The sequence below is a fragment of the Rhipicephalus sanguineus genome, chromosome 9 (assembly GCF_013339695.2).
Source record: "Rhipicephalus sanguineus isolate Rsan-2018 chromosome 9, BIME_Rsan_1.4, whole genome shotgun sequence".
NCBI lineage: Eukaryota > Metazoa > Arthropoda > Arachnida > Ixodida > Ixodidae > Rhipicephalus > Rhipicephalus sanguineus.
The window spans coordinates 60,560,551-60,704,729 of NC_051184.2; the positions used below are offsets into that span (position 1 = coordinate 60,560,551).

General features: G+C 48.2%; 5 protein-coding genes across 6 annotated transcripts in view; all 5 read right to left on the minus strand.

Moving 5' to 3' along the window:
- Positions 1 to 23,148: 23,148 nt before the first annotated feature.
- On the minus strand, positions 23,149 to 27,612 carry LOC119405572 (gastrula zinc finger protein XlCGF7.1). Its single transcript, XM_037672405.1, has 2 exons — positions 27,497 to 27,612; positions 23,149 to 23,803 (listed from the first exon to the last, which is right to left on the minus strand). Exons 1-2 carry the CDS (start codon positions 27,610 to 27,612, stop codon positions 23,149 to 23,151), a joined length of 771 nt encoding a protein of 256 aa, XP_037528333.1.
- Positions 27,613 to 43,079: 15,467 nt separating this feature from the next.
- On the minus strand, positions 43,080 to 47,617 carry LOC125759748 (uncharacterized). Its single transcript, XM_049418842.1, has 2 exons — positions 47,398 to 47,617; positions 43,080 to 43,336 (listed from the first exon to the last, which is right to left on the minus strand). The coding sequence occupies exons 1-2, from the start codon at positions 47,614 to 47,616 to the stop codon at positions 43,088 to 43,090; spliced, it is 468 nt and encodes a 155-aa protein (XP_049274799.1). The 5' UTR covers position 47,617; the 3' UTR covers positions 43,080 to 43,087.
- A 187-nt stretch (positions 47,618 to 47,804) lies between these two features.
- Positions 47,805 to 115,318, minus strand: LOC119405573 (ATP-binding cassette sub-family A member 7). Its single transcript, XM_049419446.1, has 23 exons — positions 115,154 to 115,318; positions 114,060 to 114,300; positions 110,758 to 110,946; positions 109,947 to 110,128; positions 106,975 to 107,103; positions 94,771 to 94,888; positions 92,470 to 92,624; positions 91,619 to 91,774; positions 89,717 to 89,976; positions 87,938 to 88,040; positions 86,401 to 86,510; positions 84,128 to 84,225; positions 76,885 to 77,161; positions 70,286 to 70,456; positions 69,180 to 69,376; positions 67,315 to 67,611; positions 61,661 to 61,786; positions 60,858 to 61,115; positions 55,242 to 55,395; positions 53,690 to 53,891; positions 52,741 to 53,099; positions 49,554 to 49,727; positions 47,805 to 47,841 (listed from the first exon to the last, which is right to left on the minus strand). Exons 1-23 carry the CDS (start codon positions 115,316 to 115,318, stop codon positions 47,805 to 47,807), a joined length of 4,158 nt encoding a protein of 1,385 aa, XP_049275403.1.
- Positions 115,319 to 138,201: 22,883 nt separating this feature from the next.
- LOC119405228 (putative deoxyribonuclease TATDN2) lies at positions 138,202 to 139,728 on the minus strand. Its single transcript, XM_037672035.2, has one exon. The coding sequence runs from the start codon at positions 139,456 to 139,458 to the stop codon at positions 138,553 to 138,555; it is 906 nt and encodes a 301-aa protein (XP_037527963.1). The 5' UTR covers positions 139,459 to 139,728; the 3' UTR covers positions 138,202 to 138,552.
- A 2,548-nt stretch (positions 139,729 to 142,276) lies between these two features.
- Positions 142,277 to 144,179, minus strand: part of LOC119405227 (transmembrane protein 59) — a 16,440-nt gene continuing 14,537 nt past the window's right edge. For both annotated transcript variants that reach the window (XM_037672034.2, XM_049419235.1), the window contains exon 6: positions 142,277 to 144,179. This exon is cut by the window's right edge and continues 1,471 nt beyond it. The gene's annotated coding sequence lies outside the window, so the exon portion shown is untranslated.

Consider the following 144,179-nt stretch of genomic DNA (forward strand, 5'->3'; position numbering starts at 1 on the left):
CGAAAGCTGAAAGAGCGGCATTTCTAGAGCCCGTTCTAAACTCTCTTGGGGGCTACTAATACAAGTACACTAACAACGTACCCACTACGCCATAAACCATATTTTTTGTGATGTTGCGAAGCACCCACTACGCCATTATTCCTCATTCTGCGGAGAAGCGAGGTACCCGCTACACATGTGTAAGGCAATACGTGCACTTTGTTGATTCTATGCCTGATGACGACGAAGAATTGTGGCTGAGCCCTTTGTAATGGGTTGGAAGCATTCAACGACCCACTCGTTGCGCAATTCGCGTTGTGTGACTCCTGGTTACAGAATCCGCGTTGTGTGACGCCTGGTTATTTTACTCTTCTACCACGCTACATTGCATATGTTAATGTGGTTCCTTTCCGACATGAAACCTATATAGGGTCTTTTTGCAAAGGCATTTCAAGCAGCGGTATGGCTCTGTGGTAAAATACTGGGCTGCCACGCAGAGGAAGCAGGTTAGAACCCCGTTCCATCCTGGATATTCTTTCTTATTTCGTTTTTTATTATTATTATTTCGCGCGATAGCGGTTACCGACACCGGCGGCGGCGGCAGCGCCGGACAACTGCGGCGCCGGAAACGGCTGTTGTTGTGATCTCGTAACAGCTTTCGGTGTAGAAAAAAAAAAAAACAACGTGAGCGCGTGTCCTGTAATTTTCGGCCGAGAGACCGCATGCAGTGACGCGACGCTTTATTCTCTCAAAATGCCAGTAAGCAATTTCGAATATGGCTCCAAGAAAAACTTGGAAGACGCTTGAGCTTCGTCTTCAACATTTGAACGCGATAGCGTAATCGGGTTCCGTGCGCATAGCCTTATCAATTGCTAGCCTGGCTTCGGTTCCCGGTACATGCCGCAACCGTGCCGTGAGGAAACGAACGACAGTGCGCGTAACATTAGCAGTTTCAAAGTATCCTAGAATGCCTACTGCAAGTACAGTTGGTAAGCGCCCACTACGCCATAATTATTCCTTTTGCGAAGCAGCTAAGGGCCCACTATACGCGTCCGTAAGGCAACACGCGAACCTACGCAGCTGTTCACGTTGACGATGCTTTTCCAGCTGATGATGATTAAATATGTCTGAGCGCTTTGTAATGGGTGGGCCTTTAGAACACCTACTCGTTGCGCAATTCCCACGTTTCCAGGCCTGGCGTGATTCTACGCTTCTGCCACGCAATATTGCATGCGTTAAGGAGACTCCTTCACTACATGACATTGGTATAGTATGTTTTTTTCTCAGAAGCAGTTTCGAGAAATAGCGCGGCTCTGTGGTAGAACACCTGCTCGCCACGCAGACGGCCTGGGTTCGATGCTCACTCGAACCCGAATACTTTTATTATCTTATTTACATCTTCCTCAATTTTTCGGTCACGGTCAAGATTATTTTTCTCCCAGAACCAACGACGCCGTCACCGACGCCGACACCGGAATTTCTGCGAAGCGAGCTCCTTGACGCTATCGCGTTAAAAAAACAATCCATGAGCCATTCCACTCAGTGAAGGTGGATGGGCAGCAAAGCACTGTAGCACAGGACATCGCGATGTGTCACAAAATTTTGATTAATGGTACAGAACTGTATCGTGCATGGGCCCGAGAAGGGCCTGCAGTATTGTGAAATAATTAATTAGATAAATAAATAAATAAATAAATAAATTCAGAAAGTTTTGATCAAAGGTACAAAAAGGTCCGTCTTGAAATTAGCGTACGCTCGTTCAGACTGCAGGTCGATTTCACATTTGCTTCAAGAAGCGTACAGTGATTACATATGCGCGTATTAATGCACTTCCACCTGCTTGGGCCATAATGGCAGCGCGTTTGAACATCGAAGCTGTTTAGCAAATCGTTCCTCGTCCGACGAACCAAAAAACTATCGCAATCATAAACGGGTATGTGCCACAGCAATTGGGTAAATCCCACTACTCACCACTGGTCCACTAAAGATGAAGAAGGCAACGGTTATCCCAACAAATGTGCCACGGGAATTGGGTAAGTCCCACTACCATTTGGCTTTCATGCGCGGCGTCTCGAGCACAATCCAATACTGGGAGGATCGCGAGCGAGATGTCTTTGCCATGATCAGAAAACTAGGCAAACCTCACGTCTTCCTGACGAAGTTGATGACGTGAGGGCGAAGGGGAGTTCAACCTCGTTACAGCCAAGTTCAAGCAACAGTTCAAGCCAGGGGCGTAGCCAGAAATTTTTTTCAGAGCGGGGGGGGGGGGGTTCAACAATACTTTATGTTCGTGCGTGCGTTTGTATGTGTGCGTGTACGCAAGCAAAATGGAAAATTTTTTCTACACCCTTGGCTACGCCCCTGGTTCAAGCCAAGTTAAAGGAAAAGTTCAACCTCGCCACAGCCAAGTTCAAGCCAAGTTCTGCATAGATACAGCAATAAATAAGCATGAGATCGATCGGCTTCGCTGTGCATCGAGCTTTTCACGGCTTAGTGCAAGCTTTGAGCCATATTTTTTTATTTGATTTGATATATTGTGTTTGTATTAACTCTTTCCTGTTTATTTATTATGTTAGTGGCCCAGAGACGAGTAGTGGGGTTTTCGCAACTTGTGGCTCATACCTGCTGGAGGTTTCCCGTTGAGTAGGCAACTGTAGACAAGGTTTGCGAATGATCAAGTTATACACGGCTACACTGCAAAAATTCGACGTGTCAGGGGCGTGTCAATCTGACGTGTTAGCTGAACCAATCACGCGTGTGGTATTCAGCACCGCTTTTTATTTATAACGATATCGTTCGAAAATAACGTTCACGCTAGATAGAGATACGTATACACAATTAAAAAAAAAACGTAGACGCATTGGTGGTGGCCGCGCGGGATCCAGAAAACGGCGGGCGTCAGCGTTGCCGGAGACCGCGCCTGCAAACGCAGCGTAAAATACGGCCGTCGTGAGAAAAGCGCAGCAACACTGCGCAAGATGCAAGAGTGCGAGAGCGTCCCCAGTATTATTATTAGCATATTATATTACTAGCAGTAGTACTTGTAGTCATAGTATATCACATTAGTAGAATATTTATATATGAGGATCTACTTTTTTTTTTTGCTCGACGATATCTCATTATGAATCAAATTCAACCTATATAACCACATGAAGTCACTTACAGCAAACACTTTATTGTCGCATATTACAGAGCTTTATGTCGAGTTTTTACGTAAACGTTTACTCATAGGCGTGCGCAGAGTTCTCTATGGGGGGGGGGGGGGGTTCAAACGTTGCGCCGAAGCGCCCGCTGCCGAGCGGAGATGACTTCTAGGCTTCCCTTGCGTGAATGGATTTGAAATTGTAGGTGAATTGTGGTCGCTGAAATTGTAGCTGAACCATTATGCGCACGCTGCGTAAACACTTACTATGGATTATATTCGTTTTGTTATTGCCGCGAAACTGCGGAACACTTTCACCGTAGAAAAATGATCCACTTAAACTTAATATATGTATGAATAAAATTGTTCGCATTCGTCTGCATGACTCACAATAGATACCATGCTAAGGAGAAAAACTAAACAGTGTAACAAAGCTATTGTAATATTTGCATTTCTTGGCCTTGTAATTAAATTGTAACCATTTCTGATATAATTCGACAGCTGCCACTTCCCTTGAAAGGGTTCCGGGGTCGTTCCTGTATAAACACATGTCATTATATCTATCCAAAACAACAAAAATTGATTGATTGATTGATTGATTGATTGATTGATTGATTGATTGATTGATTGATTGATTGATTGATTGATTGATTGATTGATTGATTGTGGCTCAAAAATGACGATGAGACCGTTTGATTTAACGAAGCACGTTGCTAATCACAAGATAACCAGTACACTGCCCGCGTTTGTTTGTTACCCTCCCACTCAATGCCTGTCGTCTACCATCTCGAGGCGGGTGTACGTAATGAGTAAGTAAATTGGCGTGTTTACCGTTACACATAATCCAGCACGACTGCCGATGAATCTTCCAAGGCGCTTATGTTCCCGAGTTCACCTTGGACATCCGAAGACGTGTCTTGCGTGTGAAGGACAGAGGGTTAGAGCTCTGTACCCTTCTAAGCTCGTCTCATAGCAACAGGCAAACTTCTACTGCGATAGCAACTATAGGGACACTCGAGGCGCATTTTTACCGACGCCGTCGCCGTCATGCTCCGTATAAAGTCCAAATCGATAACATCGCCCAGCGCGTGACATGTTCTATGTGCGAGGGAAAGCGTGCTGCGTCGTTCGGGCAAGAACTGCGAACTTTGATCAAATGGGCGCAGTCGCGCGCGCTTTATCTGCAGAGATCAGCAGACAGCTCATACCTTTATATGTGCTGCGCTTAACCGCTTACTTCGTGCTGAAGCGATCGACAGCACGAAAACCGCTTCGCTCGCTGGAGCGGCCGTATTCTCTTAAGCCGGTTTTTTTTTTTTAGTGTTACGCCAGATCGGATCCTTAAGGAGTTAGCTACCAGCCTTACTTCGTATAACATGCAAATTTCTCGTTATCGCATTCATCACTTCGTCCTTGCGGCGAAACTATGGCTTTTTGTTTTATCACACGTTAGCCCAGAGAATGGAAACAGGTTTATAACGCGAGTGCACCCAATTGCGTGCAATTGGGGTATCCGAATGTTAATAAATGGTCTCATAGACTCCAACGCTAGTTAATACTTCAAACAGGCCACGTCTTCTTTAGATTTCTTTTTTTCGCCTGCGACAACGCGCAAAGGTATGCATGTGTCCTTTTTACAAGTTTCACGCCGATGTGTGAAACCCGATGCGCGGATATGAAAGCGCAGGTTACAGAATCGGACGATAAAAAATAAACAGGAATATTAAAGAGCGCAGGCATCGTGACATGAATATGAAGCACGTCGTAACGGAAAACTTCGGAACCCTGTGTTCACCCTCTAGAGTTGCTTGCCGTGCGCTCCAACGCGTGAAACGTTTTTTGCATTTCACCCACACCTGAATGCGGCTGTCGTAAGCAAGTGTGTTCACTTCTGGCCACGGATGCCGAATCACGACGGGGACAAAACGCGAAAACGCACGCGTACTCGAATTTAGGTCACGTTAAACATCTTCCGACAAATGAAAATATTTCCTAGTTCCCCTCTATACGGCATGTCTCACATTTGGGTGGTATTTTCGTAATGCAATACCGATTAGCTTAACTAATCAATTTAATTATCCTCAGTGTTTCTCTAGAAAGACTCGCAACAAAGTCGTCGCACTCACTTTCCTCGACGTGTTCGGTGTCTTCGGCGAACGCGATGGAGACTGGCGGCATTCTGGAGCCTGAAAAGATATGATCGCGCGGTCAAATAAGCAGAATCTAAACGTTAATTGGGTAGCGCCTACACTTATATAGTACTCGATGTGCGCCATATTTCGATTTTTAAAAAACATTTAATGACACTTTGTGAATTCCAAAGTGTGTTCGGCGAAAGCCTGTGGCCATTCGACTCCGCCGACGGACGCCGCCGCTGGACGCCGCCGCTGGACGCCGCCGCAGCGTTGCGCAACAGTTGCGCAACGCGCGTTGGAAGGAGCATCGCGCAACTGTTGCTATGTGCCGCTGTGCCATCACGTGATTGCTGAGAGAGTGTGAGGGGGAGAAGCCACATCAGAAGCCTAGACTTATATAATACTCGATGTGCGCAATATTTCGATTTTTAAAAAAAATTTAAGGACACATTGTGAATTCCAAAGTGTGTTCGGCGAAAGCCTGTGGCCATTCTACTCCGCCGACGGACGCCGCCGCTGGACGCCGCCGCCGCGTTGCGCAACAGTTGCGCAACGCGCGTTAGAAGGAGCAACGCGCAACTGTTGCTATGCGCCGCTGTGCCATCACGTGACTGCTGAGAGTGCGTGAGGGGGAGCGGCCACAGCTGGCACCGTGCCAGGGCACGGACGGAGGCCGCCAGTATGAGACATTAAAGCCTTTCGCCTTAAAAAATTGGAGAATCCCTGGCTTAGGTTTCTAGTAGCGGCACTCGCACGTGAGCGTTCATGTGCACCGGTGTATTCCTTGGGTTAACTTTAAGCGATGAAGGAATCTTGGAACACGGGGTCTCGCTGTAGCAGCCAACGTTTCGACAGGCGGACTTGTCTTCATCAAGGCTGCTGCAGCCTTAAAGAAGACAAGTCCGCTAGTCAAAACGTTGGCAGTCCTGAAGAATTTGCAGCCTTGAAGAAGACAAGTCCACTAGTAGTCGAAACGTTGGCAGCCTTGAAGAAGAAGTTGCAGTCTTGAAGAAGACAAGTCCGCTAGTCGAAACGTTGGCGGCCTTGAAGAAGACAACTCCGCTTGTCGAAATGGTGGCAGCCTTGAAGAAGACAAGTCCGCTAGTCGGAACGTTGGCAGCATTGAAGAAGACAAGGTAGTTTGTCGAAACGTTGGCAGGGTTGAAGAAGTTGCAGCTTTTAAGAAGACAAGTCCGATAGTCGTAAAGTTGGTAGCCCTGATAAAAAAGTTGCAGCCTTGAAGAAGGCAAGTCCGCTGTCGAAATGTTGGCAGCCTTGAAGAAGAAAAGTTTGTTAGTCGAAACGTTCGCTGCAGCGACGCCCCATGTTCCAAGGTTTTAACGCGATAGCGTTAAAGAGCTCGTTCCTCAGAAATTTCGGTGTCGGCTTCGTTCGTTGTGAGCGAAAAATCATCATCTTGTATAAAATAAATAATAAACCATTTTAAGTTCGAGTGAGAAACGAACCCAGGCCGTCTGCGTGGGAAGCAGGTGTTCTACCACAGAGCCACTCCATTACTTGGAACTGCACTGAAATTAACTTTAATGCTTCACAAACATACGCGTCCTGTGTACAGGTGTCACAGTACGAAATGTAATATCGCAGTAAAACGGGTTACAAGCGTATATTGCCATCGTGCGTCGCACCATGTGAACTGCATCACGTGTTGGTGAAGCCGGCCACCCATTACAAAAAGCACACACATTACTGCGCGTATTCCCTTACGAACACGTAGTGGGTGCATCGCAACTTCGAAAAAGTATCCCGCGCGTAATTGCTGCTGGTTTAAAGCATGCCACTCATTACAAAGGGCATACACATTAGAGTGCGCGCATTCTCTTACACACACGTAGTGGATACACTGTTGTCATAAAAGTGTTGTTGAAGAGGCCGGAAACCTTTACCTTTACTATAGTTACGTCGAGTGTGTGTGTGTGTGTGTGTGTGTGTGTGTGTGTGTGTGTGTGTGTGTGTGTGTGTGTGTGTGTGTGTGTGTGTGTGTGTGTGTGTGTGTGTGTGTGTGTGTGTGTGTGTGTGTGTGTGTGTGTGTTTGTGCGTGCGTGCGTGCGTGCGTGCACGTGTGTGCGAGACGGGGCGACTGAACATAATGACAAGCGAAACAGAGCACGATGAGGATGGGACCGGATATCGCTATCGCGTTCAACTCTCAAAGGCGATGCTTAAGCGTCCCCCAAATTTTTTTCATCGCCTCAAGATTCCATCTTCTCCTGAACTACCTTATTTGGTTTAACGTTGTGTTTCGTCGCACTGCCGAAGCGGATCTCGGAAGCCACGTAAAAAGAAGCGCATGGTTGAGATGTGCTCCGCCAGGTACCGCAACCAATGCCAGCTTCTCACAAGAAAACCGTGTGCTCTCGCAACGAAATCATTCAATTAATTTTCATTAATTATCCCGAAAGTTACTAGTCCCTTATCTTAAGTACACGTATGCTCCGATACCACATACATCCAATATAACTCTTAAATTCAACTAGAACCATTGGTTTCGTGCCAGTTTTATCTCTGTACAAGACATGAATATTTTTAAAACCGGAAGTGGTCGACCGGAAGTGCTTGTAAGACAATCGGGAGTCTCACTCGTTGCTCGAGCCACTAAAATGCCGTATTCTGAATGCTGACAAAGAATGCCTCGAGTGGTTAATTCTTCACAATGAGTGTTTTTTTTATTCCTTTCAGTGCAAGGCTACCATTACGTCCCAACAGGTAGGGACCGTTAATCCACTGTCACCTGGTGTTGGTTAGAGACAAATATTGGGAGGTTTTTCTCGCTAATTGAGAATAGAATAACTGATATTTCTTTGTTGTTGTTGTTGTTGTTGTTTGAACACTATTCTAACGTATCAGACCCCATGCTTTGACGCAACGTTTGATCCAATGCTTGACCCACAGGCCCGAATAACACCTTTCGAACACGGGAGTGAAAGATAACGCCGCCACTCACCGTCATCCCAGAGGTTTCCGTCCGGCAGTTCATTGAATGGCATTAATTCGCTGGAATTATGTGCTGAAAGAACAGATTAACGTGACATGAGACAGATGATTCGGAGCGTATTCAGCATGCCTCCTTGCGTGCAACCTTTGCCACAGATGCCAACACATTTATCTAGAAGGCTGGAGCGGCACATTTATTTTAAAAAGGATGTGACCACATTTTTAACCAAGTTTTTAGTGTCACGACCACATTTATTTATAAAAAAACGTGGTTACGAATTGTATTTCAATAATTATTTTCCCTTTTATGCTACTTTTCCAGTTTCGAGCCTCGCTCGAACCAAATATTTCTTCGGCATAGCCGATATCGCGGTGGTGTTCGCGTTTTCGGTTTCGCTATGCAAATAATAAATGTCATTGAAGTTTGTATTTAGTTCGCTATAACCGATGATTCACCATATCGGTGTTCGTTATAAGAAGGTCCAACTGTACGTACTTTCGTACAGCTCCATATTATTTATTTATTTATTTATTTATTTATTTATTTATTTATTTATTTATTTATTTATTTATTTGCATAGAATAATGCTGCAGACCAGGGGGAGAAACCTGATCAATCAGCTTGAGGGTGTCCTGGACACCCTACATGCATGGCAGCGTAAACGGTGGCCACAAACAACAACAGCAAGAATGCACACATAATATATTGCACATGGCTCGTTTGTATGCAAGACAGAAGCGCGCTTGCATAGACAACATAAAGAAACTTTCAAAAACTTTTCCTTTGAGAGACAACAAAAAAACGAAACAAATAGTCGACAATGTTTTCAAGGCAAGTTCATGACAAGGTAATTGTGGAAAAAGAGTCTCCGTAGTTCTTTAAATGGGGGTTCTGTAATGTTAAAAAAAACATGGTTGATCCCTCCGTCATAGGAATCGGAATAACACGAAAGTAAAACGTGCCCTTATCCCTTTCAGTCACGGTGTGTACAATTGTACACATCAAATTCGGAGTCACATCACGCACCGCGCGTTTCATCAAATGGCCTGAAACTTAGCGTGCACATTCGTGCAGGCTTCCTGAGTGGACAACTAGCGGTTATTGAACTTCATTATGCTGCATACTGCTGCAGGTGATCACTTTGCTATAGACACTACCATGTTCGACGATCGTTCGACGTGCGACGTTCCAGGACCGACGTCAAGAGTATTTTTTTTCTTCGCTCGAAAAGCACACAAGCAAAAAACTAACTGTGCATGCATTTTGGGCCTAATAGTTGATTCCTTTTATGCAAGAATTGACGTTGACTGATTGCAGAATAATTATATATTTAATTAGCCGCTAATTACCATTAATTGCTGAAACTCACACAAAACAACACATTCCTTCATTTTATTTCTTGGAATGTAATACTGAGTGCCTTGAAATCATGCCATGCAAATTTGATGCATTTGCAGACAGTGCATCATAATTCGTGACTGAAAGGGTTATAGAAGTAACTGAATGTTTACTGTAAAATGATAGAAGAGAGTTTGCATAATGTATATTGATGTCTGGCAGCTATAGCGCCGTTTAACGTGGATGCACCCACTTTGATGCTTGGTGGTACATCGCCATGCCGGCGACTAACGTCCATGTTCAATGATTAAACAAACCCTTGTGGTAGCTGTAGTAGTTAACCGTGAAAGCGTAATCAGAGAACGAGTTGAGAGAGCCAGAAGAGCGTCGCATATTGGACGCAGAACTTGGTCGTCATCCTGCGGCATGTTAAAATGTTATTGAACACCACGGCCGCACTAGAGGGAAACGCAAAGCGCGTCGTGCCGCCCCGGTAGCCCGGCCGCAATTTTTCTCGGGGCGAGCGCGTAGGCGGGACACGCGGTGTTACAGCCAGGTGAGGCAGGCGCGCGTCGCAGAGCTATTTTTGGTTTGTATTAGCGTGATGCTGAGCGAGGCCGACACTTTTACGACGCTTGCGTTAAGGTCTCCACCTCGCGGTGTGTTAAGGCATTGACAAAATTGCACTTCTATTGAAAACGCGCCGAATGGGGGGAACGTGTAACGCGTTGCAGGTACTAATCGCGGAAGCCACAGTAACGACGAATTACTCTACTTTGCCGCTCTCAGAGCGCACCACCACCCCGCCGACCGGGAGAGTGGTAGATATAAAAGACGCGTTTGTAAAGCCTCCAGAGTCTGTGACCGTGGCGCAGTGGATAGCGCGCCCGGCATCTGTTGCTGCGGACCGAGCGGTCGTGGGTTCGATGCCCGTTGACGGAACTTTTTTTCTTTGCCATCTGATCGTGTACATTTTTTCGACGTCATTTCCGTGACGGAAATACGTCACTGAAGTCTTGGTGGACCCCGGCATAAAACACTTTCGTGTTAAAAAAACATGGTTCATCCCTTTGTCATAGGAATCGGTTTAACACGAAAGTGAAACGTGTCGTCACACAAGTAGTTGATTGCTTTATTGCAGCGGTATATCATAGCTTGTATAATGTCTATTGTTGTTTGGCAGATGTAGCACCGCCTGATGTGGACGCACGCACGTTGACGCCTAGTAGCACATCTCCGTACCGACGACTACGCCTATGATCATGATTTAACCGCTGCGGTAGCTGAAGTTCTTAACATATACGTGGACACCGCATATGGTGAATCCCGCGCAAATATGGCATCAACAAGCACATAATGAACACTGATACTCGATATGCACTCCTCCAAAGCGTCGCGAAACGCGAAGAGAAACGCTACACGAGTTGTGTCTTCCCTCTAGCCTGGCAATTAATTCTCACAGGGCGAGCGGGGAAAGCGGTGCCCAGTAGACAAATAAGCCAAGGCTTTCCTTGGCCTAATTGTCTGTCGGTTTCATTAGTTGTGTATGATACAGAAAAACGAGCCCCGTGGTGCGACAGCCAAGTGAGCGTCGGAGAGCTATTTTCCGATTGGATGGACGCTATGAGCAAGGCTTGGGCTAAAGCTGTTACAAGAAGGATCCAGAGATGACGCAACCATCGCGTGCAGTGTCTTACGCAAGCCGCACGCTCCTTCGAGATTCTCCGATTCCCCCTCCTGCGTTTATTTGCTCCTCCTCCTCCTCCTCCTCTATGAACTCCGAACTCACGAAGTATCAAGTTTCGTCTGACCCTCCGGATCGCGCTCCCCCGCCTCTGAACACTCCACTCTACATTCCTACCGCCATGTAGCCACACCTATTCTTGTACCCCAACGCTTATTAAACTCAGTTAATCCCCGCTAGCAAAAGCCCACTGTTTTATCGGCCACTGAAATAAGTCATAACAAAACAAAAGCCACCACCTCGAGGCGTGTTAAATGAAATTATACTTCTATTGGAAACGCGCCGAATGGGACGGTCGCCGCAACGGCGCGTTTTAGGGGCGAAGCTCCTTAGGGTGTGGGTCGTTCCCTCCTCTGTAGTAGTAGTAGTAGTAGTAGTGGTAGTAGTAGTAGTATGTAGTATGTATCCAGCTCTAGTTTAGTGGATTGCTCACTAGATGAGCAATGCACTCGATATCATAATTTACAAGACATCGTAGTGTTCCTTGATTTAATCACACTAAAAGACATACTTTTGGGGCGATATACTCTAGTGAGCTTTCAACTTTTCGCCTTAATGTACATGATAAAGAAATTATTTCTAAGAAAAACGCAAAGCACACCTTGAGCAAGATGTTTGGTTTTGGGACGCTTTGTGTGCAGTAAACGCCGTGCATTGTTCGCGAAGCCGGAGCACTTGCACGACCGCGTTCCGTTGGCTTTCGTTGTGCATGCTACCGACCTCGCGTCGTGTAAGGCGAAGAGGAACGCTACGCGCGTCGTGTCTTCCCTCTAGCCTTGCCTTTAATTCTCACAGGGCGAGCGGGGAACGCGGTCGCTGTTGGCGCGCTTTCTCTTTCGCTCGGGAGCGGACACTTTCCCTGCATTTCACTGATCACAAAGCGGTGATAATGAAGGGACCACGTAAACCAACAGTACAATAAAGAAGAAGATGTTTTAATGACAAGAAGAGGAGGAGAGGTCGGCCTGGAAAGCGGGTTTCTAGCCTGTTACTTCTCACATGGGTAAGGGGGAAGGGGAAAGAAAGAGAAATAATACAATAAATGTTTGATGTTTAATATATACACGGTGTTTCACACTCTTTATATGATGTACTGGGCGAATTTCACGGAAGAGTTTCACGGTTTACCGATGATTTCCTCCGGAGCTTCGCCCCACTCATCATTATTCACCCCGTGGATATGCTGTGATTTTTTTTTGTTTTGTTTTTCGAGCCTCGTGGCACACATGTCATCACCCCTTTATAAAGGGGACGCTCATAGCATCCATCCATTCATGCTAGAGGAAAGTGTGAAAGATAAAAGGCGCATTCATGTGGCCGCCGTTATGTGTTTGGCGGTAGCTCAGTGGGATAAACGCCCGCCAGCCATCGTCGCGGACCGAAAGGTCATGGGTTCGACTCCTGTCAACAGAACTTTTTCCTAGTTTTCTTTCTTTGCCATCTGATGGCGTTCATTTTGCTGACGTATTTCCGTGACGGAAATACGTCATGAAAATCTTGGTGGACTTCGGCATAAAACACTCTCGTGTTAAAAGCTGATCTTTACTACTTCCATTTAGCAATGCTGGTAGCGGGAACCGAAGCATTTGTTTACCGTAATTACCGCGACATTTCCTAATTTGCCATTTCTGCCATTGTATTTCCTTCTCTAAAGATTCGTGCTCAACTTCGACATCTAGGTTTGTTTGTGTTTTTTTCAGTTATCTTTAAAAAGATTTAGGCCAGTTCCGCTTCCACGCGAAAGTTGTACGAATTGCAGAGCATCGATTCGCCCGTGTTTCCCTTGCGTTTCTCTCGCGTTCATCTGTTCTTTTCGTGCTCTTTTCTTGTGTTTATCTGTTATTCTCCGCTCTTTTCTGTTGTTTTCGCGTGATTCCACGATATTTCCTATCATTTCATGTTGCTTTCTTCTGATTATCTGATTTCTTTTGTGATTATCTATTTTCTGATTGATCGTCTTCTTTCTACTGTTTTTCTACTGTTTTTCTATTGTTTGCTGCTACGAGCGCGGTGCGCCTAGCTCCCGACGCTCGCGTTTCGCCACCGCTTCTCTCTTCCGTAGATCTGTGTCTAACCCCGACGCTGGCGTTTCGCTGTCTCGGACAGACGAATTAACCATTTGGCGACGCTGGCGTTCACAAGCAAGCGAGCGCTGGCTTTCTAAACGTGCAACCTGCTCGACTTATGTGTATCAAACGCGGGACCTGCGTGACGCCAACGCGAGAGATGGGACGAACGACAGGAGGGCCCTCTAAGCTGCTCCGCAGTTAAACGACGCCACCACATGACGATGGCACCACCAGAGCAACTAGATGATGAGCAACGAGAATGATGAGAGCAACGAGAATGGGCAACGAGAATGTGAAGACCATCAGCACTCACGTGTCGTTTCCTCAGGTTGCTCCACGCTGTCGCTCGCTGGCAGAAACAAAAAAAACAATATGAAAAACAGGTCATTTAGGTGGTTCCGTAAGCTACCGCGACAAGTCTGGTTGTAAGTTCAGTCCACTTGAAGTAGCGTGTCTAACAATAAAATATGCGGGTTCCGTTCCGGTTAGGGTGCACCCTCCTCCCACTTTGTCCCGGTTAAGACAAATAAAAATTAGCTACAGCTCGCAAAGTGGCTCGCAACGCCTCTCTTATCCCTGCTGGGAATATGGACGCAAACGGAGCGTGAAGAACTTGAGGACAAAGCGCGTTAACATGGACACTATACTCACACGAAACGAAGACCTTCCAGACGACGAAGCCGCCGATGCCGACGATGACGAGGACGAAGACCGCGAGGCCCACGACGGTCATCGCCATCTGCATCTGGTCCGCGCCTTCGGCGATGTGCTGGGCTGCGATGGCGGCCGCCCTGCGTCACCCCATCCATGCAGGACACCGTGAAAGCCTTTAAATGAACTCTACGAGAATATCGAGCGTCTCGTCAGTTACACATTTTTGTCTTATCATTATGCACTAGGCAGCGCAACAATCTTATAATGCTGTGCCTGCGTAAGCAAAACCCTATACCAACCGTGAAAGGATCTAGCTGCCGTTTTGTCTTCTGTTCTGCCAGTCAATAATCTTGGGAAAGCGACAATCGACATCTACCCGTTCGTAACACAAAGCTACCAAAATAAAACCGAACGGGTTTTACAGAAACAAAGGCCTCTTAGTTGACGCAAAATACGCCCTGGTTCGGGGATCGAACCCGGGGCCCACGCCTTTGCAGGCGCTCTTTCAGCTGAGCCGACCACGAGGCTGGCCATGTGCAGCGCTAGGACGAATTATTCGACAACTCGAAGCACATGGGCACTGAATATGCAAAAACGTCGCAGGGTCCCTTACGCATTCACCTAAGACGACTCGAAGGCTAAAGTCGTCATCTTTTTCTTTTCAGTCGATGTATTAATCCTGCCCCGCCACCCTCCGAAAGCACTGTGCAATCAGCATGGTTTTGCGTTGCCTCCAGGATCGGAGGCACCTCACCTGGTTTTGTGCTGCCTCAGCGATTGGCCCACCTTTGACCAAGCTACGACGTCATGAGATGACGGCATCATGTGACGTATCCTCACGTGACGTCACGCCAAAATTCATGATGTCATGATGACGACACGAATTTTAGCTCTGTGACGTATGAGGACGTCATATAGTGACGTGATCACGTGATTGATCTTCTTGCATCACTCGCGCTGTTCCCGACGCCGACGGTCAATTTTCGCGTTTGATGAGGCATTTAGGGCTTGCGCTTTAGAGTTCCGCATGAAGTTATTTGCGATAGTCAATGATGTCCTTGCGGTGTAACGACCAACACCGGCAGACAAGCGAAAAAGAGAGTCCCGCAACCTGCACTGTCTCTTTTTGTTTAGAGGCAAGAGCACACCGAATGACATTCTTGATTCCTTCCCAAAGCACCTCTGGTCGAGCACTTCCGGTTTTCCGAGTATTCAGAAAAAGTCTTGTAGCAATAACAACTGGTACGAAATCGATGGTTCTAGTTCAGCTCAAGAATTATACAGGATACATATGATATCGGAGCATAAGCTTACCTAAGATAAGGGCCAATTAAATGTCGGGATAATTAATGAATATAATTGAACGAGTTCACTGAATGAGCGGGCGGTTTTCTTCTGAGCGGCTGGGATGATAGCGACACCTAGGGGAGCAGGTATCAACCACGTGCTTCTTTCTACGTGGTCTCTGTGATCTGCTTCGGCAGCTCGAAGAAACGCGAGGTTAACCCAAGGAATACACAAGGGCACACGAACGCCGAGGTGCGAGCGCCGCTACCAGACGCCTGTGTTGTGGTGACTGTACAGACGGGTCCACTGTTAAAGGGAACACTTGCATGCAGGGCATCTTTGGATTTCACTCTCTTGCGAAAACATAGTGGCTTAGATTTGCATAATACTGGTGGTTGACAGTTCAGCCACTTTTCGACAGACTCATGCACTGCATCTACAATGCTTCCCTGTCCACTCACTGTTAGAGGGTCAGCAAAATGAAAGGTGCTCATTGGAGTGTTCCCTTTAACAATGAACCGTACTGTACACCTGCGAGCAAAAGTATACGGACCACGGAAGCGCGAGCCGAAGTCGCTGTCTACGCCGTCCAGTCGCGAGCTGTCTGCTGTCAAGAGCGTTGCTTTCACGAAATAGCTGTCGAGAGCCTTACTCTGACGGAATTTGTCAAAGAAATGCTCTCGGCAGCAGACGGCTCGCGACTAGACAGCGCAGACGGCAAAGGTATACGGACGGCAGTGGTCCGTGTACCTTTGCTCACGGCTGTACCTGTGTCAAGGGTTATAGAGTCGCCTCCAATCTCTTTTTTTCCCTTCCGGTCAATGTTGTCCCGGTTCCCGTCAATGTTAATCTAATACATCAAATAAAGATTGTTGGAGTTTTACGTCCCAAAACCACCATATGATTATGAGAGACGCCGTAGTTGGGGGGGGGGGGGCTCCGGAAATTTCGGCCACCTGGGGCTCTTTAACGTGCACCTAAATCGAAGTGCATGGGTGTTCTTCGCCTTTCACCCCCATCGAAATGCAGCCACCACGGCCGGGAGTCGAACCCGTGCCCTTCAGCTTAGCAGCGCTAAATCTAATACATCAGCAGTCCCGCATATACTGTGACAATCTGTCTCGTTGGGCGAATAGCGTTCAGTAATACGTTATGGCGGGCTACATGGTTCATTGCTGTCGGACGTTTTTAAACTGCGCTCGTGGTGTTCTCTGTGTTTTCTTGCTTGTGTCTTGGTCATTTCGCGCACTTTAAGAACGTCTAACGGCCAACAACGCGCAACCCTCGCTCGTGTCGCATACCCTGATCGGCTGGCGGACTTCCTCTGCACCATCATGGAGTCCGGCGGCTTCTTCTTCTTCCCCAGGCCGTCCTTGTCTCCGCCTCCGTCGTCGTCGTCGTCGTCGTCGTCCTCCTTCTTGTCGTCGTCCTCTTTCTTGTCGTCGTCGCCCTTCTCGTCACTTTTCTCGTCGCTCTTCTCGTCCTCTTTGCTCTCCCCTTCGTCGCCCGCCATCTGGTGGAAGAGAGCGATTAAGCGTCATCCTTATAACCGGTTGTCGTTATATCCGAACTGACCTTACTCGTGACACTAAGCGTGCACTACACTCGGTTACAACCTCCGAAAAAAAATGGCAACTCAGTCTACAGAACTGCGGCGCCCCTGCCCTTCACATGTCTCTCAAAAAGTTGGGAATTAATGTGGCGAAAACTGCAGACGGTCACCTTCCCAAACCCGTATATCCTAAACAAATGGCATCCTGAGGTGCACTCTTCCAAATGCAAAAACTGTGCTAAGTCAGCAAAACTTATCCACGTACTCAGACTATACATAAGATGAAGTAACGTCGAATTATAATGTACAGGCTATTGATGCCGTGCATAACTCTCGCGGCCCTGCTTCAAAAGAGGCGGCCAATATTTTAGAGTCTCCTTAGCTAAGTCTAAAGAGAGAACATAGGAAATATATGCTCTCATGAGACACTCGTTATATTACTGACCAACGTTAGATCTGAACAAAGTGCTGGCAATATATTCAATCGGTTGGTAACAATGCCCTGAGGGAGATGACCCATCCGGGCATTTTTTACCTTTGAAGCAGCTGGAGATGGCGACTGCGCTCACGACGATAAAACACTGCGCTGGTGGACGCGTGGCTTGAGCAAGGCTTGACGTTCTTCTTCTGCCCAGTCACGCGCATGGCACGCGCCGTTGCGTCCACCCAGCCCATGGTACGTACCCACTATGGGAAACTGCCTGTAGTTGGGTGATAAAAAGAAAAAAAAAACGAAAATAGAAATGAAATTGGAAATTTTATCATTACAGTATTCTAGCATTTATAAAAAAAGTGAAGTATTACCAGGGTCCTTAATACTTTAATGAAGTTGATTATCTTTAATACTTTTAGAAAGGTATTGGAGGGCCGTGGTGTTACTATTTGAAAAGGTTAAATCGTTCTTAAATGTCAAAGGGTCGGGGCAAAGGCGTTATTCAACGCTAAAGAGAAAAAAAAACGAGAAAATATGAATGGGAGATGTTTATTACAGAAGTTAGGAAAATATAAAGATTTAACAGGGCAATCGTTATGAACCAAAAACGAAAGCTAAACAGAGAGACCACGGATTTCATAGGTCTTCAGAAGGAAAGCATACAGCCGATACTTATGAAAATGGATTGACGAGCTTTCAAAGTGGAATCATTCCTTTGGCTAGGCAACCCGGGAATTTTTCAAGATCTCTTAAGGTTAACAATTCCGCCATGATAAATCGTCATTCACGACATTGAGCTTAAATGACTGCGAAAGAGAATCCTAATTTGTGTCAATGAAACGGAGCTTATACATTTATTAACTCACAGTTTTTGACATCAGGGATGTAAAAGGTTACCGAAGCTGATTATTAACTCTGAAACCAGGCCCCGTCGGAACGTAGTGCAACGCGAGTTCGGATGCATGTATTGCTAAGACAAACCAGCTTCTTAACTGACGTAACGTCATTCCTAAAGTTTCGTATTTCCTCATTAAAAGTCGCGATAAGTCTCAATGTCAGTCTTCTGAAAAGAAGCTTCTTCAGAAAACATCGAAATTACTGCAATGTATTAAACACAACAAATGTTTATTTTCTTCTAACTGTTTCGGCGGGCGGTTCAGCCTTCTTCGGCGAAACTGTTAGGAGAAGATATATATTTGTTGTGTTTCCAATGTTGCGGTACTTAAAAGTGTGTGTGTGTGTGTGTGTGTGTGTGTGTGTGTGTGTGTGTGTGTGTGTGTGTGTGTGTGTGTGTGTGTGTGTGTGTGTGTGTGTGTGTGTGTGTGTGTGTGTGTGTGTGTGTGTGTGTGTGTGTGTGTGTGTGTGTGTGTGTGTGTGTGTGTGTGTGTGTGTGTGTGTGTGTGTGTGTGTGTGTGTGTGTGTGTGTGTGTGTGTGTGTGTGTGTGTGTGTGTGTGTGTGTGTGGTGTGTGTGTGTGTGTGTGTGTGTGTGTGTGTGTGTGTGTGTGTGTGTGTGTGTGTGGAGAGAGAGCTCGTGTTTACCTTCTTTTATGTTTACTTATTCTACTTCGACCGAGGGACGCTCTTCAACCGGACCCCGGTCGAAACGTTGAATGTAATTTCTTGTTTTTGTACGAGCGCCTGCACTTCGTACTACTTATTAGCGGCATTTATGCAACTTATGGAGAAGTATTAGCTTCTTGCAAATGTTCAAATCTCTTCCTCTTTTTTTTCCCTCTCTCACCGTCATAACAAGCAAATCTTTAGGCACGCAATGTGATCTTATTGACCCAGTCTATTTAGGAACGCACCCCGGGAGTCGGTTAATGCCACGTGCTACGAGTATGCATAATACTGGCTTTGAAGATGAACAAACTTTAATTGGCAGAAAGATCCCCCTCTCCCTTTCAGAGGAAGGAGGGACCCAACCTAGATGTCGGCCATGATACCGTGGGCCCTGGCGGCGTCGTCGGCCTGCCGTATTAAAACACTTTTATATTTGTGGGTCGGAACTGAGGAGCGAGGCCTTCCATCCATGCCCCTCCGGGAATTCGCCCCTCGTGGGGGCCTTCGGGCACGCCACGTTAGCGAGTCCGCCTCGTTATGGCAAAATTGACACTTGTCCGAATAAAGTTCCGGTGCGCAGTAAGTTCATCGTTACCGGACTAGGGGAACGTCTGTGTCTGGAGTAGGAGCCACGTCACGGCCTGCCTTTTGTTCAGTGACGCGTGTACTGGAGGATACATTCTCCTGCTTAGCCTATAATGCTGCGTCATCTATCTGCAACTGGCAGTGATGCTACCGAGGACTTCTGATCTGGAGCAATTTTTGGAGCAGCAAAATTTCCGTTTTGGAGCACTTTGGAGCAGCAAAATTTTCATCTTGGAGCACTTTGGAACAGATAATTTTGCATCTGGGAGCACTTTGGAGCAGCGAATTTTATATCCTGGAGTGCAATACAGAAGCATATTGCATTAACATTCAAGCACCTGAGTATTATTATGGGGCTCTTATGAAGGCTAGAAATATTTCGATTCATTGCAAATCTCACGGAAAAAGTCATCTCAGGAGCATAGGCGTGCGCACAGGGGGGGGGGGGGAGGGGCAGAGGGGGCGGCGGCCGCCCTGCCCCCCCCCTAATCACCTAAGAGGGGGGGGGGCGCAAAATCTGACCCGTACATTGACCCTTGCCGTCGCCGTTGCCGTAATTTTCCGTATAAAGTCCAAATTAATAACATCACCACGCGCATTCTAGCCGCGGGTAAAAGCTCGCGAGCGCTGGCGACGAACGCGGCTGAAGCGGAGATTAAACTAGCCGGCCGTCTGTCTCCGCCGCACGGACAGTGCATGAGATAACATCTTCCCGCGTGCGGGCCTGCCGTCAATTGCTCATCAAACAGAGAGGAAACACCCCACCCGTCTTTCGTAAGGAGCATGAAGGGACGCCAGGGGAGCGGAAGGGGGGGGGGCGCATCGTTCGAAGGGCGCAGTCGCTTGCGCGCGCGCTATCTCGAGGCATCAGGAGACGGCTCGTAAACTTGCTGTGCTCTCAACGCTTACTTCGCGTTTAGAGAACTCAGAGCAAGAAAACGCTTCGGTTCCTGGAGGGGCCATATTCCCTTAAACCAGCGTTTTGTTGAGTTACGCGAGATCGGATCCAAAAGAGTTAGCTGCTAGTCTTACTTCGTTTCACAATACATTTTTTTGGTATCGCATTCATTGCTTCGCTCTTAAGCGAAACTTAGTTTTTTAAATGCGAATGCTTTTCTTAGTCGGGCTATGTGAGGCATCCGGCGTTGTCCGCGCGCCGGCAGGTGTTATCTCTCCGCTCTCACTCCCTCTCCCATAGCAACAGATGCGGGCGGGCGCGCTTATCCTTGCCCCTAGCAACCGGAGCATGTGGTGCGAGAGAGTGTAGGAGAGGGTAGGTGCAGTGCTTCGCCGCTCCTTCTCTTGCCGTTCGCTCTCTCTCCTCCCTGCGCCACCGCCTCAATGCAGTGCGTTTGAAACGCGTTTGTAGCGTTTGTGCTGCCTTGGCACAGCCTGAAAACAGCGCGTTCTAAACGCGCTTGTGCTGCATTGAAGGCGGTGGCAACATCCCTGAGGTGATTACGAACGCACGTAGGAAGCGTTCGTTGAAAGAGGCGCCCTAAAGGGAGACACTTCAGCGCGTCGATGTGTCCAGCTTTACGCCATTAAAATTACTACGCCATGTACTCTCAGCGCAAGAAATGCATTCGCATTTCCTCACGATTCCCTTCGGGGAGGTGGGGGCATTTTTTTAACCGTTAGTTATTGACCCCCGAAAGCGAGGGGCGGACGTGTAACATGGCGTAGCCGCTTCACTGTGGGCCGTCAGCGACGGCCCGCTACTGACAGCTGAGCATTTGTGGCTGCTCCGACCAGGGAGTATGATTTTACTAATGAGATGACATTTTTAAAAAAGCAAGCAAAAAATTCGAATTGGAACCCTAGCACGTGAGCTCGAAAGGGCAGGGCCTTTTAGGGGGTATTTACCGCAGAGTGATTACAAACTCGGACGTGCTGGCGGAAGGAATTACGAAAAAGCGGTTCTGGATGAAGATCCATGGATAAAGTATATCTGAGGAAAAGTGTCAACGCGTTTCCACCGTTCGTGTGCTCTTTCCATAAACGCGAAGCAAGGAAAATTCGATATTGTCCCATATATCTACTGCGAGCGATCCCAGATTTCATTCCGCGATGTCCGGAAACAGAAGTGACAGACATTTTAGCGGCACTCATGTAGTTATTACTGAACATTGCTTTCCTTACGTGCCGTGCGACGCTTGAAACGAGCTATCAGCAGCGTTTCTGGAACAGACGACGTCCGCCGATGAATCGCCGTCGCACTTTCTCGCTACCGATAGGCCTAGACGTCACGAGCCTCTGCGGAGAGCGCGTTTTGCTGTCGAGCCGACTTGCAGAACAGAAGCTGCGTCGGCACCGTGCATGGCATCGTGGCTTACTCGGAACGCACGCGCGAGCGCTATTTATTCAGCGGAATAATTCTTGGTCCATGATTGCGACTTTATTGGCAGCCCCAAGATCGAGCTGCACATGTTCTGACGCGCCGGCGGTGCGATTGCCGGTGATAGACGCCCCCAAACCCGAGACTTTGGCGCAAATTTCGTCGATATTATCAGGATGGCGCAGTAAATACAATTTGGCGCACTTTGGCGCAGTTGGCGCAGGAGTGGAACCACTGAACTGGTCATCTTTTCAAATCTCTGATCTTCCTCCTAGCTCGACCAGGGCTATCCAGAGGCTCGGGCTGCGAGTCCTCGAGCTGTCTGGTGTGCTGCCTCATTGTCGAGTAAGGAGTGAGCGAGCGGGGGCCCAGATTATATCTATGGTTCACTGGTCTCTGCGTTCAGCCAATGTTCTTAGTGTTATTTTTGATGTACGCCCGCGTGCAAGGTTTCTCACAGCCGTATGCGGGTCACTAATGATTAGTGTAGTTGAGGCGGATGCTATGACCAGTACAATGGCTGCTTCCTCTGCCCTTCTACGAAGATCGTTCTCGCCGAACCACTGACACGCTTTCCTTTGTAGTCCTTTGTAGCCCACTACCGCTATAGTTATGTTGTAATTTCCTTTGTATTTGGCCGCGTCTACGTAGGTGGTTTCCGGGAAATCTTTTTAAGTTCTTATGAACTTAGAACTAGCACAAGAAATCAAGCAGAGATACGTTGGGGATACAACCACAGAGCAATTAAGTTCGTGAAAAATAAAAAAAAATGATTCCCTAGATGGACCCGTAATAGAAGCCTGGGTAAGATCGGAACTTATGAAACTGAATACAAAATGGTCGCCTTGATGGTCGCGCTCTTTTACTGCGAAAGATCATATGCCCCCACCAAGCGAAAAAATCCGGCGTCCGTCTGGCGTCCGTCGGCTTGACGTGATGACGTCACGAAAACCTCGTGACGAAGAAATCTCAGTGATGACATCACGAAAACGTCGTCACCTGTCGCGTGGTTTGGACGTCGAAACAGTACGCACGTCTATGTACTCACCCAGACACTGCTGTAACCATAGAGGAAGGAAAAAGCTATGAGGGAGCGTCACGTGACTATCTAGAAGCCTAGTCCCTGGTCACGCGATATTCAAGCGTTACCGTTGGTCGGCTCGCTTTGGTTGCGTCTGCTGCGGGGGCTTCATCCAACCAAGGTACCGCGCAATGGCCGGCAGGGGTATATAGTCAGGGAAGCTGGCTTGCCGAGGCTAGCGGAATCAGGTGACGCCCCCTCCTAGTTGCTTCCTTCTTCCATAGATGTAACACCCAGACACTGCCCGTTCTCGCATGCGATTCAAGTAAGGACACTTGGGTACGTCTTGTTTACTCAAGGTTTGTCAGCATTGTGATTGGCGCGCATGTGATTCACAAGGGACATACGCCTCGAGAAGGCCCTCTCGCACATGTTGCACCGGTGAGGCTTCTCGCCGGTGTGCTGGATGAGGTGGGCGCGCAGGTGGTACCTCTGGATGAAGTCGGCGGGACACAGGTGGCACGCGTAGGGTCTCTTCACCGAGTGGTTGCGCACGTGACCGGCAAACTTCTTCCCCGAGACGAACTTCATGCCACACATGAGGCACTCGTGGGGTGCCTTGCGCTTGTGGCTCGCCGTGTGCGTCGTCATCGCGAACCTGCTGGCGAACGTGGCCGGGCACAGGGAGCAAGAGAAGGGCCTCTCTCCCGTGTGGCGGCGCATGTGGTTCGCCAGGACGCCGTTGCGGGTGAAGTTCTGGCCGCACACGTCGCACCTGAACGGCCGCTCGCCGGTGTGCATGCGCTTGTGGCGCTTCATGTTCTCCTTGCGAATGAACTTGCTGCCGCACACCGAGCACGCGTACGCCTTCTTACCGATGTGAGTGTGCAGGTGCCTCCGCACGGCACTCCTGCAGCTCAACACCTTTCCGCACACGCCGCACTGGTTCTCTTCGACCTTGGAGTCCTTGCCGTCCGACCGCGACCTGCTTTTGCTCCGTTTGGATGACCTGCGCAACGATAACACCAAGAATTTTTGACAGCGCAGCTGTCTAAGCTTGAGTTATGACCGTGGCCACATAACACATCAATGTGTTGCAAACTAATGCAGTATATAAAATTCCTTGTTCAACAAACAAGTTTTACATTGGGCAAACTAGTCGGTGCGTAAACGTCAGAATCCAAGAGCATGCGCGTAATGTCAAAAACGGCACACGTTCCCATTTGGCCATTCATTGTCAAAGAAGTGCTTCTAAACCTTGTTTTGATAAAACGGAAATCTTGTATTGCCACAGAGACCAGCGCTCACGGGGAGATCATGGAGGCGTTTTACTTGTCACTGGAAGGTGATAATTGTATCAGTCAGCCTTCATTAGCACTATCGGATGCAGAAGTATCATACCTCAAGGATAGCTTTCGTCACGTCCACGTCCCATCAGCCACATAGCCTTTTGTTGTTTGTTTTGTCGCATTGAGCATGTGCGATGGTTGTTTCTTTTCTTAGGTTTCCAGTTGCTATTTATTCTGCTTCTTTTCGCAATAAAATTTAGTTGCGAGTCAGCGCAGCAGTCGGTCTTTTCTATTCTCGTCCTCGTTTTTGTCGCGCTAGAATTCGTTCAAGACCGCACAAAACTCGGCCTAGCTGTGCAAAGCGAAGTGGAAGCATAGCGTAGTCATGTGTAGTATGGTATAGCAAGGGGGTTGAAAGAGAAGTGAGGAGGAGTAATAATAGGGTGAGGAGGATAAGAATGAGGAGGGGAGAGAGTAAAGCATAGCATGGCCTTTTGTAGTATGGCAAGGGGGTGGCAAAAGAAAGTGAGGATGAGGGAGAGAAGGAGCGGAGAAGGTAAAGAATAGCATACCTTGTATAGTATAGCAAGGAGGCGAGAAAGGGAAGGAGGGGAGAGAGTAAAGCATAGCGCAGCCATGCATAGTATTCGTGGCAAGGGGTGTATGTGGGAAAGGAAGTCAGGGTAAGGAGGAGGCAAAGGAGGAGGAGAAGGTCACTAGCTCCACTGTTTCCTAAGTTCAGCAGGGCTTGTTGCTGAGCTAGTTGGTTCATTACTTGAGAAAAATTGGTATGGCGCAAAGAGCACGGAGACGAAGAAAAGACACGAACTGACAGACGCGTGTCTGCCAGTTCGTGTCTTGACTTCATCCTCGTCCTCTATGCGCCACACCAATGTTGCCTCAATCTTTTTAGATGCGAAGTATCTTATGGCGGAGTTCAATCCGGAGGTGGTGGTGTACGGCGTGACCACCCTTACTGCCCATGCGCATACCCTCTCCACTCACCCGCTCCACTTCCCCTCACCCCTCTCCCTTCCCCTTTCCCATCTCCCCTTTCACCCTCTCCCCTTTCCCTGTCCTCTCCCTCTCCACTTCTCCTCTCCCCTCCCCCTTTCCACTCTTCCTCAGAAACGCGGGCTAGACATGCCGAAATTCTCTCCTGCGCAACGCCGCGATGAACACCAGCGCATGCGCGTCCCCTCCCCCTCTCTCTCCTCTCCTACGCTGCCCCCTCTCGCATGCTTGCCGACTGCGTTCCCCGGCCAGGCTAGAGGGAAGACAAGACACGCGTAGCGTTCCTCTTCGCGTTCCACGACGCGAGGTCGGTAGCATGCCCAAAGAACGCCAACGGAACGCGATCGTGCAAGTGCTCCGGCTTCGCATCGCCTCATGGTCCCCTTTAGCGGGAAATGGTGTAATTTATTAAAGACGATAGTCTTTCTTGGGGAACTTAAACGCAGAAATTTTGGTCTGTCTTTCTGTTTGTCGGCACGTCACTCGATTCAGCCACCCGGCCAAAGTTGAACCACTTGCTTACCGCCCACCCATCTTGAACTGGTACGGCTGTTCCTACTTGTGAACGTTGTCGATCAAAAAGTAAATATTACGCATATCTGAGGCGCAACATCATTAGGCAATTATTAGGTGGTATGTTCCTTTAATAGAAAACACATAGATACGCAATTTTAAAGACCCTAACTTCTTAAGCTGCGCTGAAAATGCGACTGCGCTGAAATTTGTCTTCCTCCGTGCCCTCTGCACTAGCTCATGTTGAGTTTCGGTTTCGGTTCAGTATTGCATTGTACGAATGACAGGGGGCGCCGCTCTGGCATTCCTGTTTTACCCAGGCGACGTGTACATAAGAGAGTTCGTGGAGACTGGAGAGTACTCGTTGAGTGCGGACGTTTCTTCTCCTTCGGCGCATCGCGCCAAACCGCGTGTTCGGGCTGGCCGGCGTCCCCGCCGGCCGCGTTGGTCACCGCCGATCTTCACCTGCCGCTGCGCCGGGGCTACCAGCCCGCAACACAGCACTCATGTTTCCCGACGTATTCCCAGATGGCGTCCATATCTCACGCAGCGCCTCTTCTATCATCTTTAGACGACATTTGCAGCGAAGCACGCAGATACGCGGCCATTTTTTTTCTTTTATAGCTCTATAGAGTACAGCTATGCGTGCGAACGTTCAAAATGCAGAGTATAAAAAAATGGCGTCAGATCTGTACTCCCACTTAATCGTGGGAATATAGGAATAGAATATTTAAGCAATGAGAAGAGCACAAACTACAGTGACTAGATTGAATACTGTTGTCTATAGACGTAATATTCCTACCACTGTGCTAGATCGTCGAAATTTCCGGTGCACTTCACTACGGCCTGCCTCAAAGTCATATCGTGGTTTTGGCACTTAAAACCCGCGATATTATTATTATGCCACTATGCTACGACTCTACTTGCGGCAGCGTAACTCTACGTATACAGTAGGCATTCTAGGACAGCCTAAAACGGTCAATGTTAAAGGGGCTCTGCAACTTTTTTCGAACTAATCATCGAATGACTTCATTGAAAGAGTTTATCGCCTCAAGAATCGACTGTCGCAATTTTTTTTTATCCGTCAAGTACAAGCGGAGTTACGTGGAATTGTCGCAGGCTTTAAGCGCTTTCTCTCACTCTCTCTCTCTCTCTTGTAGCAGCGAGAGCGCTGAAAGCTATATGCGGGGGAGGGGGGGACAATGGGGCAAGAAGCTACGCCCGTTCTTTTAGCGCGCGTCATGAACTTGTGCGCTTTCTTTTTTTACTTTTTTTTTCTTTTTTTTTTCTCTTTTCTCCTTCGAACGCACGACTTACCGTCACCGTGACCGCGAGCGAGCGCGCGGGCACGTGGTGGCATCCCGCGATAACTATGGAGCGCATGATGCTCAAATCACTTTGTGTGTTTATGACGCGGCCATTTTGGATTATGGCATAATTTGTCGAGAAAAAAAGGGAAGGATTTCTAGCTGACTTTGACAACTAATTGCAAATTCCAGGCCGCTTGCTGCGTTATGATGTTTGGCTCACGTGTTCTCAGGATCTATGACTATAGCGATCGGCAGCGTTTACCGACCATGCTCTCAAAAAGTGTTGCAGGGCCCCCTTTAAGCGCACAGGGGCTCCTTTCCTTGAGACACGTACGGTTGAGGTGTCCACCGAAAAGCGAAGCGTGACAAGCGAATAAGAAGGCAATTCGAACGGGGCCTGATTATACGCTATCGCGTTCCACTCTTGAAGGCGCAGCTCAACCGTCCTCCAGGCTTTTGAGAAAATGTTCGTTAGATATACGTTATCCCGGCAAGAATACCAATACGCCGTATCTGCCTCCAGGATTTCCTTCCCCATATTTTTACGCGTCCCGCTCGTTACCCATGATGCCTCACCTTTTACTGCCACGGGATTCGGTCGAGTCCTTTGAAGTTTCGGCACGACACTCTTCCGGCGCTCCACTGCTGCTGCTGCTGTCGGTGTCCATAGTAACTTCTTGTGTTGCACTCATCCTGGATATCAAAGCAGAAGGACAATCAATTACCAAGGCTGTGGGAGCTACAAGTTTATAGGCAAGTCATTTACTGATGCAACGATCTACGATCATGCTAAACTTTCTCGAAGATCAGTTAATGCACGCCGAACGTCCTTAATTATGAGGAAATGGCGATATGCTGTAGCCGCACAGATATTTTGACAAAAACGAAGGCAAAAGCGAAGACAAGCACGAGCGGAGAGTCTCGCTTGTCAAGGTTGTTTTCAAAAAGTATTGTTATCTCTTTTTTTTCCAGGGTGACCGGCGCAAGCCTTTGGCACCGTGGAAGTCTTACAACCGCAGATGGGCGCAGTTAGTCGCCTGCACTGCTACACTTTGCAACACGTCTTTCAAGCATTAATAAGAGCGTGGGAAGGCGGGGCGTCAGTACGACGGCAAGGCCTTTACCGATGCAGCGTGCTGGCGTGAAAGAAGTGCAGTTCCGAACTGTCTTAAATGACAACAAGCGAGCGCTCTTGAGTCGCGTGCATTCGGTAGCATCAGTGTCCAGTATATGAAACGCTAGTAGCGCGGAACTCACGTGCTCGCTCCAGTACGCTTATCAGTAAAACGGCAAGCGTTCGAGTGTTCAACTGTTCTCACTTTGATTCCCGTCACAAAGCTGCCCGACGACCGGCTTAAACATTGGAATGTCAATGAAGGTTGGCTCGAGGTCTGATGATGATGATGATGATGATGATGTCCTCGTCTTGATCGCGTCTTCCCTCGCGCAACGCGGATTTCTTCTTCCTTCTTCACCGAACGGCGCGATTTTTCATTACCTCCGGTGTGACCAATCCCCGTCGTGGGTAAGAGCCGCATGCCACGCCCACAAGAATAGCAACAACAACAACAGCGCCTCACGCCCTAGTTGCCGTGATAGCCCGGCAGCTGAGGTGTTGCACCGCTATAGGATCGAGCATATACCGGTCACAGCGGCCGCATTTGGGCCGAGGCGATACGCGAGAACAACCGTATACGGTAGTGTACAACCGTCAGCACGCTTATCGCGGAAGCTCCACAGCGTGGCCTGGACCGCATGGACTGGAGCCAGCGCCTCCAAGTGTTAAGCGCTGCTGCCGAGATATTAGCCATACATACAGAGATATTATCTCGGTAAATGCGCCTAACAGTTCGCGGCGTTGGCGTCAATCAAACCGGTCCAGGCCCACGCTGCTAAATTCTGCCAGCTTTAAACGTTCCATTACTGAGAATTGGCACTTCAAATCAATACATTAATTAACTAACGCACCTAGAAATTATACACTACAGAAAATATTAGAAAAATTGGCCGCGTATCTGCGTGCTTCGCTGCAAATGTCGTCTAAAGACGATAGAAGAGGCGCTGCGTGAGATATGAACGCCATCTGGCAATACTTCGGGAAACGTGAATGCTGTGTTGCGGGCTGGTAGTCCCGGCGCAGCAGCAGGCGAAGACCGGCGGTGACCAACGCGACCGGCGGGGACGCCAGCCAGCCCGAACACGCGGTTTGGCGCGAAGCGCCGAAGCAGAAGAAACGTCCGCACTCAACGAGTACTCTCCACACACTCTTTTATATTCACGTCGCCTAGGTAAAGCAGGAATGCCAGAGCGGCGCCCCATGGCACTCGTACAGTGCAATACTGAACCGAAACCGAAACACAACAATGAGCTCGTGCAGAGAGCACGGAGGAAGCCAAGTTTCGGCACAGTCGCATTTTCAGCGCAGCTTAAGAAACTAGGGTCTCTAGAATTACGTATCTGTGTATTGTTATACATAGATACGATGGACACGATGATGCCGCTTTCCATGCACCCACCTACTGAGTACGCTCAAGAAGCTATTGCCCGCGCCGACCATGCACGTCAAGTTGCGCGCGTTCGGTTAACCGAATCGTAAGCGGGCCAACAATCTCGCTACGATCGCCGTCACAGAAACGCCCACTTTCTTCCTGGATCTCTTGTCCTCCTTTGGTCTCCAGCACGACGTGTTGGGCTTTCTGAAAAGCTCCTCTTCCCGTACACCGGACCATACCGTGTATGCCGCCACGTGACCGACGTGACGTACGAAATCGAGCCATTGTCTTCGTCCTCCTCGACTCAGCCCCGCACCGACATTGTTCACGTTCTCCGTCTGTAGCCCTATCACATACCGGAACCCACCGACGCGTGTGTATAGTGACCATCCTCGCGATCGTCTTTGCCCGGGCGCACCGAGTCGGTGCTTTCACCGCCGGCGGGTAATGTTATGTGCCGCTTACCTAGAGGACGAAGAGGAAGAGGACGTGTTCGTTGCTGCTTTCGCCATCTTGGTTGTCACCCCTACCTCTGTGGTTGTGTAAATACTGTAAATACAGCCTTCTTCTGTCGTCTCCCCGTAACAGTATTTTCTATTAAAGGAACACTCCACCTAATACTTACCTAGTGATGTTGCGGCTCAGATATGCGTAATGTTTGCTTTTTGATCAACAATGTACACAAGTATGAACCTAGTGAGCCGTTCACGATGGCTGGCCCTTGTGCAAGTGGTTCAACTTTGGCCGAGTGGCTGAATCGAGGGACGTGCCGACAAACAGAAAGACAGACAGAAGGACAGACAGAAAGACAGACCAAAATTTCTGCGTTTAAGTTCCCCAAGAAAGACTATCGTCTTTAAAAACCACCCACTACTTGGCCAATCCTCTGCATTGGGTATGCTCCAGGCCCGGACGACAACAACAACAACAAGCTGCGTAGCGTTCGTGATAAGCGTGCTGACGGCTGTTCTTAGCTTCATTCAACAACATCGAATGGTGCAAATTAATTCTGAGTCTCCCTCATAGTCCTTTATGTGCCTCATGTTCATATCGTGATTTATGCACGTAAAAGCCCGCAATTTTCAGTGTCACGCGTCTGAATGAGCCAAGAATGGCCATAGATGTTTCCATCTATTGTTTCGTGATTCAAGACCATGATTGGGCGTGAAGGCAATGACACAATGATGATGATAATGAAAATCATAACCCTCTAGTATGGCTCACTTGCGCTCTGAGGATTGGCCAAGCATAGGGCCATCTGATCTTTTAAATAATACTTTGAGATATCGCATAATGATGAAGACGGAAATGGAAAGAAAACATATGAACGAGAAACTGCAGGTATTGTAAAAGTCCGCAGTGAGATCAGAAAGGTTATCAGTAAACCTGAACAGATTATTTCGGAACAGTGATACCAGAATATGAAATCGTTTTTTAGATATACGTTACGACTATCAAAATACGATAGGGAAATTTTAAGGTCTAGTATTTTTTCTTTGTTAGACACAACATTATTTAGAACTAACAGGCAAGAAAGCCAAGGAAAGTATAGCGGATTTTATTTGTAGTAATCGTGACATAATTGAGAAGAAATTAAAGTGGACGAAAAGATAACTTGCCGCCGGCGGGGACCGAACCAGCGACATTATAGCGCATTGGATATATATATATATATATATATATATATATATATATATATATATATATATATATATATATATATATATATATATATATATATATATATATGCACTTAAACCTGGGAGTGTTAGCGCCCATCGTATACCCATGGCGGCGAGTGTGGAACGCCATTTTTCTGCCTGCTGGCGTCACTATGAAAATAGTTACGTACGGCTTTTGTGTGTGTTTTCATTTTCATCTCACAGCTCCTTGGTACGCTATCTCGCTGGGAAGCCTTCGCGGCCACCTGTAACGGTTTCCACGATGCCCCTCTGGCCACTTTGGAGCACCAGGTGAACCACGAGCGATCGCGCTTCTGTCATCGCGACGCATTCACTGCTACGTCGGCATCAAAGGTCGCCAACGCAGCACAGTACCGTGGAACATGGAACACTGCCCGTTTTAGGAGCGAAGCTCCGTAGGGTGTGGGTCGTTCCCTCCTCAGCAATAGTAGTAGTAGTAGTAATAGTAGTAGTAGTATGTAGCCACCTCAAGTTTATGAATTGCTCAATAGATGGCGCTGTGAGTATACTAGTTTCAGAGCCGTGTATGGGGAAAGTCTGGCGAATGGGCGAGGCAGTGACGTCGCGGCGCGGCGATGACGCTGTTCACGTCACCGCCCCGCCTTCGCTTCGGCGCCGTCCGCCATATATAGTCTTTCCGCGCGACGGGCGCACGGCTGATGTTATGTACGCGCTGTTCATTCGTGAAATCTAGCGCTGCTAAACAAATTGCGAAAGCAAAATTGTGCAAGCACATTGTCATACAAGTTTAATGAAGAATATGGAGAAAATTAGGTCTGTCGAAGACATCGAGAAACTGATTTCTAGAGTTGTGTGCGCCGATTCCAGCCCACGACGTTCTACGACATGTTCTGTGCTTTTAGAGCGCAAGCTTGGGCGCCCGTTCCTGCGTTGTTCGGCATCGCCGTTGGCGTCGTCGGCGCAAAGACAGCAAACGCGGTGTCTGTGGATATCACGAGCCACTGGCCTCAAAAATCGCTTTCTTCGTCCGTCACGCGCGCCCGCCCTTCGGTCGGAGCTCGTGCGCAAGCAGGGCTGGCGGGTGCGCTGCGACTGTCTCGCTTGTCGTGACGGAGATGTCGATGTCTGCGTTTCCCTTGGTTCGCGATGCCTGCAATGCACAAAGTGGGGTGCGTAGCACTATAGCACTGGCAGTTTCTGTGGCAATGCGTAACGAATGTTCCAATGCGGATAGCCAGAACTTCAAACACAGTTGGCGGTGCCTCAACACAAAGCTGCGCTCAGAATTCGCATAAGGGAGTATCGTGATCATCGGTGAGTTTTCGTGTTATGAAGACCTGTGGGTTTGCGTCTATTTTGGTTTGTTTTCTTAATTTTTTTGAGGCTTAGGTTCAATAATAACGACATTGGTAATGTTTTTGATGCTGAAGATGTTTAGTGCGGTTCGGCTGGCACTTCACTGCACAGTGATCTCATGAGAAGTTTTTCGACCCTGCGGTGATGGTCACTCCGAAGTTTGAGTTGAACTGTTCAGTGTACTATATATATCTAACATTGATTTTTTTATTTGCTTCGGGAGCGGAGTACCGGCGTGTGCGCAAGATCACTACAGTCAGAAATCAGATCTCCCATGCTCGCGCTTACAACAGTATGGAGGTGTTCATGCAAGCGCAATTCGCGCTGTTGAATGTCATGGTCATTAAAACATTGCATTTTGGGCGAACATCTTAGATGCCTCATGAAACGCGCACATTGACTGGAGTTCCCGGGGCTTCGGCGCCAACACGAGTGAGGCAAAAAAATCATGTGATGACGTCACCAGGACGTCGTAGATAGCTCAAATTTGTGACCTGTCAACGACGTCATGCTGACGTCGGCTTACGTTACGTCATCTGATATTGTCGTCACATGACATCGGCGCTTTGCACAGCCTCCGTGATCGGTCCACAGATCACGGAGGCAATACAAGACCAGGTAAGGTGCCGAAAGCTTGCAACGCCTTTGATCCTGGAGGCATTAAAACATCATGCGATGACGTCACCAGGACGTCATAGATAGCTAAAATTTATGACGTGACAGTGACTTCATGTTTACGTCAGATTACGTTACGTCATCTGATAACTTCATCACATGACATCGGCGCTTTGCATAGCCTCTGTGATCGGCCCACTAATCACGGAGGCAATGCAAGACCCGGGGACGTGCAGGAAGCTTGCAACGCCTCCGATCTTGGAGGCGTTGCAATCATGTGATGAGGTCATCGCGTGAAGTCACGTTAATCGACGTCATCACGCCGTCACAAGCTTTGGTCGATGGTGACGTCATTACGTGATTTTTCACATCCATCGTGTTGACGTCGCCGACGCGGGACGCCGCGGACGCCGGCGGTCAATTTTCGCGTTTGCTGAGGCCTCTAAGGTTTTCGCCAGAGCAGGTGCAGGGCCCCTAGAAGGCGAGTGTTAAATGAAAACAATACTTCGTTCTGCTAGTCTGTGATAGCGGACATCCTGTTGGTTTACTTTAGAAAATCATTTTTCCGCTCAACTTCCTCACGCCCTACACTTCCTAATCACGAGGTTTCATCGAGCACATGAGGGCCCCTTGCTAAGTAGAAGAGCTTCCTGCACGAACACAGACATCGTGCACTAAATGTGCATGATTAAAAAGCGCAAGGCACATTCGCTTAGCACTGAGGCGCGCATTAATTTACATGCGCGAATTAAGCGTTAGCCTGGTAGCATGTACAAAAGTGGCAACACAGCGGTGACACCACTGGCTGACAGTCACCGAAACGCAGACCACATAACGTGCCAGAAACACATGCCAGATAACCGCCGCAGCTGACGCGCGGCGGCACTCACCTGCGATATCGAAATAATCTTCCCCTCACAAAATCTCGGTAACATCCCAAGCTCGTGCTCAGAACGCGCGATAAATTTCGTAAACGCAACACATCACGCTTGACACTTAAAGCGTGATCGCTGCAAAATATCAGTCTGCCCAAGCGTTCGAAACGCGAACCAAAGAACTCCCTTTTTCAGCGTGACAAAATGATGTTTAAAGTTTGTGCGCCTGAAAGGGCCCCGTTGCACAACGATTAGTAAGTTTGTGTTAATGGTTCGCTGTTTACAACACCAGCAATATTCAAGCGAAATACTCAAGTACGTCACTCGCATAACACGGACCAGTCGGTCGGGTCCACTTGCTGCGTCTGATGTTTCTAATCCAAAGGCGTCGTCGCTTCTTTTCCTTGGGAAGCCTAAAAAAGCGGAAAACCTTGTTGCTGGGCAAGTTGAACCCCTGGAATCTTGATTCTAGCGTGAACAAAGAACACATAAGAGACATAACTCCAGAAAATTTTCTGAGCGAATTGAACGAGGACGATGGACACACGAAAGAACAGGACGGGAGCCAGACCTGTTGTTTTGCGTGTTATTCGTCCTCGGTCAATTTGCGCCGAAAAGTTTAAGTTATGCGCCAATACCGACCAGCTCAAACCAAGATTCTTCTGCATGGAAGACCGCTTGCCCTGTCGTCTCTCGTGTGTACGTCTTTTTTAGCGCTAAAATCAAGATTGCATCAGAGAAAATTTTACATTGTGGTGCGCTAAACATTCCCCCAAGTTTCACCCTTACTGAAATGCGACAACCATGTCGGGTGTCTAAAGCACAACCTCGGCGCAACGTCAGTGCCAGCGACTTGTGCGGCGATCTCATCGACGCATTAGCCGAACGAGTCTCACTCTGTCGTTTTACATGCGTATTGTGTCCATCTTAATTCCCCCTTTACCACAATCGCGCCAATAGACACACTTCACAAGTTTCCGATACTAGATACAGTCAACATTCCAACGCATCCCGAAGCACACGCTCAACGAAAACATTCCGATTAATCTTACGTACACACGACGAAGCCGACAAATTTTAAGTTCACATCAGATTAAGCTTCAGCAATCGCACGGTTCACACTGTATTGTAAACGCACAACTTTACCCCTTCAGAAAGAAAAGAACTTCTCGCACGCAATTCCGTTGATCTGAACCCCGACGTGCTGTTTGAGATCCCAGGGTTGCAGCACGACGGGAACAAAGTAATTTACGCAACGATAATGACGATTAAATCAAAGTGGCTAACCTGGATATGGTGAGCGATACCGTGAACATCTTGCGAGGGACGACAGCGTCATGCGGCAACAACCGGCCGCATCGAGGCGAGGGAAGAAAAAAAGCTGTCTGCCCCGTGACCAGTGACGTCGGTGATCATGGTTGCCAGACGAAAGGTCAATTCGCCTTCAAATCTGGCCGCTCACGGTTCTAGCCGACGTCCAGCAGTGGCGGACCACAAAAAATTGAGGCTGCGAAAAACACTCTTTGACGTCGTCACTCTTTCAAGGCAATGAAGTAAACGTCTCGAAGGCTCTACGAAGCTGGTCTTCAGGTAGGTAATTTTCTTGAGACGTAATTCGTACTCACGCATTTCGCACCCCTTACTTTTTTTTAATTGTGATCATAGGCGTGCGCAGGGTTCCCCATTAGGGGGGGCAAAAGTTCGTCGCACCACCCCCCCACCCTACTAAGTCAATGTATGGGCCAGATTTTGCGCCCCCCCCCCCTCTTAGGTGACTAGAAGGGTCAATGTACGGGGCAGATTTTGCGCCCCCCTCTTAGTTGATTAGGGGGGGCGGCCGCCCCCCCTGCCCCCCTGTGCGCACGCCTATGATTGTGATAGTTTGTAGTGGAATTCCGCCGACGGTGCCAATAACGGCGGCAAGTAAAAGTTTCTTTTTAAAATCGGAAAATAACGAATAATTAAATGCAACTCTTCCCTTCATATATTCAGTTGTTAGCGCGTGGCGACACACTCTGTGCCTCTTTCCGTGCAGCATCCGCCTCGATATCATTCAGCCCGGCGTAACGCGGCTTCACGCTTGACTGCATACCGATTAAGCACAGCGTCACCCGAGGTAAACGTCACGGGCGGTAGCCACAAAAGCAGACTGCTTTGCTTAGATTATTGCTTCGCTACCCAGACGAGCGTAGCGTCGGTATGCTCGCTTGCTAAGCGAATAAACTGTTGTTACGTTTTCATGTTAGGATTCGTCCTTCGGTAGACTCGACATACCACAATCGGTAAGCAGGGCTAATGTTGCAAGCTACCATGTTCCACAAGTTAAAGGGACCCTGAAACGGTATTTTGTCATTTTGCCAGCGTCTATGCTTCAGCATCATCAAATCATGCGCAACACAAATGAAGTGCATAATGGAAAGGCAGTTTCTTAGCGCTGGTGTAGACGAGGACACATAGGAAGAGACACTAGACACATGGGCGCTACTTGGTAGCACCCATGTGTCTAGTGTCTCTTCCTATGTGTACAAATTATGTGACACACTTTGTATAGTAGTAGTGGTGGTGGTGGTGGTTTATTTTGGAAATGACGTTTACTTCTGCAGCCCGATAGGGAGCACGGTGCAGCGTCAGGGGAAGCTGAAGTGGGAAATAAAGAGGATAGCAGAAGAAAAGAAAGGGTAACAGTCAGGCTCTCCTTAACTCGTCGAACGAGCAGCCGTCGGTGGCGACGGCAGCGTGCTCGACGGGTTGAGCTGCGCTACCTTCCCCGTGGGCCGCACAGCGATGACGGGCAGTGGAGACAAAGCGGATCGCGGAGAGGCTGAGATCTGCCCCGACGGGTGCCGCAAAACTACGAGCCGTTCTTATTTGATTCTCCCGCATGTCGACAGTCCAAGGCCAATTCATATCGGGCGCGAAAGTGGGAACGAAAACCTACTATTACAGACATCAGTATTGGGAGTACGTTTGAATCGCGACTAGGTGAGATGGGGACAAGTAACGAAAACCAAAAACTCAGTGGAATTGCTTTAGAGCGCAGCTCTTAGGAGCCCGTTCCTGCGCTCAGCGGCGTCGTCGTCGCTGTAACCGATAGAGAGAATAGAGAGTTTTAGTGCGGGGGCCCCCAAGCGGCCCGCGTACGCATGCTCTTGCGTTCCTTTGTACTCCCAGCCGCATCCACGGAGAATACAAAGGAACGCAAGGGCTTACGTACCCAAGCCGCTTTGGGGCCGCGGCACTAAAACTCCCTAATGAGGACGAAATAGAGCGAACGCGGAGCGCAGCGAGTCGATGTGTTAGCGTCTGCTATGTCACGTGCCTGCTAGCGCTTCTTGTGACAGCGCAACGCATACCTCTCGCGCACGGGCACGAGAGAGTGGGTTGACCTGCTAGGCTTGGGAGAAGAAGAAGACGTGCGTTGTTCGAAGGGACATTTTGTGTATGGAGCGCTCTAGCGGACACTAAGATTTTGCATCTAGTTTTCCGGGCACAAGTTAGGCCATAGCAAACAAGTTTTAGAGCGCAGCTCTTAAGCCTGTTTCACATGCAGCGATTTTGCTCCAAGAGCGGAGCGGCTGCCGTCGCGGAAGCCCAAAAACAGGTTTTAAGGGCGACCAAAGGACGCTGCGATCTTCGCTCCATTTGGAAAAATTCGCTCGCGGCAGCGCGTCTAGAGCGTCTGCCCAAGGTCAACCAATGGGGGAGCAGTGACGTGGGGGGCACGTGACTGTAGGGATGGAGACGAGAGCAGCCGCGCGCGCCGGGAGGAACTCGCTCCGACTCGGTTTCCTAGCAGACGACATTTGCTGTAACGAGCTGGCAGTGTAGAAAACGCCGTTCTTTTCCTTTTGTTGTTCTTTACTGCGCTTCCATCAAAGCAGACAAATCGTTTGCACGTGCCATTTTGTTCTTTTGTATTTTTATCTAATCGTGACACCAACATAGGTCCGGACAGGGGGAACCTACGACACTCCGCACTTGTTCGCAGCAGATGTTTCAGTTTTTTTTTTTTTTACTACTCTGGTGCAGCACGTTCGAAAGTTTACTGCTTTCTTTTTCTTTTTTTAGTGGTCACGTACCCCGAAGACGACAAATGCCGCCGCCTCTTTACTGCAGAATGTCAATAGGCAAAAAAAAAAAAGAGAGACGAGCTCCTTCACAAACCCACAATGTCGTTGACTGGGCCGCTTGCATCCGGTTGCCGGCCCATACGGCGCACCAACGCCTTGCGGCATTCGAGAGCAAAAGCCACCGAAAGCCCTGTGAAAGCTTAAAACCCCAAAAACAAATTCTTTCTTTTGCTTTTCCATGGCCAAGTGTATGGGCGTGCAACATGACTTGCGTGGTAAAAAAAGAAAGCTGGAACAGAAATAAACGTGACAACTGAAGTTGTTTAATTGCACTCTGATACACTGCACATTTTCATCATTCAAGGTTTAGGCGCGTGAAAATCGATCACCGAAGTAGAAGGCTCGTGAAACTTGCAACCCAAGCGCACCAAAACAAGCGAGCCCGGAGAAAGGAAACCCGCGGATGACGGGCGCATCCCACAACCATCACTGCGCATCGCAGAGGCGCGCGCCGCGCAAAAGCGGTGCATGTGAAACGAAGCCGCGTCCGAGCGTCCTGCTGCCGCTCGATCGCTGCGGGCCCCGCCGCTCGGTCGCTCGCATGTGAAACAGGCTTTAGGCGCCCGTCCCTGCGTTGAGCGGAGTCGGCGTCGTCGTAACCGGCAGAGCAAACAAGGACGAAAGAGAGCGAATGCGGAGAGCAGCGGAGGATGAAAGACGGCGGTACCGAGGAGGAGGGAACGACAGTGGCGAGACGAGATGTTCCGCGGCGGCCACCCGCGGCGCCACAGTAGAGTGCGCCGTAGTTTGGTCGCCGATGACGCCATCACTGAGGTATGCGGCCAGGGCGTCCACCGATACGATATGTGGAAATAAAGCGTTGAATGAACGGAGGCCTGTCTGCGGCGGCTGTTGTGGAACGCGCCCACACGCGGCATATCGAGGTCTCCCGGTTAGCGAGGCAGTCGCGCCACAACTTATCGCAAAATCAAAACACCTGAATAGTTGCGGTCAGAATTCGCATTAGGCAGTATCGTAATTGCCGGTGATTTTTTTCTGAACGTTTTTAATTTTAAATATGATGAAGTAAACTAGCAATTTACCTCACGGCTTATCTGGCATTTGGCTAAATAGTTTTTATGTTATTTTATTTTTTGTCAATCGCCCGTCTGCTAGTGTGGGCTTGTGTTTAGTACCAACAATACTGACAATTGGGCGAGTTTGTACTGATTCATGACTGGCTGCGCAACACACACATGGACAAGAAAGAAATAGACACCACTGGGGCAAACTCAAAACCGTTTTATTAGAAACGGCGAAATGCACTTTTATCTTTAAAAACCCCATGGCGGTGAACTCGAATACTATGAAAAAGAAAGCTAAAAACACATTAAACAACCCTACGTCATGTAAACAAAACAAATAGCAAAATGCTAACTAACTTGATGCTGACATCACACATCTGTAAGGGGATTTCTAGACGTGATTCGCAAGAAACCGAATTCCTTAACTGACATCATGATTGACGCCTGACTCGCACATTTCGCTCCCATATTTCTAATATGGAAGGCTTCAGTTCATTCCTTATTTATTTTTTGCCTGTCTGTTCAAAGAATCTTTGTGTTTGTTAACAATGGTGTGTAGCCGCACGAACTACAAAGGTCAACCAAATGTGTGCGCCCTGAATTGCGCAATGCGGAGTCGTGCTCTCTCAGCCTAGTGTTTATCCAGATCCTGATATATGAGCGCCAATACGAACTGTGGTGAGCTGATTTTCGCTTGTTCCCTGTCCCTTTAACGCATACGCACGCATGCAGGGTTGCGTTCCTTCAGACGTATATAGTGCCAAGAGACTCTGGTACCATGATGTTCCTTAGGCGCAGGAGAGAGGAGGGCGCAGCTGGCCCCTGCACCCGCCAAATACTTTAGTAGCTTTCATTAGATAGCTATAGTTTAGCGTTAGCGTGATAGCGGGGGTTAAGGGAATAGCGTTGTCTTGCGCGTACAGCGGATTTTAGTATAGCGGGACAGCGTTCACGTGCCCTAGCTCTGACAGCGGCGTCACCTAGCCGAGGGTGAATGCGTTGTAAAAAAAGTTAAAAGAAAAAAAAACTGACAATGCTAGCCTCTATCCCCCCATGCAGCAGTATTACTATTTCTTTAGTAACAATAAAAGTAAATAAATATGAACCACGCACCAAAGGCGGAAACTTTTATGCTGGAGATTTGGTTACACCGACCTTGTTGTTAGGCCTAGGAACGCTCTAAATGAGAAGCGATCTCAAGAACTACGCTAAACTTTTTGTAATACTCGGTCGTCGAGGCTACCCGAAGGCGTACGAATCCATTTCACACGGTTGTTTGCTACGAAATAAGTGGATCCGTCCCCGTCAACGCTAAATTAAGTTCGAAGCGGGCGTTAAAAACCGTCGCCATGTTTTACTTACACTACGTTAACCACGCAACCACGGTAACGCTAAATCTGAATTATAGCGTGCATACGGTAAACGCTACAGGTCGTTTAGCGTACCGCGCATGCGAATTTCAATCTCGATATTCCCCGAAGCCCACTATCCCGCTAAGCCCGCTAATCTATAACTGTATATTATCGGCGGCATTTTGTACGTACAAGCGTTATCTCCATGACCTATATGTTCCGTGCGACTCACTGTCAATGCTCGGTTAATGAGGCCCGAGTGCTTTGTAACGAATGGGCCTTTAAACCACCCACTACTTCTGCGATTCAGATTGTGTGTCGCCTGATGTAATTTTACGCTTCTGCCACGCAATTTTGCATGTTTTAACGCGACTCCTCGCACTAGATGACACCTTCACACAGACGCAGACACCAGAATTTCGACGAAACGGGCTCTTTAACGTCATTGCGTTAATATTTGGGGTATCTCGTTCAAAAACCGCGATGTGATTATGAGGCACGCCGTATTTTAGCGCTCCGGAAATTGCAACCAATTGGTGTTCATTAACGTGTACTGACACCGCACAGGCACGGGCCCAGGCCGTGGTCGAACCGGCGACTTTCAGGTCAGCAGCTGAGCACCGTAGCTAGAGTGTACGAAAACCGGGGAGCGCTCGGAACGAGCTTCGAAAAGTGAAGCCCAAACAGGGTCCATCCGCTTGCAGCACTGCGATCGGTAGTCTGCAATGTGTCGTCGTTTAAGAGTTGCGTGCGGCTCCGCCGAAGTGGTGCAGGGGTAGAATGCCCGCTTCCCTCTCAAAAGGGCCGAGTTCGAATTGCACCTGTAGACGGTGGGTTTTTATCTTTTATAGCTGTATTCGTTTTCCTTTGTTTCTTAAAACTAGCTGCAGTTGCTACGTGTTGGTTCAAAAAGTAACGCAAAATGTGAAGTAAGAAAGAAGAAATTTGACTGAGTGCAGTTATTTGCAGCGCCACCGCCCGAGATTGAACAAAAACGTAAAGTATGGCCTCAGAGATTTTCGCGAATACGAGACTCGAAACGAGGTTTCACATTTTACGTTACTTTTTGTAGCAATACGTAGCCACAGAAGCTAGTTTTAAGAAACAAAGTAAAAAACCAACACAGCAATAAATGGTGACACTAAGAATAAAAACCCACCATCTACAGCTGCGATTCGAACGCGGCCCTTTTGTGTGGGAAGCGGGCATTCTACCCCTGCACCACTTTGGCGGAGCTGCGCGCAGCTCTTAAACGACGACACATCGCAAACTACCGACCGCAGCGCCGCAGATGGATTGACCCTGTTTGGGTTTCACTTTCTGTACATTGGCGCTGCGGCCGTTCCGAGCACTCCCCTGTTCTAGAACACTCTACTGGAGCCAATATATCACCGAGGGCTTTTCAAGAACTTACATCCTCATTACGCAAAACGACAAAAGAAGGGTCGCGAACTTGTAGAAGCCTTCCCCATAAAATGATTATGAGTGCAGAACAGCGCAGCCGACAGGAGGGGACAGAAGAGGACACATAGCGCTGTTTTGCACTCATAATCATGTTGTACCAACACGCCCAATCCTACAGTCCCCATAAAATGTTGCGCGACTATTGCGTATCCCGGGCACCTACCGCTTTGTTAGCTCGTGAAACGCACACGATTTGCAACTTTTGTTTTATATGAGAGTCATGTGCGCGCAGGTTGTTTGGCTTTTACGAGTTTTTTTTCTTTGCGGGAATTTCGTTTCACAGCCACACCAGGTTAGGAGTGGGGGAGAGGGGAGGAATCAACATGAGTGACTGGGAAGATGAAGCTTACTTTCGCCTTCGAGTAGTGTTAAACAAATACATAAGCGACGTGCGACTTGTATGTTTCCTTGCTGACGCATGTTAATACGGAAAGGAGGAGTACATGGTGTATGACTAGCTTAATAATTGTTGGGTTTTCACGTCCCGAAACCCCGATATTACTATAGGGACGCCGTAGTGGAGGGCTCCGGAAATTTCGACTATGTGGTGTTCGAGGTGCACCTAAGTACAGAGGCCTCGAAAATTTCGCCTTCATCGAAATGCGGCCATCGTGCGCGGGGTTCGATACCGCGATTTCCGGGTCAGCAGTCGAGCATCATAACCCCTAGATCGCCGTGGTGGGGCGCCTGTAGCAACAGAAGTGTTGCGCCGCTAAGCCCGTGTATGACGGTTCGGTTCCCGGCATGGAGGAAGGAAACATTAAAGAGGGAGCATTGCGCAATGAGAAAGAAAGAAAGAAAGAAAGAAAGAAAGAAAGAAAGAAAGAAGAAAGAAAGAAGAAAGAAAGAAAGAAAGAAAGAAAGACAGAGAGAGAGAGAAAGAAAGAAAGAAAGAAGGAAAGAAAGAAAGAAAGAAAGAAAGAAAGAAAGAAAGAAAGAAAGAAAGAAAGAAAGAAAGAAAGAAAGAAAGAAAGAAAGAAAGAAAGAAAGAAAGAGGTAGTACGTCAGGCCCGCAGACATCAAGCTACGCGTGACCCCACTTTCCCCATAGGGGGCACGCGTAGGGGGCACGCGGCTCCTGGATTTTCTTTATCATGTTGCCGAGCTAATGAATGTTAATCCTGAAGCGAGGAGTGCAAGGTGTGCGAGAATTGTGACTCAAGCATTTTTTTTTGTTTCATTAATCTGAGTCAATCATTTTCTCTTTTCTTCGAAGGCTGCCGGCGGGCTGTCCACGTGCGACGGCATGCGGCTCAAGTTTGTGCGCGGCCTCCGGAAGGAGAAGAAGAGCTGCCGTCGCGAGAGGCCGACGAATATCTCCTCGGGCGGGATGTCGCTCACGGAGAACTCGGGCAGCTTCTCCTTCTCCTTGGTGGACACGAGCAGGGAGAATAGCTCGCCCCACGTCGTGTACGTCTTGCCCACGTTGAACTTGAGAGTGCCCTGCGCGCCAAAGGTCGACGGCAGTCAACTTGGGCACGCACGGACCACGGGAATGCAATAGAGTGCTCTTAAACGCGAGTGGATTTGTGTAGCTATCTCCGCACACGTTTTCCCCTGGATGTGTTTATACCAGATCGTAACACATTGACTTGGTAACCATGATCAGACAAAAACCAGGCGGTCCTTAAAAACATATATGCAGTTCCACTCCACGTGGAAGCTGTAGGAAGGGCGGAGCTGTGATTCACCTGTCCATCAGCGACGAACTCAAGGAGCGTGTGTTGGGGAGTTAGTTGGTAAGCCACTATCACGTGAAGTTCAACAAGCTTGGGATGAGACACGAAAGTAGACAGGACAAACGCAGCCTGTGAGCGCGGCTGAAGGATCAGCGTTCCTTCATCACGTGCGCGTTCACGGGCAAGTGCGCGCTGGCGTTCCAAACGCCGTGGCTTCGGCACCTAAAACCCCAGGCATTATAGTTATCTACGACATGATAGCAGAGTTCTTCAATGATAATGATGACAATCATCATTGTCATCAGCCTGACTACGCCTAATGCAGGGCGAAGACCTCTCCCAAGTTTCGCCAATCAACCCGGTCCTGTGCTTGCTGCGGCCACGTCCTGGCCGCAAACTTCTTAATCTCATCTGCTGATTTAACTTCCTGCTTCCGCCTCGCGCGCTTGCCTTCTCTTGGAAAACAGTTTCTAATCATACGGTACTGTAACTCCGTTCCTAAAGTCCGAGATGCCCGTGGGCGAATTCGCCGAAATAAGCGAACCGACGCGCCACCTGGTTGCGACAACAGAGAACAGGCAGCATCGCTGAAGGCTTAGCTGTCTTCGCGCGAGTTACCACGGCGAGGTTCAGGAGAACTACTTATTATTATTATTTCCAAAAATAATACTTTCAAGAAAGGTCGAAAAGTTATCAGGCAGCAGTATCCTCTGCGTAAATGTCAACCGGAAGTGTAAACGCACTACACTGCTCGCTTTATCAACGCGGCATAGCTTGCGGCCCTGCGCAACGCAAAACACACGTAACTGACATCTGGTAACCTGTTTCTCCGCCTACAGGTGGCGCCATAATTAGAAGATCGCGATTTCGGCGACTGGTGTGTCCGGATTTTCATAGGTGGAGCCAATGCTCCACTCCTTGTGGTGAACTGAGGCTGTAAAGGGCGATAAGGGATGGACAAGATTTGAGGTGAGAGAAGCTCAGGGCAAAATGAGATTCGAAGAGAGGCTAAGGAATATGAAAGAGAGTACATGGGCAGAAAAGGTGTTCCGGTATTTGTATAGAAACAGCGTTGACACACAGTGGACAAAAAAGAACTAGTATACTCACCAGCAAGTATGCGGTTGGCAGTGTAAGCGATATGGGAACAAAGAGCGTTAAGCGAAAACTCAGACAGGCGGAGAGAGTTTATTGGATGGCAGCGATGGAAAAAACGGCGGCTCTCAGTAATTACCGAAAGGGCAAGAACGAAGTGAGGGAGGCATTTTATGATAATTCAAGGGGCAGCGCTTTGCTGTTTGAAGCGACTTAGGGTTCCCTTAGAACGCGTATTTATAAAGAGAAATTCAGTAAAGAAGAAGAACAATGCACATGCTTTGGGGAAGATAAGGGAACGGCGGCGCATGTTCTGATCGAATGTGGAGATATCCACCCAGGCGTACTTTTGGGCACAAGCCTTAAGCCTTGGGTTTAGGGACAACAAAGGGAAGCTGAATGCGTCCGCGATTGAAATAAGTAAGAGACGGCTAGAGTATTGTTGGCAGAAAACTAGAAAGAAAGGACAAAAATAAATAGTGGGAAAAATAAGGACATTCCGCCGTAAGGGGCAGAGGACTGGGCTGTGAATTTCATGTTTTTTTGTTCTATAGTAACATCGATTTAATCGAAGTGGACATGGCATTAGGCCAACGTAAAAAAAGCATTTTTTATGCGAAGCATTTCTTAGCGAACCCTAGGCATTTTGAGTGTTTCTATCTATCTATCTATCTATCTATCTATCTATCTATCTATCTATCTATCTATCTATCTATCTATCTATCTATCTATCTATCTATCTATCTATCTATCTATCTATCTATCTATCTATCTATCTATCTATCTATCTATCTATCTATCTATCTATCTATCTATCTATCTATCTATCTATCTATCTATCTATCTATCTATCTATCATCTATCTATCTATCTATCTATCTATCTATCTATCTATCTATCTATCTATCTATCTATCTATCTATCTATCTATCTATCTATCTATCTATCTATCTATCTATCTATCTAGCCGCCTACGTCTGGGTGCTCTCGTGTTCGTCTCCTTAACTTGGTGTAGCAGAATTGGCATGGGAGGGTAAGAGGATTTGACGAATGTCACTGTCTGGCCATGACATGAACATCGTGAAAACCCTGTCGTGTACGTCGGGTTAAGAAAAAGCGAATTCGGCAGCATTGACTCCACATATGTAAATAATAAAAATTAGGATCCCACCAGGAATTGAAACAGAGCATTTTGCGTGCAAGTCACGTTATCTACCACAGAGCCACGCCAGGTCTAGAAGCTGCTTTGTAAAAACACTCTATGCAGGCGTAATGACGGTGCAACGTCAATTGCGCTTCTGGTGCTGGCTATCTCATTTTAGCTATCTGTGGTTCCAGTGTTGGCTCTGCTTTTATGCAGCCTAATCAAGGTTACATTTGTATTCCTATGATTCATCAAGATATATATTCAAGTGTTGCTCGACCCCGGAGGAATATGTTAACGAAATGTACGTCTGATATTCCCATCATCGCACCGTAAAGTGTTCTTCATTTCGATAATGCTGACGTATGTGCCCTGACGGGAGTGTTGACGTTTCGTCAAACCTTAAGTAACCTCTTAAACGTCAGTGTTGTCGATGCGCCTGCTAAGCCCACGATGCGCACGCAGTTACTACACTTACAAAAACACGTCGAGCCACCTAGTAACGCTTGGCTCAAAGCCAAAAAAAAAAAAAAATGCAGCCTAGACTCGCTGACTGCTTCGCATGAAACATATTCCCACAAGAAATGGGATCTGCCTATTTTTTTTTTTTTGCAGTGCTGGTTGCACGCATGTCACCGCCCCGTTATAAAGGGACGCTCACAGCATCCATCCACGCAACCAGTGTCGCCACTCGTATGATAGAACGGAGACATGCTAGTGCTCTATGATGGAGACCACGATGACGTTGGTAAAAACTATCTGTAAATTTTAAACTTGACACAACATACAATTTTGGCCAACAACATACAATCAGACCATTTACGTTTTTTTTATGTTCTTTCTTTTTTTTTGGGGGGGGGGGGGGGGAGGACCGTAGAAAGTGTCTTTAATGGGGAACGCTGGCAGGGACGCCAGATAATCCAGAGGTTAACAATACACACACAATATTAATATTTCCGTGACTAACACATTTTACTGGACTGCTGGTGCCGAACATTGCTAGTTTGACAATCACTTAGCTCGCAGTGCTTTCATTATTTTGTTTTGACGAGAACGCGGATGCAACCGAAAATTTTTGCAGAAACGTTGTAGTTAGACAAAACGCCACAAGATGCCGCTACCAGCGTTGCCCAACGTTGCCTTGGGTTCTTGAGACAACACGGGAAAGCTAAATAGGTCCGCGATAAAAAGTAAGAGACAGTTAGGGGATTGGTGGGGGTAAAGTGTGGAGAAATGAGAAAAAACACAAATATTAGGAAAACTAAAATCACTCCGCCGTAAGGGGCAGAGTCCTGGGCTTTAAATTTAGGGTTGTTTTTCGTATGGTAAGGTAGCTTTAATAGTAGACAAGGCATTAGGCTGTACTGAAACTTAATTTTAAAGTGTTTCATTTTCGAGCATAGTGGCGCACAGGTAGTCACCCCGTTATAAATGGGAAGATCATTGCGTCTATCCATCAATTCATCACGTATACTCATTCGGTAACCTGTAAATACGTAAAATGCAAGTAGTCCACGGGCAAAACTAAAATCATCTCACTACAGAGCTGAGTAGGCGCGGGCTGGTGAATCGCGCCTGCCAAATACCTTGTAGTTGTACATGAATTCGCATTGGTGGAACTCCATCATCGCGAAGTAGATGCGGTTGATAAGGGAGACGCTGTTGCGCTTCTCCAGTGGCAGCCTGATGATGACATGATAGCAGCCGCCGTACTTCCTATCCATGTGCTGCATGTCACCCATCGCCTCGATCTTGCCGGATTCCAGGAAGGCCACGCGGTCGCAAAGCATCTCAATCTGAGCCATACTGCGCATGCGTGCAAGAACAGCGCGCAAGCGTTGAAAAGAGCATATAGTCGCTAAACCAAATCATGAAAGATTTGTGTACGTAAAAACATACAATGTAAAAAATTGACCGCGTATCTGCGTGCTTCGCTGCAAATGTCGTCGAAAGACGATAGTCTACGGTCGGCCGTGCTACATGAGTCCTGGTCTCATCCGCGGCCACCAGTGATGCCGTTTCCAGTGCCACTGCCAGATGGCAGCGCCATATCGTCGGCAAAGGGCTTTTTCGCGCATAGCGCCGCATTTTCAGCGCAGCCTAAGGAACACTAGGGTTTTTAGAAGTACATATCTATGTATTTTCTAGTAAAGGAACACACCAACTAATACTTACGTATTGATGTTGCGCCTCAGATATGCGTAATATTTGCTTTTTGATCGACAATCTTCACGAGCATGAACGCAGCTACCACTTCAATGTGGCTGGGCGTTCAGCAAGTGCTTAAACTTTGGCCGGGAGGCTGAATCGTGTGACAGACAGACAGAAAGACTAAGATTTCTGCATTCAAGTATCCCCAGAAAGACTATCGGGTTTAAAAATGCACGCGCGAGTGCACTGCAATGTAAGCTGTTAGGAAGTCTTTACGCGTGCTTCTGAAATAATAGAGTCGACCATCGTTTTAACGTGGTTGCATCGGGACCATAAATTGGTTCGTTATGTGCGATATCTGTTACAACAGTAGAGATAAAATCTGCCTCTAATCTTGCTCGTGCCGAAATCCTAGACATAAGAATGCATCATTCTAGGCCTCGAACCCACTGCAAGCAATGTAATCCTCACCTGTCTCCTTGTAGCATTTCAAGCTACATGGACCGCAATATCTGAAGGTGAAATTGCAACAGAACAAAGTTCGCTCGAAAAAACGGACGTGCGTTCACATTTAATCGAAGAATACTGTGATCTGCCGCTGAAGAAGATTATGGAAATGTGACTGTGAATTGTCTATGAGCACTTACTTTGCTTTAGATGTGACCTTCCGAATTGTGAGCCTCGCAAGAAGAAAATATTTCTTCATTACAAACGATATAGCGGCCGCTCTCGCGTCTTCAAATTCGTTATAACAAGACAAAAATTCATTGAAATGAAGCGTGACCAACCAAACTTTATACTTAGTTCGCTACAACCGATATTTGGCTATCCTACTGATCGTTATAACGAGGTTCAACTGTACTGTGAAACAGACAAAAATTGACAGGATCTGACGCTTCGCGGATCCTGGGAATTTCCACCCCGTGAGGTGTACCTCCCTCCTAACGAGAAATGAGGGAGGTGTTCTGATCTATAAACCGTACGCTCGCTTATTGGTTTGGCCGGAGCAAAATTTTACACTACTTTTAGCTAACGCTAAGGAGAGCAACAGACGAAAGCTTACGCGCTGACGAAACGCTCAATAAATCACTCTGAAGTCCTCAGTCGGTTGCATTGCCCCCCCCCCTCCCTCTTTTCTGGAGCTTTGTGCACCTAACCTGGTGTTGTGCTACCTCCGCGATTGGCCAACACTTGACCAAACGACAATGGCGTGTGCTGACGTCGTCAGATGACGTTGAGATATGACGTTAGGTGACGACGTCATCGCTGGCTCGCTGGGCTAATGGTACCATTCGTGTTGACGCCGATGGCAGACGTCGAATTCCATTACTCATGAGAAACACAAGGCTTTCGCTTAAATAAATATGGCGATCGCTGCGTCAAAACGTTGCAATCATCATATGAGCCGCTGATTTTTCACAACACGTTTTTTTCTGCATGAGAAAGAAATAAACTTCGAACTTCAAATATCCAATACTTGGAATCCAATCTGAGTCGAATGCTGGCTGAGTGTGTGTCCAATACTGAGCCTAATACTGAGTCCAGTACTGAATCTGAGTTCAATGCTGAATATCTTGAGTCCAATACTTGCCGGTGCGAAGTCGAGACTAGCGATATGACCTGGCTGTCCTTGAGCAGCTGAAGCATGTGGATGATGTCGTTGCGGTACAGCGGTTCCACGTCTGTGTACGGCTCGTCCGCCAGCATCACAGGAGGAACGCCTATGGCGGCGCAAGCGATCAGCAGCATCTTCAGCTCACCACGGCTGTAAAGAGTTTTCGACGCACGGAGTTGACACTTCAATGAAACATTGTGTCAAGGTTCCTGAAAGCATGGCAGTTAACTTATGCAACAGCTGTCGCCCTCGCGAATCACAGATCGTCATCAGCAGCAGAAGAATCAGCATTAGCCTGTTCTATGTCCACTGAACGACGAAGGCCTCTCCCGATTAACTCCAATCCACGCTGTCTTGTGCGAGCTGATTCTATTTTAATAGTGCGAAGTTCTTAATTTCATCACACCAGCTTACTCTCTGTCGCCCTCGGCTCTGTCTCCCATTTCTCGGTATCCACCCCGTCGCTCTCAATGACGATCGGTTATCTACCTCGTAGATTATTGTCCAACAAAGAATTCCATGTTTATGCATGGCTCCTGAATGCTGGTCAACAAAACGGGGTGAAAACGAGCAATCAGTTATTATCAGTCGGTTTGTTCTTGCATTTTGATTTGCTACTCCTTGAAAAATAAAAACAAATATCGAGCCTATAGTTGCAGTGTCATATATTATCTGCTTATTATACATATATTGTACAGCTGAGAGCCTTATTGCTTCGATACTTTTCCTTATACATCCTGAAAGAAAAAAATTTGCAGTGGCTTAGCTTGGCTATGCCAGGATATACGTAGCGCTAGCAAAGGTTCAGCTGATTATTCTTAGCTTTCCAGCTTGTCTAGAATTATTAGCCTTCTTCTGTTCATTCTTCGTACGCTGAACCGCTAATTGCCAGGCAACTACTTCGGGATCCGATGAGATAAGCTCCTCGGCTGTTCTGCGCCGTTGAGCAGCATTTGCGCTCTCCTTCTCCACCTGTAAACACCAGTCAGAGGCGCACTCAACCGGCTCCAGCCCAGTGTCAGACTGCGACTGCACAGCGAAGGCGAATAGCAGCGCGCGCGCTGGCGCCAGTCTGTCTGCCATGGCTACGACGTCACTCCTCTCGAATGCGCAGACCAGCAGCGGCGAGTCGCGCGCAGCGGTGGCGGAGAGAGCGCGCCGGCGAAGAGCGCGAAGAGCGGTCAGCCAGCTGTGTGACATCGCTGATCCTCGCGCATGCGCAGCACGGCTCATGAGGGTCCACGCGAAATCGGCTCCGGCTAGGCAAGTGTAGCTAACGCTACAAAAAAATGTTGCAGTGGCTTAGCTCGGCTATGCCAAGATATACGTAGCGTTAGCAAAGGTTCAGCTGATTATTCTTAGCTTTTCGTGCCTCCGCAGCACGTTTAGCCTTCTTCTGTTCATTCTTCGTACGCTGAACCTCTAACTGCCAGGCAACTACTTCGGGATCCGATGAGTTAAGTTCTCCGCTCTTCTGAGCCGTTGAGCAGCATTTGCGCTCTCCTTTTCCGTGGCTATACCACACTGGCAAACGCCAGTCAGAGGCGCTATCAAGCGGCTCCAGGGCAGCGTCAGACGACGACTGCACAGCGAAGGCGAATAGCTGCGCGCGCGCCGGCGCCAATACGTCTGCCAAGGCTACGACGTCACTGTCTCTGGAATGCGCAGACCGGCGGCGGCGGAATGCGCGGGAGGTGCAGGCTCCGGTGCGCCAGCTGCGTGACATCACTGATCCTCGCGCATGCGCAGCACGGCTCTTGAGAAGGCGCGCGAAACTGGCTCGGCCATAGAGTTTCCTATAATTAACTGGAGGGGACTCTGGCGCTGCGATCGTTTAGCCACCATGGGAATGATGAGTAGTACGCGGATTTTCCAAGTCTTCGTGCTTGCGGGCTTCGAACACACTTGTGGCTTTGTTTATTGTTGTGTTTTGGTTTTCTTTTGGATGAAAGAATGGACCATTGTGAACTTCGTGACAAGATTTCAATTGGTGAGCCTAGAAAGGTTAAAGTGGTGAAGTGTAACTGCTGACTCTTGGCCAACTTCGTTTTACGACAAAGCGGATACAGGCGACGCGGAGCCAAACGGAGCCCCAATAACGAAGGTTACACAAATCCGTGTCACTACCCATCATTCCCATGCTGGTTGAAGTGCCATGCATTGCAGCTCCCATACACACTAGCGCCAGAGTTCCCTCTAGTAAGTATTGTAGGAAACTCTATGGGCTCGGCCAGGCCAGTGTAGCTAACGCTACAAAAAAGCACTGCCGCGCACATGGCCATGATTTCCGATGTGGCACTTTGTACAGTTGCGAGCAAAAGTTTTCGTGCACCAGCAAATAATAATAATAATAATAATAATAATAATAATAATAATAATAATAATAATAATAATAATAATAATAATAATAATATGAACAATCATTCTAGAAGACCTCAATAGCGCATAATTGTTTCAATACATAGCATTGGTTTGACATGGGCACTTATAGGCTGTACAACTCGTTTTCAACGAATACATACTCATACGGAAAAGAAAAAATCCGCGGCACCAATTAGACCACGACCCTTTCTTCACGACTGTTTGCATTTAGGCAGTGACGACTTTGGTTTCAACAAAAAACTCGTTTGAAACATTAGGGTACCGTAATGAACAAACATGAGGTAGGATCAGAACTTGTACGCGTCTTGAAGTAACCAAGGTAAAGAAGTTTACGAGATACAAGTATCTAGACGGCGTACAAGGTACTAGGTGGCACCGGATACTGCCACGTACCCGGCTCCATGTAAAACCGGGTCTATTATTCAGCGTTGGGATCGTAGGGTTCAATTAGTTCCTATAGTTTCACGTGCCGTAACTACGACATGATTCTGAGGCGCATCGTATAGATAGTCCTGGACTGTCAACTAACTCTGATCGCCCGAGAGTCCTTACGTTGCACCTAAATCTATGCACAAAGGTGTTCCTGCATTTCACCGCTCATCCAAATGAGGCCGCCGTGGCCGGGAATCAAACCCGTTAACTCGAGCTTAGAACGTGCGAAAAACGCCCAGGTGATCCAATATAATCCGCAGTACCCCCCCCCCCCATCCCCCTATTGCGTGCTTCATAATCACATCGTGGTTTCGGCGCGTAAAATCCCAGCCATTAGTATTATGAGCACCTGCACTCGTTGGCCATCTGGTCCTCGCGGAGCCTTCCGGTAAGTGCGAGGGCGCTCGTCACAGCCTGGCGTCTCTGGACGACGCCTCGCAGTCTGGCCACAGTATCCAGGATCTCGCCCACGGTGAGCGCCGGCATGGTCTCCTTGGAGATGCCGTCCGGCGCGTACCCGATGCCCCGCTGCCAGCCGCGAATGTCGGTGACCAGCGTCAGGGCGGACGTGTACGCATCGCCGTCGGTGGGCACGCGTATGCCGACCAGGGTCTCCAGTAACGTGGTCTTGCCGCTGCCGTTGATGCCGACCACGCTCAGGCATTCACCCTTCTTCAAGAGAAAGCTCACCCCGTCCACCAGTTTCACCTGTCGCGGTGGGCCGAGAGGTAAAGAAATTTAGGAGCCAGTCGGAGAAATGGAGCCAAGTGAGGCTTGGCGTGGGCGTGCCTGACGAACTGCTTTTCTTTCTTTATAATTGTTTCTGTTCGTGTAAATAAAGAAACAAAAAAAGGAAGAGTAGTAGTTCAGGCACGGACACGCCAAGCTTCGCTTGTCCCCATTTGTTTCTTCTGTCCTCCTTTCTCTCCCCGGTGCAAGCGAAACGGTTCTAACTGGTTGCGGGCATGACGTGAGGGAGCGCCTTTGGAGTTGGTATCGTGCCTAGTGACTCACGTTCCGGCGCCGGCGCCGGGACGTGAGCCACGTTTTATGTCTTTGTTGACTTCAGCTAGAGCTGTATAAACGTTCATTCGGTTTTTATGTTTTTTATCGTTTGCTCTAACCACTCCCCTCTTCAAAACCTTTGGCCTTTATGGTTTTAATAAACAAATAAATAAATAAATAGGTAACGAAGCGTACATCGCTCCAAATATTCAGGTGCCGCGAAGGAAACATTTTACACGTATAATCACTCCGACTGTCCGTGCAATGTGACCGTATATAGTGAGGATCCATACCGGCTTCACAAATCCGACGATCTTCTCCAGGCTACGGACAGCAATGGCGATATTGTCGAAGGCCCGAGTGTGGCACACCTTGTTCACGAGGTTCACCTCATGCTCGACGTCGGCGTCCATGGAGACGGCAACGAGTCGAGGTCCGCGCTGCTCGGCCGACTCGACCGGTTGCTCGCTGCCCTGAAGGCGGCGAGCCAGATACCTGTATATGTGTAACGGTTGCAAAGAGTTACGTCGTACAGGTGTCATTTGCGCGTCTGAATGATCACATGGGCTAGCTCGTTCAGATATACAAAATTTAGGACAGGAAGTTCGCGGGACATGTTCTGACTCTCAACTGGTCATTTATTTAGAAACAGCACAAAAGAAGAATATAAGAATGTCATCGAACACCTGACTCATACTCGAAGCGATATGGAACTCTTTAGCTCGTACCTTTTCACTGGACTTGCGCACAATACTTCATGAGCACATCTAATCGTACCTCTGTGTGTGAGCGCTGCACAACCTTCAATATGAATGCCAAACAACTGATGTGGCTCAGTTTTCTACCTCATTTTTCCTTCCTAGAAAACACTAAGCGTAATTTACTACAGAACCGCACTATTTGTACTACGTTTGCCGCGGTCGAAACCCAGCAGATCCAATGCTACTTTGTATGGGTGAATGACAGATCAGCGCAATTTTATTTGATACTTGCAGAAATGCCTATTACTCATTTATTCATTCCTATTTAGCTAACAGCTCCTCGCCAAATACACTCTTTGGTTCTATTCTGTTCATTTCCCTTCTTTCGCCACGCTGGGCTCCTTTCCAATCCAACTTCTTGTTGTTTTTTTTTCCTTTTTGCACATGTGCCCCGTACAAGGTCTCATATGTCGCGTGATTATTAGAATATTTTGCTACCTCATATTTACCAATGCGAGATTGCACTCCCGAGTTATTGCTTGCGAAAGGTGTCTGTTTAAGTCATTTGGGGGGGGGGGGGGGGGCTACGATGTCATGCTAGACTAACTGTGCATTAAGCGAGGAATCAAAAAATATATCCAATAACTGTAATAAAAATTTAGGTTTCTTTGTGCAAGGTTCATCCCAGCGTTATCCTAATATCTAGAGCAAAATGCTGTCGCTAATGGAGACATTGAAGGCATCTGGCCTGGCGGGTAGGAGGAGTGGAGGCCCTCCCGTGGACGAGTTCGAAGGAGCAGAGCGAACGCCCCATGCATCCGCGTTACTGACGGCTTCGCTTAGGATAGCTTGCACCACGACATGTTTCCGAATCGCAAGAAGTTGGACGGCAGACTAAAACACTAGCATTTGTTAAACACCAAACCAAGGTTGCCAGCTCTGTTTGCCGCAACCGCGGCTGGCGGCATGATTGCGGTTTTGTATGTGGTAACATTGGTGAACTGCATTTGTACAACGCATACCCGCGGTTTATGCGGCCTGTGTTGCAAAGGCACAATGCGAGCGGCCTCTTGCTTGACGGGAACCATCGGAGTGCTTCGATACATTACATGGATTCCAGTGTTTGTAGACATCAGACGCTCACCATCTGAGGCTGAAAAGAAGACGCGAGTCGACCAGCGCGAGCACGGCGATGTACAGCATGCCCTGGGCCATCATGCTGAGGAACTCGTAGAAACCGGTTTCGGGGAACGGCTGCAAGGGCTGAACCAGCGTCGCCGTCGTGTTGTGCCACAGGGCTGCGCGAACGAAATGAACGAGTGAAGCCTATAGGCGGAAAATGGCGGCCAAAGGTATAGCTGGTACGAAATTTTTACGGTCCATTTAGCTGGCCCCATAAAGAGAGCATAGGCACAAGCATGCGCCCTGAAAAAAAACTTATTAAATTAATATATGACATTGAGCTTGTTGGTGAGCCATGATATTGATGAAGCAGCGAACAAAAGAGCCATTCACACACACACACACACACACACACACACACACACACACACACACACACACCACACACACACACACACACACACTCACGTTGACCCTTTATAGGGACCTTTCAAGTTTCCAAGTAATCGTCGAATGGCTTCATGAAAGGAGCTTATTGCTTCACGAGTCGACTGCCAAAAAAAAAAAAAAAGATTTAGAATCCGTCAAGTACAGTATCAACGAAAAGAGATTGGCACAAGCGACCGGTTGCCGGAGCGGCAAGATTGCGACACGCGGCGCTCCGTTTTTCCCGATCGCGCCGATATCGAGAGTGCCAAGCACATTCCATTTTCCAAAGCAAGGGTGGCCGGCGGAAAGCACTCTAACAAGCAGCTTTTTCGGGGACTCTGCGATAAAGATACGGTTGCTCGTAACTTCAGCGAAAAAAAGAAAAACAAAAAGGACATCGTGTGCATAGCCACATCTGGCGATAAGCAATGGACAAGCGTTGCTTTAAGATATGGGCTTTCGTATGGGCCAACCGCAAGATGGGCTGCTTTCCGACGGTCCGCTGCGCCCCCCCCCCTCCCCGGCTTCGGAAAGTGGAATGTGCTTGGCAATCTCGCTATCGGCGTGTTCGTGACCAATAGCGCCGCGTGACGCAATTTTGCGGCTACGGCCACCGTTCACTTGTGCTAATCTTTTTCCGTTGAGAATGTACGAGCGAAGTTACAGGGATTTGCCGCACGGTTCAAGAGCTTTCTCTCTCCCTTCGTACCAGCGAGCGCGCTGAAAGCTACGCATGGGGGAGGGGAGTGACAAGGGGGCAAGGAGATGCGTCCGTTAGCCCGCGCGTGTCGTGACCTTGAGCACTTTCTGTGCCCTTTTTTCTTCGAGCGCACAGCTTACATTCGGTGTGACCGCGAGCGCGGGCACGAGGCGGCATCCCGCGGCGGTCGCGGTAACTATACAGCTCACGATGCTCAAATCAGCCAATGGCCGTAGACTTCAGGTATACATCGCGGTCATTTGTGTTAATGGCATCATTTGCCGAGAGAAGAGAGGGCGATTTTTAACTGACTGTGAGATAGGGTTGTAAATTCCAGGCCGCGCGCTGCGCTATAATGTTTGGCTCGCGTGTTCTCGGGAGCCTCAACTACTGATGGTCACCGTTTTCTGACTAAGCTGAAAAAGTGTTGCAGGGCCCCTTTAAGGTACTTCGTACCAGGGCTGGGCAAAATTACTTTGAAGTAGTATCACGATACGATACAACATACTCGGCCAGGAAATATTGGAGATACAAGGTACTACCGCAATAAATGTATCCGATACGATACTTGCCAATTGTATCTTAAGATACTTCGATAGGTTCGCAAATTTGTTATTTAGAACCCCATAATGCAGTAGCGAACACTCACGCACAAAAAGGTCTGCTTGAAAGTTTCTTAAATACGATCAATTTTGTTTGATTTTAATGAAATATCTGTTAGTTTCTCAAAAGTTTTGCCCTTCTTGCTCAAAGCACACTAGTTTACTTCCGAAAGAACTTATTGGGGTTTGTTTTAGCTGCTTAACAGGACACCTCTTCACTGACAAAGGTTCTTGCTTGTCATTTTTGTAATTGATGGGAGTCGCTGCTCAGCTTGGCGAGCAGCTAACGGGTTGCCCTATAATATCAAGAACTTCTATAAGAAGTATTTGCACGATGGCGCAAATACCGACGCGGAGTTTCGCCTTGTCTGTAAAATACCGTTCACGCAATACCGAATCACCGGTGAACAGCAGCAACAACGCTGGTTGCGACATTTTCTTTTTTTTTTGGGGGGGGGGGGCGCATTGTGTATACGTAGAGAACATAAAACTGCAATGACTTTTCATATTCTACTTACCTCCTGGCGTAAAGCGTTCGTTATCGATATACTCACTAACCTGCAATCTTTTAAGAATACTTGTACAACGAGACAACAAGCGCAGCCCAGAAACGCCTCAGACCTACTGCATCCTCACGCGGTGGTGACGATGAAGACGTACGGTAGAGACGAAACTCGGGCTAGCTTGTGCCCAGAGAACTAAGCAACTCAATGTAAAAGCAAACCAGGCTGTACCACTGATAGTGATAATGATGATATGTGGTGTTTAATGGCGCAAGGGCCAATTGATGGCCAAAGAGCGCCAGTTCATGAGACAAAGGATGTGAGCAATGGTTGCGGTAAGTAGCTGTAAAGGGGCCTTAAAATTCCTCGCGCTAAAGGCGGGTAAAACATATATATATATATATTAAAATCATGACAGTGACGTGAAATATGTGTAGTGGAATGAATGGCAAGTGGTCGCAAGAATAAGACTATGGTCTCTCCTCAAATCCACGCACTAATCTTTCGCCTTTTACTGATAGTGGCAATAAAAGGCGTCGGCCGTGGGTAATATGTGGTGCGATCTTGTACGCGTTCCGAAATAAACACGGAGGCGTGGCATTACATCCAGCCGCACGTGACCGCACGCGATTGGTCAATGCAGGGCCGTGACGTATGTCGCCGTTTACATGGGCCATTCGCGTGCGGCTGGATGTAACGCCACGCCTCCGTGTTTATCTGGAATGCGTACAAGATCGCACCACTGATCACCGGCGGAACGCGTCGTCTTTTAGTCATCAGGGATCGAACCTTCCAGCGTTATCGCTGGTGGTCGAGTAAGCTCCCGAATAAACTAGAGTATTCACGTCCTGCGCGTAATCTTAATAATAATTGTTGGCGGTTTACATCCCGAAACCACAATATGTTTTTTTTTGAGGGGGGGGGGGGGGGAAGTCGTAGTGGAGGGTTCCCGAAATTTTCACCATCTGGTGTTCTTTAACGCGCACTTAAATCTAAGTACACGGGCCTCTAGCATTCCGCCTCCGTCGAAATGCGGTCGCCACGGCCGGGACTTGCGCCGCGTAATCATGACAGAAAAATCTGAAATAATCGCGAAGATTCCGAAACACTGCGACGCGGCTTGCGTCGAGTGGTCCTAACAGTTTTTTGCGGTTTAAACTCGATCACACCAAAATAAAGAAAGAGCGCGTGGTAATATAGTTGCACAAGTCCTCGCAGGACACCGCCGCTATCCACGCTATTGCCACCTACAGCTCCGATTAGATGGCGATAAGTAATAGTAAAAAAAAAAAAATATTAGGGAGTCCTAAAACAGAAAAAGAAATACAGCAAAATTGAAAAGCCATTCCGTATCAAGTATTCTTAGTAAATAAGCATAGAAACGCGGTACAGGCGACACCCCTAATAGCTATGACAATTAGGCATAAAGTATCGTCAACTTACCTTTTAAGGCAAGACAATAAAAAATTCAATGCCTATGGAAGATTGTATGAAACGGCCCCTTGGGACGCTCATGAGAAAAATGGATCGCTTGGTATAACAATGTTTTTTGGATCCCGCTTCCTAACATATCTATGGTGGCTCCCAGTTATTTCAATCATTATAATGCGAGCTCAATTTCGCTATTTTACTGAGCAGTAAGCAGAATGTACAGTATACTCCATGCACGCCCCCATAACTACATATTTGTTTTCAAAATCGCCTTGGCAGAACAGCAAACTCAAGTGACAGGTAAATGTGCAAACAGTAGCAGAAATAAAGCCGACGGTTAAAAATAAGGAATACAGCAGAGGGCTTATTTTGGCAGCCCGTTACAAAAGACAAATTCCAGTGACCAGGTAGGAAAAAAAACTGTTAAGAGCCCTATAGGTAATGTACGGGATGCGAGAGTAGGACAACTAAGAAAGCGTTTGTGCTAACAATCAAATTCTGATTTCAAAAACTATTTGAATAAAGATAGCAGGAAGAAAAAGATACGGTACGCCAAGATATATTCTGTTAGGTAAACGCTTGCTCTATCAGATCTTCCATCGGTACCGGTAGTGCTATAGTTAGAATCTTATTTGCGCATAAGTGAATCGCATGTAAGTCAAACTTACATCCGTAAGATCATTCAAATCGCTGATGTGTAAAAGCCGCGAGACGCAAAGCAACCTCATGCTTCAGATTTAGTGACGAAGCACCACGCAGGAGAGCGGCATCAGAATTTGCGCGATAATCAACGCACGCATTGTGGTACGCGGCGCTTGACAGTGGCTAAGGGTAAGTGTCATGGCACTGACACATCTAAAGAAAAATCTACAAAACAAAAGGCACGTGGGCTGGGTATAGACGTTCGCGCGCTTGTTTCTGTCGAGTCTGCGCGAGCGCTGTCATGTTGCTCTGTTCCATCAAAAGAGGCGCGCACACCTTATCGGCTGCCCTCACCGGTGGACTCTGCTACCACAACCAGCTTGAGAAGCGTAGTTCAGCCAGCGATCATTGTTTCGCACGGTGGTGTTCCGATACCAGCATCTTGTATCTTAAGACACACGATACGTAATTGCATGAGTCGGAAATACAGTTACTGATACTCGTCTTGCGAGACGTATCGCGATACAGATACAAGATACCCAAAGAGTATCTAAGATAGTATCCAAAATACATGTATCTTCGATACCGCCCAGCACTGCTTCGTACAGTTCTGTCGACAAGTAGCTAAAGAGAGAGCAAGATACATTGTGATTTGGATGAGCCTGACCCTCCTCTGTAATAAATTCGTCTTCATTTAACTTCATTTAGCTGTGAATGGCTGCATATGACCACTTTGCAGTAGCCACCACCATGTTCGACGAGTCGTTCGGCGGGCCGCTGTCCGCCAGCCCCCTCAAAAGCAGAATTTTTGTTTCCTCTAAATGAATATAACCTAAAGCTAAATTGCACTACATTGCACTGTGTTGTACTATATCGAGGGCCTAGGAATGATGTTTGCAAACCTTACGCATTTACAAATAGTTCTGTATAAGCTGCACCTGAAAGGGTTTAGTCATGAACCCGCCACAGTGGTCTATAGTGGTTATGGTGTTCAACTGCTGACGCAAAGGTCGCGTGATCGATTCCCGGCCGAGGCGGCCGCATTTTCGATGGAGGCGAAGATGCTTGAGGCCTGTGCACTTATATTTGGGTGCATGTTAAAGAACCCCAAGAACACTTTCCCGGCGGCAAGTTGTCTTTTCGTCCACTTTTCTTTCTCGAAAATTATACCACAATTACTACAATGCACTTAAAAGAGTACGACTAACATCCCCTATACGTTTCTTAGCTTCATTGTCCCCAATTGGTTTATGTAGGTTGTGCCTAACAAAATGAAGGAACCGTCGATAAATATCCCCTATTTCGTTTCAATAAGGGGCTACGTGTGTTACCTTCGCAGCAGCCCGATATCCTGTCATCCCAAGAGTACTGCACGTCGCTGCACGCCTCGGCGAGCAGTTCACCGCCAGCGAGACAGATGGCGTTCAGCCTGGACAACAGGACGACCTTCACGACGCCCCGCACCAGAGTGTACGTCGGGAACCAACGGCACACGTAGCCCCAGACGAACAGCACCGCCGTGGCAGCCGCCGACGGGTCTTCTTGAACGAGCACGTCCAATATCTCCACGCCTAAGGAACCAACTATGCCTGCGTGGCGAACGCCGAGTACGTTAATAATGCTGCAACTGAGGCTCGTTGACATGAGTTTCATCTTATAACGCGCTGTGCAGGTATCCACTAGTACCACAAGGACGAAATGCACACGCAGGGTGATGCATGTATTACCCTTTGTGTGTGTTTCGTTACTGTTGCCCGAGTCAATACCTGACAGCGCGTTACAAGATGAAGTGGAGTGTGCGTTGAGAAAGGTCACGAACGCGGACACCAGCACTACGATGACGGTAATTCCATAGCGCCTTTAAACGTCCAGTCCATCAATAACTGTGACTGGATGATGATGATGAAAACATTCCTTTATTAAAATTTAAAGAAAACGGGGAGGGTCCCTATTCCGGGACTCCTATGGCAACCTCTGCGATAGCCCGGGCCCGCTGGACGAGCGCCCGACAGACCTCGGGGGCGCCTTCGGGAGCCATCTGCACTTCTAGAACCTTTAAAGATGGAACGAAAAAGTTGGATATCTTCATCAAATACCCCTTGCACACAGTAATTCCCGAAGATAACGTACTCACCAGCGAGGAACAGGCCAAGAACCATACATGAGAAGGCCAAGCTCGGCTCGCTGAAGAGCTTGGAGAACAGGTAGGCAAGCGGCAGGCTCGCGAACGAATTTGCAATGAACAGAGCCAGGATGGCCACTGCGTCCACCAAGAAAGGCCACAGAGTCAGCTGCGCGAGTCGTTTGTACCGACAACCGCCCACTTCTAGCACGAAGTCACAAAGAGACCCGTACGAATTTCTCAGAAAAGAAAGCTTCTTAGTTAAAGAAAAATTTTCGTCCTCGTGCGGGCATCGAACCCGGGACCAGTGCATTCGTGGGGTGGTCGCTCTACTAGCTGAGCTAATCAGAGCTATCAGCAGCGCGAGGGAGAATTAGTCAACTCTGTCGGGGCGCAAGAGGTAACGAGGCGCGAGCCAGGAGCGAGATCCGAGACGACCAGCCAGCTCGTGACCAGAACGAAGACTGAACTTTATTAACATAAAAGTGACGTAACAAAAGAACATATGGCGCCACCAGTAAGTCAGGCACTGGGGCGCACTAGTAGCGACCACGACATCTCCCTCCTTTCAGAGTGATGGTCACATACTACAAGTTCAAACGGTCTGGAGGAACGACCCGACGACCGCTTCTTGTGCGAACCACGGGATCACAACCGTCAGCGTCTCGTTGCTCACCGGCCTGTTCGGCAGAAGGACCGCTAGGGGGCACAACACTAGTTTCGCTTTCTTGCGCTGTAAGGTGTTCAGTCCTACTCGGGGCAGTCGAGCTGTCAAACGGCACAAGGTGACGGCGATTACGTTGAAGCACTGTACCTTCGTCTGTCTCTACGACGTATGACCTTGGGCGCTGAGCCTGGCTCAGTACTGTTGCCTGTAAATCATCTGGGCGTACCCAAACTCTGTTCCCCGGTTCTAGGGGTGGCAATGGTCGAGCGCGATGATGATCATTGAAATCCTTTTCGTAACGCTTTTTGTTGGCTTTATCTCTTTCGGCTACGTGCTCTGGCACCGGCCACACTGGTTGGAGCAACTCTTCTGTCTTTGGTAGCCTTGCCCTCAGCTGCCTTCCCATTAATAGTTGTGCAGGAGAGTATCCGCTCTTGCCGGGTGTATCTCGATAATCCAGGAGAGCGAGATAGGGGTCGGTGGCTTTTGAGAACAAGTTCTTGACTATTTGCACCATTCTCTCCACTTCCCCATTTGACTGAGGGTAGTGAGGGCTGCTTGTTATGAGTTGAAACCCATAGGACCGTGCGAAAGCAGCCATCTCGTGTGAGGAAAAGGGTGGTCCATTGTCGGATCTGACGATCCTGGGAATGCCATGTCTAGCAAACAAGCTCTTGAGGATCTCTCTGATCACTCCCGCCGTAGTGCGTCTGAGCGTCACAACTTCCGGGTATCGCGAGTAATAGTCCACGACCACTAAGAAAGTCTGTCCGTTGCAATGGCACAGGTCCATGCCCAAGACTTCCCATGGAGTTCCGGGTAGGGTAGTCGGAATGAGAGGTTCCGCAGGGTTTGCACGCATTGAGGTGCATCGTTCGCACTTGGAGACTAATGCAGTGATGTCCGCAGAGATGCCCGGCCACCATACGCACTCACGGGCCTTAGCCTTGCAGCGATTGATACCTTGGTGCCCCTCATGGAGAAGTGTCAACACAGACGGTCTCAGTTCAGGAGGGACGATAATGCAGGTGCCTTTAAGTAGAAGGCCATCACATATTGAGATTTCGTTGGCAGCTGAGTAATACCTCGTAAGGTGAAGTGGCATTTTGCTTTTCTGAGGCCACCCTCGTTGGACATAAGTTACCAGAATCTGGCACTCGCCATCAGAGTTCTGCGCTCTTTTCAAGTCGTCTACATTTATCGGTAGAACCTCGGAGCTGCAAGCGACAGCATCAGCTGCGAAGAGCTCTATAAGGTCCACGGGACTAGACTTCTTAGGGGGTACCCGAGACAGCGTGTCGGCGGTGGCGAGCAGCTTTCCTGGAACGTAAAGCACGGAAAACTGGTAACACATCAGTTTCAGGCGAAGCCTTTGGATTCGGGGCGGAAGCATGTCCAGTTCCATTTTTCCAAACAGTGATACTAGCGGCTGGTGGTCAGTTTCGACTTCGAACTTGATTCCACGTACAAACTCGTCGAACCGCTGCACCGCCCATGTTACAGCCAAGGCTTCCTTCTCGGTTTGGCTGTAACGTTGCTCCGTAGGAGTCATGGATCTGGATGCGAAAGCCACCGGTCTGCGCTCCCCTGAAGGTTGGATTTGTAGCAGCACTGCGCCTAAACCGAAAGAACTGGCATCCGTTGAGATGGTTGTTGGGAAAGCAGGGTGATACTTTGCCATACACCGGTCGGATGTGAGAAGATCTTTGACCTTTTGGAAGGCGGCTTCCTGATCGTGCTGCCACGTCCAAGCTGTATTCTTGTTCAGGAGGATGCGCAGAGGAGCAGTAACGTCCGAAATATGGGGAAGGAACCGAGCCAGATGGTTAACCATGCCAAGGAGACGGCGTACAGCTGCGACATCTTCGGGCGGCTCCATTGAGCGTAGAGCCTCGAGCTTAGCGGGATCTGGCCTGATGCCTTCCGCCGAAACGATGACACCTAGGAAAGAGACCTCCGAGACGCCGAACTTGCACTTTGATGAGTTGAGTGTGACTCCTGCCTTTTCCAGACGAGAAAGTACTTGTTGCAAGCGGAGATCATGCTCTTTCTTGTCCCGTCCAAAAACCAGGACATCATCGATCATGTTCGCAACCCCTTCCTGCCCGTCTAGTATCCTTGCCATTTGTTTCTGAAAATACTCAGGGGCGGAAGTTATACCGAAAGGGAGGCGACAAAAACAGTAACGTCCGAAAGGCGTTACAAATGTAGTGAGCTCTTGAGAAGCCTCGGCCAACTTCACTTGGTGAAAGCCGGACGTTGCGTCTAACTTCGAGAAGACCGTTGCGTTACCCAGTAGACCGAGAACTTGCTCGACGGTGGGTAGGATGTGTCTTTCACGAAGCACGACTTCGTTGAGGCGAGTCAAGTCGACGCAAAGTCTGTAGCCGCCCGAGGACTTGGGGACTACCACTAGTCCAGCACACCAAGGTGTAGGTTTGTCAATGCGTCGGATAACTCCCTCAGCTTCCATCTTATCGAGCTGACTTTTGACTTCTCCTTGTAACGGAATCGGAATACGTCGAGGAGCACTCAGCGAGAAGGGCACTGCATCCGGCTTCAGTCGAATAGTGTACTCTTCCTTTAAGGTCCCCAGCCCGGAAAACAACTTTGCATGAAGCTCTGGTTGAGGCGTCTGAACAGCGGTAGTGTCAACGCCGCCGAGGAACTTCACTACTTGTAGTGCTTGTAAGGCAGGGAAACCCAGTAACGGTACGGTGAGCGACTGGATGACGTACAGGCGTTGAGCGCTGGTCTTGCCTCGCCAGATGAGTTGCGCAGTGTAAGAGCCAAGTACTCGCAGCGGCTGGTTCCCTGGGCCAGTTAGCTGGTTATCAACGCGATCGAGCTTCGAAGGCAGGTTGGGAAAGTCATGTGGCACTGCCGAAACCTCTGCCCCAGAGTCCACTTTGAACGAAGCCGTGTAGTTGTCCACCGTGACGTCGATGTACTTCGCGTTTGCTGGCGACTCGAGGGTGTGCAGATGGATGGATGCAAGCTTGTTTCGTTTCCCTTGCGATTTGCGTGAGCGGCAAACTTCTGCGAAATGTCCGCGTTTACGACAATTATTGCAGAGTGAGTGTCGTGCCGGGCATTCGGACCGCGGGTGAGGTGAGCGTCCACAAAAAGAACAAGCGTCTGGACGGCTATCGATGGGCGCGTCACGAGGCTTTGCCGTGGAACGCCGAGTAGCGTCAATCTCGATATGCGACGATGTGTCAGAAGTGGTGGCAGCTGAAATAGCTGCATAGATAGGCTACTGCGCATTCCGGAGCAACGCGGAAATGGCCCAGGACGAAACCAAAACGGCGCCTCCTGCAGAATGGCTCAGCGTCTCTCTACGACAGCCGGAACCATTCGACTTCTCCAACGCAGCAAGTTGGCCGTCTTGGAAGTCGCGTTATGAAGATTATGCTGCAGTGTCAGGAATACAGCGAGCCGCGTCCGACGTGCAAGTACGTTCTCTCTTGTACTGCATGGGACCAGAAGCGCGTCCACTACTGGAAACGTTTTCTCTCGACGAAGCATCGGCGCGTTCCTATGACACTGTGGTCGCGTGTTTCACGGAACACTTCGTTCACCCTGTCAACGAACTATATGAGTCGTCTCGCTTCCACAAACGGACGCAATTACCGGGCGAAAGTGTAGACGCATACTACGCCGAATTATGCCGGCTCGTCAAACGCTGCAATTACCCCTCTGCACTTGCCGAAGAGAGACTCGTCCGTGACCGGTTTGTGGTAGGCCTAAGGGATACCCGTCTCTCAGAACAACTTTGCCGAAGTTCGAAGCTCTCACTGAAAGACGCCTGGGTACAAGCCCGCCAAGCCGAGGATGCCGAAAAAGAAAAGATCGCTCAAGCGAGCTACCCCACTTCTGACACCATGTCGGGGCGCAAGAGGTAACGAGGCGCGAGCCAGGAGCGAGATCCGAGACGACCAGCCAGCTCGTGACCAGAGCGAAGACTGAACTTTATTAACATAAAAGTGACGTAACAAAAGAACATATGGCGCCACCAGTAAGTCAGGCACTGGGGCGCACTAGTAGCGACCACGACAAACTCGAAGCACGTGGCCACAGAATATTGCAAATGAGTTGTGCAGAATCCCGCAAGGTGGCGGAAGGGTTATGATATCGGAAGGAGTTGTGAAATCCTTTCGGAGAAATCCTTATAGATTTCCTTGGGACTTCGTGCTACAAAGGGGTCGTTGTAAGTTATCCCTTTCAGAACCCTTCCACCATCTCGCGGGATTGCGCAGAACGCATTTGCAAGTATCGCATCAACTAGATGGGCCTTAACAGTAACATAACACTACAGAAAAACACTTGTTAAGTTTGTACTAATACACTAATCTCCACGAGTTCTATTGCCGTTAATTTCGCCATCATAGGTTAGTTATTACAATCGAAAATGAAAGCCAAAGTTTCTTTTTCGAGTGCTAGAGCACCTTAATGGCTCTGTGACGTCACGGATTTTAAAATATTGTTTTGTATCTTGGCCTCATAGGCCCCGTAAAATTTCCTGAATATTGATATGTTAGCTCTGTGGTTTCCTTAGCACACAGTTTAATTAATTTCTACCGATGAAGAATTACGCATACCCTAGCAGACGTCATCAAAATCTGCGACGTCACAGAGCTGACGTGGCAACAAAAACGTCGCCAGATGTATTTTCTTTTTGCCCATTTTCTCGGTAGCAAGCGTCCTCTCGTAGGAACAGTGGCGCTTTTGGCACTGTGAAACGGTGGTTTACTCATAAGAATAATATATAGCTTCTAATTCTTTAACTCGCGATCTTCGGGTCAGCAGCCGAGCACCGCAACCACTGTACCACCGTCGTGGCGACTATGGGACTTCCTTCTGTAAAATAAATACCTGTAATGTGATCGCATTTTTGACAACGATATTATTATTCCAATTTCGATTCTGACATCAGAGAACTTTGACCAAGGCTCCTTGCTGCTTCTAAGCTTGTGACGTGTCGTGGAACTGAACTCACGGTGGTAAGGTGGGGCGATGTCGCTGTGCGTGATGAACAGGATAAAGACGAGCACGATGCTGTTGCAGACGGCCATGAACATGTCGAAGACAAAGTGTCCCGTCCAGTACATGATGCCCGTCATGCCGGTCATGATCTGCATGTGCCGCAAGCCGCTGGCCGACTCGACCATCGGGACGAAGACATGGCTCGCCGCGTGGAAGCTCATCGCCAGCGACAGGAAGAAGGCGTACAGCACGCGCGTCAGGAAATTGCGTGTCGGGAACAGTTCCGTCTCGTGTCCCAGAGTCTCGCGGCCTGCGAGGCGGCCTCGTGTGTGATTCTATCGTCCGTCAAACGTTAAAGGGACACTAAAGAGCAAAACAATTTTTCTCATATTAGTAAAGTATACTTTTCACGATGCCAAAAACACCACGCTTGCTGCGAGAAGACGCTTAGTAAGCGAGAAAACACGCAAAAACAAATTGTGGGTGGCGACGCCACTTTGAAGTTCCCGCACCATTCGCCGTGACGTCACATGTTTTGACGGTGCCTACTAGGGACTACGTAGTCCCTAATCGGTAAAAATGAAGTACATTGCCCTCTGAGGAAGCCATAGACTTAACATACCAAGTTTGGGGTAATTTTGTTCAGCCAATGGCGCCAAAATACGATAAGTCCACTTTGAAATCCGTGACGTCACGAGGGAAGATTTCGGCGCGAAATTAAAAAATGAAACTTTGTACTTGATTTTCTCCTCTATTAATAAACCTATGACGGCGCAATTAACGACATTACAGTTTTCAGAGCACAATTTATCGATCTAAACCGATTCATCGTTTCTCTTTAGTGTCCCTTTAAACGTCTTCACGACCGATTTCTTCAGGCGCAGTCTACTCACATCAGACCATTATAGAGCGAAGCTGCTAGCCTCTAAAGCAGGGATCTCAAACACACGGCCCGCGGAGCTTTCGCTAGCGGCATTCCCTGCCCCCACATGACTATCTTCGTTTCATATTTTAACAGCGTATCTGGTTAGGCTGTCGGTAACTTGTGCCCCGTCGTAAAAAAAAAAACTATCACCATCATGAACCGGCACGCGCTCTCTCGGTTCTCTTCACCGTGAAGCCGTTCATGCTATCGGTAACTTGTGCTCTGTCGTGCAAATCTCCTCAGGTGGGTACACGCCACAGGAATTGGGCAAGCTCCACTACCCTGTACAGCCGTGTTCGAGGGTCAAACGAAGACGAACGTGTGAAAGAGATAGAAAGACAGAGATAGAAAATAGAGAGAAAGACAGTGAGAAAAATAAAGAGATAGAAAGAAAGAGGGGGCGATAAATAGAAAGAGGGAAAGAGAGAGGAACATATATAGAAAGTGCGAGAAAGAGAGAAATAGATACAGCGAGAAAGAAAGAAATAGAAAGAAACAGATACAAAAAAGAGATACAAGAAACAGAGAGAGAGAAAGAAGGAGAAAAATAAACAGAAACAAGGAAGGCCGCCCCCCAGCTCCGCTCTTCCTTCAAGCTTGGCAACAATAGTGCAAAGCCGTGAGTGGTCGAAAGCATTTTTTAGGCACCCTACGCGGTCTCCCTATTATAAACAAGAAGTTATGGCTGTGGTGAAACAAGAAGTCATGGCTCCCTAATAGAGCCATGAATTAGTTGGTAACACACAACAACACATCGTGGAACAAAAACTTTATATTTCAAAATCGGCGTCCCCATTTCAGTCATTCTGTAGGTAAGTATCGATATGTTTCCCGAATCCTGACGCCAACTCCCCTTCAGCAATGACCCAAATATGAGGTACGGGAAGGCCTTCTTTCAAACGCCAACGTTAGCTGACACTTTGTTCCCATTTTGGCACACAGCGTCTACTCACCGTCCTTGAGCGCGAGCTTTCCGTAGAGCCCTTCGAACTCCACCTTCGCTACCAGGTCGCTGCTCACGGGAGGCCAGTTGACCAGCGTCATGCTGGAGTTCTTGCTGCCCGTTAGGTTCCTCAGCAGCGCAGTATGAAGCAGGTTCACCCCAATCACGGCGCTGGGCGGGCACTGGCCGTTGAACCAAACGTACAACCTGGACGACACACCCTTGGCTTCTTAACCACCGGTAATGGTAATTCGTCCAGTTTTACAGCAAGCTGCGCACTTCCATAGATGTAGACATTTCTGCCTCCATAGCGCTTCTCAAATGTTTGTACTCAAGGTTACTTCGCCAAACGTTGACTCATAACAATCCACGTATTTTATTCAACATAAATTTGAGGGACTCCTAGTTGGTGACTCCGCATACTTTCCACCCTTACCAATAACTCTAGAGACCTTTGCAAGGGTGGCTCCCTGGATGCCGCAATAATCCCCTCTGCGCTGTGGTAAATATACACGCCCCCCCCCCCCCCCCCCAAAAAAAAAAAATGCGCTGCCGAGGTAGCACAGTCAGCTTGCGTCAGCCTATGTACTCCTATGCCACAGTCCAGAAAGGAGGTTCTCTCCCTCTTCGTTGAAAAGATCCGTAGCACCACCCACGTACACACTGAAGCATTGGTTTATGTAAATAGCTTTACCATTGTTTCAGTACATGCATAACTACTATACTCTTATTTAGTCACACTGCTAGTTGTTCTGGCTAAACGTACGCGAGAATTTTCGTTACCTTCTACAGACGCAGGAAAGGCCGTCTCTGTTGTTCAATCGATCCAACTGTGACTGGACGGCCGCATACTATACTGATTGACATGGATGCAACTAAGCGCTCGTGCACTGATCAATCCATGTGTACATGTTGCAGTATGTAAACTTTAGAAAATCATTCGGAAGCGAATACGAACGGCGCATCTCAAAACCCCTACGTTGCTTTGAGAGGGCAGCTAGGTATTCCGCCAGACAAACAAACATTTACTCAATCAAAACGTATCGGAATCACTTCTCGCGCCTCAAGGCACCACGGAAATTTTGGGCTAAGCCATATAACAGTCACCCGACTCACCCCCTGTTCTCAAAGACGCTTATTCCGAACTTGTACTCGTAGAGGTAAGTGTACAAGTCCGTCTCGGCCCAGAAAAGCAGCTCTCGTTCGACGAACTTGCTCGTCGGTGCGAAAGCTTGTACCGAGTGTTCGGAAAGCAGCGGCAGCAACACATTGTCCCCGAAGTTCTTGCTGCGCAAAAAGAAAAATGATTTTCAGATCGAGCCAGTCAGTCAGTAGACACAATGACGTTATCGCGTAAACAGGATATGATGTCACGATGTCGTTTGTGTCAGTCATATCAACGTGGAAATAGTGTGGACGTCGATATCGTTGTTACACACTGACACGCTGTTATTTACGAAATTAGCCCTCATAGGGCTGAGTGGTATGCGCATTGCTCGACTTGCATAAGCACGTCGCACCACCTGGAAACGCCCGGCAGGTTTTGAAGAAATGTTCGATAGTCAGCCGATTGCGAATTTTTTCGCGTAAAACTGTAGGAAAAAACAGTCATTTTACTCTTTTTAGTGACTCCTGACTTGCCACATATGTAACTCTTTCAAGATAGGCACTGACTCCTTTTTAGAGAATTGTGCCTCCCACGACTATCCGAAGAAAGTACCTCCAAAAAAAGAGCTAACGTGTATCTTCGAAGGGAGTTATATACGTGGCAACTTGCAAGTCAGGACTCAACAAAAAGCATAAAGGGTACTATTTTTTTATTTCTTAGAGTGTAGCACTGGAAACACTGAATACCGCGAATTTTTTATTGCGATAGCAATTATATTGACGCTCTCGGCGGTTTTCTACCGTCGCCGGCACGTTCCGATAAAAGTCCAAATCGAAAACATCGCCCTACGAATCGTTGTACTATGCGCGAGTAAATGCGCGGCAGCGCTGGGGGACGAACGTGGCTGAAGCAGGGATGAAACGAGCCGGCCATCTCCGGCGCACGAAGGGCGCATGCGATAATACCGTCCCGAAGGCGAGCCCTGCCACCGATGGCTCCTCAGAGAAAACGCACTGTCTGTATATCGTCGGGCGAAGGAGCGTGAAGGGGCGTCGGCGGGGTGATGGGTTGGGGGGTTGGGTGGGGTGGTCTGCGTCGCTAGAGGAGCGACTGCGAACTTTGATCAGAAGAGCGCTGGCGCAAGCGCTATCTCGTCAGACATCAGTAGACAGCTCGTATACCCTTGTACGTGTTGTGCTCTCACTGCTTACTTTGCGTTGAGAAGACAGCCCGAAGTACACTTCGCTCCCTCGAGCGGCCGTATCCCTTCCACCAGCGTTGCGTCGAGTTACGCGAGATCGGATCAAAGAGAGTTAGCAGCTGGCCTTCCTTCGTACAACATTCCAGTTTGTTGCTATCGCATTGATTGATTCACCCTTGCGGCGAAACGTTGATTTCTCCTGCTCCTTCCACACGTGCTGCACATTTATAATTCGCAGAGCTGGCAGTGAAGCTACAGCAACTGATTTAAGGCCATGTGCACACCTTAATGCCATAGCAACTACATATCGCCGCTCACAAGGTAAGAATAAAAATATAAGCTCACAGCCATGGTCGTCCCACGAAAAAAATAATGCGCATAGATGCCTTATCCAGTTACGCTAGCTCATTTCCGTGACGTCTGCGTCTTCTGTGGGCTTCGGATCGTCGAAAGTTGCAGTGCAGATATACGTTTGTGCCGCTGCTTTAGATGGAAAAGTTCAAAGTCTCGACATATTTTATCAGGCGTTCTAAAATCAGTACTTGCACAATAGCAACATTTTAGTCCATAGGTACCCAGTATTCACAGTAGCCGAGGGAAAGTCCTTGCACTTCGAACACAAACCAGCTGGAGCCATTCTTTTGCAAAGGTGGAGGACTGGTGCACCCCGTTTTTGCAGGTGGAGCTTATATTTATTCTTAAGTTGAAATCAACTATAAAACTGCCTCATGACCATCTTGATTTTAGCGCTAAAAAAATACGAACACATGAGAGACGTCAGAACATGTGTCGTCCTTCAGGGCTCATGCGTCCTTTTTTCTGCGCTAAAATCAAAATGTCGTGAAGTATTCATCCACTCGCCGAGCAACATGTTCTTATTAAAATATTGTAGCGCAGAAGTTAACTGGGCACTGGTAACAGCTTGTGTTCAGAATAAACGTAAACGATTTCGAGCATTGAGTACTTAAAAGTTGTGTATAGAAAAACAAATTCGAGACGATGAGTATACCATATACTCCAATAAAAAGAAAGGATGACCATGGATGACTACATCACAGCACGTTTACCTAATGTCAGTAACGTACAGCATTTGAGCATTTAGGATGGTTTATCGTACAGATACACGTTGGTGTCGCTGGTTTCGGTAAAGAAACTTGAACGTACATGCAAGTACCCAGCCAGACACAATATTTTATGCAGAAACGACGGCCTTCTAATTCCCGACATGCTTACTGCTTACATAAGCACAGAAAACAAATAGTTACGCTACGAGCGGAAACCAGCTAGCGCGACTCTCTCGCACAAGCGTACGGCTGGCACAGCGCGGTCTGGCACAGTTCTGTGGGTGGAGTTCTAACCGACTTATTAAGGCGAAAGCTTTGATGCCTCATTATGCGAAAATTCACCGTCGGCGTCGGCGGCGTCTACACGAGTGACGCGAAAAATGATCATGGAGTAGTCATACGACGTCATCATGACGTCATAAATCTCCAAAATTTGTGACGTCGTCATGACGTTACAATAAAACGACATAACGGGACGTTAGACGCTCTGTCAAAAGTGGGCCGATCAAGGAGGCAGTGCAAAATCAGGTGAGGTGTACAAACCTTTCAGTGCACCGATCTTGGAGGCAGTGCGAAACCCCGTTAGGTGCAGAAAGTTTCCATAGGTTACGACGGAGGAATAATACATAGACTGAGAAGAAAAAGAAGATGGCTTTCGCCTTCCAGTCGTCTTAGGCGAACGCACAAGCGACTCTGAATTTTTAATGTGCTTCGTTGTGCGGTGATATTGAGCGAAACAAGGCAGCCGAATGTAGTGGTCCAAGAACACACCTGACCCATCTCCGAGCGAGCAGCGCGTGGAGAGGGAACGGTTCGTCGCAACGTCATCATGACGCCGCAGATTACAACAATTTGTCACGTAATCACATAACGTTACATGATGAAATCATCTAACGACATCGTCGCTTGGTCCAAGGTCGGCCGATCCCGCATGTATTACAACGCCACGTGAGGCCTGTACCTCGAGGCGAAGGTCGACCAAGATTATATTGGTCCAACTTCTGCCGTTGTCGCAACGCAGCTCGGCGAAAGGACAAATGCGGAGGAGGCGAGAGGAGGCGACCAATGCGAGGCCGCCCTGAGCGCGAGGAGGAGAGGCGCGGTGAAAAGGAGGCCACTGGTCACGTGTATAAGAGCTGGGATTCGTGCGCACCGCACCCTTTCCGAAAACGCACAAGCGCTGCTTAGTCGCGCTGCTGCTCTTGACAGGCAGCGCCATCTCTGGCATAAAAATAGAAACTGGGGGCAAACAAAGCGAGTTTTCCCTTCTCTCCAACGCGCTGCTTGTCGTTTCCATGCACGTGCAGAGCTCTCGCGGTGCACCTGCGGTGCCTCACAATGTACCGCCTGCAGTGCGGCTTCAATAAGGTCTTCAAGCTGTACAGGCACTCCCGAAAAGCGAACTTGATAAAAGGAGTAAGGCTCGTCAATCACGTTTACGGTAAAGAGCAGACGATCGACGACAACGACGCCCGACTAAAAGCGAAGCGTATTTCCCGAGTCGCAATTACACCGTGTAGGACGTGTACCTCGAGGTAAGTCTCATTCTGTCATGTTAAAGATGCGTAATGTTCCATACGCACTCTGAAATGAAGCCGTGCACGCCATCGATGTTCTGGACTAAGAATCATGTGATTGTTGTTTTGCTATGGCATGTTTGCAGTAGCAGCCGTGTACTTCTGTGAACAAACGTTTGCGTCGTCCGAAAAAAAAGAAATTATACGGCCATGGCAATGTTTCCTGAGAAGGTTAGAGTCAACAAGGGTACCAATATGGGCTTGTTGGTTCATCGTAAACTGGCTAGTAGCATAGCGCGGGAAGACAACAATGACAAAGAAGAAGTACGAGACGAACACAAGCGCTAACTTTCAACAACGAAAATTTTATTTTCAGGATCGGTCATATATACTCACATGCAGTAGTGAGATATTTCCGTTTACAACTGATAGCACGTGGAAAAGGGCGTTCAATCTTATCCGTCATACCTGAGGACAGCAGTTTATACATGGCAACCAACCTTAACTACTAGGGCATGCGTAAATATTCAATTTCTTTGGTGGACGATGACAGTAACACCTTGCTGATACAGTGGTTGCCGGTAGAAAGGATGCGATCTGTCTCTATTACCAGTCTTACAAGCTCCGATTTTTTTCTTGAAGGGATGGCAGTATCCGCTAGTGCCGGGTAGCATGCACGCGTTTTGCAGTGAAGTACTAAAAAACCGCCACCTGACACACCTTTCACTTTATTTCGGTGTTCCCTCAACCGGTCTTTAATGCTTCTTCCGGTCTGGCCTACGTAACAATGGCCGCACGAGAGGGCAATGCGATGAACAAAGCCAACAGCAATGTTCGTCTCATACTACTTTTTTGTCCTTTTGCCTTCACGCACTGTGCTACTAGCCAGGTTACAGTCAAGTCCTGCGTGCCGCTGGAGCATCACCAGCCGATTAAGACGCGAGGCAGCTAGCTGAGCTTTAACCACTGTGAAGCAAGATGAACTGCTCGCCTCGTTTTTTTTTTTTTTTTTTTTGCTCTAGCGTCATGTCTGCACTCTTTTTTTATGAGGATATCGACTTTACATGCGCATGCAAAGTCGATATCCTCATAAAAAGAGAGTGCAAACACGACGCTAGAGAAAAAAAAAACGAGGCGAGCAGTCATAAGCTGCTATCTGATCACCAACATGGATTTCGTAAAAAGCTTTCAGCAATCACACAGGTTACGACCACTATCCACGAGATCGCTTGAACGCTCGATTTGGCTGGTCAGATGGATTTAATCTTTTCAGATTTTAGCAAAGCTTATGACCGTGTATCCCACAGTAAACTTCTAAACAAACTTCACAGATTTGGCCTACCACCTTTTATTATAAATTGGATAAAACAGTACTTATCCAACCGAACTCAGTTTGTTGATGTTGATGGATACTCATCCAAGCGCTTGCTTACGTCTGGTGTGTCTCAAGGAAGCGTCTTGGGACCAATTCTTTTTCTCGTGTATGTGAACGGTATAACCGCAGCTGTGTGTCCTGATGTCCAAATTAGGCTGCTTGCCGATGATTGTTTGATTTTCAAAAAGGTAACATGCCAAAATGACCAAATTTCTTTAAACACTAGTCTAGCGAAAATCCACGAATGGTGCACAACATGGTCAATGTCCCTGAATTCCGAAAAAACTGTACTGCTGCGCGTAAGCAAGAAAAGACAACATTTCTTATACACGTATAAAATTAGTAATGACACCGTCGCAGAAGCCACGGAGTACAAATATTTGGGATTGACGATCTCCAACACACTCACATGGTCCTCCCACATCGAAAACATCTGTACAGCAGCTACTCGCAAACTTGGCCTACTTAGGCACAAAATGAAAAACGCCCCCCCCCCCCCCCCCCCGGTGCAACGCTTCTCGCCTACAAAACTTATGTTTTGCCTAAAGTTGAATACGCGAGCGTAGTTTGGGATCCCCACTACAAAAAAGATAAGCATAGGCTCGAGATGGTACAGAGGAGGGCAGTACGCTTCATATTTAACAAATATAAGAGAACAGATTCACCGTCATCTCTAATGCTGGAAAATAAGATTCCAACCTTAGAGCAGCGCAGGAAAATATCAAGACTTAAATTTTTATTCTTGCTTTATCACAACAGACTGAATGTGAATGCGCGTGCATTTATTCAACCATTTTTGTCACGCACGTCGAGAAATCGACATGCACATAATCTACTTTCTTATCAAACGCGCACTAATCTTTTTAAGTACTCTTTTTTTCCACGAACCATTTCTGATTGGAATTCACTACCTGAAAATATTGTTTCTTTAGAATCTACAAGTGCATTTGAAAGTACGCTACTTACCGATTTACAAATGCAGTGAACCACTGAATGTTCATGTGACTTTTCTTTTTTCTTTTCACTTTCACTTTTGTATTTCGTCATTTTTCCACTACGTGTTTTTATTGATACAGCGTTACTTCATAATTTGCAAATACTGCATTTACGCACCCGATGTATTCTGAGAAGAGTTCTTTTTTGTTTACTTTTATACTTCTTATAGTATGCGTCACTCGCCTACGAACTCTATTATTTTGTTATCTTGACAGGCTGCGCTGGTTTCTTTTATTTTTATTTTATTTTTTATTTTTTTGTAATACTTCTAGATATGCCGACAGGTTGCTTTGTTTCGCTTTTTTGTGAGCTTGTGTGCCTTACGGCTCCATTTGATATCTTGCGAGAAATGTTGTCCCCGATTGTATAATATCATGCATTACCAAGTGTGCAGCACGGTTTCGCCTTCAACGGTTACAGGAAGTGTAACGTACTGCCGAGTTTCAAATTGTACCTCGCATTGTCGCTCTCGATGAATCCGTACGAGACGCCGAAGATGCGCTCTGGCTTGTAGATGAAGGCGCCACCATTTGGCTCCCTCCGTGGCAGAAGATATCGCTCGCTCAGCACGAGCAACAACATGCACGCCACGGGAATGCCGAACGAGAACGGCACGGTCCACCAGACGCGTCCCCAGAGCAGCGCCCGCTTTCTCAGCAGAGTCCACAGCACGGACAGGGAGCCGGCTTTCGAAGACCGCGCCGCGCACAGCTGCTTCACGGCCTGCAAATCTGCGACATGATCGAAACGCCGTATTTACACGATTGTAAGTCGACTCGAATGTACGCCAACCGCGTGCCCAAAAATATCACAGCAAAAAGGAAAAAAAAAAAAGACACAAAGAAAACTGGCCCCAACTATACATTCAGGACGGGCGCTGATCTCATAGTTTGTGTCAGAGTCCATCCTGGCACGCTCTTTTCTGTCCTTTCTTAATAAAAAATCGCAGCATATCCACGGAGTGAATGATGATGAGTGGGCAAAGCTGCGGAGGTTCATCGGTAAACCGTGAATCTTCCGTGAATTCTGCCCAGTACATCATCACCGACGTGAGATCGGGCGCGTTTATACTAAAGGTTCGATGAGAGTTATGACGACTTGCAGCTCACTTTAATTTTACATGTACGCTGTGAATTTTCATTGTTTAATCACGCACAGGAGAAATCGCACACACGCACTACCTTGGAGGTCAAAATCTAGTGCCTATGTATACGGGGTGGTCAGTGAACGGTTGCCTCGCGACGCTGCCTGCGTCGGCGCCGCTGCGCCGCGAGGCAAGATAGGGGGGGGGGGGGAAGGGATCGTAGGAGAGGAGAAACATCTGGCGTCTTTTCGTTTTGCTTTAGAAACATCTGGCGTCTTTTCGTTTTGCTTTTAGAAAACATCTGGCGTCTTTCGTTGGTTTATTTCATCAATCAACGGCGTTTTGAACAAAATTTTCATTGTTTAATCACGCACAGGAGAAATCTCACCAGGCACTACCTTGGAGGTAAACAATGGCTGTTAATGGGAATGAGAGACAGAAGTCGGCTTTTAGCTAACACTTACACTTCTACTTCTACTAACGTTTCCTACTGGAACATGCCAATGGCTGCTAATGGGGAATGAGAGACAGAAGAATTCGGCTTTTAGTTAACGCACACGCTGCGAATTTTTTATTGTTCAACAACGCACAGGAAATATCTCCCACCGGCACCACCTTGGAGGTCAAGATCTGGTACTAGCGTTAAGACTGGTTACGCACTACGACGGGGACGAACGGATGCCGCTTTAAGGAGCTTCGCCCCTAAAAGCATCGCTCGAATATTTTAACAATGTATCACAAGCTCGCCTCGGAAGTCAAGACAAAATATTCGCCGTCTATTACGATATTGGCCAATGCGAATTCTGAGCCAAGCTACGCGTTGGGACAAGGCCAACTGCGTTTGAAGTTTCGGCTTTCCGCAAGGTATTGACTGCGCCATAAATCATAATTTTTGTGAAGTAGGACAGCACCCACTACGCCTTTATTCGTCTTTCTGCGGATAACTGCGGTAGCCGCTACAGATCAGTAAGGTATTATCTATTATGTGCACATTGTAGATGCTGCATGTGGCTGATGACGATGAAGAATTATGGCTGAGCACTTTACAGTGGATGGGGTAGCATTACACCACCCACTCGTCGCGCAATTAGCGTTGTGTGATGACTTATTTTACTCTTCTGCCACGCTATATTACATAGGTTAACGCGATTCCTGGCCCGACATGACGCCTGTATAGGGTCTTTCTGCAAATGAGCCTCAAGCACTAGGGCGGCTCTGTGGTAGAATACTAGACTACCACGCATAGGGCCCGGGCTAAATTGCCATTCGTTCATGGGTATTTTTTTTCTCATTTTATTTTTTCATGTCTATCAGTTACGCCACCGACGGCCACGGCAACGACGACGGCGACGACGACGCTCAACGCAGGAACGGGCGCTAAGAGCTGCCCTCTAAAACGCGAATTCCGATCTGAAAAGGTGGCTTCGCGGCAGTGTTCGGCAGCTATGCAGTGAAGCTAGCGTCGCGGCAATACGCGGCGATTTTTTTTTTCCTCGAATTTTTGCTGGGGGTGCGGGTTACACGCTAGAAAATGCGGGATATGTGGCAAGTCATCGGTTTGGCCGCACCCCAGGCCTCTCTTTGCGAAATTGCATCATCACGCGGATTTCTTTATTTTTTATCCGATGGGGAATTGTCGGGTACCGGGATTCGAACCACGGATCTCTTGCATGCCAGGCTGATGCTCTACCTCTACGCCATCGCTGCTAATAGAATTACGACAACATTAGAATTCAATCAACCAAAGGACCAAGCAGGATTTCGTGCAGGTCACTCGATAATATACCACATCACACTATATATATATATATATATATATATATAATATATATATATATATATATATATATATATATATATATATATATATATATATATATAATTGTTGGGGTTTAACGTCCCAAAACCGCGATACGATTATGAGAGACGCTGTAGTCGAGGTTTAGACCACCTGGGGTTCTATAACGTGCACCTAAATCTAAGTACACGGGCCTCAAGCATTTTCTCTTCTATCGAAAATGCCGCCGCCGCGGCCACCACACTATCTCTCAGGTGATAGAAAAATGCGCGGAATATAACCAACCCCTATATATAGCCTTCATAGATTACGAGAAGGCATTTGATTCGGTGGAGACATCAGCAGTCATGCAGGCACTGCAGAATCAGGGCGTCAACGAACCATATATAAATATACTGGAAGAAATCTACCGCGGCTCCACAGCCACCGTAGTCCTCCAAAAAGAAAGCGCCAAAATCCCAATAAAGAAGGGTGTAAGGCAGGGAGACGCGATCTCCCCAATGCTATTCACCGCGTGCTTACTGGAGGTTTTCAGGGCCTTATATTGGGAAGAGTTACGGATACGAGTTAATGGAGAGTATCTCAGTAACCTACGATTCGCCGATGACATTGCGTTGATGACTAACTCAGGGGACGAAATGCAACTCATGATTACTGAACTGGACAAGGAAAGCAGAATGGTAGGTCGGAAAATTAATATGCAGAAAACTAAAGTAATATGGAACAATCTTGGCAGAGAACAGCGCTTTGCGATAGGTGGCGAGACAGTGGAAGTTGTAAAGGAGTACGTCTACTTAGGACAGGTAGTAACCGCGGAGCCGAACAATGAGAGTGAAATAACTAGAAGAATAAGGATGGGATGGGATGGGGCTCATTCGGCAAGCATTACCAAATCATGAATGGTAGTCTACCACTATCCCTCAAGAGGAAGGTATATAACAGCTGCATCTTACCGGTACTTACCTACGGAGCAGAAACCTGGAGACTTACAAAGAGGGTTCAACTTAAATTGAGGATGACGCAGCGAGCGATGGAAAGGAAAATGAGAAGTGTAACCTTAAGGGACAAGAAGAGAGCAGGGAGGGTCAGGGAACAAATGGGCATTAATTAAGGACATCTTTGTCGAAATCAAGAAGAACTTGACATGGGCACGGCATGTAGCGCGTCGGCAAGATAACCGCTGGTCATTAAGACTAACTGGCTGGATTCCAAGAGAAGGCAAACGCGTGAGGGGGAGACAGAAACTTAGATGGACAGATGAGGTTAAGAAGTTTGCGGGTATAACGTGGCAGTAGCGAGCACCGGACCGAGTTGTTTGGTGGAACGTGGGAGAGGCCTTTGCCCTGCATTGGAAGTAGTCAGACATGATGATGATGATGATGATGATGATGATGATGATGCAAGTAGAGCCGGAACGCAAACATGATGTTGTAACCATGCCCCAACGTTCCCAATTTCTCATTTATCGCACCGTAACTGGCGGTATCGTTTCGGTTTCGCTTTTAAGTGGACCCCCAACTTCACACCTCAAATTTATATAAAACTGGTCGACTTATAATCGTATAAGCACGGCAATTCCGTGCTCAGCTTTCTCTAGTCAGGCCCTCTCAAAGGCGCGCATCCTACAAGACGACACGTGATCGCCGCTATGTCGAGACAATAGACGGTTTTGAAGCGAAACCTCTGCTAGGCCATGTCTCCCAAGGTCATTCATCGCTTGGCGATGACCTCGAGCCCCACGAGGGTGAGCAGCCGGAGCGCAACTGTGAAAAGGCGTGACGCCACGTCACGTGATCAGCTGCTGAGAGCCATCGCAGTTGCTCTCGCTCGGAGCCTCGCCGCTGAGTTACACGTGACTGGGCGATACAATAGAGATTTAGTGCCGGGACCCCCGAGGTGCTTGCGTACAGAAGCCCTCGCGTTCCTTGGTACTCTTTTTGAGTGCGGCTTTCGAGCAGAAAAAAGCGCGGAGATTTACAGTAGGACGCAACAACGCGCTTACCAAATGGCTCCGCCCACAGCTGCTTCACGGACTGCAAATCTGGGACGTGATCGAAGCAATTCCGCGCTCAGCTTTCTCCCGTTAGGCCCTCTCAAACGCGTGCATCCAGTATCGGGGATAACTCTGCTCGGACAGTGCTGTGGAAGCTATAGAACCGAAACGCAATGCCTGCAAGCGCGCCATGATTTAATAAATAGTTTTATTTACAATTTTCTTATTTGCCTTGCACAAATAAATGATGTTTTATTTATTATCAAGCTTAAACAATCACGGGATCCCCAGCAATAAAACTCTCTATTGCGTGCATTGTCTTTGCAAAACCAAGTCAAACAGGTGTTTCGCTCGTGCTAGCTAGGTTTACAAGGGTCAAACCACAGCCAATAATTTTAGTAAAGCGTCCACAGCAGCTCTGCTGACGCAGGCTGCTTTTTGAAATGACTGACACCCTGTGTCCGCAGAGCTACTGCGCAGCCAAATTGAGCTTTAGTACTGCGTAGAGGTGTGCACGGGCTCCGGGTAGCCCGAAAGCCCGAGCCCGACCCGGCCCGCGGGCCGGGCTCGGGCGGGCCGGGCTCGGGCGGGCCGACGTATTTTCACCTCGGGCCCAAGCCGGGCTCGGGCTACTTGGAGTTTTATCGGGCCGGGCTCGGGCCCGGCGCAAAGCCCGACTGAAGCCCGAAACATAGAGAATGAGCGGGAATTATTTTCCAGCACGCATACAGCACCTTTTCTGCGACCGCCGTTTACCGCTTTTCCTTTCCATTCGCTACTTTAAACAAAAGGGGAGCAGGTAAAGCACTGCCTCTGTTGCCCTCCGACAAACAGAGAAGTAACACCGCCTGAGCTAATGACGGCGCCACGCGACTGTTCGCGTTAGATTCAAGGCCAAATCACACATGAGTGAAAATGCACGCGACAGCGACGAGCGACCCGACGTAGATCGCCTTCGTGCAAGCTAACGCTTGCATGGGCATACCCCATCACGTGACGGCTTTGCCGAGCGAACTACATTGTTGCTGGCATGAGGCTGTCTACTTGTATAGCAAAAGCGCCGCACTTCGTTGAAGCCGGAGTCGTTGGACTGCTTGCTGTTTTTGCACGACAATTTGTAATCTGTGTAATAGAGACTGTTCGTCGTGTGTCGTTTGATCATATTTGATATGCTCAATAAAATGCCAATTACTGGAAAACAATGTTTTGTTTTCGCAGCGAACCTTCAAAAAGCCGGGCCGGGCCGGGCCGGGCCGGGCCGGGCCGGGCCCGGGATTGTGTTTTCGTACGTCGGGCCGGGCCGGGCGGGCTCGCAGCCCTTTGCCGTCGGGCTAGGGCGGGCCTTCGACAAAGTCAGCGGGCCTGGGCCGGGCTCGGGCTCGGAAATACGGCCCGTGCACAGCTCTAGTACTGCGTTCGTAGCGTCCGTAACCATGCTTCGTGCGGAATAGGCAGTTTCAAAATACCGTACTCAAAGCGTTGCGTCAGCTTTTCTCGCGACTGCGCATGCGTCTACGTTACACTTTTGGGTGAGCACCTTACATTTCGAAAATAGCGTACGTACCCAAGCAACGCGTACGCGACGAACCCAACCCGATTCTAAAGGCCTGAACACACGTACGCGTTGCAGCGCGTCAGCGCGTGACTTTTTGACGCGGCGCCGCCTCCTCTCCCTATGGAGAGCGAGGGCGCGCAGCTTCGCGTAGAGAGGGCACGGAGGGCGCGCGGCTACGCGAAGCTGAGCCCTCTCTCTCCATAGGGAGAGGGCGCGACGACTCGTCAAAAAGTCACGCGTTGACGCGCTGCAACGCGTACGTGTGTTCGGGCCTTTAGAACTGTTTCGCATAGAGCGCGCGTGGAGCGCGCGCTGCCCATGCGCTCTAGGCGAAATACGGCTTCAGTAGGTATGCAACGCTGATACTTACGCATGCAGTGCAGTACACAGATTCTTACATATGAACTCAGTACACTGAGACTGTAGTAATAAGCGCTGCGTCACTGTACTTTCTTGCTGTCGATTGGCTCGCGAATGAGCTTAGTACTAGTTTCATGTCGAAGCGAAGCGCGCGAGGAAAAACAGGACACACTAAAGAACACACAGGACAAAGAGGACAGTGTCCTGTTTTTTCCTCGCGCTTCGCTTCGACATGAATCTATACCTACTGGTCCAGCAGTCTACGTTACTTTAGTATTATTTTTACCATGTATTGTGAGCTATTTCGATCGTATCTACCGTCTATGGCGCCAGGGATTATACACACCCCCGCCAACATCATCCCCCTCTCCCCCCGAAATTATTCCAGAGCAACCCACCCTTCTGATAACAACCCCCCCCCCCCCACCCACTCTCAAATGAAAAAAAAAATTGAAGTTCTGGTTAAGCCCCTGTATGCCGCCAGACTAGTTCGATTTTTAACGATATCAGAGGCAAAACTTTTTGCTCGCGTTACAAAGAAACGCTTACACGCTGCGACTGTACAAAAAAGGTGCCACAAGTTCACCCTCGCGCACATCTCAAAGTGTAGCAACTCAGCAATTGCCTTGTTCATACTAGGCAACAAAATATGCCTCCGTGTATGTTTCTCGGTGTCGAAGAAATGTTTTTGAGGCCAAAACTTGTTAGGCACACACCACGACAAAGATCAAACTACACCGCGATAGCGTCACTACTTCCCAAGGCAAGCCCTACACCATTACTCGGACTGCCCACGACTCTAACAATGGCTAGGTGATCGCCACGACAGGTTTTCCTCCGGTAAGCACGGAACAAACTTCTGCCGTCGTCAAAATACATCGTGCCATTTAAAGCACAACCTGCGCACCTCGCTTTTTCTTATCCGCGTCATCTTTCTCCGACGCCAGTCGAAACGCGCCGTCGCCGATGTCCAGCTTGTCCTTCGCATTAGCGCCAGTCACCATCCTGAAACAAAGGAAAGCAAAACAATCACCAACAGCTGTTGGCGCACTTCTTCTACTTCTTATTTCTTTTTTTTTATCACCGAAGCCGTATATGACTGTTTTGGCTGATCGTTTCCGTCGGGAAAAGACGCGTAGAACAATTTTCGGCGAATTGATTAACTCCACTTATCAACCGTTTTTGTGCCGAAAAAAAAAAGGGGGGGGGGGGCACGGCTAAAAAGTACACATAAAGGGATAATTTTGCCGACACGGCAGAATTACTTGAACAATTTTGCCTCAAAGACAGAAAAGGGGTAAGCTTATCAAAGCGAACTCCGGGTAAAGTGAAAAAAAAAAGTATCACTTATTCCGGCACGCTGCGACTCGCGTGTACAAGCGAGCACGGCCCGACTATGCCACCCTAGCACGACATCGAGTTCGAGGCAATCCCTCCAGAGTCCGTTCGATAGCGCCTAAATGCGTTATAGTTGGGTATATAATGTGAAAGCGATGACGTACATACACGATCAATTTAGTTAGCTATGTATCTTAAGATCACTCGCTTTATCAAGGACGCATGGTCCCGGTGATTTTCGCCTTTTCAGTTGCATTCTCCCTTCATCTATCACTTCCTGTGCGTTGGACTGTTTCATTACGCATCCTTGAATGTTCTGTTGACGGTTTTTCTTCCGTCTGCATATACTACAACCAAAGGCAAAAGCGTCACCTCCGAGATTAGCCCCGGCAATCACGGAGGCCACGGGCAAAACAAACCTGAAGGTCTACGGTCACGACCAGCATTTTGCGATTTACTTGTATGACGCAAGTGTTCGCGTTTGCTAGTTAAAGCCGGAACTTTGAGCATTCAACACGTACTACGTTCGTGCGCAATGCTGTGTGGTGGCGACCAATTCAGTTTATGGGAGGTCGCGGTGCGCAATGTTTATCACGCGCCTTCAGTCTGCCTCTAGCTGCTCACTCCGTGTTACACGGCGCGCACCGCGGTCCGAAATTTCTACTGAGCTTCATAGCCAAGGTTACCACGTTTCTTCGTGAGAGCTACGCAAAACAATAACAGCAGAGCCACATTAGCACACTTTCTCATGCGACCGGCTGTGGAGAGAATGCGAGTAACTCGCCTACCCGACACGTTCGCAACGGCCCGTATCCAGCGCTCTCGCCTTTCGGCTTCGTACGACAACGTTGGAAGTCGGTAAAACTGGACGTTGTCACTCATTCCTTTACGTCCGTGCCCATTCACAACGCAACAGTAGCGTCGATTGTAGCACGCGGAGCGGTCGCGTCTGCTTTTGTTTTCGCCGTTGTTCTGGCGAGCGATCCAACGAGCACTTCATGGCGGTTCGGTGGCGCGTCCGACTAGCGGAGAGAAATTGAAAGCTCTCTCTGAGAGTGTTAAATGCGCAAACACACGCAATAATAAGCTGAATCGTCGTTTCACACTAGATATAGTTTCACCTGGTTCCACAGCAAACTTTGCAAGGGAGTCGAACTTTGCACTACCCAATACTGTTCCGGCAGGGGGCGCTACGCGTCTTGCGAAACTCCAGAGTCTGACGTCTATAGCACGTCGTTGCTCACTGAACGTGGGCATGTTCTCGTTGCCAAGCGCGCGAGGCTTCAACGAAGTCACGACTGGGAAAATGTATTCGCAATATTTTGCTTTAATCGGTTTTCTTTTGCCTTTTGAGTGCACCTATTCAATGCGCCCTTCGAATGTGACTTTTGAATGTGTCATGAACTCCTTTTGAACTCCTCACTAATTCATCCTCAAATTGCCGCATAATCAGGCACCATAGAGACAGAAGCATGAGAGTAGACTACACAGGCACAATCTATACCCAAAGGGCCGCATGTGTAATCTCCCCTTCGGTTGCTTTGTCGCAAAAGAATTTTTTTGTTCCTTAACTCGTTGGTGAGATAGCATACGTCACATGGTTCAAGTTGGCATGTGTAAATGTAAGCAGAACGCTCCAATAAAGTTCACTTGATAGAGCGCTTCCATTTGTCATTTTCTGTGTGCCTCACTGTGTGCTTGTTTTTCAAGCGCGCACAAAAATACAGTACTCCTCACTAATGTTGCGCTGCTCCAAAAGCACATACCATTGCTGCAGAGATTCGCTCAGCGCAGCTGCTAACCTCGCACCACCAACAAAGGCGGCACATCCAGAAGACTCACTTGATGTAGACGTCCTCGAGCGTGCAGTACGACAGGCTCATGACTGCGATGCCCAAAAGAGAGCGCCTCTTCTCCAGGTACTGAAGCATGGTAGTCATCTTCTGGGTCTTCTGCGCGCATCCGAACGGCACAAACACGCTGTATTAACTCAACTGACGGTGACGTATGAGCAAGCTTTGGATTTCAATAACACCGGCATCCCAGGGGCACTTTTGATCGCGATCAGGGCGGATCCGGATCGGATTTCTCGATCACGTTCGGCAACGGTCGCTGTTACGGGGTGAAAGCTCATTGGGGTCGAGTTTGGCGCCCACAACAGCCAAATCGCTATCGGGGAGCCTGACTGTGATGCGCAGATCGCGATCGGCCCTGATCGCGATCAAAAGTGCCAGTGTGACAGGGGTTTGGCATATCACCGCCTCAACCGCCCAAAAAAAAAATATTGGAAGTCGCAGTCAGTATATACAAACACCGTGGAAGCAACACTTATTATTCCAAAGGTTACCTGAACAATGTTGAAAAATTCAGGAGCCTTCCGCTATCGGAAGTTGGGGGCATGCGAATCTTGGCGTGTGCATATACCTGACCTTTCTTTATTTCTTTCTTTCTTTCCTTTTCTTTTCTTTTCTTTCTTTCTTTCTTTCTTTCTTTCTTTCTTTCTTTCTTTCTTTCTTTCTTTCTTTCTTTCTTTCTTTCTTTCTTTCTTTTATCTATCCCCGGCGGAAGCGAAACGGCTCTGATTGGTTGCGGGTGTGGCGTGAGGGTGCCCCTAGGCAGTCAGCATTAGAGTTACTGTATATGCTATATACAGTAACTCTAGTCAGCATAGTGTCCAATGACTATTGTCGCGGCGCCGGAACGTAAGGCCATGCGTTCTTCTGCGGGCAACAATGAAATGTGGCAACGTGAACTGACAACGTGACCTCGACAAAATATCAGATTGCCATATCAGAAACGGCAAGCCCATGATACAGAGAGCGTCACTTATTGGAAAACGGCCCACACAAGTACGCATGCGACCAGCACACGTTCGAGGTCCGCATTTCTGCAACGGCGCGCCGCCGGGTTTTTCGTGTACGACAACGCCGCCACCTAAACAACTAATAACAAGCCTCACTTGAAAAATGACGATCAGGAAAAGACCGACACAAGCGCCAACTTTCAATTGAATTTAGTGAGGAGTAGTGAAGCGGTTTTACATAGACGTATACGCGACGTAGGCTGAAAGGGAATCCTGTATGTTTGAAGATGGTTTTCTCTGAGCTGACTTCCCATGCGCCCAAGTGTGAAACCACGGTACTTGCCCGTAGTGAATCCAGCTGAATGTTTGCGCTTGTCTATCTCTTCGCCTGGTCATAGTTCGTCAAGCTGTGCTCAAATAACGTTTATCGTATATCGTTACCAACTGCCCAAACCAGCGCCCTTCTAAATTATTATGGGCGTCTCCTTGCCAATAAGCGTCGTAGTTTATTAACGATCTATGCCTGCCCCTGAAGCATGAAAATTGCTTAACTAGAGTGACGCGGCCAGCTCTCACCTCGGGAATATCGCTCAAGTTGAACACCACGTCCAGCTTGGTGACGCGCCTGGGCTCCACCGGTCCCATGTAATGCCGCACGATACGCTTCACGTCCTCTTCACTGCGGCACAAAATGAAAATAAAAACAGGGGGTGACACTCTGCCGAAACTACGTGGTTTCGTACGCCTGCGGTGACGAAAAGAACGCGCGCCTTTCCAGAGAAGTCGCTGGTGCCGAAAGCGCAGGTACGTGAGCCCGTAAACATTATAGATCGGCTCACGGTACAACTCGAGTCATTTTAGAGCATCAACTCCTAGGCGCTCGTCTCCGCGTTCAGTGTAGGCGTTACCGGCAGAACGAATGAGCCCATCGAAAGATGGGGAAAACGGGCAAAACGGAAAGGCGAGCTAGTTGGCACTCGTTCATACTTATATATTAAAAGCGCTAACGCTCCCGTAAGCGCTTTTAATACATAAGTGTGAAAAAGAGGATCGCATGCGTGCTTCGCGCGAGCCATGCGTTCCTACATTCGCGCTTTCTTTCTAAAACATGAGCGACGCCACAAATTCAGTTATACGGCGATACTACTAAACGAAGCGCCTGAACTTAGCCTGAGCCAAGAGGTTTAAAACCTCCTTAAAGCTCAGGCTCCGGGCCAAGGAGGTCCTAAACTAGCTCAGGCTCCTTGGCCCGGAGCATGAGTTTTAAGGAGGTTCCAAACCTCTTTGGGCCGAGCAGAGGTGAGTGCCACCGAAGCAGAAGCTTCAGTGGCGCGCACCTCTGAAGCCAATACTGGCGCTCGCAGACAACGCACCAGAGCTGCGGGGAGTTGCTATCTACTTGCTTACGGTTCAGTCTGCAATGCTCATCGAAATCTTCGCTATGTCATGTGAATTTAGCGAACCGTGTAACGCCAAGTTGGACGTTCAACGTTTAACTCCACGAAAGACAGCGTGCTCTGCATGTGCCTCCACAGAACGCACAGAATTACTTACCTAAAATCAATAACGCAAATCGAATGTATCTTATTATGAAGTCAGAGACAGTCCTGACAAATCGTCCAACCGTTCGTCGAACCCGCGGTCTTACCAGGTCCAAGCAGAGTGGGATAAATCCAAATCACAATCGCGCACTGCTGTTCTATACACACTTAATATGCACAACTTAATTTTCAGGTAATTTGAAACTATAAATGAAGGGCCGACAAATGTTAGTTTGCATGTGTTTTAACGAATATAAAGACAAATTGAACGATATTGAATTGACTCTGACCCGCGCTTCGTTTATTTTTCGATGTTGCCTGCTTCATATTTCCTTCTACGCGACATTTGCAAGTGCACCTGAGGTTTTGCGTTTATAATGTAATCCGTTCCGGCATCTGTCATATGACGTCAAACTGTACAGGGGAGCCGAGGACATCATCCGGTCATTCAGCCTTTAACCACGGTTTACTCGCCCTTGCGCCATAACGACGAGCTGGTAATAACATGACGTCATCAGAAGACATAATGCTAGAACGTCATCAGATGACGTGATCACACGGTGTCACTGACGGTGTCACCGTATGACGTCATCAGTTCGTGACGTGACTTTCGGTACATTCGCGTTCATGTCGCCGCCACCGGATTCTCCCACTCATGAGATAGATATACTTGTAAGGTTTTACAGCACCTCACTTCATTAGTCCACATACAACTCTGGCCTGCGTTATTCGCGCTGCTTGAGTCTTTCGCGGAACCGTATGCCAACTAGCCCAGACGTCGAACTTTTTACAAACAACAGCGTCATGCGCTTACTTGAAGTTTGAGAGCCGAGTGAGGCGCAGAAAGAATCCGGAGTCGAGGTTCTTCTTCAGCCACGAGGGCGACCCGTCGCACACGATGCGGCCTTCGCGCATCACGATGAGCCGGTCGGCGATCCTCTCGGCCTCCTGGATGCTCGTCGTGGTCACGAGCACGCTGCTGACCTCGGCCATCTGCGCCAGCGTTTCCCACACGTGGTTCCGGCCTCGGGGGTCCATCTGCCTGGACGGCTCGGGCACGATCACTAGGGAGAACTGCGTACGCGGCGAAGCACAGACACGGACCGTAGATTCGGCAAAACCGAGAAATGTACGCGCAGAAGACGCATACGAACAAAAGAAAAGTTTTTCCAGCTAAACGTGATACGGTAACACAGATAAGAACTCGAATTCGAAGGTAGTGGGTTCGCATTGCCACCGACAGAAAGGGTGATTTTTCGTCCACATTTTATTCGTTTCAATTGACGTAATAATTACTGCGTTGCAGTTAAACGCAGCATTTAACGTCCACGGTGCTTTCCTTGGCCTGGTTGCCAGTTGGATTCATCGCGGTTGCGTCTAACATGTAAATGAACCCCTAAGAAATTGCCCTTCTTTCGAGTAATTTTCTTGATATTACTGGCCTGAAGTAAATCATTACATTACTAAATTATCATGCACTCCACGAAAGTACGCCTACCGTAGTCTAGTGGTCATGGTGCTCATAACCACTAGACCATTAGAACATAAAGGTCGCTTCAAGTTTTAAAGGGACACTAAAGAGCAAAACAATTTTTCTCGCATTAGTAAAGTAGTCTTCCACGATACCAAAAACACCACGCTTGCTGCGAGAAGATGCTTAATAAGCGAGAAAACACGCAAAAAGACAATACAGGTGGCGACGCCACCTTGGAATTCCCGCACCATTTGCCGTGACGTCACATATTTTTGACGGCGCCTGCTCGGGCCTACGTAGTTCCTAATCGGTTAAATCGAAGTACATTGTCCTCTGAGGGGGCCAGAGACTTGACATAACGAGTTTGTGGAAATTTCGTCGAGCCAGTGGCGCAAGAATACGTTAAATGCTCTTTGAAACCTTTGACGTCACGAATTACAAAGTTCGGCGCGAAATTTAAAGACGAAACTTTGAACTTGGTTTTCTCCTCTGATAATAAACCCATGGTAGTGAAATAAACTACACAAGAGTTCTCCGAGCACACTTTATAAATCTAAACAAATTCATTGTTTCTCTTTAGTGTCCCTTTAACAGCGGAGCACCTTAATCTCAGAAAGTCCCCGATTTGCCTCGACATACATCATCATCATGAGCGCGTGCAACGCAGTAACTGGGCCGGTGCGCGCTCTCTTTGTCCTCTTCTTCATCTTCTGCTACACTCCCCGAACACGTGCGCCCGGCCGCGCGCTCTCCCGCTGCTCCGTTTTCTGCGGCGTGGGTTGCAATAACTAGAATGGGCGAGGCAACTAACAGAGAGAGAGCGAGAGAAAGAAAGAGCGAGCGAGAAAGAATCAAAGACGAAGGAAAAAGAAAGAAAGGCAAAGAGAGAAATTGAGAGAAAGGAAGGGAAGAAAGAGAAAAAAAGATACAAAGACAGACAAAGAAATAAAAAAAAATACAAAGAGATAGAAAGAAACAGACAAAAATATAGAAAAAACGGAGGGCAAGACGGATAAGGAAAGAAAGAGAGAAAGAGAAACAAAGAAATACAGAAAAAGAAATAGAGAGAAATAAAAGAGATAGAAAGAGGAAGTGAGAAAAAAATAAAGAGATACAAGGACGGCCGTCCAGCTCCGCTTTTGTTTCCGACCTTGCGCCGCTAGTGCAAACTACGCAAAATCTTTTTTTCAATTATTATTATTATTGTTAATCAAAATGACATGTATACGAAATAGGTCCTACGTTCGCGTAGACGGAGAATGCGATGGCGATGCACACGGCCCGCTTGAAGTGAGGCGACAGGTGGCACAACAGGGTGTCTCTGTGCTGTTTCAGGTACAGCGACACCAGAAGCGGTTCCAAGTAGTTCGACTCGTTGTTCACCAAGACCCCGCGGAGCTGCGCGCGTGCACAACCAACAGAAACTCAACTTTCTGCGCGTTCGTGTCGTTTCGTGCGCCTATGGAACAACGATAGCATCGGACGCTTTGAAGGTTCAATGAATGAATGAATGAATGAATGAATGAATGAATGAATGAATGAATGAATGAATGAATGAATGAATGAATGAATGAACATTAACTTGTTAGAGACGTTGCTAATACCATGTGTTACGACCTTGACACTTCTAGCTCTTGTATTTGCTCCTCGCCTGATCTCTGTCCTTCAATAACGTTTCTTTTTATACACCCGTGTATTGTTTCTTCAGGTTTTACGTTGTTGTTGTTTTTTTCCTGTTCTTTGCACGTCCGCTGCAGTGGTTAGACTACCCACTCGTGTGCGTACTATCTGTTAATAATTGTTATACGTTCAGCTCGTATCCATAAATTGACACCGAAATGCAGATCCTTGCTAAAGCCCAGACCTGTTCCTGGACACTGACAGAAATGAACGCATGAATAAACATTTCCCTGTTACAGACATTGCATGGCCTGTCTTATAGACCTTTTCTTCCTCTTAACCTTTCCTACCCTCATGTTCATAAGCTAAGATTCTACAGCGAAACAACGTTAAATCAACCCCTGTCCCGGTTGGCCGTCAAGGCACGCTGACGTCACTCACGTGTTAGAAGTGCGTACGACGACGTCACTCACGCGTATGAAGTACGTAATGTTTTCCTCGACGGTCAGGTCGTCGAAGAGCTCGCTCTCCTGTGGGCAGACGCTCGTGAAGTCCCACGTCACGTTCGAGAGGCTTCTGACGTCATAATTGCATATGTACGCCGTGCCGCTGGTCGGTGCTATCATGCCTGCGTCGACAAAATTATCGCTGCACTGCGCCACAGGCAACCGATAAGAGTAATGATAATAATTTCTGCGTTTTACGTGCGAGAACCACCGTGAGTATGGGTCACGACGTAGTCGGGGACCCCGGGTTAATTTTAACGCGAAGGTGTTGTATGCCATGGTCCATCAAGGCTTCCCTGACGTATTTCCGTCGCAGGTATGACGTTGGTAAAAGACTCACTAATGGATGACAAAGAAAAACTAGAAGAAAAAGTTTCACTGATGCGAGCCACCTGGGAATCAAGCCCACGACCTCTCGGTCCACGACGATATGTATTGGGCGCTCTACCCACAGCGCCACCGACGCAAAATCACGAGGCTAAACAAACGCGCCTTATATTTCTCACACATTCTCTCTCGCCCGGTGCTCTTCGCTTGCGAGGCGGTGTCGCCGTCTGTGAGCGGTGAAGTACTACTGCGTCATGACACTAAAGAGCGCTGATAGGGAGCGATTCAGTGACGACACAGTTCGGGCGCCTCGATGCCAGCGAAGGAACGCTGGCCGTGTTGGCATCGAGAAAGCGTCCTAGACTTTAAGTTACGTGCTTTGCCTTTCGCGTCGTGTTATCGCGTGACGGATCACTATCCGGGTAGTGCAGCTTCCCCATGCACCAACGGAGTTTCTCAGCCGCCTACTGCTTCGAGTGCGATAGCACCGACTAATAGAACTACTGCAATAAGCGCCGCAGAGTGGCACTGACATCAACGGGCGAATGTCGCGCCTTTGTGTAGCGGGACACACGCCAGCGGAATGTCTTCACTCATCCACGGCTCGAGCTACGAACCTCTGCCTCCCGCGTTCCTGAAGCGCAGTGTGGTATACTCGCGGACAACTTTTCTTGGCAATGAAGCGAAGGCTACAGAGCCACAATGCACGTATCCTACCGCTAATGATTGTAGTCCCACAATTGCGTCCGCATTTTGTCTGCGTGAGATATATAAAATACTCCTTCATTTTCTAGATGTAGCTTTTTGAGACGGAACGCAGCGCACACAAGCAAGGTATTTGTATTCCTTTTACCTTATACGTTGTCACTTTGCGTTCTTGCGTGCGTGAAAAACTTGCGCCTTTTACCCGTACCTTAGACGCTAAGCAGCGTTTGCGTCGAAATGCAACGCTAGCCATAACTTTCCACGGCGTTACGAGACGCGCGCCGAACCGGACTATTTCGCGTAGCAGTACATGTGCAGACGCTCCGTCCCCGTAGCTTTCCCTTCATTGCCAAGAAAAGTTGTCCGCGAGTATAGTGTATGCATGATCACAGGAGTAAAGGTTACGCTACTTCTGGGGAGCGCACAACTTGCCGTTTCTCTGATCAGTTGACGACGCTTTGAAGGAGTGTATGTCGAGTACCAGTGTTTATTATGTGCTCGTCGATGCCATCTTAGCGCAGGGTTTCCTATATGTTGTGTCCAGGTAAACGTTATAGCAGCTTCACCTACCACAAGGATTAAATCATGTTCATGGGCGTTAGTCTTCGAGATGGAGATGTGCCACTAGGCGTCAACGCGGGTGCATCCACGTCAAACGGTGCTATAGCTGCCATACACCAATAGACACGGTAAAAGCTCTCATATATCAAAGCACAATAAACAGTCAACTACATCTGTGAAAATGCGTTTCACTTTCGTGTTATACCGAATCGTACAACGGAGGGATAAGCGATGTTTTTTTTTGTTTTGTCACCTGGGATTCCTAACTCCAGCGCGTAATCAAAATTTCCAACAGAACCTCGTGATAACCCTTAACGACACAGAATATGGGGGGAGGGGGGTATAACCTTGATGACCTAGCAGTAGTGTGCCGTAGAACGCTGCTCCTCACATGTCCATCGCAATGCACAGATGTACGGACAATTTAAATAAGAACAACTTAGGACTAAGCAAAAAACGATTATTCGTTTTTGATGTCGCTGGTACATCCCTGTAATGTTGGAATATTTTGCCTTGAATACTTATTAATGCGGGGACCAAAACAGCCTCTTGCAACCGCATTATTGCCCAGGGCGAGATCGTTCTCTAGCGGAAGGTGTTCGACGTTGTAATTTGTTGTTCGTGTTTCGTTTGTATACAAGTGTGCACGTTCATTGTATTCGCTGCAAAACGTACCGGTGAGAACGTCCAGAAGTGTCGAATGACCGGAGTCGTGAGGCCCGAGGATGACCGTGAGCTGCTTCTTATAGATGGTCAGGTTGATACCCTTCAGGTCGCTGCAGCCTTTCTTCTTCTGCGAAGAGGGCAACAAGAAAAGATAACACGGGAGAGAAACTCAGACTGGATGAAAAAATTGAGTCCCTCTATCTAACGCTTAAGAGAGCACAGGCGAGAACCTGTGCTCTCACGAGACTCATTAAATTACTTGAACGTTTCCAGTCGATTGCAATCACACCTCCACCTCTCGTGAAGCTTTCTGCAGCTAACCTGGTTATGCAATATCTCCGGGATCGGCTTACTTTTCACCAAGCAACGATGCCATCAGAAAGCGTCCTCAGATGACGTCAGTGATCACGCAGTCAAACACCGTAACCATATATAGTGAGTTGTGATACCAATCGTGTTCACGACACCGCCGGAGGCCAAGTGAAGGTCAAGTGAAGGACGAGCTTCGAGCCGAGGCTTGTTTGAGAATACGGGGTGTTAGAATGACAGAGAGCTGAACTACTTGGTAAGTATTCATTCTTAAAAGAAAACTGGGCGTGCAAACACGGACGGAAGAAAGAAGTCACGACACCACAAATGCTGGCAAACAGCTGAAGAGACGCACAACGACGGAAGAGAAAGAAGGGCAAGAAAACTTATCTGCGCATGCCCAAGCAATAGGCGAACCTATCAATCCGGCACGCGTGAGGGTCTACGTAAAAGATAACTGTTAAGGTATTTGATTTCATCTTTATGCAAGTTAATCGACGGTTGCCTCACGCATGCATCACCACCATTATCGATATGTCGTGCCTCAATCATCAGGCACGTTCTTTCATTCCTATGCCGGTACAAAAACTGCGCATTCATCGACTTACCTTCTAATCTATTTTTACATTGTCGAGAGTGTAAATGCACGCTAAGCCTCCGGTTAGCGATCTCTTGTGTTTCAATAATCTGTCTAATGCAGCATGTCCTACTTAGAAGGGGCCGCAGCTGAAAGGCCGCAGTTGAAAGGGACCTTATACACCAGACTTGTAGGCAATCAGTGAATTTGTTGATGTCTTTACGAAACACACCAACAGTATTTTACTCGCTCATTTTTTCTCTGCACAGCGGCACATATCTTACCTAGCTTATTGACAGCCTTGAAAACAATATTAACGCCACATCTACTTTCTACTTTCTTTAGCCTGTGAATGTACGGTACATGCAATGAATGTACGGTATACCTACGACACGTTCCTTCCTATCGCTTTCTGCAACTAGGCTCGGACTTAACATAACGGACTTCTTTTAAAGTTCAGCGACAGTGGCCACTGCAACATGAGGATAACCTACATCTAAAAGACGCGTAACCTGTGCGTTGAAGCTATCACTCATTTTGTGCTCACACGACTTGGTGACCGTGGTTTCTTGTGTCCGTGTTTGCACCAGGCCCGTAGCCAGGAATTTTTTTTTTTTTTGGGGGGGGGGGGGCACTTGCGAGGTGGGGGGCCCACTTGAAAATAGGCGTTTTGAGAAAAACGCCTATTTTCATGATTTATTTTCGATAAAACACCATGTGTCATCAAAATTTCGGGGGGGAGGCGCCCCCCCCCCTGGCAACGGGCCTGGTTTGCACGCCCTGTCTTTTTATAATGAATACTGAACAAAACTCGGAAAAAATGACAAAAGCATTGGAATTCTACTCGGAAGACACGACTGTTCCGATAAACGACCGTTAAGAGATGTGAAAAGTTTATTTCACATATTTTTGAACAGTTGGCTTTGTTTTTAGAAGATTGTCAGCTGGCGGCGGCAACGCGAGCCGTGACGTCACTGGTCGCCGCGACGGATGAAGGTTGTACGTTTTCCTGTCCTGCTACTTCCCTTTATTAACACGAAAGTGTTTTATGCCGGGGTCCACCAAGTACATCCGTCACGGATATGACGTTGATATAATGGATGCCAACGCGTGAGAAAGAAAAAAACCAAGAAAAAAGCCGGCAGATCCCACGCATTGTGGGAATCGAGGTAATGCGAAGCAGCCAGCAAAGAGCTGCATACATCGTCTTGTATGTCATTGAGGAAAATGCGTGTCATGGTTTTCATGTTAACTCCTATTATTTATGTTCGTCACACAGTAACGTCGCGCAATACCAACTTCGGGGTCGATCAAGCTAGAGAAACAGCCGCCAGCGCCCCATGAGTATGGCACGCAAGTCATGCTGTACATGACATGCGTGTCATGATTTTCATGTTAACTCGTGTTATTTATGATCGTTACATAGTCACGTCACAAGATACCAATTTTGGTGTATATAAATCTAGCGAAACCGCCGCCAGCGCCCCATGAGCGTGGGACGTAGTCATGCTGTACATGGCATGCGTGTCATGATTGTCATGTTAACTCGTGTTTTTATGTTCGTCACACAGTCACGTCGCGCAATACCAATTTCGGGGTAGATCAAGCTAGCGAAACGGCCGCCAGCGCCCCATGAGCGTGGCACGTAAGTCATGCTGTACATGACATGCGTGTCATGATTTTCATGTTAACTCGTGTTTTTATGTTCGCCACACAGTCACGTCGCGCAATACCAATTTCGGTGTAGAGCAAGCTAGCGAAACGGCCGCCAGCGCCCCATGAGCGTGGCACGTAAGTCATGCTGTACGTGACATGCGTGTCATCATTTTCATGTTAACTCGTGTTTTTTTCGTCACACAGTCACGTCGCGCAATACCAATTTCGGGGTAGATCAAGCTAGCGAAGCCGCCGCCAGCGCCCCATGAGCGTGGCACGTAAGTCATGCTGTGCATGACATGCGAGTCATGATTGTCATGTTAACTCGTGTTTTTATGTTCGTCACACAGTCACGTCGCGCAATACCAATTTCGGGGTAGATCAAGCTAGCGAAACGGCCGCCAGCGCTCCATGAGCGTGGCTCGTAAGTCATGCTGTACATGACATGCGTGTCATGATTTTCATGTTAACTCGTGTTTTTATGTTCGCCACACAGTCACGTCGCGCAATACCAATTTCGGTGTAGAGCAAGCTAGCGAAACGGCCGCCAGCGCCCCATGAGCGTGGCACGTAAGTCATGCTGTACGTGACATGCGTGTCATGATTTTCATGTTAACTCGTGTTTTTATGTTCGTCACACAGTCACGTCGCGCAATACCAATTTCGGGGTAGATCAAGCTAGCGAAGCCGCCGCCAGCGCCCCATGAGCGTGGCACGTAAGTCATGCTGTGCATGACATGCGAGTCATGATTGTCATGTTAACTCGTGTTTTTATGTTCGTCACACAGTCACGTCACAAGATACCAATTTTGTTGTATATAAATCTAGCGAAACCGCCGCCAGCGCCCCATGAGCGTGGCACGTAAGTCATGCTGTACATGACATGCGTGTCATGATTTTCATGTTAACTCGTGTTATTCGTGTTCGTTACACAGTCACGTCACGCAATACCAATTTCGGGGTAGGTCAAGCTACCGAAAACGCCGCCAGCGCCCCATGAGCGTGGCACGTAAGTCATGCTGTACATGACATGCGTGTCATGATTTTCATGTTAACTCGTGTTATTTATGATTGTTACGCAGTCACGTCAAAAGATACTAATTTTGGTGTATATAAATCTAGCGAAACCGCCGCCAGCGCCCCATGAGCGTGGGACGTAGTCATGCTGTACATGACATGCGTGTCATGATTGTCATGTTAACTCGTGTTTTTATGTTCGTCACACAGTCACGTCGCGCAATACCAATTTCGTGGTAGATCAAGCCAGCGAAACGGCCGCCAGCGCTCCATGAGCGTGGCACGGAAGTCATGCTGTACATGACATGCGTGTCATGATTTTCATGTTAACTCGAGTTTTTATGTTCGTCACACAGTCACGTCGCGCAATACCAATTTCGGCGTAGATCAAGCTAGCGAAACTGCCGCCAGCGCTCCATGAGCGTGGCACGTAAGTCATGCTGTACATGACATGCGTGTCATGATTTTCATGTTAACTCGTGTTATTTATGTTCACTACACAGTCACGTCACAAGATACCAATTTTTGTGTATATCAAGCTAGCGAAACTGCCGCCAGCGCTCCATGAGCGTGGCACGTAAGTCATGCTGTACATGACATGCGTGTCATGATTTTCATGTTAACTCGAGTTTTTATGTTCGTCATACAGTCACGTCGCGCAATACCAATTTCGGTGTAGATCAAGCTAGCGAAACTGCCGCCAGCGCCCCATGAGCGTGCCACGTAAGTCATGCTGTACATGACATGCGTGTCATGATTTTCATGTTAACTCGTGTTATTTATGTTCGTCACACAGTCACGTCGCAAGATACCAATTTTGGTGTATATCAAACTAGCGAAACGGCCGCCAGCGCACCATGAGCGTAGCATGTAAATCATGCTGTACATGACATGCGTGTCATGATTTTCATGTTACGACTTGTCATTTATGTTCGTCATACAGTCATGTTACGCCATACCAATTTTGGTGCACATTCGATGAACCAAGCGACCAGGAGAGCACAAAGTCGTAGGCGGCTAGATAGATAGATAGATAGATAGATAGATACGCTCAAAGTCGCAGAAGTTCGCTAAGAAATGCTTCGCATTTAAAAAGATACCCCCTGGGAATCGAACCCACGAACTTGCGGCCGCGACGGCAAGCGCCCGACGCTCTACCGACAAAGCTAACTCGAAAGATGTTAGACACGGCGCGAACGCGCCTCATATCTTTCACACATTCTCCTTCGCGGCGGGCGGAGCGGGGCAGTGCCGCCGCTGTGAGATCTGAAAAGAAGTAATGCTTCACGATCGACACTTACTAGCGCTTACTCCGAGATTGCTCGCGATATCGGAGGTCATGGTTAAAACGTCTCGATACCAGAGAGGTAGACTCGCCGCGCTGGCGTCGCCGAGGCACCGTTGACGCAGTTACGTTCTTTGCCTTTGGCTTCGTGTTAGCGTGCGTCGGCTCATCGGAGTAGTGCAGCTTCCACGTGCACCAACGGGATTTCTCCGCCGCCGACTGCTTCAAATGCGAGAACACCAAGTAACAAAACCGCTGCAATATGCGTTGCAGAAAGCACGCGATTTCGACGGGCGAATGTCGTGCCTTGGTGGAGCGAGAGCAGCGCCTGCGAGACAGAGGCCAGCGGGACGCACGCGTTTGTGGCTCAGGCTACGAACCTCTACCTCGCGTGTTGCTGAAGCGCAGTGTGTGTTATGTATGCATGAGCACAGGCGTCGGCTACCCATTACTAGAAAGCGCACACCGTGCCGTTTCTCTCCTTAATTGACGACGCTTTGAAGAAGCGCATACCGGGTACCAGTGTTGATTATGAGCTTGTTGATATCATCCTTACGCGGGATTCACGATTCGCTGTGTCCAAATATATGCTCACACCGTCAGCTACCACAACGGTTTAATCATGATCATGGGCGTTAGTCGTCGCGATAGAGACATGCCGTCAACCTGGGTGCACCCACGTCAAACGGTGCTATAGCGGCCAAACACGAATAGACATTGTACAAGCTCTCATGTATCACTACACAATAAGCACTAGTTTTGTGAAGACACGTTTCACTTTCGTGTTATACCGATTCCTATGACGGAGGGATCAGCCATGTTTTTTTTACATCCCAGTCTACCTCCTCCACAAAGGGGCTCTTTAGGGGCTTTTTCCTACCCGGGAGCATTGTTCGCTGCCGGCGCTGTTCGCAGTGGTTCTAGTAACCATAGTGGGAGCTGATCGAGTTGAGAGACGCGGGCGACGGCTGGCATTGTTGGCATGCCCGTTTCAGACGCATAAGGCACCACTGAACGTCACCTACTCTAGTTCACGACTGTTTGTAAACGCGGTTGTTTGTGAAAAACGCATTAAATTCGTTATTTCCCGCCGTGTGAAATGAAGTATGTATCTACTGATTTCAGCGCCGAAACATTCAGTTTCGCTGAAAATTTCGGCGGCGAAAATTTTGTTCAGTATCTCTTTAATAAGCGAGTGACAAGGTCCACCCAGCTGGTACGTTCCCCAAAAATCGAATTGTAAACGGAAAAACGCTTGTGGACCGTATGTGCCTACAGATGTCGGTACAATACCAACACAGATGTGTGAAGTCACCTAATTAACGATTGATACCAAATACACGGAGATGAAATGATACCATGATTTGCTTGGTCAAAAAGTATGCGACAAGAATTAGCGCAGCTCGCACTAAGTCGCGCAAGGCTGCGTCACAGCAGGGCTGGTGCGTGCGTTTCACCTCGTCTTATTAAAGGGACACTAAAGGCAAATAACAATTTATGTCAGAGTGAAAGCTCAATGTATGACAACGTCTAAAACGGCAGTACAGTGAAACCTCGGTGATACGATCACGGCTCATACGAATTTCGGGGTGATAAGAATTTTTTGTTGGTCCCGGCCAAGGCCCATTGGCCTGCAGTGTAATGGAGTACGGTTGTTGCGAACCGATTTTCACCCAGCGATGTTTGATACGAACGTACGCTACCGCCCAGGTACGAAGAGGTGCAGTCCGCGCTGTCGCGGAAGACGCGCCAAGCACGTGCGAGCGCGGGAACGCAAGCGCGCGCGTCGGCATGCGCGCCGCACCGCCAAATCATCAGAATCACGGTATAATCACGGTGTAAGAAAAAAACTTTTCCTACACTCTTAAAAAAAAGTTTGTAAAAAGGTAGTAACTGGTCGGAAAATGTTAGTAACAGCCACTGTTACTAACTTTTTGAGGCAGTTACTAACTATTTACTAACTCGAAAGTAGCAGGCATGTTGTTACTACCTATGGTGGCCAAGTTACTAACTCAAGTTAGTAACAAAATCCATTACTTGTAACACGTCTGAGTGCTGGTAAAAAATGCATTTGTTCGTAGATTGAAATGTTTTAATAACTTCTTGCAATTTATCCACTCGTGCCTTATCAACGTCTTCCCTTCCATTCTATATAATTTGTACGACCAACATTTATACAGGAATTTATATTTAAATCAAAACGCATGTCGCCCGAAATTTTATACAGTGGCATTGATCGTTCATTTGTTCCTCTGGTTACGACGTTCGCCTTCTGATTTTGGGCGAACGTCAATCTTTCAAGATTGACGTCATCGACGTGATAGCCGGCCTGACAGCTGTAATGGAGCTGTACTGGATACTGGACATCAAGTATTCTGATTACAATAAGAATACACTAGTTCTTCTCGAGTACTTTTGTGGGCTCCCAAGTGTGCCAAAATCGCCACTCCTTCTAAGGGCGATTTCATCTATTAAGGGTGGACCTACAGCATGACGCAATGATCACCTAATAAAGATTTAAATGTGCACACTCATCAAATGCTGCAAGTCCTTTTGTCCTTATTGCTTCTCAGACGATGAAACCTGTGATTTTCGTCATGTCTGCAGAAAACCTTTGACCAACAACATGCACCAGAGCGCCTGTTGTCGGGCCACAACTGACCAATACTCTGATTACTACATAATCATCTCATTATCTGCGGATTCCTGCACTGCAGAGTGCACTCACAGCAGTTAGTGAGAGTAGCGTATACACTCTTTAAAAAAAAGTTCGGAAAAAGCTTGTAACCACGAGCGAAAAGTTCGTAACAGCAGCTCTTACTAGCTTTCTTGGGCCATTACTAACTTTTTGCTGCCTGTTTACTACCTACGTTAAGACACTTAAAAGTTGCAATGGTTACTACGTCTTGCGTACCGTTATTAACTTTTGCTATGCACCTGTCAAACGAACTTATTAAACGAATTTTAGAAGTTATTATTACGAGTTTTTTGCAACCTATTTACTACCACGGGGATCCATTCAAGTTCATTGAGGCGATATTATTAAGCTTAGTACCCCGTTTTGGGTCTTGTATATTAGGCCACGTTGAGGCAATATTACGCAAAATAGATATTCCACATTGTTTGTGCTAATATGCTTGATTAAAAGTCCTAACGTTACCTCGCGCACCTAACAAAATTGTACTATATATAAATATAGGCGCATAACTTAAACTATTCATCCTGAAGCTTAGCTGCTCACCGGTACCAGCTGCGTACCCCCGAGGTAGGGCTATAAATACTCGTGGAACCGCTTCTGAATTGTGTCTCGTAGCCTTGTTGTTTTGTATGTGTGCTGTTTTCATTCATGACATTCATGAGTTTGTTACAAAAGCAAGTTATTTGTGAGGCTAAAGGATCACGGTAACTACTTTCTTTGGGGTAGTAACCGTTACAACCTATATTTTACTAGTTAGGAGCGAGAAGGGTAGTAACCGCTACTAAAGTGCGTTTGTAACGGCGAGGGTATTAACGGTTACTAACCTCCCCGTTACTAACCGCACTTACTAACAGGGTGGTAACGTATGTGACAAGTGCTTAGTAAACCGAAGTTAGTAAGTACTACAACCTTTTTTTTTAAGAGTGTACGGTCAAAATAAACCTTCAGAGACGCGTCACGGCCTATTGTGTGCGCGAATCTTTGAGGCTCTTATGTGCCTCCGTGTGGCTTCACGTTTGGATTACAGAGGACATTAGCGTCATGCTTTCTTTTCCTACGCGTCGACGCGGGCTGCTGTCGTTGTACTGTGTTTACACGTGCCTGCCTCGTGCATCAGACATCCTATGAAAGGTGGACGAGTACCGAAAGAAGGCGAGGACGGTCTTGGCGAAGGAGTCAGGCCTCACAACGTCAACATGCGCGACCGCTGAGGTCGCACTTGTGCAGGCACGGCTAGAGTTACTGTATATGCTACCTTTAGGTACCACCTTTACTACCTTTAGGTATACAGTAACTCTAGGCACGGCCGTAAATCTCCCCCCCCCCCCCCAAAAATAAACATGGTTGATCCCTCCATCATAGGAATCGGAATAACACGAAAGTAAAACGTGCCCTTAAAGAAGTTACTGACTGTTTGCTGTACATTGATATAAGAGAGTTTGCACAATGTATATTGATGTCTGGCAGCTATAGCACCGTTTAACGTGGATGCACCCACTTTGATGCTTGGTGGTACGTCTCGATACCGACGACTAACGTGCATGTTCGATGACTAAACGAACCCTTGTGGTAGCTGTAGTAGTTAACGGTGAAAGCGTAACCAGAGAACGAGTTGTGATAGCCAGAAGAGCGTCGCATATTGGACGCAGAACTTGGTCGCCATCCTGCGGCATGTTAAAATGTGATTGAACACCATGGCCGCACTAGAGGGAAACGCAAAGCGCGTCGTGCCGCCCCGGTAGCCCAGCCGCACTTTTTCTCGGGGCGAGCGCGTAGGCGGAGAACGCGGTGTTACAGCCAGGTGAGGCAGGCGCGCGTCGCAGAGCTATTTTTGGTTTGATTAGCGTGATACTATGAGCGAGGTCGAAATTTTTACAACGCTTGGCCTAAGATCGCCACTTCGCGGTGGGTTAAGGCATTGACAAAATTGAACTTCTATTGATAACGCGCCGAATGGGACGAACGTGTAACGCGTTGCAGGTGCTGATCGCGGAGGCCACAGTAACGACGAAATACTTTACCGCTCCCAGAGGGCAACACCAGCCCGCCGACCGGGAGAATGGTAATATAAAAGGCGCGTTTGTAAAGCATGCAGACTCTGTGACCGTGGCGCAGTGGATAGCGCGCCTGGCATCATTGTCGCGGACCGAGCGGTCGTGGGTTCGATGCCCGTTGACGGAACTTTTTTTCTTTGCCATCTGATCGTGTACATTTTTTCGACGTCACTTCCGTGACGGAAATACATCACTGAAGTCTTGGTGGACCCCGGCATAAAACACTTTCGTGTTAAAACATCCCCTTAACCTCCCTGATAACAAAATCGCAACACAGGACCGTGATTCTATTTTTTTGTGGCCTTGATCCATCTTGTCAAAGCGCTTGTTTTGTTACTTTCGCTGTAGTACTCGGATGTCTTGCAAAAAAGCATACTAAAATTTTGAAGGGGCTACTGCTGTCCCGGGTCACAACGCAACTGGTTCATTAATTAAATAAGCGCGTGCGGGCCGTATATTTACGAGTGCTGGTATGATTGCCGACATCTAAAAACTTCACTGACAATCATTCAGGGTTCTTCCTGACGTTGCTGCGGCCCTGAAAAACAATAAATGAAAATGTACGCCAGCTTTCTTTTGTTGCATGCTAATTTTCCATGCCTTCTGGTGATACGAATTTCGGATGATACGAATATTTTCGGTGGTCCCGTGAGATCCGTATCACCGAGGTTTCACTGTATTATCAATAGCAGTGCCCTACTTACCGAGAAATTAAGCTAAATGTATCACAAGATGAGCGCCACGAGTGGGGACATTTTGGAAGTGATCCCGATGACGTAGGAGTGTCTGAGTACAATTAATCACTAGTAATCAAACTAGCTGCAATAAAAAAAGAACCTTCCGTGCATCAAGAGACGTAATAAAATGCTGCTTGTTCGTTTCTGTTTGATTCATGGAAAAAAGAACCTCTTTGGCGTTGCCATGGGGAACGGCGCGCGTATTTCGAAGGTTCCGTTTTCGCCAAACTGCGCTTCGCCCGGCGCCCTGCTTCGCTCACGCGGTCGCGTCTCGGAGGTAGTTTCGGCATCGCGTACTGCCGCGTGTGTTTTGCACGATCGTGAAAGTCGCTCTGACAGAAAGTTCGACAAAATACCGTATGCATGTGATGTTGCCGGATGCCCGAATGGTGCACGCCGCCGCACGCCGCCGCGCAGTAAAGGCGGGCAACTTTGGGCACGGCAACAGTGATGTGCGAAATACCGCTTTCAGGCGGGTGATTTGAAGTGCGCTAACACGATGCGGACCAATAAAACGTGATTTTATTTCAAAATAAGCACTTCCTTGGCACAAAAGTAGCACTACGAGGTTTCTGGACCGCTATTTCAACAATCAACGTCGACTTAATATTTGCCTTTACTGTCCCTTTAAGTACCTGTACAGAATGCTTTGGTGGTTATTGAGCGCGTACCAGTTCATGATTATTTTCTATCTATGACACACGGCAAACATAGACCATAACAGTTCTGCTGTGAGATTCTTATAGCACGTATGTGGCACAGAAATTGGCCAAATCCCACTACGTTCCAGCTTCTCTCGTTAACCATCTGTACAGAATGCTTGGACGGTCATTGAGCGCGTGCCGGTTATTGACGATGATAATTTTCCATCTACGACACACGGAACACCTCGACCACTACAGTTCTGCTGTAACTGCTGCAATAAGCGACGTCAACCCGCCGAAGGACATTCACCAATGGTTGTCTCTGCGTCATTTTTACCATTTAAGATGTTTTTAGGTGAACCCTTTTGCCGTCCTCCGCGTTCGCGCTTCTGTTACTCAACAACAGCAGATCTGTTAAAGACAGTTGACAGTTTGGTTTTTGTGTACATTCAAAAGACCATCCAGATTGAACCTACAGTTATGACGCGGCTGTCAGAAATTCGAGCTTTAAGAGTACAAATCAAGGGTCTGAAACCTCTACGCGCGACGTCACGGATTTCAAAGCGTATCTTGCGTATTTTTGCGACATTGGCTCAACGAAATTTCCTGAAACTTTGTATGTTTAGTCTGTGCCCCTCTCCCTCCGCCCTCTCCCCCCCCCCCCCCCCCCCAGTGGGCAATGTACTCCATTTTTACTGATTAAGAAGTACGTAGGCCCTAGTATACGCCATCAAAATATATGCCGCATTTTGTTTTTGCCCGTTTTCTCGTTCACAAAGAGCCTTCTCGTGGCAAGCGTGGTAATTTTGTTATTACGAAAGAGTAATTTACTAACACAAGAAAATTCGTTTTTCTCTTTAGTGTCCCTTTAGATGAAACATGAAGGTTGCCCAAAGTTGTTGTTGTTTCTCTCTCTCTCTCTCTCTCTCTCTCTCTCTCTCTCTCTCTCTCTGTCCAAATGCCAACTAGAGTTAATATCGGCTACCCGGGTTTGTTCCCTGACCTACTCTGCTGTCTTCCACTCACTTACGCCTATCATTTCCCGCTGCGTGGATTTGAACTCATTCTCGAGTTTTCTTGTTATTCTCCACGTTGCTGCCCCGTGTGTTAGTACCGGCAAAATGCAACGATGACACATTTCTCGCTTTGCAAGCAGCTGTAAGTTCACGGTCACGCGTTAACGTGACGTCATTCACACTTTTTTTTTATTCGCGAGTCACGCGAGCAGTCACTCACCGCGCACAAGTCGAGGATGTTCACAACGGGGTCAATGCTCCTGGGTGGAGGCTCAAAGTAATCCGGATTGACAGCGGGCGGCACGACGCTTCTAATATTCCACTTCCTGAAGAGAGACCAGTAGTCGATCTGCGGTGAAATCATTTCGCCATTACGACGAGTCGCAGTGTGGCGACGTGCTTTCGGCGCTTTGTGTTCTAAACACCTAAGCACTTCTATGGCGAATCGAACAAAAATTCTGGGTGTATATCCGTCCGTCTACAAAGACTAATTCCTACAAAGAAATAAACGCATAACATAAAACAGATTTTTTTTCTTGGGAGGGGGGGGGGGGTTTAGGACCTACGAAGAATCTTGCAATTGGCTAGTTGGTTCATAGCAAAGAAGTCCTGCAGCGCCAATAAACAAGGACGAGATAAGACATGAAAAAAAAATGAACACATTAAGCCTGGACGCGAAATAATTCAGGCATGTTTCATTAATCTCGCAGGAAGTAGGTGTGTTAGTAATCCATCACTATCACAATTGAAAAAAAGAAGTTGATTTCTTGACAGGTTTCGTGAGATTTTTTTGACGATGTGCTCTCACATAAACGTATACGTCACTTCGCCAATGAAACAGTCAGTTGAAAATCAGCGCTCGTCCTGTTTTCGTGGCTCTCTTCTCGTCCTGGTTTATTCACGCCGCAGAATTTATTTGCTCAGAACCCACGCTCACAAGCCGAGTGTCTTACCCACTGGGCTAAGGCACTCACGCTCGCAAAAGGTGAGCGCATAAAAACCATATAAATGCAGTTTATAAGGAATTGTTGTTGGGTGGGTTGGTCCTAACGCGCTTGTCCTTTTGTTGGGTCTATGTGGTCGTTAGTTTGCGCAGTTTATACGCATGAATGCGTTGTACCAGCGATACAAAAGAAATCTAAGCAGAACACTTTCTATGAAAGCTTTGTTGAAAGATTTCGCTGTGGTGAAACAAAATCCCTAAGACAACATGTATCGCCGACATAGAGTATTCTTACAAATCAGGAAAAAATTGAGTTAGCGAAAACCTAACGCGAAACACGCGCTTCGGTAGCCGCATTATGCGCATTGCGTGGACCATGGCTAGACGCTGACGAGCGCTTGAAAGACGATCCGTATATGGATATAAATTAATTCAAAACAATCTTTTTAAATGTCGTTGGGCCCCTAGGTCGTCCGGAAGCCCGCTGGTCCAGGCAGGCCCGGTGCAACAGCCCCAGCTGCTCATCCGAGCCAATGGCCCGAAGAACGGCCTCCCTCGAGGAAATGGGAGGACTAAGAGTAGAATTTACGCTCTTAAAAATTGTGGTGGCTTAGCTCGGCTATGCCAGGATATACGTAGCGTATGCTAAGGTTCAGCTGAATATTCTTAGCACTCCTGGTTGTCTAGGGTTAGCTTGATTATCATGCTTATTGTTGTTTCAATGACACACACATGGTATACGCATCATGTGACACATGTATATTTATTTTTTGCTCAACGCCATTTCTCAGCTGCAACAAAGACGGCTCGGTGATCAGTGTAATGTGAACTACATTAATTGGCTGTATGGTATACGCTCAATTTGGCCCTGTAGCCTTCGCTTCGTTGCCAAGAAAAGTTCTCCACGAGTTTTTATACACGTCGTCGCAGTCATCATATTCGCCGTACACATCTCCAACGTCACACTTTTTGTGCACAGCTCTCTTGCGACGTTTTCGTCAATGGTTGTCGCGATAAGTCTCTAAAAGGAGCCACGCTTCGTTTCTAGACTTCAAAATCCAAATAAGTTAACTTTAAACCGTCCGTTATCTTTCAGAATCCGTCACAGTATTCCTTGCAGGCATGCGCGTGCGCACGATGGGAGAAAGGGGGGCGCCTCCCCTCCCCCCCCCCCCCCCCCCATCTCTAATCTCCTAGGAGGGGGGCGCAAAGTCTGCCCCACGACTTACTGTACTGACCTGCCCAGATAGCGGGGGCCCTATGGGAGCGCGCGTCCCCGCTCTCGTTCAACCGCTCGCCGTAGATGGCGCTACCTATAACCTGTTCGTCTGTTACTCTGCGACCGTTTGGACGGCACTGGAGTAAGAACGCCTGTATTCTGTGACGAACTGCCAGTATTATGTGACTGTTTCTGCAAACTTACACGGACGGTCAAGTAATCTATACAGTGCGGTTAAGTATTTACTGCACGCTGGTTGACTAACGTGAGAAGCCGTAGTCTTGCATAGTGTAGAACGGCTGTGTCCTTTTAAATGCAAACAAAAAAATTTAATCACTTTCCGTATATTATTTCCGAAGTATTTTGCATTTATGCATAATAATTACACGATATGAGCGCTCTGCGCTGGCGAAACATCACCACGAGCGTTAAAGCTGACTAGCGCCACAACGCTCGTAGGTTACATCCCTAGAGGCAGGAGGTATGAACTAGAACTTGGGCGCTGGAGAGAGGTCTGGACAGGTCAGGATCGCGAGCTGTGGTCGCTGAGCCTGTTTGTTTCTCGCTATACCTGCTGTATGCCTGCTACCAGACGTCGTCAATAAACCCCCTTTCACGGCAGTCGATTCGTGAGGCAATTAACTCCGATACCGGGGTCATTCGATGATCACTTAGAAAGGGGGCTAAGGACCCCTTTAAGTTTTCTGAAAAGCCTCCGGGATCGGCCCACCTTTGACCGATCGACGACGTCAGTTGATGAAGTCATCACGTGACGCCACGCAGTGACGTCATAGTAACGCAGCAAAACGGCATCTGTGACGTCACGAGCAAATAAATCACGTGACCTCCTCCAAGAAAGTGATAACGTCGCATAATGGCGGGATCTCTGGCGCCATATGATGCTGGAGTCGGACATGGACGGACCCCGCGAATCAGGCAAATGTTGCATTTACAGCTTCGATAAAATACCGAAACCCCTCGGTTCGACATACGCTTCTCACTCGTCGGCAAACAAGTGGTTTCAACTCACGGATAGGAAGTAGTAGGGCGGCTTGCGCACACCGTATCCCCAGGGTGCCACGTTGTCCAGGAAGATGACGACGCCCACCAGGACTACCACCTCGGCGATGCCGATGCCGCACAAACAGCTCACGGCTACGTTGTCCAGCGTGGTGCTGTTGTACTTCATGCTCTCCCACGTTAGATCAACCTCTGCGAATCGTATAGGTCAGAACCGTATAAGCAATACCGTATATAGGCACTGTGCGGTGGACTTTTCCACACGCGACAGCAGCGCCAGAACGCACAGCCTAGCGAGCGGAAAAAGCAAAACTGAGCCGTCGTATGGACTAGGTGAGAAATGCTACGCGCGCTTCGCCAGTACATTGCCTGATCAAGGTTTGAAATTAACCGCTGGAGTGGAAACTATGCCTCAGGAGTGAAGCTATGCCCGCCATAAGATGGGAGGTCGCGGCCGTCATCTCAGTAGGGGCGCGATAAAACGTTAGCAAGCGCCCAAAAAAAAGGCAGCGTTTTCCTCCTACGCCCTACAAGTTTAATATGGCAATGTTTTCCGCACAGACACTGCTCGGCGGGTGTGTTTCGCGTGTGGTCGAAATTTCCGGAGCCCTCCACTACGGCGTGCCTGAATCATATCGTGGCTTTGGCGCATAAAACCCCTCAAAATTACATAGTAGTAATAGCAGTACCTGTCGCACACCCTTATAGCTTAGTCTTTTTTTTTTTCTTTCAGGGAAAACGTTTGGTACGTCATATGCAGGGGTTCGGAGGATACGCAGCCTCGTGTTGTCATTTCCTTTTGACATCCGGCCACGACTTACGGTACTTCTCGAAGCGCTCGATGGCCCGCAGGACCCAGTGCAGCAGCATGCAAGGGCTGATCGCCGTGACCACCTTGTCCATTTTGGGGGTAAGGTAGTATCCGAGCCCGAATGGGTTCTGGAGGATCGCGTACGGGACCAGGCCAATCGCGAGCCAATACACAACGGCCGCAGCGAATGCAACGCTGGCTGCATACAGCAAATGACGGTGTTTACATACATACATACATACATACATACATACATACATACATACATACATACATACATACATACATACATACATACATACATACATACATACATACATACATACATACATACATACATACATACATACATACATACATACATACATACATACATACATACATACATACATACATACATACATACATACATACATACATACATACATACATACGGACGGACGGACGGACAGATAGAAGAACTGTCATGGTATAGAGCGTTCCAGAAACAGGTAGTCGCTATCATGTAAGCCGGGCTAATGCACTGTTCGCCCCTTTCTAATGTCAGACGCCTCAATGATCTCTCTAGTGCTGCAATTTCAGAGAACTGATAGTACGTCCGTTTCATGAAGTGCAGGTGCACAGTCGCACTGTGAAACGTGTTGAGGCACATGCGAGTAAGAGCTCACCTGAAAAGAGCGCGTGTGCCAAGAAACCCTTATATTAAAGGACCGACTCGTCCGAGCTACTTATACGCGTTCACGTGAAAAAGGGCATGACGTCATCCGACACACAATTCATACATTGATTAAGCGGGTTAAGATGGACGCAGACTTTCTGTCTGGTCATCGAGTACCGGAGGATAAGAATCTCTGAGTGGTGCTTCCTTATATGCACCAAGTGTGCCATAGTTTTAAAAATGTCTCTCGTTTTGCCGTTGGGGTGGTTTTTTCGGCGTCTAATAGGTTGAGCAGAATTTGTGGCATTGTAGAGAGGAAGCTAAAATAACTCGTGTCACGGGTCATCAAAAAAATCACAGCATATCCACGGAGTGAATGATGATGAGTGGGCGAAGCTGCGGAGGTTCATCGGTAAACCTTGGAGGTAAACAATGGCTGCTAATGGGAATGAGACACAGAAGAAGTCGGCTTTTAGCTAACACTTACACTTCTACTTCTACTAACGTTTCCTACTGGAACATGCCAATGGCTGCTAATGGGGAATGAGAGACAGAAGAATTCGGCTTTTAGTTAACGCGCACGCTGCGAATTTTTTATTGTTCAACAACGCACAGGAAAAATCTCCCACCGGCACCACCTTGGAGGTCAAGATCTGGTACTAGCGTTACGACTGGTTACGCACTACTACGAGGGACGAACGGGTGCCGCCTTAAGGAGCTTCGCCCCTAAAAAGTCTCATGGTCCTTTATGCATTTGCATCAGACGAAGGCGAATGCCACCTTCCTTTTCTTCTCAGTCAATCATATCGATACTGTACCCCAGCCACCCTTCCCAAATGTTTTCTGCAACCATCGTGCTTGCTTTTGCACTGCCTCTGGGATCGAAGGCATTGGGAGTTTTCTGCACCTGACGTGGTTTTGCAGCACCTCCTTAAACGGCCCACCTTAAACTTTAACAAGCGACGAAGTCATATGTGAAGACGTCATGATGTGACGGCACGTCATGTGACGTCAACGTGACTTCATGATGACGAAATTTAGCGACCTGTGACGCTATGATGACGTCAGAGAGTGACGCCATCACATGATGGTTTCTTTTTTTTTTTTGCATCACTCGTGCTGATGCTGCCAACGCCGAGAGCAGGGTTATCATGTCGAAAAGACTAAAAGTAGTAAAAAAATTGAGAAAACTAGCCAGAAAGTAGCCAAATTGAGTTGAGGACAGTAAAAGTAGCCAAAAGTAGCCACGCGTGTCTGTAAACAACTGCAGCGTTGTTATTTAAATGACTTATGCAAGAGCCTTTTCTTGGAAATGCAAATAAGAACAGCAAGAACCCTTTAAAATCAGCATTGCTTAGGTTTAAGCATAAATTGTTGACTTTAGTAATCATTTCGTGGAGGATGACGGAGTTGCTTGCGCTGTTGCAGAGATGACGCTATCTTCACGAGTCCTGCGTGATTGATCTTAAAAGGAGTCGAAGTACCAACCCTGGCATGACAATAAAAGTTAGCACTGCATGAGTTTGCTCAAAATCGCAGTTGCCTGTTTTGAAGCGTAAAGTGTGGTCCCTTTCGCCATCGTTTTTCGCGTGATGACGAAGTCTGACCATTTAACATTCCCGAGTCGCTCTTCGTAACTATTTCTAAGAAATGGTACAAGAGAAGCTCGTCGGATATCCGATTTCTAATGTCGAAGAGTGCAGAGTGACCTGCAACTCTTTTCCAACGAGCCCCAGTCCTGTATGAAAAACTCAGAGTGAGTGAGTGAGTGAGTGAGTGAGTGAGTGAGTGAGTGAGTGAGTGAGTGAGTGAGTGAGTGAGTGAGTGAGTGAGTGAGTGAGTGAGTGAGTGAGTGAGTGAGTGAGTGAGTGAGTGAGTGAGTGAGTGAGTGAGTGAGTGAGTGAGTGAGTGAGTGAGTGAGTGAGTGAGTGAGTGAGTGAGTGAGTGAGTGAGTGAGTGAGTGAGTGAGTGAGTGAGTGAGTGAGTGAGTGAGTGAGTGAGTGAGTGAGTGAGTGAGTGAGTGAGTGAGTGAGTGAGTGAGTGAGTGAGTGAGTGAGTGAGTGAGTGAGTGAGTGAGTGAGTGAGTGAGTGAGTGAGTGAGTGAGTGAGTGAGTGAGTGAGTGAGTGAGTGAGTGAGTGAGTGAGTGAGTGAGTGAGTGAGTGAGTGAGTGAGTGAGTGAGTGAGTGAGTGAGTGAGTGAGTGTGCGTGTGTGTGTGCGTTTAATGCAAGCGCCAAAAAATTGAATTTGGGAGATAGAGCCCACCAAAATTTTCGCCTGCCCCCTTCTGCACCCCACCCCATAAGAGCAAACAGTCAAAACACATCGCATAAGTCCACCCCCTCCCCCCGCACCCCTCGTAAAGAACTCATTATAGTAGGTGCCTCGCCCCCATCAGTAGATAAATGCTGGCGCCGCTCATGCCGGAGTCGCTCCCGCTATGGAACGCTTCGCAATCACGTGGCTTTGGCCAGGGGTGTAGCCAGGGGCCCCCCCGAAATTTTTCGATTTTGCATGTGCATATATAGACGCACACATGCAAACGCACGCACGAACATACAAAAAGGATGGTTGATTCCCCCCCCCCCCCCGAAAAAAATTTCTGGCTACACTTCTGGTTTTGCCACGTAAAACGACTGAAATTGTTGCACTTACGCTCCCATAGAAATTGTGCGAGCACCATGGCATTGAGGATGGTCTGCATTCCGACGATGCACAGTATGAACATGAAGAGCGACGGGCTGACGTACTCGAAGAAGGCCGTGCCGCTGGCGTTGCGGTACACGAACAGCGGCACGTACATCAGCAGGATGGCGCCGAAGATGACGAAGCCTGACTCGGACATGTGGCCGAAATAGTAGGCGACGTCGCCCAGGCCCGCGCGGCGTAGCATTTCCTACGCGCAATGAAACAAGCGTGCGTCGACGTGGGTAGTATGAGGTGTGCATATACATACAGTTCGAGGGGCTCGTTTCTTTGTTAAACCCAACCAATGCCCGTTCCGTCGGTGGGATCCGAATCCACAACTTTCGCATGCAGCGGATTCGGATGCCAACGATGGACCCCCCCCTGTCGCGCTATGTTACAGAGCTTGCAGCCGCCAAGACAAAATCCTGCCGATGCCCATGTGACCATCGGTCTCCTTTCATTATGCGGTAGGTAAGCATATCTTTTCCCTCAGTTATCATTTAGGAAATCGGCCACCCCTATTTGTTTCCTGATGCACTCTGCTGTCTTCCTATCTCTTGATATTACGTCTATCATTTTTTGTTAAGGGGGGACGGGGGTAGGTAGATTACATTGGTAGGCCATTACAGGTTACTCGTCTTCTGCGCAGAAGCAGCATACTTTCTAGCAAATGGAAAAGAAAAAGTAGCCTTTTTGAGTTTAATTCCACCTGTCTACAGACGTCTGCTGTTTCTAAACAGCCTGTAACATGTCTAAACTTACGGAGGGCTTTATTTTCTTTTTTTTTTTTTGGGGGGGGGAGGGGGGAGCACGAATGTGCCCTATTGTAAACTTTCGCGGCATATAACATTACCACGTCCTCTAAAGTACTTCGAATAACAGAGAGCTGAGCTAGTTGGTACGTATTCATTCTAAAAAAAGAGACAGGGCGTGCAAACACGGACACAAGAAAGAAGTCAGGACACCTCCTTTCTTGTGTCCGTGTTTGCACGCCCTGTCTCTTTTTTTGGAGGTCTAAAGTACACTCGGCGAGACTAACGTCCCAGGCAACGTGCGCTCACCCTGGTGCCGACGCGCTTCTCGCGCACCAGCTTCTTGACGAGTATGCTGAAGGGCACGAAGAAAACGATGGCGAAGCGCAGCACGGTCCAGCTCAGGGTGTGGTCCTCGGAGCCGTAGAAGAGACGCGGGTACGGGAAGCGAAGCAGGTCCAGCTGCAGGGTCATCATCGTCATCATCATCATCAGCAGCAGCAGCAGCAGCAGCCTGACTACACCCACTGCAGGGCAAAGGATAGCAAAGGTCTCTCGCGTGTTTCTCAAGTCAACCGAGTCACGTGCTAGCCGCGGCCAGGTTATGCTCACAAACTCCTTAATCTCATCTACCCACCGAAATTTCTGCCGTACCCTGCCACGCTTGCCTTCCATTGGAATCCAGTCTGTGACTCTTTATGACCAGCGGTTGTTATCTTGTCGCTACATCGCCGGCCTATGCACATTTCTTTTTCGCGATGTTGTATAAGATGCCATTAACACGGGTCTGCCACTGACACACTCCTCATTCTTCTTGTTCCTTTTCACATATATCATATTCCTTCATGACGCCATTTTCGTTCGTCGTACTCTAATAATAGTTTGTGGGGTTTTGCTGGCCAAAACCACGAGATGGTTATGAGGTACGCCGTAGCGCTGGGCTCCGGAAATATCGACCATCTGGTGTTCCTTACCGTACATTAACATCGCATAATACACGGGCCTCTGGCATTCTACCTCCATTGAAATGTGACTGCCACGGCCGGGATCGAAGCCGCGACTTTCGGGTCAGCAGCCGAGCACCGTAACCACTGTACCACCGTGGCGGTCTTTCGATTATCGTGAACCCTTTATGTCGCGTTCTGTCTTTAATTCTGAATGAGTGAGTTTTTGGGCCACCAAATAAAGAGGCTCCAAAAACGTCGCGGCAGAAATGTTGGCCCCGTATTATCGATCAAAGGCCAGACCAAGCCAATCTTTATAATTACAAACATAGTTACTTAATAATAGTGAGCTCTTATCGATGACGTATTTCATCGCGAAATAAACTAATATATTTGTTGAACATATGAGCTGGTGATTTGAGGTAGGGGCCTACTGAAATGCAGAAATATTTGTGTATTTAAATTTAGGTGTCTGTTACGTCTGTACAGCCACTTGTGGCTGCCGACGATTTATTTTATACAAGGAAACACGAAACGTTAAAGGGGCCCTGTGACACAAATTAAGCATATCGTTTTCAACGCTTGTTTTGGTACTGTGGAATGCGTCGACATCGTTGCGAAAGTAGCATCGCCGAAAAACGAAGCCGTTAAAATTTTATTTCACCCGATAAACTACCTTGATTTCATACTACAGCGACACACATCGGCTATTTTTGTTATGGGAAGTGACGTTTCGTCATGTGGCAGTGACGACAAAGGCCGTTAGGTTTTGACTGGCTTGACGCGACAAGTACCATGTAACATTCATATGGTGGTGGTGAAGCCGTATTACTGAGCGCTAAAAAGAATAAAACCCCTTTTTTATGCTTTCTCAGAAACAAATAACTCTTGTTTTCAACTGATGTATTTTCAAAACAACGGACAGGACGCTAGGTGCACTGTGGAAATGGTGGTGATGGTATATAATCAAACGGTAATGGTAATCAATAATGGTCAAACTCGAACACATCAAAATAAAAGAAGAAGCGGGCGTGGCAATATACTCTCTAGCGTTTTGCCTTTTGCGGCATCGGGCGATATCGGCCACACCGGCAGCTGCGAAACACGCAACGCTCAGTTCGGCACAATGCTGTCAACGAAAGAAGAAATATTCTAAACGCTTACCAACCGACGCCTTCCGCGTCATCGGGCGGTAGCGTTTCGTCCGGGCCCTCGGAGCCATCCTCGCGTTGCGTGGGGCTCAGCGACGCACTTTCAATTTGCAATGGCGTGCACGACATGCAAGCCATCGCTGCGTCGCAAGAGCTCGCGCTCAGGTCTTCCAGACTGATTGCGCGCACTACACGACAAACAACGACTAGCTGACGCAAGTGGATTGTCGTAACCATGGTAACAACGCCGTCAAAAAGAGCGGTAGCAAAGTACTGCGTGAAGGCCACCATGAGGTGACATTTCCGGTATGTCTTTATAAGACGCGCGCGGTGATTGGAACCGGCCTTTGACGTCAGCGGGAGAATGAAATGCGAAAGAAAAAACGTTTCTCGTCGTCGTCTGCTTGAGTTTTGAACTTTGAGGACTAATAACTTCACTTTTCGTGCACCAACTTCCATCATTTTTTTTTTTTTGCGTTCGTCTCGGCATTCATAACTACACGCATTTGCGGTGCCACATAAGGCAGTCGCAAAAGTGTCGCAGGGCCCCTTTAACAAGCGCAGCTTAGGCGTTGGAGTCAACAACCGGCTAACGTTCGACACAAGAATCTCCCTCGTGCTACAGCGCCAGTGCATTCGCGCACGCACTTCGTTGTCGTCGTCTTCAAGCGAGACATGTCAATTCTTACCCCCTTACACGAAGTCTCCATAGCGGTCTGGAGGCCGCCTAACCTCTGGTGGTCGCAGTTGCCGGGTGGTTCCTGCTTGTGACGTCGAGGTCGACGGTTGCGAGGGAGTGTTGTTTTGCATGTTGAGCGAGTCAGGCCGTTGGTCAGCAGAACTCGACGGCGTCTCTTCTGGCGTTGTGTCCGAGAAATCATCTGCTACGCTCCAAGCTGTCGGTGATTGGGTTGTGTGTCCGGCCTGGCTCGTTTTCCTCATATGGTTGAGGTGACGCCGAACCTTTCTGTGGTTGCTTTTTACAAGCCAGGATCGTGGTCCGACGCGGCGCAGTGTTTCGCCTTCAATCCAATCTTGCTTTTTCAAAACTTTCGGATGAGCACTTTCTCTCCTACTGCGAAACGACGGGATTTCGTCAATGTCTCCTGGCTCTCAGGGATTTGTATCTCCATCTCCCGCTTGAGAAGATCGAGTGGACATAGAAGCTCTCGTCCAAACATCGCTCTCGCAGGTGACATTCCTGTAGCAGTCTGAATGGTTGTGTGCTGCCGATACAGGAATCTTGCAAGTCGGCACTGTATGGACCTGTCTGTATCCCTCAGGAGTACTCTTTTCAGCTCTGCCACATAGCGTTCTGCCTGACCGTTTTTTGCAGGGTGGTGCGCTGTTGATGTAGCTTGTGTGCTATTTGCCGTATAGAACTGTCTTATCTCGTTAGAACTAAAAGCTTTTCCGTTGTCGAAGACGACCTTTCGGGAAATGCCAAATGTCGCAAACATGTTTCGGAGCACATCGATGACAACCGCGGATGTTGCTTGCTTCACGTGCCGGACTTCTACCAACTTTGTGTGTGCGTCAACAACCAAGTGGGTGCGCCCGAGTAGTGGCCCCGCGAAGTCAACGTGCACCGTGTGCCATGGTGTCTCGGGACGGTCCCAGGAGGGAATAGGAGCTTTGGGTGGGCTCTTCTGCGTTGAAAGGCATTCACAGCATTGTCGCACCGTTTCCTCGATCACCTTGTCGATTCCGGGCCATCATACATAGCTATTTGCGCACTTCTTCATGGCTACCATGCATCGGTCACCAGCGTACAGAAGTGCCAGAACGTGGGATCGTGCAGAGCTCGGTATGATCACCCGTGATCCAAGTGTGAGGCACTCGAGATGAAATGCTAGTGCGGTCGCTCCGTCGTCGGTAAGGAGCGAACTCATCTCCAGTGAGTTTCTCCACTGTGCCATCCTGCACTGTCTTGTATAACCTCTGCAGGATGCTGTCTTGTTGTGTCAGACGTGCTATCTCTGTAGCAGTAAACGGAGGTCTCGACAAAGCTTCGAACAATAGTACATCGCCTGGTGGCCAGGGTTCATCGAGACGCTCTGGTAGTGGCAGGGGCGTAGCCAGAAATTTTTTTCGGGGGGGGTTCAACCATACTTTATGTATGTTCGTGCATGCGTTTGTATGTGTGCGTGTATATATAGGCAAGCAAAACTGAAAATTTTCTGGGGGAGGGGGGTTGAACCCCCAACCCCCCCCCCCTGGCTACGCCCCTGGGTAGTGGCAATCGGCTCAACGCGTCCGCGTTTTGGTGGTTCTTGCCATGCCTGTAGACGATGTTGTAGTCATAGGCTGACAACTTGATGCACCATCTGGTCATTCGTGGTTAGAGGACTTGAGCCGTTGGCTTCCCTGGACCCAGTATGCCGAGCAGCGGTTGATGGTCCGCGATGAAAGTCACCTTTCTTCCCGCAATATACTTATGGAACTTGTATGTTGCAAACACTACAGCAAGGCCTTCTCTGTCCAACTGAGCATAATTGCGTTCCGCTGGCCCTATAGTGTCCGAGATGCGAAAGCGATTGGCGCCTCTCTATTCTGGTCATCACATTGAGACAGAACAGCGCCTATGCCGTATGGAGAAGCGTCGCATGAGACGAGAAGCTCCTTCTGTTCGTCGTAGTGTGCTAGTATGGTCTGACTGAGAAGCAATCTCTTAAGTTTATCGAATGCTTCTTGATACTTGGTCTCCCATCTCCACGTGGCTTCTTCTGAAGTAGCTGGTAGAGACAGCTGGCACTTGTTGCCCTGTTCTTCAAAAACCTGTCGTAGAAAGCCAGCATTCCGAGAAATGATTGGTTTGTAGTTTGGTGCTGGAGCCTCCGTTATTGCTCGAACTTTCTCTTCGTTGGTGTGGACGCCTGTCTCGTCAATATGGTGTCCCAGAAAAGAAACTTCTGGAACTGCAAAGCAGCACTTGTTTTTGCCGAGGCGAAGGTTGCGATTGTGCAGCCTCTTCAGGACTTCTTCCAGTCTCTCGGCGTGCTCCGTGGTGTCCTTTCCACTGATGATCACGTCATCTAGGTACGCGCAAACGCCTGTGATGCCAGACAGCATAGTCTCCATAAAGCGTTGAATAATGACTGGAGCTGCAGAGATTCCGAAAGGCAATCGTTTGACCTTGTAAAGCCCTTTCAGCGTGTTCAGGGTCAATATCTCTGCTGTCTCTGGCGTTACGTGCAGTTGCTGGTAAGCCTGCGCCAAATCCAGGGTGCCGAAGACTTTGCCTCCCCTCAAGTGGCTAAGGACTTCATCTGTTGTTGGAAGTGGGTAGTCTGCCTTCTTTGATATACCTGGTTCACTGTGCAACGGTAGTCGCCGCATATTCGCAACGAGCTGTTTTTCTTTCGAACAAATACGAGAGGCGTTGCCCAATCAGAATGCTGCGCAGGCTCGATTATGCCTTGACTTTGCAGTCGATCCAATTCAGCTTCTACAGCTGACCGTAGCGCGAAAGGAACCGGTCGTGATTTTAGGAACTTTGGTTTCGCTCCTTACACGAGTTCCAGTTGTACCGCAGGACCAACGTGTCCTGAGATGTCCTCGTCGAACACAGACTGGTACTTGTCTACAAGCTTCGAAACAAGTTTGTCGTCTGATACGTCATTCATGCCCGTGATCTGTATACCCAGATGAGGAAACCAGTTTCGTCCGAGGAGGTTACAACCTGCTCCTTTGATGACAACAAGCGGTAATGTGAATTTCCTGTTCTTGTGCGCTACATTCACCGTTGCACATCCGAGAATTCGGAGGTACTGGCCTGACCATGTGCGTAGGAGAATGTCCGTTTGAAGCCGTGGTGGGTCATCTGTCCACGTGGCTTTGAACGTGGCCCCAATCATAGGTGTGCAATCTGCACCCGAGTCGACTTCGAATTTCAAGGACTTGCCATGTATGCGTAGTTGAGTCATGACCTTCTGCGTGCTGGACACGTCGATTAAGGTGTTGAGCTCGTAAAGTGCCACGTCTGGTGAATCCTGTTGAGCCGTGACTGGTGCTGAGACCACTGTCGAAGTTCCTTGTCGGGGATACTCGATGTTATTGTTCTTGTTAGTTCTTGCCTCTTTCCGCTTTTCAGGCAGGCCTTTTCTATGCGTCCGCGTTTCTGGCAGTAGTTGCAGGAAGCTGTCTGAAACTTGCAAGTGTCCAGACCATGCTGCGCGTCTAACGCCAACAGTGTTGTTTCTTCTTTTGGGCAGAGGCACTCGAGTGACATTGATTTTCTGTCTTGCAGATACTTGTGCAGGCTTCGTGAATCTCTTTGAATTCCATTTTCACGTTTTTCTTATCTTCGACGGCGTTTTCAGCTCACAGTGCAATGTCAAATGCTCTCTTGAATGTCAAGTCCTTTTCTGCCAACAGCCGTTGCTGGACCTGCTCGTTCCGAAGACCGCAAACGAAACGATCACGCAGCATTACATCAAGAGGCAGCATTGTCGGATTCGCTGCAGCGTCTTACGCTTGTTTTAAAATTGCGATCTGCTGCTAGCTTCTTGAGCGCTGTTACGTAATCACTGGCCGTTTCGTCATGCCGCTGGTCACGACGTTAGAAGCGTGCCCCGCAGAAGACCTCAGAAGGCTGTGGATAGAAGTGAGCCTTGAGCATCTCGACTATGTCCTCGTAGCTCACTTGGCTGGGCTGCTTGGGTTGAACGAGGGCGCAGACGACGTCGTAAGTCTGTTCCCCGCATGACGTTAGCAGATGAGCACGTTTCTTGGAAGCGTCCGTAATCTCGTTAGCCTCGAAGAACTGTAGCCTCCCATACCAGGATTTCCAGGAGCCGGAGCTGCTGCTGAATTCGGGTAGCCAACCAAAGTCAGGCGTCGCCATCTCGTTCCGTTCCTTGACGTCGGTGAAGTGCTGGTGAGTCCAGAGTCTTCCTCGTCACCAACTGTTACGTCTGTACAGCCACTTGTGGCTGTCGACGATTTATTTATACAAGGAAACATGAAACATTAACAAGCGCAGCTTAGGCGTTGGAGTCAACCGGCTAACGTTCGACACAAGAATCCTGCTCGTGCCACAGCGCCAGTGCATTCGCGCGCGCACTTCATTGTCGTTGTCTTCAAGCGAGACATGTCGGTCTCTATTGTCATCAATTTTGCCAATAAGGGACAAATTAGTCGCAAATCTGTCTAAACTGACTTAATGTACCACTTTAGTGTCCTAATACCGCACTCTAAAAAAGTTTACTCTAAAAAAGCATGCTCACCGTTCTGTTAATCGGCTTCTTCAGCAATTCGGCCGTCATATTGATATACGTTGATTCGATCAGATACTGCAGTGGGAGTAGAAGCCCTGAAAAAATCCATAATACAAGGGCGTGAGATTGTGTTTTTTTTTTTATTAAATGCGAAGCATTTCTTAGCGAACCACAGGCACTTTGGCCGTTTCTATCTACGTATCTATCTATCTATCTAGCCGCCTACGTCTGGGCGCTTTCCTGGTCGTCTCCATAACTTGTAATATACCAAAATTAGCATAGCAGGGGATCCGTGCATGACGAACACGATTCACTGGTCATGACATGAATAACGTAAAATACCTGTCGCGTACGTCATGAAACCCTTTCTCTCAGTCACGTGTGGCACATACCCGTATACCACAGTTCAGGTTATGCGGGTATGTGCCACAGGCAATGCAGACTGTAACCAACACAGTAATCGCGAACACACACATTGACAAGCAAGGAAAGGGATAATAATAATTGTTGGGGTGTTATGTCCAAAAACCCCGACATGATTATGAGAGACGCCGTAGTGAAGGGCTCCGGAAATTTTGACCATCGAGTATTCTTTAACGTGTACCGAGATCGCGCAGTACACGGACATCTAGCATTTTGCCTCCATTGAAATGCGACCGCCGCGGCCGGAATCGAACCCGCGACGTTCGAGTCTGCAGCCGAGCACCGTAACCGCTACACCACCGCGGCGGACGCAAGGAAAGGGAGGAAGCTGAAACAGAACACCCTTGGAAGATGCTCAGCTACCATCCAGTTGTCCACGTGTTCCGCAACGTAGACCACGTGGATTACGCAAAAACCGGGGTGAATGCTTCCTATAATAAATCTGCTGAGAGAACCAGGCCTCTCATCATTACCGGTGACTTCAACATTGATTTATCAAGACCCAACAACGCTTGGTCCTTATACTGCGTGAAAGACGGCTTGGATGTGGACAGGGCATCAAAAGACCTCGCTGCCACGTCCACGACAGGAGACATCATAGATCATTTCATCGTAAGAGGCATCCAGAATTTCCACCAGCTGCACTATACCCCGCACTTACTACACTTTAGACTCCTCATAGCCGCGGTCATGAACAGATCCCATTAACAAGTCCGGTCCAGCTGCTGGTGCTCACTGATCACGGTGATGATGACCTTGTTCAAGAACTGTCAAAGAACCCCTTCTATACATAAACACGGGTTCGTGAAACGTGCATGCGTTCTCTGTCATAACGGACACGTATAAGCCTAACAACTGTAACTGTGACTGTAACATACGTGTAGTGCGCCTGCGCGTGCCACTCGGCTAAGTATATACCTAGGGAAACTTTCCTGAAGAAAGCTTAGTTGCGAGTAACGCCTGTCCTGTGAATTTGTGTTCCTTCTTTCTCCTGTTCAGATTCGCGCTATCCAGTATTGTAGAATATAAGCACTACATATCAGCTTACCACATCTGGTGTTGGTATCACCCATGTTGCTGTTGCCATCGTTACGCAACTGTAAACAACTGGTTGTATAATAGATATGCGACTCTTCAACATATGAGTGTGCGTATACCACTTCCACATTTCTCTCGCGTCATTCCGTAACGTTTCGCTCAATGTGAAAAATTACTCCACAGTCACCATCCCGCGCATGCTTCGCATAACATCGATTCCCACGGTACGTGGGATCTGCCAATTTTTTTTTTCAATACCTCTGATACTCAGCTATTATGAAGGATCGGCCGTTCGTGAACACCCGACATTTCACGGGATTTTCCTTGTTTTTCTTAACCCAATAACTGTAAGCTCCACTCCGAAACGTGCAAGGCTATCGTGGTTACCCTGTTATCGTGGTGAAACACAGGATATCCTAAAACTCCACCGTCACACCAAGCGCAAGTCGGAAAAATCCCATACCAACTAGAATCTCACGCAAACTTTCGCTTGTAAGCGCATATGAAGTATACCGCGGCCCTTAAAGGGGCCCTGCAACACTTTTTCAACATGGTCAGAAAACGCTGCCGATCGGTAGTCGAGGCCCCTGAGAACACGCGAGCCAAACATTATAGCGCAGCACGGGGCCTGGAATTTACAATGCTCAGCTAGAAATCACTCACTCTTCTCTCGACAAATGATGACATAAACCCAAATGACCGCGCCATAAGCACAAAGTCCACAGTCATTGGCTGATTTGAGCATCGTGAGCTGCATAGTTACCGCGTTCGCCGCCAGATGCCACGACGTGCCTGCGCGCGCGCTCGCGATCACACCGAAAGTAAACCGCGCGCTCGAAGGAAAAAAAAAGCGTGCTCAAGCTCATGACACGCGCTGACGAACCGATGTAGCTTCTTACCACATCGTCATCCCCCCCCCCCCCCCCCCCCCCCCCCGCCCTGCGTAGATTTCAGCGCTCCCGCTGGTACGAAAGGAGAGAGAAAAGGCTCTTAAAGCGTGCGACAAACCCCGTAACTCCGCTCGCACTAGACGGATTCTAACAATATTTGTGGCAGCTGATTCATGAGGCATTAAACTCCTTTAATGAAGCCATTTGATTATTACTTCGAAAAGTGTTGCAGGGCCCCTTTAATGCAACGTATACATAAGTATTTTACTCTTCTGAAGGACGAACAGGCGAATTATTACTCCTTACGACTCGTTAGCGTTTGCCGTCCGTGTGTCCCCTTCTTAATTTTTAGTGTACTAGTGTCTAGTAGTGGCACACTTGCCCAAATTCTGTGTCACGTACGCGCTAGTAGTTTTTGCGCACATCTATAGGACGGACGCATTTTGCTTTCGCCTAGCCACATGAGCGTCGCTGTAAGAAAGAGCCAACACGCGGCGCTGTTCATTTCAAGTGAAGTTGTTGCTTCAATGGCATTACAGCAACAAACTACGAAAGGCCTCAGATCAATGAAAATAACTGGCTGTATAAGGGCCTAAAAGTTACAGGCATGTTCATACCTGAAGACATGATTTATTGACACGGGAACAGTGAACGTCAAGGAGCGGCCGACAGGTAAACACAGACTGCAGGCATAGTCCGATATGGTCGGTGCATGCGTGATCTCGCCAAGGAGGTACGACCGCGGCCACAAGTTTGCACGTATGATGTAACGTAGAACCCCTCTACGTCTATCGAGAAGTTCGGGTGTACATCCCGAAAGGTCTGTATATCTGCGCTTCATTTTAGTAGCTGGCTCGCCAGGTTCTTAAGCTGGGGCAAAGTCACGCGCCGTAAGCGTAACCTTCGTTCCAGAGGAGGAGGAGGAGGAATAAACATTTTATTCAAATGGCAAACTAAGGTTCCCGTGGTTGGAGCCCCTATTCCAGGGCCCCACTGGCCCGAGCGGCTCGCTTGGCCTGGTCCAAGGTTGCCTGCTGGCTTCCCAAGTCCTGCCAGGTGAGTCGCACCTCCCACGACCTATCGAATTCGTGGCGTGTGATGAGTGGCGAGTTGCCCTCTGCTGGTCTTTGTCGGCAAAGACCAGCAGAGTTCCAGAGGCGACCACTACAGGCGCAGCTCGCGCGAAAGAGAGGTCTTCTTCCTGTTGTTCTTCGAGCGCCTTGATGATGATATTAACGCAGGCAAAACCACATATAGCATAGCCAACTGTAGCATGTGGCGCTCGCTCCACTCCGGCAGTGCGCTTCGATACTGATAACATGAACGAAGAAGACAAGGCGGCGGAGCGGAGGGCTCGCAAGGAAGCAGCAGCACAGGCTCGCCGTCAAGACCCTGCGGTGGGAGCTCACGAGGCCGCAGAGAGACGTCAGCGTCGTGCGGACCCCGAGATACAAGCCTGCGAAGCCGAAGCAGCGCGGAAGCGGCGGCAAGAGAACCTCGAAAGGATACGGGATCAGGATGCAGCGGCCAAGCGCCGAAAGCGGTAGCTACCTGAAGTTGGTGGCGCCGATGGGCGCTTCAAGCGCTATTTCCTCGACTTGCTTGTGGTTCGACAACAACCTGACCACAATCGCTACTATAACAACGTGTGACGTCTTTATATGACAGTAGAGGAATTTACGGAGCATTCACGGTTTACCCAATTATCTCCGAGCCAGCTCCTCAATCATAATTCACTTCGGGGATATGGCGTGATTTTTTCGTTATCGCCCACTGGCAGTGGAGCCATAAGAAGGCGCATGATAAGTACACCTCAAAGGGACATTAAAGAGAAAAACAATCTGTCTCGTATTTGTAAATTAAGATTTCACGATACCGAAAGCACCACAGTTACCGCGAGAAGTCGCTTGGTAAGTGAGAAAATGTGCAAAACGAAAATACGTGTGGCGACGCCACATCGAAGTTCCCACACCAGCTCGCCATGACGTCATAAATATTAACTGCGTCTGCTAGACCCTGCGTAATCGTTCATCGGTAGAAAATGTTCACATTATGTTCTGCGGAACACAAAGACTCAAAATTTCAACCTTCAGGAAATTTTACAGAACCAATATGGCTAAAATGCGCAAAAAACTGACATTCGTGGCGTCACAGTGATGTACACCTGCTGAAACTTCGGCGCGAATTTTTTTAAATAAAATTTTTACCTTCATTTTCTGTTCTAACAACTATTCTACGGTGGTGAAATTAATGACAATATAGTGCTGAAAGAATGAATTTTTTGTAGAAACCAACTTGATGCTTTACTTTCGCGTTCCTTTAAGCGCGGGGGTTTCAAAGCGTCCTCATCGTTTGGGTTGTATTAATCGCTTTTGAAGTGGCCCAATTAGATCACGGTTGCCGGTCGAGCCAACAAGCAGGCTACCTAATGACTCCTACAAGCGCTATAACGACGCTCTTCGAATCATGATAGCGCAGTCTCAACTGATCTCGTCGAAGTCGTCGATCTTTGCAGGTCCCGGCACCAGAAGGTTCAGCCGATGTTCCTGATACAGGTCGAAGTCGGCGTCCGCAAAGCGCACGTGATACGTGAGCTGGTTGGGCGCCGGCTGCTCGAACCACACGGCCACGCGACGGTGCACGTCATCCGCAGACGGCAACGCCGCAGTCTTGCCTCCATCGGCAAACTGTGCTGCTTCGACGGCGTCCTGGAAGGGCATCGGCTCTGCGCCGCGCGTACGATTTCAGTCGATTATGAACGACTCGTCACGTCTACAGGGGCGGCGTCGGGTGTGGGGGCGCCCCCACCTTCTGAATTCTGGCTTGCCCTCCTTAGCCCAGCGCTCCAAGGGCAAGTATAATCAAAAAACGCATAAGCTCTACAACTCCCTGCCCTCCCCCCTCCCCCCTCTCTGATAGAACTCACTAGTCGTGGGTGCCCCACAAACAAGGGTTGAAAGTTGGGCGAGTTCGTACGGGAACATCTTAAGAAAAAACTGCGCAGCAGGACGAGACACCAAGTTCGTCAGTGCTTTCTTGGTGTCTCGTCCTGCTGCGCAGTTTTTTCTTAAGATGTGCCCCTCAAATCCTGGCTCCGCCACTGGCGAAGAGACCTTTGTAACTACAGGCGTGCGCACGAAGGGGGCGGGGGGCGGCCTCGCCCCCTTGTCATCTAGAAGGGAGGGGGCAAAGTCTGCCCATACATTTACTCAGTCGGGCCTGTTGCGTCATTGCTTAAAGAGCAGGGTTATGGCCACGCAGGTTATGGCGGCCGAAGGTCCCCGACGTTGCATTCCAGGAACTGTTTACTTTCCATCTTTACTCCCGGAGAGCCAGGGACCAAAGGCAGGCTATTGTGAGAAGCACGTCATCGCGTCATTTCATCTTCAATTTTTTTTCATACATACATTGTGAAGCATGTTTTCGTTTGGACTCGACCAACGAGGGGAAGGGCGGAGGAGGAGGAGGGGCGCTCCGATAAAACTTTGTCCCCCTCACGGGGAACCCTGCGCATGCCTATATGCTTGTAACGACAGAAACTCGAGCTAGTGAAAGCAGCTAAGACATGTTGACACGAACACTGAAGAGAACCAAACAATACAACGCTCAGACAAGACGAACCGACAACACAACAGATATGCGGCTTATGTGCTGCCTGGTTCTGTTCCTTTGTGTACGTGCCTGGACACCTTAGCTCCCTTTCATGACGAGCCCCATGTACGAGTCATCTAGCAAAACCAGTACGCCGTCATTAGCTCGCCCAACTATCGCCGTAAAGCCACGGCTTTAGCATTTCGAAAAGACGTTTGAACTCACTCCATTCTGGTCCCAACGCCGCGCAGACCCTGGCGACGAGGTCGGCGTAAAACGGCTGGTCGGGAGCGAAGGCGAGCGATCCACGCGTCCAGGTTTCATTGCGGCGTCCCCAGAGGGCGGTAGCCGTGGTGCTGTCGAAGAACTGGTCCTTGTGGGGCCTCGCCCGGTACGGTGCCACGGAGTCGTCCCACACCGAGCTCATCAGCAGCAGCATGCCGGCCAGCTCGAGCAGGGTGATGACGTAGTGGCGACGTATGCGCGTGAGCCACACGTGGCGCCACAGCACCAGCCACACCTGTCTCCTAAAGGTCGGTGGGAAGGGCATGCGCAGGATGTCCAGGATGTAGTCCATGGCCGTCCTCTCTTCCTCGGAAGCCTTGTAGGTGCTCGGGGACTGGGATGCCAACGAATCGTTCTGCACACGAGCTAAACGAGTGTATTTCCTTGAGGCGCGTGCTTCAATATGCATAACTACGAACACAAACTGCGCGATTGCAAAGAGAAAGCTCATAATTCACTTCTATACGGTCGTCACTCTATACTGGCATTGGTGTAACCAGGCGGGAGGGGGGTGCAGGGTTTAAATAACCCCTCCCCCTCAAAGCTTTCAATTTTGCAAGTGTGTCTATACACGCTCACAAACAAACGCACGCAGGAACGTACATAAAATGTGGCTGACCCCCCCCCCCCCCTCACCGTCTCCTCCCCCTAAAAAATTTTGTGGGTACGCCCCTAATAACTGCAACCATTTTCCAGGAGCTAGGCTAGTGTTACCGCTACGGCTACGAAGTTATTACACGCTACTCCGACACAAATTGGTGTTGGTCAATCGGCAATTTTTTGTAAAAGCCAAAGGTCGACGGAGTATCGGGCACTGCTTTAGTTACAATGGAGTTCCCAGCATGACTCACAGCTAAAGAACTACGATTAAGTAATATATTTCTTATGAGTGGCGCAGAGTACTCGACACGAGACCATGTGAGGAGGCGTCCAAGTTGAGAATGGAAAGCAATATAGACATTCGGATAATGCAGTTCAGCTATGGCCCTTTAGCACGTGACAGTGAAACACGGACCCCATAGTCAATGCTTTTGCGTGTAAACGATGGAAAAGCGCGATTCAGTCATAAGTTATCCAGAATAGGGCTTCGAGGACGGCGCTCGGAACAATCTCTCCATTTGTCTTTTATTTTAAGCATGGCTTTCAGCGTGAACATCTTTCTTTCTGGATGACGTGATAGTAAGATGTTCCTCGCTTCGAAATGCTCAAGCATTTCTGCCACATTTGCGTCGGATGTTCCACCAGTGAATGAGCACAAGTAGCAAATCATACAAACACCGCAAGATAGCGCGTGACGTCACGGACGCAGGTTCGTAACGCACTTGGACTCCAACATGGCAGATATGATGGCGTCAGTGCAGCATAATCAAGTGGTGATGAACCTGCTTCAGTGTGATAACGACGCCGCTGGAACGTTTTTGACCTGTGTGCAAGAACATAACGAAAGAAACTGCGTGTGATATGCTGATAACGTACCGTGCCATCGCAAACTTCGTGCCTCACCATGCTGGTACTCCAACATGGCGGTTTCAGTGATCTCAGTGCAAGTAATATATAGGGTAACAAAACGACAGGGTTATAAGGTAGCTGTACGAAAAAAAAAAACAGCGGATTACTTTTAGCCACCTACGATTATTTAGCTTGCAGCTGAACATAACAGTTCTTGCATTCCGCTTTCATCACGAAGCACGGCCACCAGTGACCAGTAATCGAACCCAGGACATCGTACCCGATGGCAGAACGCTATCCACTAAGGTCCTGTTTATCCTCAAGCCTCACTGCCGCCCCGCACAGGGCGGACGGCCTTTCACCCATCTCTTATTGACTTTTCGCCTCTCTATTACTGAAAGCAGCCATTCATAGGGGCGGAAAGACATTCGCCACGTGCGGTGAGTCCATGGGGCTTGAGGATAAACAGGCTGTAAGGCAGTATATGGCGAGTCGTGCTGTAACAGAACAGACAATTACTGCGAATTAGACGCGTTCCCTAATGTCACTGCAGAGGCACACTACTAGCACTGACAGAGTTGACTCACGGTGCGCTGGAAAATCGCCGCACAAGGACCTGCAAGTCTTCCAGGGTACAAATAGTTATCGAAGGCAAGCAGAGAGACGGCCGGGCGTGCTGCTCTTACCAGTGCTTTTCAGGAACGGATCTCGCGCTGATACGTGGTAATTGCGACGATGATAATGATCAAGTATGGCACGTACTCCGACCCAGAGGAAGTATATGGAGGTACAATGTGAGACAATAGTGAAGAAAACAATCGTTAAGAAAATATAAGTAGCAATTATAAAAAAGCAATATAATTGTTCTGGATTCCATTATAAATTAAGGTGGCGGTTCCACAACCACCATCTGGCCAATAGTTCGAAAAACGACAACAGACGACGCCACTCATCCACGTTTGCAGAAAGCGAGAAAATTGCGCGCGCAAGTATGGTCAGCGTCGCCTCGCGCGTGTTTTATATGTTATATGTCGCGCTAGGTGACGGAAATCGGCCGACAAAAGCAAGGAGCACAAACGCGGACGGCGTCTTCACCTACAATCGGGGCCAACTGTTGGCGTCGTTTCAACGACATGACGATAAGTGCCCCAGTTTGTAAGGACAAACGCTCGCTTCCTATTGCAGCCCTTGAGAAAGGACAGCGCAGCGTCTAAATACAATCGCTTGAGAACAAAAGAAAAAAAAGCACGCACACACACGCACACTGGTGCGTACAACAGCGTGCACTCACACACGCACACACACACGCTCTCACCCACACGCACGCGCTACGCTCTCACTAACGCACTCACTCACATAATATAATGTGCCTCAGTGAAATAGTATTGAACAAAACATCAATCAAACGCTTCGCAGCGTTTCAGTGGAATTGCATCATTTTGGTTCATTTTAGCGACCGTGCCAGTGACTTTTATAGCATCGCGCGAGCGCATGTCTTTTGTGCGTGTGTGGGGGGGGGGGGGGGGGGGGGCGTGCTTTTGCTTATTCCAATTGGAGGAGGAAAAAATTTACAGACAGATTTCAGCAAATTATAATTCGAGAGTTATCTGCGAAACTTCATCCTCTCAAACTTCAATAAACGGTTACCAAAATAAAGTACATCTTGATGATCACTTGAACACATGACTACCACTAATTACCGGAGTTAGAACCTCCTAGAACACATGCTTCTGCCAGCGAGACGTCTGACAATGAATGCGTTTGCGTGAGGAAGAAGACAATGATTTTTCCATGTGAGGCATGATTTTTTTTCTCTTGGGAACAGTAATAAACCAAGATGGTTTGTGCGTTGGAGGGCAAGACACCCCGTTATTTTCGTCTCTTTGTTCTCATTTGTAACCTTTCGCGACGCTGTGCAGGCGCGTTCGTGGTCGTCTCGCACGAGCGTTTACAACGATGAAAGCCAGGCGCAAGACGCGCGTAGTCACACATACTGCTGACTGAACTTCTTGTATAGCTTCCACAGCGTTGCATATATTGTATGAAACTGAGTATAGGTACATCGGCCAGCGTAGGCGTGCACACGAGGGGGCTGGGCGCCCTCCCCCCCCCCCCTTGGGAGGGAGAGAATACAACATTTATTGGTAGAAATAAGTCGCTATTGGGGGTGGGCCTCCTAGTCCAGAAGACCATTGGCTCTTGCCGCCGACCGGGCACGACGGTCGACCAGGGCTTGTTGCTGCACTGGGTCAGAGCTGGACAGGGTCGCCTTGGGGGCTTACATGACCGTTCATGTAGGCTTTTACAGAATCCAGTTTTTATTTATGCTTGTTCTATAAAAGCATGAATACACTTATTTGTTGTGGAAAGCTGTGGTTTTCCTTTATTTTGACTTACAGGCACCATCGACAAGTTTTCCATTTAGGTTGCCGCAAAAGTTTTTCAACAAAATGTTCGTCAGTAGCATATGTATCGGCACTATTTTGTTCATGTGGCCACTCTCACGTGCGTCTAAGTCAGGTTATTCTTCGTTGACCAGACATTGCACTGTCCGCCTTGTACTTTGCTACGAACTAGTTGTTATCCGATCATTAGTAGTAGTTCTGGCTACGCAGAAAGCCGCTTTACGACAAAGTAGCAGTGCGCAACAGCGTTATCACTAGGTAGAGTAGTCCTCCTCAGTCGAACTGTTTCCTGACACCGTAGCGCTCATTAGTAGCAAAGACAGTGATCGTCTTATCCGAAGTGAGTGCGTCTTTTCACAAAGCACAATATAACTTTTCCAGGGTCCCGTACATTGAATATTCTGCCACGTTGACTAGAACGTTCTGCATCTTCAACAAAGTCTCGCTTCTGTCGCATCGTTGCAACTAGGATGTAATTACCTGATTGGGTACAACTTACCACTACTGGTCAGTGGAAGTTGTCGGCACAGTGCTCGACAGGCATACTTTGAAAATTCCGGCAATGACAAGCTTTCATACGTTCACCATCGTGTCCCCTTTGAAGCGGCGCTACATACGTATCATTCACACGGCATGTCAGCGTCCTTCCTTTCACAATTTCGAACCTCACAGGCACGAAAACACTCAAAGGAACGCGCAAAACACGAGCAGCTGAACCACAAAGAGATGCACATTACTAAAGACGTGCCGGGGAACACTGGTTCTAAGAACGCGTGACGAACGCGCAATCTTCCTGCATACCGAAACCATTTGTCGCTTGATGAGACCGCCCCACCTGCTGACGTGGGGCGAGTGGAAGGGGTTTATCACTAAGCCCTCCTCCTTTTACGGTTGGTGTTTGTTACGCGCGGCGACTAGACTTAGCTAGTGAAGCAAACTATGAGGCCTGGAGATATAATTCATGCCTGTTCTACCCGTTTATTATGTTTAATTGCGCCACTTTTGGCGAACGCTTGAACTCGCATAAAGCAACTTGATGTTTCATTTCATAGATGGGGCTACCACCAAAAAACGCCTGTGAGACTTATGATTCATTGAAAATATTTTGTTTGAAGCACTGAGTGGTCAAGTTAGTGAGCACAAGTAGATAAAAGACACAATATGCATCGACTAATGTGCAATACTCGTTGGCAATTAGCGTCTAAAAGGAAAAAAAAAGCGAGTTTCTACGGGACTGGTCAGCAGGAAAATTACGTAAATTCACTGCTGTCTTGCAGGTTCCCTAATAAAGATAAAGGAATTTTCTCTTCATAGAATCATAGAAAGGGCCTTGCTTCTTCATTATGTAGAAGTTCAAAGTATCAGCTTGTATAGTTTTGTCGCTTCATCGGTAATGCGTGACCAAGTACAGCCATAAACTGCCGCATTGACACAATAATAATTCATCAAGTTTTCGTCAGAACACAAAGCAACTTCGCATGGAAAATAAGTGTAATGTGGTCTACGTAGCCACAAAATATTATTGTTCTGCTTCGCAAAATAAAAAATATATTCTCACAAAAACTTTTAATATTATGCCCATATTCATTGGAGCGTAAATAAATTACTAATTATTTTATGGCTAATATCTCTTCATAGAAACCTTAAATAGCACTTCTTCTAAAGGCACGGTAAATTTTGTCTTGTTATGTTGAACAGTTTCGCCGTACTGGCAGTACAACGGAGGCTTGTACAACGAAAATGCCTTTTGTTGCTCACACTATTTTCATTGCTATTAGGTAACGCTTCCGAACAGGCATTAACACCAGGTGTCATTAGAAAGCGGAGATCATAAGCTTTCTGAATTATTACTATTAATATTTATTTGTCAAGCGCAGCGAGCACAGTGCGTCCGCAAACAATGCGTAAAATGCGGAGGGGGGTTCGCCGGAGTAGGACCGCCACCTTAAGGTGTTGGTAGTAACCAATAAAACTCAAATTGCAAGAAATCATCATCATCGTCATGTTAATATTTGTTTATTTCATTTATATCTTCATTATCACTATTGCATAGCAGTACTGCTATTAGAGAGGCGTATTTCCAGAGAGCCTGCGACGCGGCGGTTAGGCTAGGTCTAACTGTGCCCACGTGGGAGCGCCCCGCGGTGTCACCCTATGTGGTGGCACTTCTCTGGACCATTAAATAAAGTTCTTCGTACCGTATGTCATTACATGAATGCTGTGACGTACATATGATTTGAAATCAATGACAAGATGTCATGCAGTCATTTATTTTTCTTGTGACTCTCAATATGCAAAAACCGTTTGACGCGACATGACATACATGCCATATGCATAGAACGAATATTTTTCGGATAGAAGCAACACTAGTTCGCCAACTATCGCCTATCCAAGAATACCAGAATGTGGAAGCATGCATGAAAAATCTACGATGATGAGTAACATATGTCCTGACATGAATCGTGTGGCGTGAGTGTCACGTACGCTATGACGTGGAATGGAGTGGCATGCTCGTCATGTGTGGCATGACATCAATGCCATAAGTGGCAAGATGCCGCGGCAGTCGTTTCTTCAGCTGGAATATCTCAATATGCATTACATAACTGGGCAGGTGGGGGACGCCCCTGCACGCCCCCCCCCTCCTACGCGCACGCCTATGCTGGCGCTGACTAATTTGGTTAACTGTCACTTATACTCCGTTTCACATATCAGCTTCAACGCTATGGTGGAAGCTACGTATGAAAGAAGCTCGATCAGCAAAATATATAACTCCGCACGTCTCGTTAGGTGATGACGTCACACAATGACGTCATCACATGTAATCGCCTGTCACCTCTTGGTCACAGGTGAGCCGATCCCAGAGGCACCGCAAAATCATGTGAGGTGCAGAAGGGTTCCAATTCATCCGATCCCGGAGGCTATGCAAAACCACGTTGGTTGCAGAAAGCTCTCGAGGGGGAAGGGGGGTAAACACAATCGACTGAGAATGAAAGATGGCTTTCGCCTTGCATCACTCGTGTTGACGCCGACGGCCACTTTTCGCGTTTGATGAGACATTTAATATATCATAATATCTGGGGTTTTACGTGCCAAAACCACGATGTGATTGAGGCACGCCGTAGTGGAGCGTTCCGAAAATTTCGACCACCTGGAGTTCGTAAACGTGCGCCTTTCTCCAGATACACGTGCCTCAAGCATTTTCACCTCCATCGAAAATGCGACCGCCGCGGCCGGGATTCTATCCCGCGACCTTCGGGTCAGAAGTCGAGCACCGTAACCACTACGCCACCATGGCGGGGCGACACGAAACAACCAGTCTCGGTTGTCGGGAAAAAAATATTAAATATAAACCATACACATGGAGAACAGTGGTAGACACACCCTCCCCGGTCGGTTTTCTCCTCAGACACATCGTGCCTTAGGAGAAAAGTAGCCGGCATGGTACCGGTCTTTGTGTTAGAAAATAACTGATCATGCCCCCCCCCCCCCCCCCCCGCCCAGCCAACTTTGCGACTTTTTCCAATGTTCCACTATATAAGAACAATGTCTCCGTACCTAAAAAGAAATTAGTATATTCTTTACCATTTACGCAAGTTTATTTTCTATTTCCATTAAATGACGGCTATCCGTAAGCTTTACGCAAGTTTCGCTCGTGCATTATACGGAATTTTTTCACAGAGTTATAAGGCTCAGTTTGGTGCCACTGCTCTTTCAACATACTGGCGGGAAATGTGCATACCGTGGCCAGGACTAACAAAAATGTTACGTAAAGCGATAACTCGAAAACAAAAGTGATTTCATTATACGAAGGGGTCACCGTAGACACTATGCACATCTTATATCGCCCATTATTCAACATCCATCAATAGATATCGACCGACAAGACAACGATTTACAATAGACATCGATTAAAAAGCCAACTTCTCTGTATCAATCGAACACTTGTCCAAATACCAACGCCACTGCTTATGGCTGGAATGAAACGCTATCTCGTAGTGCTGTCGAGGCTTGTCTCATTGGCTTTGTTTTATCACGACAGTTACGTCAACGCTTCTTTTTCTAGTCGTAAAAGAAGGGAACAGAACACGTGCGTGCTGTTTGCGATAATAGACTCGGCAGCCGCCAGCTTGCAAATTTCCTCGTGGAAAAGTGAGCGCTGCAATCAAGAAAAAAAAATTCGACTCCGCCCACTCACTTCGTTCGCGTCTCAAGACCTTGAAGATCCCGTAGCGACCAGGTCAGCGAAGAAAGGCCGATTGGCAGCAGCCTCGTAAGAATTGGTCGCCGTGGCGTTGGACCTTCTGGGGCATCGCATGGTCCGTGGCCGCGAAGCCGTCCCACACCAAGCCCGTGAGAAACAGAAGCATGCCAGCCAGATCCAGCAGCGTGACCATAATCTTGGTTACACGCTTGATGGGGAGCCCTAGGTCTCCCTTATCATTTTCCTCAGGACTATTAAATAAAGTTCTTGTCACTATCACGCCCGTGAGCCCGCCAAAACTACCAAAAACACATCCGGGACTTCGGATCGCCCGCGCCGCCAGTGTGCTAAGCCCCAAAGGGCATAAAAACCACCTGACGCTAGCGCCGGCCGTGGGTGGGCCTGCGTTTCAGTTTCTCTCTCCATCGCTGTTTTTCCTATTGCGTGCACCGTCAATCGCGGAAGATGCGAGAGATAACGGCGATGCTGTCCGCGACGAAGTGCGAAAGCAGAGAGTGATAGTCATCGAAAGCGTCGATCGGCAAAGCGACGCTCCGACACTGAAGTCAATGGATGGTTCCAAAAAAAAAGTAAACGCCAGGGCATCACTGAACAAAACATTGGCGTAGCCAGGGGGAGGTCGGAAGGGCTCAAACACCCCTCCCCCACAATTTTCAACTTGGCATGTGTTTCAACTTTGCATACACACGCATGAACATACTTAAGTATGGTTGGACCCCCCCCCCCCCCAAAAAAAAAATGTGCAGCGACTAGTGTAGTTCTAAATCCTGCGCTAAATGCAGCTCCGCTACTGTGAAACCTGAGGAAGTGCGTAGCGAAGGGGTACCCAGCGATTCCCGTTCGTAGAGTTCCCACTGCTCCGTTTACCAAACCGCCGATGGCGTCAATGTTTGAGGTATGTACGGTTTCTCTGGCACCGAGTAGAATCTTGTTAGGGAGATTCGCAAACTCAGTGTGTGACATGCGGGCTACTTTTTGCTGCGCTTTATCAAGTTCCTGCTTGTTAGGGCACTTGAGATACGTGTCGTCTGCAGCGAGTTCCGTCAGATTGTTTCCCCTTTCAGATGTAGCCGGAGAAGTGCCGGTGGGAGGAGCAATCACTCACTCGCGGTAGCACCGTCTTTAGCGCGGCTCGGGTGTGAGCTGGATGTATCCGAAACGTTTTTAACTATTTTAAGTGATTTATTTCGATTACCTCTTTGTGAGTTCTGTTAATTACACTGATTTAGACTTCTTTTATTTTAACCCGATTTTGAGCATTGCTAGCCTTGTTTTAGGCCTGTATTGGGCGCTTCATTTTGAGCGTAACCATGCGACATGAGACACAGGATGGACAAGCCGGGCCCCTGAAGTGCTACGCACTTCAAATTGTGGCTGGCACAGCTGTTTTTCAGAAAAGAATGGCAAGTGCATAGCTGTTGCGTGCGGGTTTTGTACTGAATTCTTAAGCTCTCACCGAGCATATACTAGGTGCCAACTGTGTCCTGCAGGGGCGTAGCCAGAAATTTTTTTCGGGAGGGGTTCAACCATACTTTTTGTATGTTCGTGCGTGCGTTTGTATGTGTGCGTGCATATATACGCAAGCAAAACTGAAAAATTTTGGGGGGGGTTTGAACCCCCCCCCCCCCCCTTGGCTACGCCCCTGGTGTCCTGTGCCAGTCTTCCTTTTTCAGCGGCGTCTATTGCGAAACTTTTCGTTACTCACACATGTCGTCCACATCGTTGACAGTGTAGACCAATATTTCTCCAAATGACTCGACAACGAAGCACTGGTAAGAAAACTCCGTTTCGGTTTAATGACCAGGTGTCGAGAATACGAACTCTACATGGTTTGATACAAAGTGAGTATAACGAAGAAAATTCGGTCGCAATTGAGAGTTTCTTTCCGGAGAACGGGATGTAGTAGTGATCAAAGCTGCTGACCACCGCAAAGTCGAAGACGGTAAAAGTTGCGTTCCCCATCTGTACCAGCGAACGCCATCTATAAAAACTTCGTCACACCGCACAACACCTGGTTGGGCTCGCAGCGGGTAGCTCTGTAGCCGCAGACGACAAATGATGGCGTGGCCAAATCGCGTTATCTCCACAACCTCAGATGCCGTAGACGCGGCGCGTGTTCTCCCGGACCGCGCTAATGACGTCGTCGACAGATATGTCGCGGATAGCGGCCATCTTAGTAGCGACGTGGATAACCATGCCAGGGTGAGAGCAGGCGAGCCTCCTCGATTCTCGCTTTGGCAGGAAGAAGGGTGCGTCCGTCTCGAGCAGCAGACGGTCCAGCGGAATCCTCTGCGCCGCCTCAACCAGCGGTTCGACTCCCTGGAAACCCAGCAACGGCGTGATGCCCAGGCAGAGCCGCGGGAACGTGTCCAGCCAGCACTTGGCATCGTCCCAGTCACCCGTGAAACAGTGCCGGTGAATCGGGTAGTCCGCCGGGACCATCTCCTTGAGAATACGGATCGTGTCGGCAGTCGCGTCTCGCGAGTGAATCACCAGGGGCAGCCGTCGACGCCTGGCCAACGCGAGCTGCCTGCGGAACACCGCCTGCTGCGTTTTCTTGAACTTCTCCCAGTCCGGCTCGGCGTCGTTTCCGGACATGGAGTAGTCGAGCCCGATCTCGCCCAGGGCCACCACGCTGCGGTCTTCCAGGGCACGAACGAGGTATCGCTCGATGTCGTCGGTGTAATCGCGAGCCCTGCGTGGGTGGCAACCGAACGCGCCCCACACACCTTCGTCCGAAAGCACGGACCTCCAGAGGCGTCGCTGCTCGAACGTTTCGGGCTCGCTGAAGTTGGCCACGCACCCTTCGTAACAGTACGGGAAAGTGTTGCGATGAGCGAGGCGGAAGTGCGTGAAAGACTTTGTGTGGCAGGTCTTGGTGAAGACGAAGTCCAGGTGGCAGTGAGTGTCGATCAAGCCCGCCTCCGACGCCGTTGTGTAGGGCCACTCCCTGATGCCCAGTGGCTCGACCGCGCGTCGCCAGTCTGGCCGAGCCATCTGAGATGTTGGACGACAGGGAATACGTCGGGTTTTAACGACCAAGCAGGCACTTGTTCGTAAAGGACGCTGGAAAGTGAGCGAGAAGCGAACAAGACTTCTGCAAATTTCTATTGCTGGCTTCTTCGTCGTCTTCGTCGTTCATCCTTCATGCGTACGTTTACTATCAAGCAAGGATGTGGCAGGGTGTCTTTTAATGTAAGACGCACTCGATAAATCACAACAATCAGAAAAAACGGAAACGTGAAAAAAGCGATCATGCAAGCTGACCGGTCGTTTACAGACTTTCGTTTCGAGCTTCCGTAGCTATAAAAATAAAATGTATCGTAGCCCCAGCGTCTCTCGCTCGTGTTAAATCCGTGAACCCGCCTGTAGGGCGCGCAAGTGTATCAAGCGCCGAAGTCTCTCAAGGAAGTGGCGCTGTTGTTGTTGTGTCAGGTTGTGTTAGCAGAGCCCATTGATAGTTTTATTAAAGGAGCATGCTGTTACAGCAGGAAATCAAGGAAATGGTTGGCATGCGTTCGTCGGCAATCGGCTGCTAGTGGTATCCAACTAAGTGTTGTGAACTTGGTTGTGAGCGCTGTCGCACTAGTTTGTTGATTAGCTGCGAATGTACTGTGCCCATTACCGTGCCCAAGGCATTAACTCGGGACATTTTTTTGCAAATCACGCATTGATTTCCTTGTCCCGTGAAATGATGAACCAAACACCTATCGGGAACCCAAGCTCAAGTTTGCGGCGCGACGACAGCGCCGCACCAGCCGCGCTGTGGCTCTGTCGGAAAGTTCTGCGCGGCCGACTCAGCCCCTTTCACGGCAGCGGTAGCGCACGTGCGCACGCGTTCTTCTCTCGGTGCGGGTAATTGGGGGGCCGCCAGCTGGGTACGTTGAACCGAGGGGCTTACTGTGCGAAGCTGCGCATTTCCGCGATGGCAGAAGCGATCCCGCGGAAGCGCAAGCGTGGTCCGAAGTATTGCGGTTTAGTGGCAAGCCACAACAGTGCAGACAACACCAAGGCACACGATTCACGTGTTAAACTGTATCGGTTCCCGGGCGCGTTCACATTCGCGTTATACCGTTAGCGTTGCGCGGTTGGTTGAATTCAACTGAACTCGGCACATTGTCAGAAGTTCGGCGCCTGCATTTCACGCGTCGGGAAGGCTGCTTTATCACGCCGGAACGGACGTCTGTGCATTTCAGCAAGCTTAAGTTTGGCATCGTTCTGCAGGTTTGCTTTGTTTTTGTCAGTTTACTAGGGTGATACATATTTAAGCCGCTAAATATAAGCACTTAATACATGCTTTGCAATTGCAACCTTGAAGTAACCACCTTCTGATTTTGTGCGATTTTCTAGCCGCGTTCAAGCAACAGTATCAGAGAGCAAGAAAGCAGCACACTCTTGCTGGGCAGGTCTGTAGCCATATATTTGCCATGTTGATTCAGGCAACACTGATAAAGAGAATCTGCAATGACTCGGCTTTTACTGGCACGTATGTATCTTACTGATCCAATCAATGCCAGACTCTCAGTAGGGCACATAGGAACTTACGTGCCATCTATTACCACTTCCTACGTCTTGGCCTTGTGCAAGAAAATGGCTTCTCTATGCTTTAGTGTGACGAAGGAGCTCACATAAAGGCTCTGAAAAATCCTTTTGAGACATCAAGACGGTCAGCAAATGTAACGTACTATCTGACCAGACAAATTTCTGTTGAACTCTTGACTACAGCTCTGAGAACGCAGTACTTCTTGGCAGGTTGTATAGCAAGAGACAAAGCAGCTCAAAGAGAAAATCACTTTGGCCTCGTGAGATGGCTCTCAAAGCTGCATTTCCGTTAATTTGGAAGTAACATCAATTTTTTTATATTGCCGTAAAAGCAACAATTAACGCTCCCCATGTAGGCACACTATCATAATCCACTCAATTGGCACTGCCGCTGCCAGTGCAGCACCCAGACTTCCACTACTGGCATGAGTGTCATGTGCTTTGACATATAATGCATGTTATTAGGGCTTTAGCTAGCCATCAACTTGCCATTTGCAGTAGTAGCAACATCTTGTGGCACTGCATCCAAGTACTGTGCATTTGAACAATTTTCTATAAAGCGAGCGATCTTGCCAAAAGGAAATCATAAAAAACTGCACATTAACGATTAATTAGAATATGAAAGACCACAAGAATATCAGCTTTGTATACTCAATGGAGGGTTAAACTCTGCGTTTGAATATGTCACTACTAGTTGTGTTACTGCCCATACACTGGTACCCAAGCAAAGCAAGATGTTAGAGAAAAAAGGAAACTGTCTATTGTGGGGATCATCTTATCACCCGCAGAACTAAGGGACTCACATTTGGGACTTGCACTGCTAGCTTTGACGAGATGAGAAAGCAGCAGCTTTCTAACTCAGTTTGAAATGATTATCAACATATGATAAAACAACCGGCTAAGTTTTTTTTTTTGTACATCAAAGAGAATACGCGTGCAGCACAAATATGCGTATCAACATCAAGCATGCTGCATTTTGACACAGCATCACAAGAGATCATTCAGTGCAATATGTTTAGATTCTACTGAAGTGCTGTTTATGAAGTAGACTGCCCTCCATATAGTGCTCAAATCATATAGTTCATAGGAATAAGAATACCGAAGCATTCGGCTTATTTGCCTAGGAACACGCTACATGCAGGTAGCATATGCAGTCTGTCCCAGCCCCACGCAAGTAGTCCCTTACATAGGAGAGATATTGAAAAGTGGAATCTGAGGCAATCGCAACAACACATAAAAAAAAGACATCGCATGTTAAGAACCCTGTGATCCAATACCCAAATCCAATTTTATTAACCAATCAATGAGCTTACATGTGCTGCTCACAAGAGCAGGAGTAAAACAAACAGTCCCTTTAATAAGGATTGTACTTCAACAAGAAAATACTCGACTATACAGAATCAATGGCTAAATGTTCTCGCGACGCACACGAGCTCTTGCGTGGAAAGACGACTGGCTTTAATAAAAAGGAATGGGCAGCCACTACTGACGTAACACAGCAACTTACAGAAAAATTTCCAGCCAATTGCAAGCGACACAGGGACGGCAGTTTCCAACAATTAGCAATGGGGCATCAGAAGATTGACGCAGCCAACAACACTGCGTGCAACTGAAGCATTCCAATTTTGAAACCATCCCGTGCGTAAACAGTGCTGTGCATCCATAACTGAAGCAACAGCATGAGAGCTTGCATGTGTGTGTGTTTGCATGTACGTGCGGTGTTCCAACATCTAAAGGTGGATTCACATAACGAAACAATCGTATAAAGGTTAGGCACCCAATGACTGAACTGGTTGGAAACTGTCACCATGGGCTTTCAAAGATGCGGAAATATTCCTCATCAAACTTTTGATGTGGAACACAGCATAGTTACATTGAATAGCACAGCATGAACACAGTTTGACTACTACTGGTGTACTCTTAGCTTGCTGGCTACCACTGATTTGGCCTGCTGCAAATGGTACACTGAACTCTCAGGCATCTTTCTTACGGAGATGTTTAGTTACAGAGGCTCCATCACTAAACACTCCGCATTAGCACTCACCGTATTAGAGTACTACTATTATACGTGCATGGAGAGTACTCCGTAACCGACAGCAGACTACAGGTTTGTCTTGACGACATCACTGATATGCCCACACACTTGGTCCATCACGTGAATCCACCTCAGAGACACCAACAATGCTTTCCCACACAATACCTTGGATGGACTAGGTGAAAAATTCTCTAACTTCATGCGACAGTGTGCATGTTTTCGGGTGCAGAACACGCTTTACTTTATGTGATGTGCAATAAACCCTTGCCCTCCGCTTTTACATGTGCCCAGGTCCCACAATGGTGCAAGATTGACGAAAAAAAAGACAAGATAATGCAGACACGAACACAGGAGAAGCAGCGTTGTCATCAAGCTTCTCCAAAAATGTGAGCGGGAACAACACACAGCATATGTGTAACCAGGCATGTAACAATGCTATACGTGTATATATATATATCACAACGTGGGTACCTACAATTGCTCAAAACATTCGAGTGGGAAAAGGCCTGCTGAACGCAACAGGACGTAGGAGCAGGTGCACGCTGTATTGCGAGGCCACAGCTTTCCTTTTATTCTGCTTCTTAAACCAAAAAAATTTTCAACGACTAGATGAGCGAAGTTATCATTTGGGAAAGAGAGCTCAGAAGTGTGCAAATAGCTCATAGGGGGCACAGGAAGCCCCTCATGTTGAATGATACACTATGAGAAGAACCCAATTTTGTCAGTGAGGCAAGCAATGCAAGCAGCATTCGAAGCAACATTAGACTGCCCTCCGCATTTCGGAAAAAGCACTCACTGCCGACATCCTATTGCACGTATGAATGAAAGCAATTTCGTCCTTTCTTTTACCTCAGGTGGATCGTGTAGTGACGGTCTTTGAGACCGGTGATCAGCCCGTCATGCTGAACCTCAGTGACGGGGTTTTCGCAGAGCATACGTTCAGCACGCAAAAAAAGTTCACTCACAAAAATCACTTGCAGCCTGCTTCAGCTTGCAAAGTGAGCAATTTGCAAGCATGGCCGTGCACCCAGTAATTCAGACATAGGTGCTGTGCACAAAATGCAGGCTGCTTCAGGAGACAAACAGTCACGCACTTCAGGAGTTCTGTTCCATATCAAAGCACCATCCTAAAACAGCCTAC

Bases quoted from the DNA above. Each gene is read 5' to 3' on its own strand.
- LOC119405228 (XM_037672035.2), bottom strand. From the start codon at position 139,458: ATGGCTCGGCCAGACTGGCGACGCGCGGTCGAGCCACTGGGCATCAGG.
- LOC119405573 (XM_049419446.1), bottom strand. From the start codon at position 115,318: ATGACCCTGCAGCTGGACCTGCTTCGCTTCCCGTACCCGCGTCTCTTC. The intron at 84,226-86,400 runs GTGAGTCTTCTG...CCTTTGTTTCAG, and splicing joins CTCGAGGACGTCTACATCAA to GATGGTGACTGGCGCTAATG. The intron at 53,892-55,241 runs GTGAGCGTCTGA...ACACATATACAG, and splicing joins CTTCTTTTCAGCCTCAGATG to GTATCTGGCTCGCCGCCTTC.
- LOC125759748 (XM_049418842.1), bottom strand. From the start codon at position 47,616: ATGGCTCAGATTGAGATGCTTTGCGACCGCGTGGCCTTCCTGGAATCC. The intron at 43,337-47,397 runs GTATTTGGCAGG...TTTGGCGCGCAG, and splicing joins AATTCATGTACAACTACAAG to GGCACTCTCAAGTTCAACGT.
- LOC119405572 (XM_037672405.1), bottom strand. From the start codon at position 27,612: ATGAGTGCAACACAAGAAGTTACTATGGACACCGACAGCAGCAGCAGC. The intron at 23,804-27,496 runs GTGAGGCATCAT...ATCGTTGCGCAG, and splicing joins GAATCCCGTGGCAGTAAAAG to GTCATCCAAACGGAGCAAAA.